This window comes from Girardinichthys multiradiatus, chromosome 23 (assembly GCF_021462225.1).
Source record: "Girardinichthys multiradiatus isolate DD_20200921_A chromosome 23, DD_fGirMul_XY1, whole genome shotgun sequence".
NCBI classification, from domain to species: domain Eukaryota; kingdom Metazoa; phylum Chordata; class Actinopteri; order Cyprinodontiformes; family Goodeidae; genus Girardinichthys; species Girardinichthys multiradiatus.
The window spans coordinates 6,957,962-7,102,140 of NC_061815.1; the positions used below are offsets into that span (position 1 = coordinate 6,957,962).

General features: G+C 40.7%; 1 protein-coding gene and 2 long non-coding RNA genes across 3 annotated transcripts; 1 reads left to right on the forward strand and 2 right to left on the reverse strand.

Annotated features, from left to right (window-relative positions):
- Positions 1–52,682: 52,682 nt before the first annotated feature.
- Positions 52,683–85,824, forward strand: LOC124860038. The gene is made up of 3 exons (XR_007036259.1): positions 52,683–53,455; positions 63,256–63,459; positions 85,766–85,824. It is a non-coding gene; the product is annotated as an uncharacterized LOC124860038 (long non-coding RNA).
- A 12,625-nt stretch (positions 85,825–98,449) lies between these two features.
- On the reverse strand, positions 98,450–102,821 carry slitrk2 (SLIT and NTRK-like family, member 2). Its single transcript, XM_047352712.1, has one exon. The coding sequence runs from the start codon at positions 102,019–102,021 to the stop codon at positions 99,343–99,345; it is 2,679 nt and encodes an 892-aa protein (XP_047208668.1). The 5' UTR covers positions 102,022–102,821; the 3' UTR covers positions 98,450–99,342.
- A 15,205-nt stretch (positions 102,822–118,026) lies between these two features.
- On the reverse strand, positions 118,027–125,738 carry LOC124860985. Its single transcript, XR_007036530.1, has 3 exons — positions 125,638–125,738; positions 118,366–118,876; positions 118,027–118,281 (listed from the first exon to the last, which is right to left on the reverse strand). It is a non-coding gene; the product is annotated as an uncharacterized LOC124860985 (long non-coding RNA).
- Between the last annotated feature and the right edge of the window lie 18,441 nt (positions 125,739–144,179).

A 144,179-nucleotide genomic window follows, 5' to 3' on the forward strand; every position in this document is an offset into this window, starting at 1 on the left:
CTCACACCTTTCTATTCTGTCCTAATACCATCGCCTTAATGGGGCTGGTATTCACAGGACAAGCCTTAACAGACCAGAATATTATTTGGTAAAATATTAAAATATTAATATTACAATATTAAATATTAAATAATATTCTCAGATTCATATTTACAACATACTGCAAGAGAAGAATGGCGAAGAAAGTACTAAAAATGACAGAGCATGGCCTGAGATGAACCACAATGACAGAGCTGAAAAACCTAAAAACCTGAGACGCTATGCAACAAAGAGGCAGTGTGGTATGTAGTAAACATGGACCCAATGTGATTTAGTCCAATATGACATTACTGGTAATACCTGTTAAGTTACTAGCTTGGGAGCTCATGCTTACTCACAGTACAATGACTTGGTGGTGCACAGATGACTGAGTAAAAGAAGATGGATTTGTCAAACTTAAAGATGAATAGACAGAAGCAGACAGTTTCCTTTTATCTTCTGTCAGGTGTATGGCTAGTCTGCCTTATATGTTCTGAATCAGTTGGACTTAAAGAGTGGAAATCTAAAGAGACATTATGAAACCAAACATAAGAACTTCAACCAAAGCTATCCTTCTGGGTCTGACGGTAGGACAAGAAAAATAAATGAACTGATGGGACAGTATGAGCGAGCAGCGAGCATACGAGTGTTCACTGCAAGTACAGTGGATTTTAGGAAAACACAAAAGCCTTTCACTGTCTGGGAAAAAATCAAAGAGTGCATGGAAGCTGTGGCAGAAACACTTTTAGATGGACAACAACTTCAGCAAAAGGTGAAGCAAATTGTCATGCCTGCGACAAGCACAACAAGGAAAGCAGAATGTCTATACCATGATGTACAGACCCAGCTCAACTGTGCCATTCAAAGTGCATTTAATATTGCTACTTTAATTAGTTTGCACTTTTATGTTGAGCAGATGATTTCATGGACATATGAATAATTGACCAGTAGTTAAAAAACAAAAACTCTAGTGTTAAATGTTAAATAAAAATGAAAGAAAATATTTTTCTCAGTTGATTTAAAATGTTCGGACCTCAAAGTGTTTGGATCATGGAGATAGTGGACCTCCTAGTTTAGTTAGGGACCCGCGATAAAGCAAAACTAACTGAAAAAGCACATAAACAGAACGCCGAATAATTTTGCTAACCAATGTTAAAAATTACAGCACTGCTGTGATTTTATTACATTACGTACATGCACATCACAGCAAGACAGCAACTAAGAACTGACTCAAAGTGTCTTGGGAAAGGGCCCCCAGTTTCTGAGGGCCACAGAACCCGGCAGTCATTAATGAATTAGCTTGTGTTGTGGGGTTTTGTGATTAACCTCTGTTGGATCCTCCATGAGCCAAGTTTCATTGAAGGAAAACAGAAGAATTATTAGACTGAACAACAAAGACTTAAATTCTAAAACTCCTCAGAAGGTAGAAGATGTTGATGCTGCAGTATCACTCCATACTGTTTAAATTAGTACATAAAAATACATCATTTTTTTAGCCCTTACTGGCATTAAATCAGAAAATGTATTATTTTAGGTTACTTCAGATTACCAACATTATTTTTATTTGCCAAATGCCAGAATACTGACAGTTTTATGTTTACATTCTAAAAACCGGCTGAGATGCAGAGTTTCGTTGCCATTTCCTGCCTGTCTCAAAGGACAGCGCAACGGAGGCGCATATCTGGAGAGACAAGAGCTCGCAGGTAAACTTTTGCTCCACAAGGCCATTCCCAGAAGAGCTTGAAAGCTGGAAATCTGTCTGATACGAGAAGATCAGGAGATTTATTTGCCGATCGAAGATCATGCCGACTCCCGGCGCAGGTGGAAACCCACAGAGGTTCTATGTCCAAGGAGATGAGTTTTCCGTCTTGTGTAATGCAGTCAACTAACAGTTAATCTTTTCCCCTCCTGGACAGATGAGAAATTACCGTTTTTGTTCATGATTTGATCACGGAAGCGTGGTCCCCCTCCCCTCATTTTTCTTCAGACCTGATCCTTCGTCAACCGGAGGAGAGCAGAAATCAACTTCAAAGTAATTTCGTTCTTTTCATATCAAACCGGATAGGTGCATTTAGGGTTCTGGGCAGGATGAGCTCAGCCGTCTTGTGTTGGGGTTTACCCTGGTGGATGAGAGGACGGGGACAGGTCTCTGACTGTCGTTTCGGCCTACAGGCCGAGCGGTAGTGCTGAATACCCAGCCTTCTTGGTGTCCCTGTCGGGGGTGCTGTGCAATGCCCGTCCCGGGGACTCTGTCATTCTGCTGGGGGACTTCAACGTCCATGTGGGAAACAACAGTGACACCTGGAGAGCTGTGATTGGGATGAATGGCCTCCCCGATCTGAATCCAATTGGTGTTTCATTATTGGACTTCTGTGCTCATCACGGATTGTCCATAATGAACACCATGTTCATGCATAGAGGTGTTCATCAGTGCACTTGGCACCAGGAAGGCAGGAGGTCAATGATCGACGTTGTTGTTGTCATCAGACCTTCGGCCCCATGTTTTGGACACTCGGGTGAAGAGAAGGACTGAGCTGTCCACTGATCACCACCTGGTGGTGAGTTGGATCCGCTGAAAGAGGAGAAAGCCAGACAGACTTGGCAGGCCCAAGCGTATAGTGAGGGTCTGCGGGGAACGCCTGGCAGAGCCCTTGGCCAGAGATGTATTCAACTCCAACATCCGGGAGAGCTTTGACCAGATTCTGGTGGAGGTTTGAGACATAGAGTCCGAGTGGACCATGGTCTCATTTATTGTCTATGCTGCCGCCCGTAGCTGTGGCCGTAAGGTCTGCGGTGCCTGTCGGGGTGCCAATCCCCGAACGCGGTGGTGGACCCCGGCAGTAAGGGATTCTGTCAAACTGAAGAAGGAGGCCTATCAGCTGTGGCCGGCTTGTGGAACTCCTAAGGGGGCTGACGGGTATTGTGAGGCCAAGCGTGCCACGGCCCGGCTGTGGCAGAGTCACAAACCTGGGCCTGGGAGGAGTTCTGCCATGGAGAAAGACTATCGGTTGACCTCGAAGCGATTATGTCAAAAAGTCCGGCGCCTCAGGAGGGGGAAGCAGTGCTTCACCAACACTGTTTACAATTGGGTGGGGAGCTGCTGACCTCAACTGGGAACATTATCGGGTGGTGGAAGGAGTACTTCGAGGAACTCCTCAAACCTCCCATCACGCATTCCCTGGTGGAAGCAGTGACTGAGGACTCGGGGTTTGACGCTTTCATCACCCAGGCTGAAGTCACCGAGGTGGTTAAAAAGCTCCAAGGTGGCAGGGCTTCAGGGGTGGATGAGATCCGCACTGAGTACCTTAGGTCTCTGGCTGTTGTGGGGCTGTCATGGGTGACACGCCTCTTCAACATTGCATGGCGGTTGGGGACAGTACCTCTGGACTGGCAGACCAGGTTGGTGGTCCCCCTTAAAAAGAAGGATGACCGTAGGGTGTGTTCCTACTATTGAGGGATCACACTCCTCAGCCTCCCTGGTAAGGCCTATGCCAGGGTATTGGGGGGAGAGTGCGGCGGATAGTTGAACCTCAGCTACAGGAGGAGCAGTGTGGTTTTCGCCCCGGCCGTGGAATACTGGACCAGCTCTACACCCTCTGGTCTTGTGGACCTGGAGAAGGCATTCGACTGTGTCCTTCATGGTGCTCTGTGGGGGGTGTTCCAGGAATACGGAGTCGTGGGCCCTTTATTAGGGGCCATCCGGTCTCTGTACTAGCGGAGCAGGAGTTTGGTCCACATTGCCGACACTAAGTCGGACCTGTTCCCGGTGCATGTTGGATTCCGGCAGGGCTGCCCTTTGTTCATAACTTTTATGGACAGGATTTCTACAGCCAAGGGCCGGAAGGGGGTCTGGTTTGGGGAACAGTGGATTTTGTCTCTTCTTTTTGCAGTTGACATGGTCCTGTTGGCCCCCTCTAGCCAAGACCTACAGCATGCACAGGGGCAGCTCACAGCCGAGTGTGAAGCGGCTGTGATGAAGATCAGCTCCTCCAAGTCCGAGGCCATGGTTCTCTTCAGGTTGGAGGGAAGTTCCTGCCTCAAGTGGAGGAGTTCAAGTATTACTCTGCCCTCGCAGCACAACTTCAGCTATGTACAGCTAGACAGATAGTTAACAAGATGAAGAAAGGAGAACTCCAGGAGTTTTTGTTGAGGATTGGTGTCTTTCCTTAGTTTTCTTTTCTTTTCAACAAGTTTTCCTCATTCTCTCTTTGTTTCTTTCTATTCGTTGTAAGACTGAAACAATAAACAAAAATACAACATTCTGTCATTTCTTTTGCAATTTAAACTACAAAGTTACAATGTATGCATAAACAAATTTAAACAAACATTAACTATGCTTAGAAAATAAACATACTCCTGCAACATCTCTAAAGTCACTGTTGTAGCATTTTACACATCTATTTTATCCAACAGATACAAATAATTCCTATTTCCCACCTAAAATGTACCGCTGAGGACCTCTGCTGGACACACTAAACATCTCTAAACAAGAACGAAAGAGTTCCCCACAGGAGTGTACAACAACGTGACGAAACAAAATGCAATTAAATACCTAAATATAAGTAAATATGTCCAGCACTAAACGCCATATATATATTTGTAACTACTTACAGACGAAGGTATGACCAAGGTTCGTAATGAAACAGCCTCACGTCTGAACTCGTGCTGTTACTCTGACTGGTCCGTCCCTTAAAAGGGTCCAACTAGGAACTAATGTTACTACTTTTCGGTTCCCCTAGAAATTATCACTATTTTCGCTAGGCAGCACAAGTATCTTGGGGTCTTGTTCACGAGTGAGGGAAGAAATGAGCGGGAGATCGACAGACGGATTGGTGCGGCTGCCACAATAATGGGGACTGTTAGGTATTACAGGTCCTTCTCAAAATATTAGCATATTGTGATAAAGTTCATTATTTTCCATAATGTAATGATGAAAATTTAACATTCATATATTTTAGATTCATTGCACACTAACTGAAATATTTCAGGTCTTTTATTGTCTTAATACGGATGATTTTGGCATACAGCTCATGAAAACCCAAAATTCCTATCTCACAAAATTAGCATATCATTAAAAGGGTCTCTAAACAAGCTATGAACCTAATCATCTGAATCAACGAGTTAACTCTAAACACCTGCAAAAGATTCCTGAGGCCTTTAAAACTCCCAGCCTGGTTCATCACTCAAAACCCCAATCATGGGTAAGACTGCCGACCTGACTGCTGTCCAGAAGGCCACTATTGACACCCTCAAGCAAGAGGGTAAGACACAGAAAGAAATTTCTGAACGAATAGGCTGTTCCCAGAGTGCTGTATCAAGGCACCTCAGTGGGAAGTCTGTGGGAAGGAAAAAGTGTGGCAGAAAACGCTGCACAATGAGAAGAGGTGACTGGACCCTGAGGAAGATTGTGGAGAAGGGCCGATTCCAGACCTTGGGGGACCTGCGGAAGCAGTGGACTGAGTCTGGAGTAGAAACATCCAGAGCCACTGTGCACAGGCGTGTGCAGGAAATGGGCTACAGCTGCCGCATTCCCCAGGTCAAGCCACTTTTGAACCAGAAACAGCGGCAGAAGCACCTGACCTGGGCTACAGAGAAGCAGCACTGGACTGTTGCTCAGTGGTCCAAAATACTTTTTTCAGATGAAAGCAAATTCTGCATGTCATTCGGAAATCAAGGTGCCAGAGTCTGGAGGAAGACTGGGGAGAAGGAAATGCCAAAATGCCAGAAGTCCAGTGTCAAGTACCCACAGTCAGTGATGGTCTGGGGTGCCGTGTGAGCTGCTGGTGTTGGTCCACTGTGTTTTATCAAGGGCAGGGTCAATGCAACTAGCTATCAGGATATTTTGGAGCACTTCATGCTTCCATCTGCTGAAAAGCTTTATGGAGATGAAGATTTCATTTTTCAGCACGACCTGGCACCTGCTCACAGTGCCAAAACCACTGGGAAATGGTTTACTGACCATGGTATCACTGTGCTCAATTGGCCTGCCAACTCTCCTGACCCGAACCCCATAGAGAATCTGTGGGATATTGTGAAGAGAACGTTGAGAGACTCAAGACCCAACACTCTGGATGAGCTAAAGGCCGCTATCGAAGCATCCTGGGCCTCCATAAGACCTCAGCAGTGCCACAGGCTGATTGCCTCCATGCCACGCCTCATTGAAGCAGTCATTTCTGCCAAAGGATTCCCGACCAAGTATTGAGTGCATAGCTGTACATGATTATTTGAAGGTTGACGTTTTTTGTATTAAAAACACTTTTCTTTTTTTGGTCTGATGAAATATGCTAATTTTGTGAGATAGGAATTTTGGGTTTTCATGAGCTGTATGCCAAAATCATCCGTATTAAGACAATAAAAGACCTGAAATATTTCAGTTAGAGTGCAATGAATCTAAAATATATGAATGTTAAATTTTCATCTTGACATTATGGAAAATAATGAACTTTATCACAATATGCTAATATTTTGAGAAGGACCTGTATTTAGTCAACTCAGAGGTAAGAACGATACAGTCAGAGTTACTTGCAGCAAGGGTAGCCCACTTTGCAGTGCAACTACAAAGTTTTGACACCCTATCTCTTTATTTATATACACAATTCAACAGACAGTTCAGACAGGGTGTATGTGTGTGAGACGGAAAGGAGGCTGGTTCTCACGAAGATAACAATGATCTCACACACACAGGGAGGAAGGCATAGTGCAGGTGCCTTGCAACACAAAGTTTTTACATGAGTGATAACAAGTTTTTGCACCCATCCAACAGTCCCTCCTTTTATCTCAAGTAAAAACATTTAATATAAAAACGAGTAAGAAAAATACTCTGTATGAGCGCAAACCCACGGACGGTAAACAGATTATATTTTGTGGGAAATACTCATACGGCCCCGCCGCCCTCGGCGACCATTAAAAGTTAAATGTTGATTAATACTTGAAATCATAAAAATAAAAGAACGATACTTGAAATCATAAAAATAAAAGAACAATACTTGAAATCATAAAAATAAAAGAATAATACTTGAAATCATAAAAATAAAAGAATAATACTTGAAATCATAAAAATAAAAGAATAATACTTAATTAATGAAAACAGTGAAACATAATAAAGGAATTTAAAAATCTGCCCTGTTTATGTCATCATTGTACTTTTTCTCATTTCACTTAAGCAACAACTTCTTTCGATTTTCTGCTGTAAGGTCATTTTATGAAATACAATGTATGAGTACACTCAGGCTTTTGATGTGATTTATTTACAACATGTCATCATAATCGTCCCCTTCATTTTCGTGCATTTCTACCTGGTTCAGTGTTGCATATGCCACCGTGACTGACTGAGTTACTATTCTTTGTACCATGCATTTGCAACAATAATACATATTGACAGGAGACACAGAAGGCCCATGCTTGCTATTACTGCAACTAGGAGAACCTTAAACAGATTTATCCATCCCCCTGTGAGCATCCAATCTAACCAAGAAGAGGTAGGATCTGGGTGGTCATGTGCCATGACATTTTGCAGATTCTGTAGGTTGTTTAATGCCCCCGTTATGTTTGCAGAGTGTATATTATCTGGGATATATGTGCAACAGGTGTTATTCAATAGAACACAAACGCCCCCCGTTGATGCTGTTAGAATATCCAAAGCCATGCGGTTCTGAATTATCATGGCTCGCATAGCGCTCATTTCTGTGTTTTGACCCTCTTCTACTATTATGGAGTTATTTAGAAACAATCCAAATCGATAACTTAAAGTTTCCACGCGCAGCATTAATTTGCCCACACCTAACCAGGGTAAGAGAGATAATAATGTTTTATCATCTTTAGACCAAAGTTTAAATTCATCTGGGACATTTGCTCCCCAAATGGGGTCATGTGGTTTAACATCTATTTCCCTTTTTGATCTCCTATGTGGTATAACTATAGTCTGCTTACTGAGTACCACAGTGTAATCTGATGTGAAAACTGGGGCACATACACCATACCAACTGGGTGGAAGTACATAAGCGTTATTATCACATAACCATGCCACCCCTTCTATCCAGTATATGCCGTTTCCGGGATTATTCCTGTAAGTGTAGAAGTAGTTACATTTCGTAGTATTCCCTACAAAATGAGTATGATTCCCTGTAATATTTTGTCTTATGCAGTGTCGATGGTTTCCGGGGTCTGTTACATATGCTTTGAATGGTTCTGATTTCCCTGTAATGTTGAGAGGTTGCCATTGTTCTCTGTCGCAAGTGCAGTTTTCTGGGTCACAGCTATAATTTAATCTCTGGTCACTGCACAGTGTATAATTCACAACGATCTGATTTTCATCTGTCCACATTCCAGAAGTGTTAAATATGAAAGATTGGTTTGGCATAAGAAATAACTTTTTATTTGTGTATCCTATCAGGCCCATTGATATGGCGCAACTTGTCTCGGTGAGGTTCATAGCTTTGACATATATGGTGGGGCCTTGGAAATGCACGGGCATTATAGAACACACATAACAATCAGTTTTATTTTGAGTTTTAGCTGTGTCATACACATAACGATACCAGTAATTTTGCAGAAATGAGTGTGTGTCATGTTCTTCCGTCAGTGGTCTGAGATGGGTCCCGTCTGATGTCCATCTCTTCTGGTTCGATATCACCTCCTGTGGATCCTGCTTTAGATAGAGAAAGAGTCCTGCTACCAGAATTAAGCTCAGGCTTATCAGTCCTGTCCACATGTTACAGAGAGCCATTTTATAATTGGGCGCAGATCAGCTGTTTTCTTCACCGGTTTGAGATGCTGGGCCATACGGGTCCTCCAACTCCTTTGAACCCGGACTTCCTTCTGCTTACCCCGTCGGTTGGTTTGGCTCCTGTAACGGCAAAACGGGCTTACAGTGGCTTTTATGGATCCAGGAAGGCCTCTCTGCTATTTTCAGAGCTGTGGGCGTTGTCAGGAGTATTTGAAACGGCCCTTTCCAGCAGGGGGTGCTCCAATCCTTCCTGTGGAGTGTCTTAATCAGGACCAGGTCTCCAGGCCTCAGGTCATTCTGTGGGATAGGAGCAGAGGTTATCGGCAGACCACTGGACATTTGTGCTTCTTTTGTCTGCAACATTTTATTCATCCACTCAGCTAATGAAGTTTCCTGTTGTGCTTTCTCTATTTCATTCATATCAGAAGGCAGAGGAAATGGTCTGCCATGTACTATTTCAAATGGAGTGAGCCCAGATTGATTTGGAGTTATTCTCATCCATAGTTTGACCAGAGACAGACAGTCTGGCCACGGTCTGCCTGTCTCCTCAACTGTTTTTCTCAGTCTGTTTTTTATTGTCCCATTTGTTCGTTCAACCACCCCAGCAGATTGTGGGTGGTAAGAACAATTATTTTTTAACTGAAACCCTAATGCTTTAGAGCACAGTTCTATTACATTATTTACAAAATGAGTCCCATTATCTGATCTTATGATTTGTGGGATACCATATGTAGAGAAGAAATGTGTCACTAAACGTTTTGCCACCGTGAGCACATCACAGTGTTTTACAGGGTACATCTCAACCCACTTTGAAAATGCATCTATAACCACTAAACAATATTTCTTTCCCCCTGACCATGATAACTCTATGAAATCCATGTGTATCGTGTGAAAGGGATGAATTGCTGCTGGGAACTGGCCTCTTTTGGGTCTCATGTTCCCCTGTGGATTATGTTTGCAGCAGATAATACATGATCTACAAAAATTCTTTGCATAGTCAGAAAAATTTAAAGCGTAGAATTGATGTTTCACCAGATGTGACATATTTCTCTGTGACACGTGGCATTTGCCATGAGTCACCACCGCTGCCGTTTTATATAGATTTTTTGGTAAAACGGGTTTGTTTTCTATGTGGTATATATCATCTTTTTTCTCAGCCCCTCTTTTCAGCCAGGCCTTTATTTCAGTACTGGGTGCTGTCTGTTGCGCATCTTTCAGTACTGACATGTCTATAAATAGCAGGTCAGTCATTTTTAGTGTTAGGGGTTCTGTTGCAGCTTTCTTTGCAGTTATGTCAGCAAAAGTATTCCCCTTTGTTTCTGTGCTAGAATCTGTTTGGTGAGCCTTACATTTACAGAGTGCTATTTTACCAGGTAGCTGTATTACTGATAATAATCTTTTCAAAAGATTAAAATGTGTTAACTCTGTTCCTGATGATGTTTTAAAACCTCTATTCTGCCAGATTTTAGCATGGTGATGTACTGATCCAAAAACGTATTGGCTGTCTGTGTATATAGTAAGTATCTGTCCCTCATGAAGTTCACATGCTCTCACTACAGCATACAACTCTGCAGTCTGGGCTGAGCATGTTTTGGGCAAGGATTTAGCTTCTATTACGCTGTCAATGGTTGTCACTGCGTAACCAACTCTATTTTTCCCATATTCATCTTTTGATGCGGACCCATCTACAAACACAGTTTGTGAGTTAGGCAGTGGCGTTTGGGAAATGTCCTGTCTGGGTTTGGTGTCCTCTTCTACTTTTGCTTTACATGAATGTGGCTGTCCGTCCTCTGCCGTAGGTATTAAGGTACTTGGGTTTAACGGGCCACATCTTTGCAAGGTGATATTTGGTTGTGAGAGTAGTAGAGAAGTTAATGCAATGTGCCTTGCATGTGTCAAAAAGGGAAGTGAGGTCTGTAGTAAAACAAGTGAAACAGAATGGGGAACTTTTAACGTCAGCGGGTGGCATAGAACTATTTCAGCTGTTTGCTTCACTGCTTCAGCGGCAGCAGAGCATGCTTGCAAACACGCAGGAAAACCCCCGGCCACCGCGTCGAGTTTCTTTGAGTAAAAGGCTAGGGGTCTATCTTTAGACCCAAAGGGTTGTGTCAGTACAGCTTTCATATAGCCCTGACATAAGTCCACGCACAGCGTGAATGGTTGGCTGTAGTCTGGTAAGGCTAATGTAACTGTGGTTTGCAGTAAGTTCTTTAAGTTAATAAATGCCTTTTCCCCCTCTTCTGTCCAAATAATTTTGTCCCTTAATGTCATGTTTGTTCCATAAATCATAGATTGTAATGGTTGCACTATGGCTGCATAGTCGGGCTGCCACTCTCTGCAGAAATTACAAAGTCCTAAAAAGGACATCATTTGCTGCTTTGTTATTGGTTTTGGGGCTTCCTGTATGGCTGTTTGTCTGCTATTCAGCAGGGAGCGTCTATTCTGTGACAGTGTGTGCCCTAAATAAACCACTTCATTTTTACAAAACTGCAGCTTATCTCTTGAAGCCTTGTGGCCTGTTTGGTGGAGGTGCTTTAACACAGTAATTGTGGCCTCTTCACAGTGTTTTTCTGTGTCTGATGCTACTAAAATGTCATCCACATATAGCAGAACTTGACTGTGTTCTGGTATTATGCAGGTGCTCATTGAGTATCTTAATGCTTGTGTATATACATGTGGGCTTTCACTGAAACCTTGTGGAAGCCTAGTATAAGTGTATTTATTTCCTTTAAACTGAAAACCAAACAAATGCTGTGATTCTTCATGCAGTGGTACTGTGAAGAAAGCATTACTAAGATCTATTACTGAGAAATACTTTTTATCTGGGGTCAGTGAATGCAGCAATGTGTGTGGATTTGAAACATCTGGAGCTGCATGCTGTACGATATTATTTATTTGTCGGAGATCTTGAACCATTCTCCACTTTCCTGTGCTGGCTTTCTGCACTGGAAAAATAGGTGTGTTACACGTAGCTTCAGGGGCTTCTCTTAATATTCCTGATTTTAACATGTCCTGTATTACTGGCTTAATACCTTCCTCGGCTTCTGGCTTTAAGGGGTATTGACGGACTAATGGCCTTTTTTCAGATATTAGTTTAACCTTGTATGGTGGGAACCCCTTTATTAATCCTACATCAGTTGATGATTGGGACCACAGTTCAGGTGGGACAGCTTTCAAGGCAGAGTGTTTTAGATTTTGTTTTTCTTCAGCCAGACACTGTAGCTTTCAGTCAGCTTCATCCATATGCGTTTTTGGATGTACTCTGATCACCCACCCTAGAGTGAGTCTCCAGATCCCTGTATTATGATCTATTTTCCAGTCAGAGTCTGTTGATGCCTCATATCTCCCTCTCTCAGCTCTTTGTAGAAAATGTTCTGAATTCTTCCATTGACCCCCTACAGGTTTAGTCAGTGATAGATGAGGGGTGTGGTCTTTAAACAGTTGTAGTTGTTTTTCCGACAGTAGGACTGAGGCAGAAGATTTCCCTGTTTTGGGGTCAACATACAGATGCTGTATGGTAATGGTTTGATTATTCTCTCTATGAAAAACAGTGTCATATTTATAATCTGGCCCTGGAGTGTTTTTGTATCTCATAGTCACATGGAGTTCAGTGTCTGGCATGTACTGAGTTTGTTGAAAAATTTGTTTTTCTCTTGTTTTTCTTAGCAGCTCTCTAGCTGTTGGGGATGGTCCTAGATCTAGAGACCAGTAATAGTGTGGTTGTGAGGACCCGTGTACAACTAGGGCTCCCTCCTCAACAATAGCTTTCATGCCTGTTTCTGTAGACACGATGTTTATGTGTAACTTCTGCATAATGTCTCTCCCTAGCAGATTTACTGGACATTTCTGACTGATTAGAACGGGAGCCTGGCATGTGGATCCTGTTTCAGGCTCTTTTATGATCACCGGTGTGCTTAGATAATGGACCTCTGATGTACCGGCTGCAGATCTAACATGTACTGCAGTGTTAGAATATTTTACTCCAGGTGGGGGTTCAGTTAATACTGTCCTACAGTATGCCCCCGTGTCACACAAGCAGTTGTACACTTTTTCATTTATTATTATGTTCTTGTAGGGTAAATCTTGTGATTTGCTTAACGCTATCAATTCTAAAGCTGCTTGTATGTCAACTTCCTCCATATCAGAGTTATCTTCTTCCCCTGCAGAGGGCTGAGGCTGTAATTGTCAATATTGGTTGGAGTTGGGGTTGTATACCGGTTTCTCCTGACAATCTCTTGCAAAATGTCCTTGCTTGTTGCAAAGCCAACAGTTCTCATCTCTTGCTCTGGAGCTTTGTAAGTTTACTTTGCATCCTCTGGCGTAATGCCCTGTTTTGCCACACCTCCGACACACAATGCTTTGTGTGTTTCTGAATTCTCCTCCTCCTCTGCTCCCCCCGCCTCTAAATCTTCCCCTCCCCCTTGATGAGTGTGCTGGCACTTGTTGCAATGTTATTAAACCATCTTGCATTGTGAATGTGTCTGTTTTCCTGTGTTGTTGCATTTTGTGTGCATGGTCTGCATATTCCAACGCCTGGGTGACAGTGCCTGTATTCTGGTGTACCCAATGTTTATCTATGTACCGTCTGAGCTCAGGTTTTAATCCTTGCAAAAACGCTCTCTTCAGCTGCTGTTGATATGCCCCGCCTTCTACCTCATTGTATGGTATAGCAGAGTTTGCTCTGAAAACACGTCTCATTCTATCCAAAAAATCTTGTGGGTCTTCCTCATCTTTCTGTTTACATTGTGAGATTTTGCCGTAATCTGCTGTCTGTGTGTATTCTGTTCTGATTCGGTCATAAAGGATGCGTAAGGCATCTCTTAAATCCGCTGAATTGTGCGCCATTGAATTTCCCTGGGCATCATTTCCAGTGAAATCTCCGGCTACTCTACACCAGCGATGGCCAAAGAGCTGAGAAAGACACTGGTGCATTTCTCTGCCATTAAGATGGAAACTTCCTCTGAGTTCTGTGATAGCTGCTAAAAATTCCGGTACACCTTCCTGTATGTTTGGGATACCTTTTAAAGCGGCAGTTCTGTCTTCCTGCGTCCATGGCCTATATACCAGAATGGTTGGCGGCTGTGGATTATTAGCGTTACCTATGTTTGGATTGGCCACTTCTACAAGAGGAAATGTGTCTTCCTCTATTATTTGTTTTTTTTCAGATGGATGAAATTTCTGTTCGTGAGCCTTTAAGGCTTCATTTGGGTATAAGTAGTGGGTTTTTTTTTACTCCTAGTTTGTACGCCTGTGCTACCCCAGAAATTAGGAGACCAGGAGCTCTGTTCTTCTGTTTTAAGAGAGTTGCTTAATTTATCTGGCTTTTGGTCGGGGGTTTGAGGAGGTGCTGCGGCTGCGCCTTCTTCCTCCTCCTCACGCTGTACCACTGCCTGTGTAGCAGGCGGCTGCGCTCCTGGAGGCTGCCGCCTTTGCTGTCTGAAAACAGCTGTAGTCTCCTCCTCTTGCTGCACCATAACTGCGGCTGTTAACTTTTCTTTTCGCTTCTCCCTCTTATCCTGCCTCTGTATGTCTCTCAGCTTGCTCTGTTCCAACCATTTTTCTGACAGTTTATATTCAACCTTCCTTTGTCCTGTCTTTTGTCTCTTTTTAGTTTTCATTATTTCTAATTTTAGATCCCCTTGTAATTTTAAGACAGCCTTTGTTTCTAATTTGCCCAAAAACCCATGTTTTTTATTCCACCTCTGACAGATCATGCCTGCTCCTTCCACATAATTCTCCATAAATTTTACATCTCCCTCCAAAGTACTTTTCTGTTTACTTTGTTTTTTCCCCATTATGTTTTATGTTAGTTTAATAGTAGTATGAATGTCCCAGATAAAAGGTCACTGGCATGAGACTTTAAGGAGAGGACATTAACACGGCCTTCTACTGCGACTAATTCGCAGCGGTGTTAATTTTCTGGAATTAAATCCGACCTTAATCTCCAAAGTCACCAGTACGTAGTTTTAATCTGGGCAAAAGAAAACACAGGACTAGCAGAATCCTACTATGATTCTAATAAAATGCTTAGTCCTCCATATACACACACAACACAGTCACACAGTTAGTTTCAGGTACCTTGTAATTTTTTCTAAGTTAACTTGGTGTTATTTTATGAGCTCAATTTACTCCGTTCTTTTTACTTTTATAGCGCTTATTCTATTCCCTCGCAGGGGAATAACCCTTAGTCGATTTATTTGGCCCCCTTCTTGGCGGGGCCCTACCTTAATTTGTCACTATTCCTTTCACGGTGGAATAAAACCATCCCAATGCAGCGTCCTTACCGGCGACGCACTACCAACGACTTTTAAGTACTTTTCTTCTTTTATTTATATAGCGCTTACTCTATTCCCTCGCAGGTGAATAATCCTCAGTCGTTTTCTTTAATCCCCTTCACGGCGGGATTGTACCAAATTTGTCACTATTCCTTTCACGGTGGAATAAAACCATCCGAATGCAGCGTCCTTACCGGCGACGCACTACCAACGACTGTTAAGTACTTTTCCTATGAACTGTATTTTAAAACTGTCTCATCTCGGTGTTGACTTCTTGGTGACTCTCTGGACCCTGTGAGAGTCACCCCGCGCCGAGGAAGGCGTTAACCCACTGGCCAGGTGTGAATTCACACACACCGGGACTTTCAGCCACTCCGGCTAATGGAGGCTGTGCAGCGGTGCTTCGCTCGACGTCAGGCTTCCCCCACGGATCCCAGAGTCACTGTTAAAGCAAAGAGAAATAAGGTTATTGAATTAATCCGGCTTCGAAGGACCAATAAATGTTAGGTATTATTTAGTCAACTCAGAGGTAAGAACGATACAGTCAGAGTTACTTGTGACAAGGGTAGCCCACTTTGCAGTGCAACTACAAAGTTTTGACACCCTATCTCTTTATTTATATACACAATAAAACAGACAGTTCAGACAGGGTGTATGTGTGTGAGACGGAAAGGAGGCTGGTTCTCACGAAGATAACAATGATCTCACACACACAGGGAGGAAGGCATAGTGCAGGTGCCTTGCAACACAAAGTTTTTACATGAGTGATAACAAGTTTTTGCATCCATCCAACAGGGACGCTGTGCTGGTCTGTTGTGGTGAAGACCGAGCTGAGCTGAAAAGCAAAGCTCTTGATTTACCGCTCGGTCTACGTTCCTACCTTCACCTATGGCCATGAACTTTGGGTCATGACCAAAAGAATGAGATCCCAAAGCAAGTTGCTGAGCTTCCTCCATGTGGTGGCCAGGCACTTCCTTAGAGATAGGGTGAGGAGCTCGGAGTAGAGCAGCTGTTCCTCCACATCAAGAGGAGCCAGTTGAGGAGGCTCTGGCATCTATACCAGATGCCTCCTTGACGCCTCCCTCCGGAGGTGTTCAAGGCACGTCCCACCGGGAGGAGGCCCATGGGACGGCCCAGGACACGCTGGAGGGAATATATCTCTTGGCTGGCCTGGGAACGCCTTGGGCTCCCCCTGGAGGAACTGGAGGAGGTGTGTGGGGAGAGGGAAGTCTGGGTGACTCTACTGAGTCTCCTGCCCCCGCAATCAGATTTCCATCTACAGAAAATTTGTTGATGGTAGTCAGTTGTATTTTATTCCACAAATGTCTTTGGCCTTCATTATGGTTAAAAGCAGACATTAAATAAAAACTTTGCACAAAGAGAAAAAAACCCTGCAGCAATAAGCAAAACAATACCTAAATAAATAAATTAAAGATTTGCATTTTGTAGTCTCTTTGTAGACTGGCGCTACCTCGCTCACGTTAGTTGCCCTTCTCCATTCTCACTTTGAACGGTTTAGCAAATGTTCCACTGCCTCATAATGGAAAAAGCCAATCTATGTCCTAGCTCACTTTGGTAATCAGCCAATCATGGTGAAGCCCTTCTTGGAATTAATCCCCTCCCCCGAAAAAACAAATGAAAACGAAAGTTACAGATTTTTTTTTTTTTTTTTTAAATGACTGTTGCAAGATTAAAAAAGTTAACCGTTGATAGCTTGGCAGCATTCTGCACCACGTCACCTCTGCTGACCTAAACAAGCAATTTTACAGTCATTTCTATTGTTTTCTTTTGTGTGTCCAACAGTGAAACAAACCTTGTATTTTTATTTAATTTTAGATAAAATAATAATAAACTATTTTCAATTGAATAATATATTAAGAATGAAATAAAATAGTGGTGTAGTGATGACATATTCTCAGATTAAGAGTAAGGATACTTTTTATTTTATAGCATATGAGTAACCTTTATATAACCTTTAATTTAAAAGTGAATTCTAATAATTAAAACTATGTATACAGTACTGTGCAAACATTTTAGGCAGGTGTGAAAAAATGCTGTAAACAAAGAATGCCTCAGAAATATAATTGATTATTGTTTATTTTTTATCAATTTACAAAATGCTAAGCAAGTGAACCCAAACATACAGCCAAAGTCAATAAGAACTATCTTCAGTGTAAAGAAGAACAAGACTTACTGGAAGTGATGGTATGGCCCCCACAGAGCCCTGATCTCAACATCATGGAGTAAGTCTGGGATTACATGAGGAGACACAAGGATGTGAGATAGCATCCATCCACAGAAGATCTGTGGTTAGTTATCCGAGATGTTTGGAACAATCTACCAGCCGAGTTCCTTCAAAATCTGTGTGCAAGTCTACCTAGAAGAATTGATGCTGTTTTGAAGGCAAAGGGTGGTCACACCAAATATTAACACTTCTATTTTTGAAAGCATTCTTTGTTTACAGCATTTTTTCACACCTGCACCCTATTATTAATCTAGTAGTGGCCAGGCTAGGATGCTATGGTTTTGATTTTTTCTTTCAAATTATGCACATTGTTAATTGTAAAAAAACTGCATTATTATGTTATTTTCGTTGATTCTGCTCATTTAGAATAGCTGGGACAGGACACAGCCAATATAGAGGGCGTATTTACTGTCCCTCAGGTAAAAGTTTGACAAAAAAGCAGTCGCTGGAAAATAAAAAAAAAATAAAATAAAATGTATATCCCTTTGGAAGTTTTTTGGAACAATCTTTTACAAAGTGTTTTTCGTTATAGTTTCTGCTGTTGCACACCTCTCAAGCTATTTCACAAGGGATATTTATTTGGATCTGTATTTGTATTTACTATAATACTAGAGGTTAATAAAAATGAATTCACTGTTTTTTAATTGTTGATAATAAATATTTGGTTCTTTGAAACCAATAACGACTGTGGTCTTTCACTGTGAATAAATATTAGCTGGTATTGACTCTATTTTCTATAAAGTGCTTCACTTTATAGAAAATTGTGTGTTGATGATTGATGATTGATGATATTTTGCTGTGAAAATTTTGTGTAAACACTGGGCATGATTAATGATTTTAAAGTATACTTTTATGTGTACATTGCAAAATATCTTAATATATCACTGAACGTAAGCTTTTAATAATTTTAACTTTTAAAAAGGACAATTTTTGACAAATAACGGAATACTGTATTTTCAATTTACATATAAGTACCACACTGTATACCTTTTAATTTGAACAAAATTCACCTTCTCCAACTTTGTACTATTTTTGCTTTTTTTCTTTACAATAAAATGTTTAAAATCATTAAACAAATGTTAACATCACACAAAGCTAACGCAGGTAACTACAAAATGCAGTATTCAAGTGAAGATTTCCTTTCCAAACCAACTTGGCCTTCTGTGAAAACAAAATTACCACCCTTGTTTAATCATAAATTAAATGAGATTCAAAATATATTTTTTGGTTCATGTCAAATCATTTCCACACATGCAGAATTCATAATTCACTTTAATAGAACCAATCAGAGAACTGCCTATCTCCAACAGTCTATGGGTTGGAGGCGGGGTACACCCTGGGCAGGTTGCCAGTCCATTGCAGGGCAACACACAAACAACCAAGCACACACTCAGTCTTTGGACTGTGGGAGGAAGCCGGATTACCCATAGAGAACCCTTTTGATTTAAATCCTATCCATTTGCCATTCAGGCCTTTAAGAAATTAGTTCCCACAATGTGGATGTTGCTCCTCAAAGAGTTTCAGTAGACCGTTGTTAGTAATGAGAGATTTTATATCGTTTTATGTCAGTTGTCAGTTTAAAGAAGACTGAATCGCTACCTGTAAAGCCATGAAAGTGGCATTATGTTTACAGGTGTGTTTGATGTGAGGAGTTAAATGATGAATCCTGATCTTCTGCAAAGGTAAAAGTAACCAGCAGAGACCTTCGTTCAATGAACCCACAGCCCAAAAGTGAATACAACCATCAACAGTGTATCCTGTTTACTATACACTGAGAAATAAATCACCACATGAAGTCACTCCCACTGACAGACTGATGACCTTTGATTCCAGCAAGAGAAGGCTTCTGCCGAGGTACACAACAGGTTTCACAATGAGCCCAGACTGTGCCCTTTCGCTTCGGTCATCCAACACATATTGTGCTCTTCCACATGAGCTTCAAATTAGCTCTGCACCAATCCTGTAAGGCAGTGTGCTTTTTTTCTTTCTTTCATTAACAGATGAGATATGCAGGTTCACAGACTGGAGGGAGGCAATGGTGACTTGTTTTTGTGCACAGCAGTAAGCCCTGTTGGTACTGTTGTAATGCGTTTAATAACACATGCTGTGTGCACCCACAGGATCTGAGAAATCACCTGCTGGTCTTTGCCCTCAGGATATCGACAGGATGTTGGGATTGTTCCCTCCATCCTCAGACTTAAAAGGCTGAGGAAAAAGGCAAAATAAAAGGCTCCTTTTCTTACTCTACAGAATTTCTTCCTTTTATTTTCTCTAACAGTCTTTCTTTTTTAATGGTGTTTTTCACCAGCAGTAATACTTTGACTCCATGTTTTAGAGCCTTTTTATTCTGACAGATGCACAAGCTGTGGTACCTTCTATTGTAAGTGCCTCAGTAGCAAAAATAACCATGGGAACTGCAATATAGTTGGTGGCAGCCATGAGTTCACCTGCTTCAGTCTTCCTGGCCAAGATGCCAGGCTACACCTTGTATCTGATGGGTTCAGTGTTTGAGTTTATGTATGTTGGGGATTTGTTCTCAAAAAGCACCATCAACAGCTAAATGTGAACTGAAAAAACATTACCTACCAAATATAGTGGCTGTCTAAAGTGTACATACCCCTGCTAAAGTGCCAGGCTTTGTGATTTAAAAAAAAATTGATAAATAGTTTCTAAAGGTTCTCTACATTTGACATTTATCTTGTATGGTTTAATTGAAAACAAAGTAATGTCTGTCCACCCATCCATCAATAGAAGGTCTTCTGCTTTTCTGAGATTGGATTGCAGGGACAACAGTCCAGAAAAGAAGCCCAGATGTCCCTCTTCACAGCAACTCTCCAAACTGGGTCTGCCCTCGGGTCCCCTCTCGGTGGGACATGTCAGAAACTCCACAAGGAGGTGCCTAGGAGGCATCATGATCCTGATCCTGAAAATCCTGATCAGATGCCCGAACCATCTCAAGTGACTTTGACAGGGAAGAAGCAGTGGCTCTACTCTGTGCTCCTCTCAGATGACAAAGCTCCAAGGCTGATTCTAGCCACCATATGAAGGTAGCTCATTTCAACCACTGCTATCTAGAATCTTGTTCTTTAATGATCCATATTTAAAGAACATAGGGTTAGGGTTGTCAAGCACTGACTTGACAGTAAGTAGGAGGGTCATGCCAGTTTCCAACTTTGGAATCTGCTGACATGTTTCTGGTGTTTGCTCCACAAAAGATAGACTATGAGTGGACTCACAAATGTGCAGTTAGAATCAAATGCCATAATCCAGTCTGGTGCTGTAAACATTTAAGTGCAATAAGAACTCGCTGTCATAAGGAACAATAACATTGTGTTTTTCTGAGATGTTATTTCATACCTTCTGTTTCTTTTGCTTTGAATTCACATTCAGTTTGTTGTTGGTTTGATTTCAGATGTGGTCCTGCAGGTTAAGTTTAAAGGGAGTTACATTTTTGTATATTTGACAAAAACTATAGTGTTAAACCAGCCATGTTAGATGGAAAATAAATAAATAGAAAAAGAGCATTAGCCTGGTTTCAAAGTATGCAAACTCTTCAACTAATACTTTGTTGAGGCACCTTTTGATTCAGTTTCAGTATTCAGTCTTAGGTAGGAGTCAGCATCCCATTTACTGTATTATCTTGATGTATTACCTACTCTACCTTACAACAATTATCTAAGTCTCTAGGAGGACATTGCTTGTCCACAGCCTTCTTGAGATGTTCCAATGGATTTTCTGTTAAATGTAGGTCTGGAGCCTGGCTAGGCCATTCCATAACTTTAATTATCTTCTAGTGAAGCCAATATTGGTGATTTGGATATATTAGTGGACTCAATTTAAAATGGTCAAAATCCCTCTTCATCTTCAGCCAGACTTGGGAAAACCCATTTCAAACACAAAAACCATTCAACCACATTGGTTAAAGTGATTTTACACAGGAATTATACCAAATGATCAGCCTTTGTTCCAAAATGTCCTTTATTTCTTTGATCTGATCTAAAAACTAACCTCTGGCTGCACAAAGCTCGCAGTGTGCTAACATTTTGACATGTAACACATAGGTATTGTGAAAAATAGGGTAAAAATAGGAATTCATAAATAAGGGATATATTATTAGTCATATTAGTATGTAACTTGAAATGGATCAGACTGTGGACCTGTCCAGACTGCACTCTCCTGCCTGTTGACAACTGGTATCGGCCCCAGCCTCCCTGTAACTCTTGACAAGATTAGCCAAGGATGGAAACTAGATGTATGGTTGAGATTCAAATTATTTTTTACAGTTACAAGATATCCCTATACAAATTCTGATAATCTTTGATGAGAAGCATCAGATTGTGATTCCCATCTTCACAGATCTTCAGTGGATAACTTGTTTTTTGTAACAAAGGACTGTATCCCTACTGGTTCAATGACCTAATTTCACCCAGTTAGACCCTGAACTTCCAGAGAAGCCAGGAAAAGTGCACACACAATCTGTGAAACACAACTTTACTGATTACTTTGCACACCCAGAAACAATAAAGAGCAAGTCACAAATTAACATAGAATAGGAACTTTAAATTCTGCAAGAAATATTTTAAAAATGTATATGGCAAAATTTCACATAAAACGTCAGCTGTTTATCTATGAGTAGCATTCACTTAGAGTAACAACAGAGAAATTGTATCCTCTTCTATAATTCATGTTAGAACTTTGACAGTCAAAAAGCCAAGTTTATTCCCACTGAATACATGTACTTGACTACTTTTCTAAAAGAGCATAGCAGGTTATTTTTTTATCAGATGTTGTTGAAATTCATTTTGTATTACTTTCAGTCTGTCTCGTATCACTGTGTTTGCCCTGATCTTGGTTTCTCTGTGTTTGTATGAAGGACTCGGCCAGGCCCTGGGCCAATGTCAGAGGACCCTGTTGTGCTGGGAACAACAGGGTCCTTTACAACAGAGAACCTCCATTCCGTTACTGCTATGAACCAGTCTGAAAGAAAAAACCATAACGTTGTTACACAAGGATAGATGATTTATCTATGATCCTAACAATTTGAATGCCTCTGTCCTGCTTCTGCACTGTGCTTGTACACAAGGTGAAAATGCATCTTCTTTTCTCTGACCCACTACCTTCAGGTCTGTATACATTTCCTCATTGGTCTTCCTCTAGGTCTCCTGCTATCGATCGATCGAAAACTGTTTTGCTGATTTACCCACGGATGCGTGGATCTCTTCACCCCCCCATTTTTTTTTCTCTCTCACTCGCCACCCCAGAAGGACGACATCAACAAGTAAAATCCACCCTTTTATTTTTATTTCTTTCTTAGAAATAGTCTGGGCAGGGTAGAGGAGGTTTTAGTGCAATTAGATTCACCATGTAATCTAATGTGTTCTGAATTATATGTGCATGCAACCTTTTATTGAAGCTTTGATGTGCCGTGTTGGATGTCTGGAAGCCGCTATGCTACCCAGCTTTGTGTGTGTTTTGCGGGGTTGTTTAACACCTGAGAGCAAGCGCAGGCGCGCTGTGGAACTGAACTGTTATAATAACCTCATGGTGAAATTCACCATTTTCTTTGTCTTCAACTTTACTGCTTACAAGCTTGCCGCCAAATGTTTTATAACTCTTTGTGTGCTCACCCCGCCCAGGGTTGGGGGATGTTTTATGACTTAGTATAACTGAGTTACAGTTTGGGCTACACTCCCAAACTCCGTTCACCACCACAACCCTTTGTTATATTATCATTTTTGCTATAACTGCTGGTTTGATCCCATACACACCCACTGCTGTTTTGCTTTATTTTGTTTAGTTTGATATTTTACCCTTTTTGTGTAGAACTTTGCATGTTTGAGTAGGTGAAGATTATTAAATCGGAAGAGCGGATTGTATCAGGCTGTGATTTAATAAATATTCACATAGATAAAAAGAAGTTGTGGGTGTTTATTTTGTGCAAGAGTGATTCGTCAGTCAAAATAAGGTTAAAAGTTCCACACTTTTCGGCAAAAACGGTTGATTAAACAGTGACATCTCTGGTAATAGTTATTAATTATTACGGAGTATTTAACGGTTGTAATTATCAAAGGCGTTGAGCCATAGTTACAACACCAGAAGACATCTCTGGTCTCGATTCATAAATGAGGATTTTGGTTAAGAAATTAATTTAGTCAAATTATGATTGTTAATTATAATTCTTGATAAATATTAATTCATCAATAATCCTAATTCCAACACTTTATGCCAATGTAATGTACTTTTCCAATTATGTTTCTTTTTCTTCTTTCATGTACTGCACTTTGAATTGTCTTGCTACTGAAATGTGCAATATAAATAAACTTGACTTGCCTTGCCTTATATTTTTCTTAAACTAATATTCCCTTTTCCTCACTTTGTGTAAAGTTACAACGAATCTAATAAATTTTCCTTCTGCATATTTTGAATTTGCATGGATGGTGTAGCGTTCCAAATTCATTTGGCCATATAAGCTAAAGATTTTAGTCTAGTAAAACTAACAGGTCCAAAAATAGTGGGACGTTTTTCTGCTTCCTGGAAGAGTCACTAATAATTACCAGAAGTGCATTTCCTGTGACACACATTCTTTAAACGTCCAAATATAGCCCATGTCAGCCTTTTAGGCACAGAACAAACTCCTCGCTATTGTTTCCAACCCACTCACTTCTTATTATACAATATAAAAAAACAGCAACCTCCATTTTGACTATCACTCGTTAAAAATGGCAGAGTGATTACCAGTGTACCGCAATCATGTTAAATATTCAAACACATTTTGGTCACTATGGCGCCACTAACTGGAATTCATCAAAGAACTTCTGATGCAGGCAAGTAGTTTAATTTCGTTTAGAGAGTAGTAAACACAGAGGCCGTGTTCAGTGTTCAGCTGGCACACTTCAGACTGATTCATTCCAGTTATTGTAACCTAAGCAGCTTTCTTGTCACTCAGCGCTAAGTGGGTCAGTTTAACATTTTTGCCTACAGGCAGAGATACGATTCATCTCTCTTTTAGAATCAAAGTTGAGATGCATCAAAAATAAGTTTACTAATAACTTGTTGCAAAAATTATATGTATTGTTCTTAGGTTGGCTTGGAGGGAACTTTACATGTTATTCTATATAATGTTTGGTTTTATGACTTTAAATGCAACTATGGTACAGATTATCTGGTTTATTTGCCTTTGTATTGCATTTTATGACAATGCACATGCTTTCCTCAGGTCAGAAATTTTCATCCTGTCATCACTGGCCTGAACATAAGTAAAAGAATTTCTTGTAACATTCAGCTTAGTGATGTTTCGTAGAGTTTGCACAAAGTCAGGTAATTTGGTGAAAAGGCCATCTGAGCGACGTGAAGCTCCCGATGTTATAAGGAAGCTTCTGGATCAGGCTGCGACTGAGGTCCAACTCATAAGGCAAGAAAGAGGAGATGTACTGACTTTGAAGCACAAATCTTGGTGTCCAAGATGGAGGCAAAAAGTTCAAATTCATTTGGCAGTATTTCCCCCTGAATAGGTAATACATTTTAAAAATTGAGTGGTTAAATGCCGTTAACATGGTAGGAACTGAATTACGTTCCATGGCCGGAATAAAACTTATTTAGCAATTTATGTGTTAAATCCAAACATTGCTTCTGCATTGAGCTCAAATATAGCTTTCGTGAATATTCCTTCCATATTTCTTTTAGGAAGACTATCACAACACAAACAATGTGAAGTACTTTAAATCTTTAAAATCTTTCAGGACATCACATAAAAAGGCAGACAGACAAAGAAATATCACCTTAGAAGCCAGCCATCATGCATGGAGCCAGCTTGAAGTTTGTTTCCAATGAAACTGTTGTAATAGAATAATTCTAATTATTATGATAGTATAAAGGAATCATCAGTTGAGGAGGCCAATGTGCCATTGCGTTCGTGGGACAAATTTGCACATCCCAAATAGGTTGCAAAAATAAATGAAGATGCTTTTGATTCACAAAAGCAAATTAATTTACATATGGAGCCCTTATAACAGTCCATTGCTCTAATAACATTTAGAAACCGGCAAATTGCTGCAAATTGCAATATAGTTTACCATTTTAGCCACAGTTAAGGGGAATCTAATATATATCTGAGCAACATACAACTGAGGCTCTCCATATGGCTGGCATGGCACAACTCAGGGATGACTGTTAAATACCTGACCTGTCAGTCAGCGCCCTCTGAAAAGCGGCAGTTGAAAGTACAGCAAACTAGTGAGATCTTGAAGTGGCACCGGCGACACATGGTTCCTCCTGGTTTCCCTCTTTAATACTGGGGCCAGTTCTGTGCGGAGCTCAAAGTAATTGCCCTGGGTAATCTAAACCGGCTAATAAGCTATGCATCATCATGCACAAGCAGATCAGTAGGATCTCTGAAAAAAAAAAACACTCCATCCGATGTCTTTCATTGCCGATGTTCTTCAGTTGTGCCAAATCTTCCGCCACATTTACGCTCAACTTCACGCAGCTATTTATGGATGTATAATTGTCTCCACTCACTAAACATTAGAAGTCTAATGGACATGCAGACCATGTCTATATTGAGTCCGTCTGTCGAAGACCAATTCTGGACGTCTCCACGACATGCAAACAAGGTCTACAATTTAGACGTCGAAAGATGACCCCTCTTATACGTCAATAGGCAGCTCAATGTTTGAACGTCAAACTTTAGGCGGTCATAAGACAGGTACTGATTTATTCTTTTATTTTCTTAATATGAATATAAATTATTTAAAATTAAACATAATTTAATTATTTATTTAAGTATGTTGATTTTTTTTATTACACTTTAATGCTTTACCTTTACTCTTTTATTTTATTTACAGTTTTATTATTACTATTCAATTAATAAAATTGTTATTATTTTTATTACATTTTATTCAAAAAGCTTATTTCTAAATGTTTACTGTGGCTATAAAGTTACACACTCATGTACAGTGGGCGGCGGTGTGTACCGGTGAAGTTGGTTGCTTTCCGCCATTAAGAAAAACAAGAATAACTGTATTCAATTCGCTTTGGAACCCCAGCATTCTGATTTGAACCGGTCAGCGCCACTCTGGTTGGCTGAGGCAGCACTTGGTCATGACTCAACAAATCAACGGTGCTCTTGCTGAGCAGCGAAGCTTCATTCGAAACTGCTGCTTTTCGGGGTTCGTTTCTCCTGGAGCTGAAGTAAATGGCCGTGCTCAACTCACTGCAATACACTCAAGAGATGAATGTAAGTTTGATTCTGCTTACTTAATTTTATGTGTTAGATGTTTTACCTTTGTTGTCTTAAACTACCAAAACCTGCTGGCTCTATTGAATTGCACCTCTTCAGCTAACGTTAGCTAAAATGTATGTTGTTGGAGTTGTCCTTCTAAACTCCTGCGTGTTCGTTTATTTGGTCAAAGCATCTTAATTCTGCACGAGAAAAACTAAACTTAAATGTCTAAGAAAACAAAACACGGACAAGAGGTTGAAGCTGATTCACCCGGCCGGGGAGAAATGTTGTCTCTGTGTAGTCAGGAACTCTTCTGTTTTTCTCTCCCCTGCACTGTTCTTTTATTGAACACACACATACTACAGGAAATATACATTTTACATTTGTTGTGCAGCCCTTCTCAGTTTTCTCACACATTCTTTTGCTGAAGTATACATTTTACATTTGTTGTGCAGCCCTTCTCAGTTTTCTCATACATTCTTTTGCTGAAGGTCAGTTTCTCACACATCTTCAGGAATCTTCAGGGAGAGGAGTTACCATGCCTTCCCAATCCACTGTCGTCTTCTCACAATACAGACAGAAAACACCTGCAAGCTTTAACCTTGAATAATAAACACTCATTGTGTGACCACACTAGGAGCTACTGTTTAAGGATTTTTCTAACTCTCAAAAGCATAACTAAAAACTCCTAATAATAATCAATCTATAAGCAGCAAATCCCAAATATATCTTAGCTTTAGCTACTAATGATAAGGCATTTATATTTCCACAATTCCCCCTTTTGAAGTCTGTTAAGACTTCACTAAAAGAATACAAAAAGTAAACGTCTATACTAGAAGCCTAAGCACAGTGGACTTAAATCAAATTCTCAACACCCCTTCATGCTCCTCGTCGTCATCAGGGATAGCCAACAAAGGCATCAGTAATAATGAGACGGAACCATCAGGGGCGGTATTATTGGGTATGAAAGTACAACACATATCACCAAACATTGCACATACGCCCCCCTTTTCTGCTAGAAGCATATCCAGCGCCATTCTATTTTGTACTGTCATAAAGGAAGTAGGTCCTGTTTGATCAGCGAGTCCCTCAACTGCATCTCGAGTTAAGTTCGCGAGGCGTAGGATATTGTAATGAATATAAATGATGCGGTCGACATTCTTGTTAGGGGTCACAGGGAAAAGGGCAGCAATGATTGGTATATTCTCAAATCCTGCAAAAATTTGGTCAGCCAATTTATATTCATTTGGTACTCCCCTAGGGACACCTATAGCATCTATATAGGTGGGGGAGCCCTGACTTAAATCAAATCCAGCAGTGCTTCGTTTCATAATATGCTGTCGCCTTCTGCGGGTGAGAGCTGTTTGTTGGGCATGTTTAGTGGGTAGACGTTTAAGGTCCTTACCCAAAAGAATAAGGGGAGCCTGTAATCTCACCATTGCACACACCCCTATGGTATTCTTAGGTATGTTGGTAAGTAATCTATGTCCACCACAGTAATAATAGAGTCCAGATCTGGCCCAAGGACCAATAACGTTACCCGGTGTAGTAATATTACACCAATCTGATGGGATTTGCCCCACATTCACTTTGGGGGTGGATGATGTGAAGTTAAAGCAAATGTATTGTTAGGAATGGGAGGGAAAATGCTGGCCAAAGTTGTACAGTTAGCAGGAGACGCCTCGTTGGTCAGTTGAATCATGCAATTGTAACCCCAATTGTCCTCTGGGTACAGGGGAGCAGGGTCAGTAGTTAAATGTGGTTTTGCAGCCGCACATGCCACACAATCTGATTTACTTTGTTCTTTGGCAGTCTGCGCTATCCATTGGAGCCAGAGGTTATCTTCAGTATATCCCGTGGCCATCTGGATAATTTCTATGGGTTTTAAAATGGAATAATCTATTTTAACTACTCTCAGGTTGGTTGGAGGTTCCACAGTGGGTTTACTTCCAGCAGAGGACTGCGTGGAAGAGGTGCCCGGGGTGGATTGCATGGTTTGCGTTTTCCAATTGATTTTGATCATTCCTTGTGCATCTGGCCCTGATTTCCAAACCCCTAGTGTCAGATAGTCATTGCTTGGGGTCCCATATCGGCAATTAATACCTTTTAGAGAGAGAAGGAGAGGATTTACTCCCTTCCCTCCTTTCGTGGATCCTAACGCGTTCCATTGGATACAAACCTTTCCTTGGATGTCACGAGGGACATATTCTTCAGTGGGGTTCCACCCTGGCCCAGACCAGCCGGCCACATAACTCCAACTGCTGCATAGAGTTCCCGTCTCGTCGGGGTTACTCATTTTGCACTGGTCCGACGCCTGTTGGTTCATGCATACATAAACATCATGCCCTCTCCAGGCTATTTGGTTGCCCCCGCATTCAATGATGTCGCACAGGTCAAATTGAAACGTGGTGGTATCCCCGTATGTGTAGTTTTATTCCAACCCCCCATAATATTTGAGACACGCGACAGGACGCAGAGAGGGGCTGCGTTTCGACACCTTGTGTGCTCAGGATGACTGGAGCATGTCTGGAAAGGAAGTTCACACAACAATCCTAGAATCAATGTAACAGTGAAAAATGATAAAACACCTACAGGTCCTTCTCAAAATATTAGCATATTGTGATAAAGTTCATTATTTTCCATAATATCATGATGAAAATTTAACATTCATATATTTTAGATTCATTGCACACTAACTGAAATATTTCAGGTCTTTTATTGTCTTAATACGGATGATTTTGGCATACAGCTCATAAAAACCCAAAATTCCTATCTCACAAAATTAGCATATTTCATCCGACCAATAAAAGAAAAGTATATTTAATACAAAAAACGTCAACCTTCAAATAATCATGTACAGTTATGCACTCAATACTTGGTTGGGAATCCTTTTGCAGAAATAACTGCTTCAATGCGGCGTGGCATGGAGGCAATCAGCCTGTGGCACTGCTGAGGTCTTATGGAGGCCCAGGATGCTTCGATAGTGGCCTTTAGCTCATCCAGAGTGTTGGGTCTTGAGTCTCTCAACGTTCTCTTCACAATATCCCACAGATTATCTATGGGGTTAAGGTCAGGAGAGTTGGCAGGCCAATTGAGCACAGTGATACCATGGTCAGTAAACCATTTACCAGTGGTTTCGGCACTGTGAGCAGGTGCCATGTCATGCTGAAAAATGAAATCTTCATCTCCATAAAGCTTTTCAGCAGATGGAAGCATGAAGTGCTCCAAAATCTCCTGATAGCTAGCTGCATTGACCCTGCCCTTGATAAAACACAGTGGACCAACACCAGCAGCTGACACGGCACCCCAGACCATCACTGACTGTGGGTACTTGACACTGGACTTTTGGCATTTTGGCATTTCCTTCTCCCCAGTCTTCCTCCAGACTCTGGCACCTTGATTTCCGAATGACATGCAGAATTTGCTTTCATCCGAAAAAAGTACTTTGGACCACTGAGCAACAGTCCAGTGCTGCTTCTCTGTAGCCCAGGTCAGGCGCTTCTGCTGCTGTTTCTGGTTCAAAAGTGGCTTGACCTGGGGAATGCGGCACCTGTAGCCCATTTTCTGCACACGCCTGTGCACGGTGGCTCTGGATGTTTCTACTCCAGACTCAGTCCACTGCTTCCGCAGGTCCCCCAAGGTCTGGAATCGGCCCTTCTCCACAATCTTCCTCAGGGTCCGGTCACCTCTTCTCGTTGTGCAGCGTTTTCTGCCACATTTTTGCCTTCCCACAGACTTCCCACTGAGGTGCCTTGATACAGCACTCTGGGGACAGCCTATTCGTTCAGAAATTTCTTTCTGTGTCTTACCCTCTTGCTTGAGGGTGTCAATAGTGGCCTTCTGGACAGCAGTCAGGTCGGCAGTCTTACCCATGATTGGGGTTTTGAGTGATGAACCAGGCTGGGAGTTTTATAGGCCTCAGGAATCTTTTGCAGGTGTTTAGAGTTAACTCGTTGATTCAGATGATTAGATTCATAGCTCATTTAGAGACTCTTTTAATGATATGCTAATTTTGTGAGATAGGAATTTTGGGTTTTCATGAGCTGTATGCCAAAATCATCCGTATTAAGACAATAAAAGACCTGAAATATTTCAGTTAGTGTGCAATGAATCTAAAATATATGAATGTTAAATTTTCATCATGACCTTATGTAAAATAATTAACTTTATCACAATATGCTAATATTTTGAGAAGGACCTGTATACCTCCCATGACCCAACCCTTAAGGGGCCTGGGTCCTAACTTTTGATATCCCATTCTTTTCAAAGGTACCTGTAAAGAAAGATAAGGATCAACAATATGGTGAAACACAAAAATAATTCTTTTTTTTTTTTTTTTTTATTCAGAATGTTCAGTTCAGTTCTCATTGGGAGAGCAGCTACAACCACCAGTGAAAGAGAGGAAAGCTCGATCACATCCGCCTCTTCTGTGTGATGTCCTGGTCTTCACTCACAGGTGTAGACTGACCTGGAGCTAAGTGGTCTCACCAGGGGATTATTCTGCCCCTATTGGTGGGACCACTGATCTGACCTAAGGTGTAGACTAACCTTTAGGTGTAAACGAACGCTTTCTCACCCTAGGGGATTATTCTGCCCCTTGAATTGGGTGAGAAAGGTCTTCTGGTGTGCTGGTGTTGTCCCTCAGGTTCTGCTGAACCTCTGGCAGCGAGCTCTGTGGTGCCTCTGCTGCTGCACACTGGCTCCAATGATACCACGTGTCTCCTTTGCCCTTGACCCTCACCGCATGTGAGGTTCTCTCTGTGACCTGGAATGAACCCATCCACCTGGGCTCTGACCACTTCCGTTTGATGAGTTTCAGAAGGATCCACTCCGCGTCTGAGGTGGTGGCTCGAACCTCGGATGGTTGGGCGGCCACCTGTTTTGAGAATGCTGCAACCAAGCTGTGGAGAGATCTATAGTAATCACGGTGAGACATAGATTGTTCACATTCAGTCAGAAAAGGTAACCTGGTATGTGGGCCTGGAAAAGGTCTTCCAGTCTGTAGTTCATGGGGCGTCAACCCATGTCTCTGGCTCACTGAGCTTCTTACAGACATCAAAGCTAAAGGTAATGCTGTCACCCAATTCATTTTGGTCTGTGCACAGATTTTAGCCAATTTGGTTTTGATTGTCCGGTTCATCCTTTCCACCTTCCCTTGGGATTGGGGATGGTACACTGTTCCAAAGGAACGTCTCAGTCCCAGGAACTTTTCAACCTCTCTAAGTTCTTCATTTTTGAAGTGTGTGCCATTATCTGACCTGATTTTCGCAGGAAAACCGTGCCTGGGGATGTAGTGATTAATCAGACACTTCACCACTGTTTTGATGTCTTCCTTTTTTGCTGGCCAGGCCTCAGGCCATCCTGTGAATGCATCCACACATACCAACAGATATCTGAACCCATTCACTCTCTCAGTCATATCTGTATAGTCAATGATGATTTCTTTCCCTGCAATAAGATCCACTGGGAATTTCCCTGGCGCTGGCTTCAAGGTAGGTTTGACATTGAACTGTCTGCAAATTTCACATGAGTTTATCCAATGCACTGCCATTGGTTTTAAATAAGGATGCCACCAATGTTCGAGATTTTTCAGCATCTGTGTGGTTCGTACATGCCCCATGCCATGGGCTTCCTCCAGGGCTGCTGTAGTGAGCCCTGGTACATAAGGACAGTTCTAGTACCCCCTTTTTTCTGAAACAGCACGCCATTGGCTGTGTGTGCTGTTACAGAAACATCTAAATAGAACGGCAATGTGTAGTCGGGGTGTGCCAAGTGTGCAGCTTGGGATAGGCTGGTTTTCAAAGCTATAAAAGCTTCCTCAGCTTCTCGAGTCCATTCCAGTGGGGCAGTGAGATGTCTCATGCCCTGTTCTTTGACCAGGTCCCTAAGTGGAAAAGTGAGATCAGTGTATCCTGGAACAAAAGATCTACTGTATCCAGTGAGACCCAAGAAGGAAAGCATGTCTTTCACAAAAACGGGTTTGGGATGGGAAAGAACAGCTGACTGATGAGTAGGGGACATCCCAGTGCCTGGTTGGGAGATAACTCTACCTAAAAAGTCAACTTGTTTTCTGCAAGTTTGCAGTTTGGCTTTACTGACCTTGTACCCGGCTTTAGCAAGGTGTGAGAGGACCACAGCCGTGGCCTCCAAGCATTCTGAAACAGTTGGCGTTGCCAAAAGGATGTCATCCACATATTGAATCAATGTGGTGTGTGGTGGAAGGGGGCAGTCCTGTAGAGAGTCTTTAAGAACTTGCTTAAAGATTCCTGGAGACAGAGCAAAACCCTGTGGCAAACGAGTGTATCGATACCTATGTGATCTATAGGTGAAAGCAAAAACGTCCCTGCATTCCTCAGCTAAAGGCAGGCAAAAGAAAGCATTGGCCAGGTCAATGCATGTGAACCATGCATGTTCCGGATTAAGGTTAGTGAGAGCGACATAAGGATTTGGAACTGGGACAGTGGGAGTGGACAGTGCTGCATTAATAGCTCTCAAATCATGTGCCATCCTCCATTTTCCTGTCCCTTTTTTCTCTACTGGCAAGATAGGTGTATTCCACGCGGAGGAGTCAGCCGACTCCAACACACCTGCATTCCACAGCCCCTCTATTGTGCTCTCAATGCCCAGTTCAGCAGCGGGTTTATGAGGGTATTGAGATCTCCAGATTGGTTGATCAGAAGTAAGCTGAAAGGTAATAGGAGTACAGTGTATGAGACCTACGTCCGTACAACAGCAGCTGCCAGTGGGTGATCTGATTTTTCTCTGCCATGATGTCTTTCTAACTGTACATGTTCCAGGGTACCTACATCTGTGGAATGATTAAGAATGCGATAAGTGTTCCCTGAAGGTGAATAGGAGAGGTTAGGAGTGGAAGAGAGATGCCAATCCTGTAGGGAGAGGGAGCGTTTTAACACACCCCTAACTCACGTGCTTCATGTCCTGGATGGAGGGCTAATGAAACGTGGGGAATGCTATCAGACCACATTTTAAACCATCCTTCCTGTTCTTTTGATAGCTGTACAGAGGCGACAACGCCTTCTGGAGCTACATAAATGTCAGTGGTGACAATGTCCCATGTCTTACCCTCCAGCTCATCAGCAAAGCTTTCCTGGTAGCATTCACAGTTATTTCTGTCATAAAACAGTATGACATGTGGTGGGTCAGGGGGAGGAACATAGGGTGCCAGAGTGGAGATCCAGGATTTCCACCGAAGGAAGGAAGAGAGAACACCTCTGCATGCTGTGGTTTCTGGGTGTAGCAAGACCCAGTAAATGTCAGCCTTAGGATCGGGCAAGGGCTGGATTAAATACTGTCCATGTGAAAAAAAATTTGTTGCTGCCACATGAGAGTTGGTGCCATTAGGAAGATGCACCTGCAGTCCGTCTGAACCACACAGAATGGTTGCGTCCATTTTGATCAACATGTCTCTGCCCAGTAAATTTACTGGTGTGTCTGTGGACACTAAGTAGCTGTGGTTCAAAATTTGCCCTCCTATTTCAGTTCTTAGGGGCTTGGTGTAAGGTAGGACCTGTTTAGCCCCAGAAAACCCCATGACAGTGGTAGTCCTTGTGGAGAGAGTGTTAGGAGGGGCTTGTTGGATGGTTGAGCATGTAACCTTCACTCAGGTTGCTGCTGTTGGCCTCCACGTGATGGACCACCTCGTCCCCTTTGTGGGCGTCTCGCAGGCCCTCCCATAGGTCCATGCCATCCATAACCCACATGTGGACCGCGTTTGTAGGGACAATCCCTGCTCCAATGACCAGGCTCTTCGCAGTAATAGCACGCATCAGCATTTCCCCCCCTCCGTGGCGGTCCTCGCTGGAATCCCCTTCCCCTGGGCCCACCCCCTCCCCTGAAGCGACCAGCATGTGCCTGATAAGGACCAGAGGCCATAGGCCCCAGTGCAAACGTGTCCTGGTGGTCAGGAAAGGGAGGAGCTTGTGGAGGTTGGGACACAGCACTTTCATACATTATTTTAGGGGTTTTACCTTCTTTCTTCTTTTCTCCAGCTTTTTGTTTTGCTTCAGCTAACTGCATTTTCAGTAGCTGAGTTTGTAATGTTTTAAGTTCTTCCTCATCTTTCTTATTTTCCTCTCTTATTTTAGATAAATGGTGAATTAAATGGCGGTCCCATATTCCAGTATCAGCCCCTGCCAAATCAGGATTGTCCTCCATGTTGGTTTTAACCTGTGTGGGTAAGCCTCTTAACACAGCATCTCTGAACCAATCCCTCTGTGAGCCCTCATTGGCTGGATTAGTACTGGTTTGTTTTTGCCACATGGATTTACACTGGTCCAAATATTCTCTTGGATTGGTATTTGGATTCCATTCAAATTTAGGGATAGTGTGCCCCCTGGTTACAGGGTATAACTCCCTCAACGCGTGCCCTATGTCTTGGGCGTGGAGAGAGAAATGAGCTGTGTCTGGGAAGAGAAGGGAGCGAGCATTCGCTTCAACCTTTCTACAGCTGTGTGGTTTCATGCAACGTGCTGCAATTGCGCGGTAGTCCCCTAGAGCGAAAGTGGTTCCTGCAGTTAAAGAATCCAATGTTTGCAACCAAATAGATGCACCCTCTGTAATAGGGGGTAATTTGTCGCACAGAGTGGTGAGATCTCCTAAGGAGAAAGGTTTGTATTTTGTTTGACCTCTGGACCCCGGCTATTCAAGAAGCGGTAAATTGTACGTATGTCCTGGCTCCCTAGACGCCACCTCACGCAAAAGATACCTGTTAGGTATGGGCCCACTATGTACGGATGAGGGCCCCACACCTTCCTCATTTTCTTCCCCTAGACTAGTGGGCTCATTGACTGGGGTGGCAGGATACGCAGGGGTGGAAGCATTGACGGTCCGTGGAACGAAAATAGGAGTAGGCAAGGGTTGGGGGCCTGGGTACCACTGGCCGTTAAGGGCCATGACTACTGAGCCCTGTGTTGGCTGTGGGGTTCGTGGAGTGTGTTGAGGAGCGGGTTGGGTGGGAGTGTGGTTAAGCTCGCAGTAATTGGTATGCGGCTGTGGGGGTAGAGATGAGTCAAGAGGACCTGCAGAGTCAACAATCTGTTGGAGACCTTCTCTCATCTGACGGGTTAGGGGGTTAGGGTTAGGGTTAGGGTTAGGGTTAGAAGATTCCTTAGTGGCGGATTAGTGGCGGATTTTGGAGGAGGAAGACCATATGGTGGCGATTTATCTCCAGTATGTGTGTTGGTGGGTGTTGTGTGGGGTTTGTCAAACATAGCATGTTTACCTCCCGCCATATCAGCACCATTTGCGACCAAAACGTCTCATTCTTTGCCGCTTTATCTCTTGTTTCTTTAAACTTCCCTTTAAACCATCCACTATTTTTGCATTTTTCCTCAGCCAAACATGTGGAGTTGCCAAACTCAGGAAACAGAATTTGTAGAATCTTCAAACTACAGGCCTCAAACCTTATTTTCTCACTTAAACAGAATTTGTAGAATCTTCAAACTACAGGCCTCAAACCTTATTTTCTCACTTTACTTTACTTGACCTCTTTGATATTATCTTAACACACTGGTCTACACATTTTAAATTTAGCAGAACATTTCACTTACTCAGACGTCTGACACCAAGAATTTAGGCCTATCGACAATGCCAAAAGTGCAGAGTTCGTTTTAAACAGGTTTCTGCTTACCTTGTAAGAAGTGCGGGGGTACCCCGGTGTCAGACGTCTTTTGGTGAAGTTCTGATTTAGCCAAACGTCCTCGCTTTTCCCAAATCACGTCGGGGGTCACCAAGTTGTTGGAGTTGTCCTTCTAAACTCCTGCGTGTTCGTTTATTTGGTCAAAGCATCTTAATTCTGCACGAGAAAAACTAAACTTAAATGTCTAAGAAAACAAAACACGGACAAGAGGTTGAAGCTGATTCACCTGGCCGGGGAGAAATGTTGTCTCTGTGTAGTCAGGAACTCTTCTGTTTTTCTCTCCCCTGCACTGTTCTTTTATTGAACACACACATACTACAGGAAATATACATTTTACATTTGTTGTGCAGCCCTTCTCAGTTTTCTCACACATTCTTTTGCTGAAGTATACATTTTACATTTGTTGTGCAGCCCTTCTCAGTTTTCTCATACATTCTTTTGCTGAAGGTCAGTTTCTCACACATCTTCAGGAATCTTCAGGGAGAGGAGTTACCATGCCTTCCCAATCCACTGTCGTCTTCTCACAATACAGACAGAAAACACCTGCAAGCTTTAACCTTGAATAATAAACACTCATTGTGTGACCACACTAGGAGCTACTGTTTAAGGATTTTTCTAACTCTCAAAAGCATAACTAAAAACTCCTAATAATAATCAATCTATAAGCAGCAAATCCCAAATATATCTTAGCTTTAGCTACTAATGATAAGGCATTTATATTTCCACACTGTCTACGTCATCTCTTGTGTTTACTGTGGTAGACTGGTGTTATTAAGGTAAATAGAACACGGATTAGAAAATGAATTATTCTAACTTTTAAGTACGTTACGAGGTGTTTGCTCATTGCTAAATTTCCATAGAGAAAGACGAATCAGACCTTGTCTATACATTTCATCACAAATCGATCATTTTGAAACTGCGTGTTAAAAGTTTTCACAACGCTGGTTCTGTGTTTCAGAAAGCTTAATTTGCAAAAAAGAATAATTTAAAATCAAACTATAAACTGTAAACATAACCACACAAAAGTCACACATACATCATTAAAGAAGAAAAAAATATAAATCACAATATTTTAGCATGCAGAAAAACAAAGAAAATGCACATAGTGCAACATTTTTGCCAGATCCACGTGAAAACAATGATTTAAGATGAAATTGCTAAAAACTGCCTTCAGCCTAAGAAGAGTACAACCTGGCAGTGAAAGATCTCTTAATAACCAGTTATGCTTTTTTCAAGTCTTTTAATTTGGAGGGTAAACATTTACAGAGCCTGTACTTTTCTGATCCTTTGTGAATGTTATGCCTGATGACCTAATTTTAACTGCCCTTCTTTCAAATGAAGTTCAGCAGCAGTTTTTAAAAGCCATAAATTCACATTTCTCAAGGTTTATAAGACATGCCAAAGGTTAAGTTGTATGTTTAAAACTCAGTCTTGTCTTTCTGTCAGGTGTGTGTGGTGCCCTCTTTATTTGAATGTGGAATTTGGTGTCCTACCCATAACCACCTCAATAAAGTAGGTGTTGTGACTTTATCTTCCTGCACTTCTGTTTACAGATGACTTTGGGCATGAGAGAATGGCTAAAACACATAAGAGACCTCATTCTACTTCTTCGTTATTCTGACAGCGAGGATGAACATCGAGGCATTGACAATAATTGCAACAGTGTGGCTTGGAGTCAGAGTTGTAGTTGTAGCAGTGACAATGTGCCTCAGTCCCCACACAGTTTTGTCAGTGACAGTGTTATTGGCACTTTATATAGCTTTGACTTTCAAACTGGTGAGGTCTTTCTTTCCTAGATGAAACCACTAAAGGAGCTACATCCATTAACATTTTACTTTTCCTTCCCATAGAAAGTACTACTAGATCAGTGCTAATGTGTTCTTTTTCTGTCTCTGCTCTGTTCTCTCAAACCCCCGGTCGGTCGTGGCAGATGGCCGCTAACACTGAGTCTGGTTCTGCTGGAGGTCTCTTCCTGTTAAAAGGGAGTTTTTCCTCTCCACTGTCGCTAAATGCATGCTTAGTATGAGGGATTGCTGCAAAGTCAATGCCAGTGACTGTCCACTGTCTCTACATGCTCATCCAGGAGGAGTGACTGCTACAAATCTCTGACTTGATGCAATTTACTGGGTTTCCTTAGATAGAAAAACTTTGTAACCAATTTGAATTAATAACTGAATCTGACTGCACTATTTGATAGTTAGGATTAATTGAAATGTATTTAACTGACTTGAAATCTGTATGATTCGACTGAATTGACTTTGTAAAGTGCATTGAGACGACATGTGTTGTGAACTGGTGCTATACAAATAAACCTGAATTGAACTGAATTAATACTTCTTGGACCAGATAACACATTCTGTGCACTTTAGTCCCATTCCTCCCGTCAATGTAGTAAGGCAGTTTTCGGACATGCATAACATTATGCTTCATATATTTGTACTCATACTTGTACTCATCCTTCTCCGCTTTATCCGGGACTGCGACGCAGGGGCAGCAGACTCAGCAGAGACACTCAGATGTCCCTCTCCCCAGACACCTCCTCCAGCTGCTCCGGGGGGAGCCGAAGGCTTTCCAAGGCCAGTCGAGAGACATAGTCCCTCCAGCGTGTCCTGGGCCATCCCCTGGGACTCCTCCCGGTGGGACATGCCTGGAGGCATCTGGTATAGATGCCCAAGCCACCTCAACAGGCTCCTCTCGATGTGGAGGAGTAGCGGCTCTACTCCGAGCCCCTCCCGGATGGCCGAGCTCCTCACCCGATCTCTAATGGAGTGCCCGGCCACCCTACGGAGGAAGCTCATTTCAGCCGCTTGTATCCAAGATCTCGTTCTTTCGGTAATGACCCAAAGTTCCTGGCCATAGGTGAGGGTAGGAAAGTATACCGACCAGTAAATCGAGAGCTTTGCTTTTGCTCAGCTCTCTTCACAACAACGGACTGGCCCAGCATCCCCATTACTGCGGCAGCCGCACCGATCCGTCTGTCAATCTCCCGCACCATTCTTCCCTAACTCAGGAACAAGAACCCAATATACTTGAACTCCAACACTTGAGACAGGAACTCCCCTCCAACCTGAAGAGAACCATGGCTTCAGGCTTTGAGGAGCTAATCTTCATCCCAGCTGCTTCACACTCGGCTGCGGACCTCCCCAGTGCATGCCGTAGGTCTTGGCTAGAGGGGGCCAGCAGGACCACGTCATCTGCAAAAAGAAGAGACGAAATCCACTGGTCCCAAAACCAGACACCCTCCGGCCCTGGGCTGCGCCTAGAAATCCTGTCCATAAAAGTTATGAACAGGTTTAGTGACAAAGGGCAGCCCTGCCGGAGTCCAACATGCACCGGGAACAGGTCCGACTTAGTACCAGCAATGCTGACCAAACTCCTGCTCCGCTTGTACAGAGACCGGATGGCCCCTAATAAAGGGCCCCCGATTCCATACTCCTGGAGGACCCCCCACAGGGCACCATGTGGGACACAGTTGAATGTCTTCTCCAGGTCCACAAAACACATGTGGACCGGTTAGGCAAACTACCATGAACCCTCGAGTACCCTGCAGAGGGTGTAGAGCTGGTCCAGTGTTCCACGGCCGGGACAAAAACAACACAACTTCTCCTGAAGCTGAGGTTCGACTATCGGCTGGACTCTCCTCTCTAATACCCTGGCGTAGGCCTTACCAGGGAGGCTGAGGAGTGTGATCCCCCTATAGTTGGAACACACCCTATGGTCACCCTTCTTATGAAGGAGGACCACCACCCCAGTCTGCCAATCCAGAGGCATTGTCCCCGACCGCCACACAATGTTGAAGAGGCATGTCAACCATGACAACCCCACAACATCCAGAGACTTGACATACTCAGGGCGGATCTCATCCACAAAGAAACCATGCCACCGTGGAGCTTTTTAACCACCTCTGTGACTTCAGCCTGGGTGATGAAAGAGTCTAACCTCGAGTCCCCAGCCTCTGCTTCCACCAGGGAATGCATGATGGCAGGATTGAGGAGATCCTCGAAGTACTCCTTCCACCACCCGATAATGTCCCCATTCGAGGTCAGCAGCTCCCGCCCACACTGTAAACAGTGTGGGTGAAGCACTGCTTCCTGCTCCTGAGGTGCCGGACGGTTTGCCAGAATCGCTTTGAGGCCAACCGGTAGTCCTTCTCCATGGCCACACCGAACTCCTCCCAGGCCCAAGTGTGATTCGATTGAATTGAATATTTTTTGTTTTCACCAATGTTGATAAGCTATCTTTTCAGCTGTGAATAATAAAGTTGAAAATGCATGTATATTATCACATGCTCACTTTTTTATATATTTGATGTGAGGTACAGACTCAAGGTGTGCAATTCATTTTTTATATACACTGCTCAAAAAAATAAAGGGAACACTTAAACAGCGCAATATAATTTCAAGTAAATCAAACTTCTGTGAAATCAAACTGTCCACTTAGGAAGCAACACTGATTGACAATCAATTTCACATGCTGTTCTGCAAATGAAATAGACAACAGGCGGAAATCTTTGGCGATTAGCAAGACACAGTCAATAAAGGAGTGGTTCTGCAGGTGGGGACCACAGACCACTTCTCAGTACCTATGCTTTCTAGCTGATGTTTTGGTCACTTTTGAATGTTGGTGGTGCTTTCACACTCATGGTAGCATGAGACGGACTCTACAACCCACACAAGTGGCTCAGGTAGTGCAGCTCTTCCAGTATGGCACATCAATGTGAGCTGTGGCAAAGTTTGCTGTGTCTGTCAGCGTAGTGTCCAGGGCCTGGAGGCCCAACCAGGAGACAGGCTAGTACACCAGGAGACGTGGAGGAGGCCGTAGAAGGGCAACAACCCAGCAGCAGGACCGCTACCTCCGCCTTTGTTCAAGGTGGAACAGGAGGAGCACTGCCAGAGCCCTGCAAAATGACCTCCAGCAGGCCACAAATGTGCATGTGTCTGCACAAACGGTTAGAAACCGACTCCATGAGGATGGTATGAGGGCCCGACGTCCACAAATGGGGGTTGTGCTCACAGCCCAACACCATGCAGGACGCTTGGCATTTGCCAGAGAACACCAGGATTGGCAAATTTGCCACTGGCGCCGTGTGCTCTTCACAGATGAAAGTAGGTTCACACTGAGAACATTTAACAGAAGTGACAGTGTCTGGAGACACCGTGGAGAGCGATCTGCTGCCTGCAACATCCTTCAGCATGACCGGTTTGGCAGTGGGTAAGTAATGGTGTTGAGTGGCATTTCTTTGGAGGGCCGCACCGCCCTCCATGTGCTCGCCAGAGGTAGCCTGACTGCCATTAGGTACCGAGATGAGATCCTCAGACCCCTTGTGAGACCATATGCTGGTGCGGTTGGCCCTGGGTTCCTCCTACTGCAGGACAATGCTAGACCTCCTGTGGCTGGAGTGTGTCAGCAGTTCCTGTATGATGAAGACATTGAAGCTATGGACTGGGCTGCCCATTCCCCAGACCTGAATCCGATTGAGCACATCTGGGATATCATGTCTCGCTCCATCCACCTACGTCACGATGCTTTAGTCCAGGTCTGGGAGGAGATCCCTCAGGAGACCATCCGCCATCTCATCAGGATCATGCCCAGGCGTTGTAGGGAGGTCATACAGGCACGTGGAGGCCACACACAATACTGAACCTCATTTTGACTTGTTTTAAGGACATTACATCAAAGTTGGATCAGCCTGTAGTGTGTTTTTCCACCTTAATTTTGTGTGTGACTCCAAATCCAGGCATCAACTGGTTAATAAATTTGATTTCCATAGATGATTTTTGTGTGATTTTGTTGTCAGCACATTCAGCTTTGCACAGAAAAAAATATTCAATGAGAATATTTTATTCATTCAGATCTAGGATGTGTTATTTGAGTGTTCTCTTCATTTTTTTGAGCAGTGTATATATTTTTTTTGCTGCCAGTGTTAAACTAGCTGTTATACCAATAACAAAAATAAAGGAAAAAAAAGTGATGATTTATTTGTAAACCTCTAAGTCCATCTGTTTCTAGAGGGTGGATGACTAGTTTTCACAATGGCCAAACAGGAACTATTTTCCTAGCTTTGTTGGTTCAGCAGCAGGTTTGAACGGGAAATGCATTTTACCTTTAGTAGTAATTAACTGGAACCCTATGCACCTTCTGAAATTGGTTGCAGTTATGCAAAGCATAGAAGCAGCATCGCACTGCCTAAAATCAGTTAAAATGTTACACAGAAAAGATGTCTACAGCAACCACATTTGAACTATACTTGCACTATGTTGTAATTATGAATATGAGAATATTATTTAATATTTCATATTAATATTTTAATATTTTATCAAATAATATTTTGGTCTGTTAAGGGTTGTCCTGTGAATACCAGCCCAATAATGCGATGGTATTAGGACAAAATAGAAAGGTGTGAGACGAGCTCTGACATTATTGAACAGTATAAACTCTGCACATATATGGAATGAATTCACACAATTTCTTAAAATACAAGAATTTATTAACAAAAATAAGTCAACTCAAAGTCAAACATATTTCAATTAACAAACTCTTTACTATGCTAAAACAATCCAACTAAACTACCAAGCAGAATTAAAGAATAACGAAGACTAATGGGCTATGTACAATATAAACAAGTTGATTAAAGATGATTGGAAACCATGACCAAAAGAGTGATGCAACATTACTATGCAATGTTTATGTTTCAGAACCAAGGATTATCTTGAAGAATCTGGAAATGAAGTTAAGTTAGTCTTGGAACTAACTTAGGCGATAATCAGCAAACATTTAGACAACCCTTCACAATGCAAGATCAGATAAAATATTATTTTAATAAAATAATGTTTTAAATAATGACCTGCTGAATAAAACCAACCTTCTGGATGACCATTTCTCAACGGTGTCTAATTAGCTGCCTTTAGTTATTGAAATAATATTCAAAGAAATATTATTAAGGGAGTATTTTGGAAAAGAGCCAAATCTTTCTGGAGAAATGGGGCTTAATGGTGTTTACTTAGTTATCAAATCTAGTAAATGATGTTCAGGGACTATTATTCACTAGCTTGAAAACCAACAACCTTTCTGTTGAATAGTCTTAGTGCTAGCATGCTATCTGTAGCATGCTATCTGTAGCAACCACGTGTTCTTACCGGTTAGACGTTAAGCTAACAAAGAAGCGGATAGCTTAGCACCAGAATCAACACATACCTTTAAAATACCAGGGTTAATAAAAGGGTTAAAATGCATAAGCGCGGACGGCGCGTTATGAGCAATGTTCTGTTTAAAACCACCCTTTAAATAAAGTTTATCTTAACTTTAAAACATACAAAGAACACAAACCGGCACATGCTGTAGCTAGCCTACTAGCACTAAGATAGCCGGGTTCCACAAAAACAAAATTTCATAGAATGAAAACGTTCAGATTATTTCATCCTAACTGTTAATCTCTATATTATTCTGCCCAAACATTTAACCTCATGAATTGTGGTGAGGAATGTTGTCCAAGCTACAAAGTTTGAATAAAGGTCCACAGTCAACAAGCGGTTAGCTTTCAGCTAACCTGACCTCTGGAGCTGTAGCTTGAAAGACGGCACGTTCTGTCCGTCAACCAGCTGTTCCATTACCGTAGACACGGTGATGCAGGCCGTTGTTCTTCCTTCAGACTCGGCTTGTAGAAACAGCTTCTCTACTGGGATTTCTCTGCGACACAGTTTTGCTTCTGCGGGGGCTTCGAAGAGAAAAGGTAAGCAACCCTTACACCTTCATTTCCCCGTTCATGAATGAAAATACCAGATACACAGACAGTATTTCATTCTACTTAACTTTGCATATGATCGATGGTCGTATGGCTTCCTTGGATCCAGTTGAATTTATGTCTTTTTGCCAGCAAAAGACATCAGCACGCTTTGTTCCCCTCCTATCCCGATGGTCACCGGTGTGGAAGAGGACGACTTGTGGGAAGGTGGGGGTTTTATGTGGGCAGTGGCATCACTGGGAAGTCCTCTGCTACCCCCTCTTCCCCCTTCGGAGTTTTGCTGAAAGTCTGTTAAAGACAATTTATTTTGAAAGTTCCAGAAAAGTATGTACCGGAGTTTAATGTTGAAATCCATGGCGGTAGGTCCCAACAGCTACAAGTGGTGTTCCTGTGGACTTCAAAACTAGACGTTCGGTAGATGTTGGAAAAAGATGTCGTCCGGCATCAAAGTCTGCACTTTCGGGGGACTAAAATTAAACGTGCAAAAATGACTTAGAGAGGACGTTGTTCTGACGTCTCTTTGCGCAGTGAGCAGCTTTTCCACCTTAGGAATCATCACACCTGAGTTGTTTGAATTAATCTGCTGATCTGACATTATATAAATTTTTCAGTGAGAATGAAAGTACCCCTTAGATGATTCACATGCATTTTATGCTTCCCAGTGCTCAGACTGGTGCACATCTACAGGGGTTGGACAATGAAACTGAAACACCTGGTTTTAGACCATAATAATTTATTAGTATGGTGTAGGGCCTCCTATTGCGGCCAATACAGAGTCAATTCGTCTTGGGAATGACATATACAAGTCCTGCACAGTGGTCAGAGGGGTTTTAAGCCATTCTTCTTGCAAGATAGTGGCCAGGTCACTACATGATACTGGTGGAGGAAAACGTTTCCTGACTCGCTCCTCCAAAACACCCCAAAGTGGTTCAATAATATTTAGATCTGGTGACTGTGCAGGCCATGGGAGATGTTTAACTTCACTTTCATGTTCATCAAACCAATCTTTCACCAGTCTTGCCGTGTGTATTGGTGCATTGTCATTCTGATACACTGCACTGCCTTCAGGAGACAATGTTTGGACCACTGGATGCACATGGTCCTCAAGAATGGTTCGGTAGTCCTTGGCAGTGACGCGCCCATCTAGCACAAGTATTGGGCCAAGGGAATGCCATGATATGGCAGCCCAAACCATCACTGATCCACCCCCATGCTTCACTCTGGGTATGCAACAGTCTGGGTGGTATGCTTCTTTGGGGCTTCTCCACACCGTAACTCTCCCGGATGTGGGGAAAACAGTAAAGGTGGACTCATCAGAGAACAATACATGTTTCAAAACTGTGCTCTTACCCTGCTAATTGAACCTTCACACTCTACTCTTACTGGTGCAATGTCCAATCAATGAAGACTAGCTACCAGGCTGGTCCAATTTAGTCATGAAACCTCCCACACTAAAATGACAGGTGTTTCAGTTTCATTGTCCAACCCCTGTATATCTATTGGTGACAGAAACAGAAAAAAGTTTTACAGTTTACATCTGACTGAGGTTGTTTCCATCATTTTATGAGGTGTGTTACATTATTGTATAAGGCTAAATGTGATTAATTTTCATCGCCAGATTTAAACCATAAAAGCTCAAACTCAAAAAACATGAAGTTTGATTCTTTATGAATTAAATAAACTGAAAGGAGTCATATTTCAGCGTATTTAGGTGAGTGTTAGATATTTGTAGTTAGTTATTGTCGATTAAAAAAGTTTGTGTGGCTTCCGCACATTTTCATGGCAGGTCAAAAGTTGTTGTGGATTTCCTAACACTTTGACGCAACATTCAGTTTTGTACATGCCAAGTTGTGCGTAAAACATTGCACCGCAAGGTTTTTGTGCATAAGTACACTTCATACATGAGGCCCCCGGCCATTAAAATTCAAAATCACCATTACACTTTATGTATTCAGTTGTTTAGAACCTTGTTTATCAAACACTGTATGAGCATCAATTTATGATTATTTTGTAGTTTTTGTTCTAGAGATGTAAGGATTATCCTGGATGCTCTGAAAAGGGGAAATATATATCTGCACCTGTTTTGATGTCAAGGGCTTCTACATTTAGGCTGTGAAACTTTAAATACTCGTTTCTAGTCACTCTGAAATATAAATAAATAATATTTATACAGCCTCATTTTACCACAACATATTTTGTACAATAACAAATTAAATTACCATTGTTAGCTAATTTCTTTACAAATATAATTAACTGCTAGACTGCTGAGAGCATTTGTATTATATAGGATTGAAAAAAAAAATAAAAGGAACAAATACATTTGAATTTTCCACTTGCAAGGTAGAGTAAATACAATTTAATTCCACTTATGCAAGTACTACAATTGCATAAATAAATGATTCTAAAATTCTAAAATCCCTTGCATGACATTGTTGAAAACAAGTATAACAATGTTAACTTCTAGTACAAAGAGTGGGACTTTTTATTAAACGAAACCATCGTGCTATTCCTGAGAGAGAGGGTTCTTTTCAAAAGTCACCCTGACACTCACTTCCATGTTAATCCATCCTGAACTACTGCTTCTTTTCACATCCCACTAATGTCCCCGCCGTTCCCCTCCATTTCTCCGCCGTGTTCATCCCGTCTTTCATCCCAGTGACCTCCTCTGCTCCGCCATCATTCTCCGTATTAAGATCAATGTGTGGCCGCTGAGAGGCAGCGCCCGGAGGGCAGTGAGACGTTCCGCTTAACCTTCGGAAGTCGTTCGTTGTAACCTGTTTGCTCCCAGATGCCAGCTGAGAAACCTGCAGACATCCTCACACACACACACACACTCACACACACACACACACACACCAGGCTACAGTCATGTCTGTACATTCTGACACGCTTGACATGGTATATGCTTAAAATTTTATCACACAACACACACACCCTAATACACAGATATGAGCAGAGACGTTACCCTAATCTTAGTCATGGGTGAGATTGCAAAGGCCATCATTCCACACCTCATCTCTCCATCTTCCTATCCCAGAAACTTGTGTCACTTTCGACTCTTCCTCCAGTCTCATGCTTGCATTCACTTGCTTTCATTTTCTCCTCCTTCATCCTCCTCCTCCTCCTCTCAGGGCCCTGGTAATATTTGCCATAAATCATGTCCGTAAGACCCGCATACACACTACGGCTGCCAGCTGTACCCTGCAGTGGCTTGTTTTTGCTGTTACCCATGCAATAACCAAGCAGGCAATGTCCAAGAATTCTGATCTGCACAAATATGGTGGGCGAGAATGATTTAGCATGCTTCAAATGGCTGATGAGTTTGTGCACAAACAAACAAGAAGAAAAAGGCCGCTAAGATAGTCATCACATCTTGTGTGACACCACTGAAGTTCCTCCAATAATAAGTTAGCACTATTTGAGCAGGCCACTGAGTCTGAGACATTGAGATCTGTGTGATGAGATTCTCTGCTATGGAACGTGATCCGGGTGTAGATTGCTTTCCAACTCCAAACAGAAATTTTTTTTAATCTTTTATTTTAAGATGTTCATTCCAGCCTGGCATTTAAGGAGGCAGAAAAGGAGTGCTGTTTAAAGTCATGCCAAGTTGAATAAAGAGGAGGTTAAACTATGATTTATAGGCTCCAACTGACTTGCAAAGCAATCATTTGATAATGTTGGTGTGAATTTCTCTAACTGCCTGTCTGAAATTTTCCTTAACACATGGAGCCTATTTGTTGCATTTGAATTCATTGCTCCATCCATTGTTTGTACCCACTTATTCTGGGGCTGATGTCTGTCTCCATCTGTCATCAGGCGAGAGGCAGGGTACACCCTGGAACAGGTCACCAGTCCATCACAGATTGACACACATACCAATTATGAATGTACACTCATAGCTAAGGATAAATTAAAGAGACCAATTAACTTAACTGTCATGTTTTTGGATTGTGGAAATAAACTAGAGTACCCGGAGGAAACACAAGCATGCTTTGATAGAACATGCAAACTTCATACAGAAATATCTGAGTTGGGGTTAAACCCAGGACCTCCTTGTTGCAAGGCAACATCGCCAAGAACTGCCCCACTGTGCAGCCTTGTAAAAAATAAGTTATTTGCAGTTTTCTTATTTAGTAGGTTTCCATCATTTTTGGATTTGTGTCATAAGTGTGCTGGTGAGCAAGAACAATGGTTCTGTTGTTTGGGGACACAATATTAAATACTTACTGAGTTTTAGTTAGTCCCGTGACAAAACAGTCCTAGAACTATTAAACTTCCTATGTTTGTTTTTATCTCTTTTTACGTCCAACAGGGGAAACAAGAACCGTCTGACAGTGCTGAGACCGCACACATTAGAGCCACCCACACAGGCAGCTTAGGTGCATACAAGGAACACGAGGGACAAAAGGGCTGCAAATTAGGAGAGGAGACTCTTCTATTGAGGTGAAATGAAATGAGTGCATGCAGAGAATGCCAAGGATTGCTGTGGCACAAGTGAGCAAAGAGGAGGGAAAACAAGATTAGGTACTGAGCTCTGGACACTTTGGTACTTCACTGATTAAATAAACACTTCCCAACAAGTGTTAATCCACCAATGGGGAACTTACTTTGGTGTGAGATCTCCTGACTAATAATCTGAGGACAGTGTCCAATACTACAGAAATGATTCTACAAGCTGTATTTACTAATATAACAGCACATAGAGCTCATGGAATGTAACAAGAAAAAGGTGTGTATATATATATATATGTATGTATGGATGTGTGTATATGTCCACGCAATTTAGGATTGTCAAAAAAGACATTTCTTTGGAGAAAACAGAGAATAGAACCACTGATCAGTCTGTGGGGTGACCACTTTATGGATTCATTCATATTGGTTTCAGGCGAATTTGTAGCAGTAGTGAATGGTAAATGGCCAGTACTTGTGTAGCGCTTTATTAAGTACAAAGACCACAAAGCGCTTTACACTACAATCCACCCATTCATACACTCATTCACACGCTGACAGTGGTAAGCTATATTATAGCCATAGCTGCCCTGGGGCAGACTGAAGAAGTGAGGCTGCTATACAATCGGCACCACCGAGCCCTCTGACCACCATCAGCAGGCAAGTCGGGTGAAGTGTCTTGCCCAAGGACACAACTGACAGAGCTGGGGTTCGAATAGGTTTGATAGGTTGCCCCGTGGCGATATTAGAGGCTTGACGGCTATAACCAGAGTATATATGCAGCCCAGAGTTTGGATTTATTACCACAGAATACAGAGTTAAGACTAGAAGTCTACAATGGTCACTGATTTATCACCTCAAATGTTACATACACAATCATTATTTACAATAACTGTATCTAAAATTTGCAGTAAAAATCAGGTAAAGCCATTTTAGTCGGTTTCATTTCAATTTGAATTCAACTGAGAACAATATTTACTTTTAACCCTAACGTGGTTATGCTAATTTTTTTCATCCAAAATGGTCGTTTGGTACTACCTGCAACATCATCACAGCCTGTGAGCGAGTCTGCAGCTGCTGCTTGTGCTCCAATCTCTTGCCTGTTAATTGCTGCTCCGCTGAAACACAGTTTTTTGTTTGTATTTCTTTCCAATATTATTCATTATCTTTGTTACTTTATTCCTGTGCCTAACATAGCTGGGGCGTGTTGTTGAAGTCTAACAAAACTGTTTGATTTACCTAAAGATAAGTAGAATGTTTAAATGAACCAAATTGTTTTGTCATGTTTATAAAAATTGGAAATAATGTTTACCTTAATTTCAGAATTAAACTATAATGTGTACCTTACCAATACTTTACGTAGAATGTCTTTGATTTAAGAAAACATTCTCTTTTCCTGTATTTATTGCTATAAATATAAATAAATGCTTTTAACTGAATAAAAAGGTTTGTTCAAAGTCAATTGACTGAAATGTAATAAAAGTGCTGAAAATGGCAGAGAATAATTCACATATCATTTGCTGAATGTTAATGGCTATTGCCCATGAAGCATTGTTTGTGATTTGGAGTTAAAATAAAATATTTTCAAATTATTGCTATAAGGAAAAAACAGAAAAAAATATTAAAATCGTCAACATCTAACATTCCTAGTGATCTGTACTAAACCTTTTAACACTTGCTTCAGACTGCTTTGGTTTTTCCTGCATAAAGTTTCTTCAATATCATTTTGAACTTTGAACATCTCTGACAAAAGCATTTATCTTTATCTTATCATGACTTAACCATCATGATTTTTCATCATGTATTGACCATGACTGCTTGTGTATGGACTGACCCCGACTAAGTGTTACCCTGGACAGTTTAAATTTAAAGAGCAGTGGCCTTACATAAGGGCAGTTTAGAATCAAGCCTTTGGTTTGAGATAATTAACTGATGTCAGTACCAGATGCTCCAGCTACGAGGCATGTGACAAGATTAAGCTATGCTATTACTGGTGCTTGGTCATTCCATAGACAAAAGAAGGCCGTGAGGCTGACACACTGCTGCCCATCAGAAACATCTCTCAATATGTCTGGCCATAGTCCCAGAAATGACCTCTGCATCTACAATACAGATTTTCCTTTTCCTCCTTTAACAGCCCCATCTTACCGACCTTACTGTCTGCTTCAATCACATCACATTATGTAGCCTTTCTCAGCTGTAGTCCACAGCATCCAGTAGTGCTTAAACTTGTGACATGATGCCTGCAGCTGGAGGACGAAATGCAACGCTCGGTTACGGACATGTACGTACATCTAGTTGTAATTGTAAGAGCTTTGCCCAGGCTGGTTTTCCCCTCTGGCTAACCTTAACGCTCACCTTCTGCTGTATGCCGCATTATCTGTAAAGTCCACAATAAAACATAGTGATTTGTTGTTGTAGCCATCTGGGGTTCAGGTCAGGAGAGTAGCTTGGGGAAAAACATGCAGACCTGTGTGATTAATGTTGTTTTGTAATCTGTTTAAGTCATGTCTGAAGGTGGAAAATTAAAGACATAGACTATGACACAGACTGCTTTAAACTATAACCTTTAAATATTATTTGCTGCATTTTTGCAGCTTCAAAATGTAGTCTAAATTGAAAGTGAAAGTCTTGAGCTTCATCCTGAGAGTGAAAGTGCCTCCAGTGGATTGTATGTAGGGAGTTAACATTTGGGCTCCAATTGCATATTTATATAGTTCTTAGGTCCAAAACTAAAACCACACCTTATATGGCTTGTTGGTTCCACTTCTGTCTGGAAACTGTTGAAACATCTTGGAGCTTACTGCATCCAGTCCAATTCATCTGTGAATTATAGACCTACTTTTTCAGTTTGTGTAAAAGGGTAAAAATCTACCGCCAAGTAAAATCAAATCTGTGATTAAGAATGCATAGTTATATAAAACCTTTTTCATGTGGGTTTTGCATCAGTAGTTCCCAAAGTTATGGTTGGGACCCCACTGTGGGTTCTGAACAGCAGAGTGGGTGGTCGTTCCTGAAAAATAAAATTAGACTATTAGGTACAACTTGCTAGTACTGGGTTGAACCACCTTTTTACCATCAGAACTGCTTCAGTTTTTCATGACATGAGATGCGACTAGATGTTAGACACTTTCCTCAGAGATTTTGGTTCAGATGGACATGTTAGCATCATGCAGTTGCTTCAGATATCTCAGTTGAACATCCATGATGACTGAGATCTGGCAACTGAGGTGACCACTGGAGTACAGTGAACTCATTCTTGTGGTCAAGAAACCAGTTTAAGATTATCTAAATTTTTTGTCGAAGTGCTTTTTCCTGCTGGAAATATCCATCAAACATACTATTATGTGATGCAAAAGGGATCTACATGGTAAGCAAGAATACTCAGGTAATCTGTGGAGTTTAAACAATGCTCAGCTGGTATTCAGGGGCCAAATTGTGCCAATAAAATTTACCCAATCCGTTAGACCTCCACCATCAACCCAAATGGTTGGTTCCATGCTTTTATGTTGTTTACATCAAATTCTGACCCTACCGTCTGAATGTCACAGCTGGAACTGAGGCTCATTTAATTGTCCAGTTTTAAGTAAGTGTGAATTGTAGCCTCTGTTCTTAGCTGGCAGGAGTGGTACACCATATGATCTTCTGCTTTAAGGTGCAACATTGTGCACGTACGTAGAGTGTTTTCTGCATACTTTGGTTGGAATGAGTAGTCGTTTTAGCAGCTGTTGCATTTCTATTGTCTCGAAGCAGCCTGCCTATTCTCCTCTGAACTCTGACATCAACAGGGCATAATCACACAAAACAAATGCTGCTAGCAGGATAATTTCTCCTTTTTACACTGTCCTCTGTAAACCAAAGAATTGGTTGTTCATGGTAGATCAGCAGCTTTTGTAATTTTCAAACCAGCTTGTCTGGCACCAACAACCATGGCCAGGTCAAAGTTAATAAATCCCCTTTCTTTCTCACATCTAGATGCCTAAATGTATCAAGTTGCTGCCATGTGATTGACTGAGTCACTATTTAAGTTATTAAAGTGGCTAGCTAATATATACGTTTGACTAATATATACATTTGCCAATTAATAATAGAATAAATGATGTATGCTTTTCCCAACATAATATTCAGAATTAACCTCTTGCTGATAATTTTTTTGCAAATGCACCTGAAACCACCTGAAAGCCAATGTTTTGCACTGATGCCTGTTGATGCATATTGAGCACATAGCAGGGATCGTTTTGAAACACTTTGCCATTATCTAGACATGTGAGTTAAATTTCTATGTACCTACTATAATTGCTATATTCAAAAAAAAAAAAAAAAAACCTTCATATAATAAATTAACTGTAGCCCAGTGTTACACCGAGGTTACTGTAATTACTATGTTGAGGTTAATAGAAATCTACATAGGTAAAGACAAGACTCAAATATATTAAAAGTAAACGTTCATTTACTAATGCATAACATTAGTGATAACTTTGGATTTCATATTCTTGTTTTTGAAACTGATACACCAGTATTTTCCTTTACTTTAATATTTAAATAATATAAAGGGTAAAGGTAAGCTATTAAGTAATTGTCTTACTTAGTAATTAAGACTGTATTATTGGTAAATCAACTAAGAGCATTATTTTATGTAAATAGTGCAATTGAAAAGTATTGGTGTGATGTAAGATGCCCTGGGTATTTTATTTGGTTTTGCCCTTTTATTGGTCACTGAGACAGTCCGTCAAGGGCGTGACTCAAGATTGGAAGAGGACAGAGAGGAGGGCTCGAGAGAGAAAACGGAGAGGAAGACGAGCGGACAGGAAGGGAGGGAAAAAAGAAACTGACTCGAGGAAGAGAAGATGAGACAAAAGCACGGGAGAGGACAAAGTTCGGAAGAAGTTAGAGGAACTTGGTTGCCGCGAGAGGGGCGGGACCAGAGGAGACAGATGCAAGTAGTCATGACGAGTTTTGAGCTGAGCTAAGTGAGCTAGCCGCTTCAGGCTCACGGGTTTGGCTGCGTTTAATGGAGGTCGGGGATTGGACGAGTGAATTGCAACGCTCTCAATGTTTTCCTATGGGGTTTCAACTCCTATTCGTCTAACAGGCCTGCAACATTTTCACACTATCCTGGAGGTCGTGAGTAACAAACTGACTGGGTTACATTTGCTTAGGACTGTATATTGACATAATTGGACATTCCTTGTTTTGTTCTGGTTTGGTGAAAGGGAAAGGTGGCCATTAATATTTTATTTATCCGAGCTTATGCAAAGAGGTTTATGTTGTTTAAATCTTATTGAAGGGTCATTCAACTTTAGAGTTACCTTGGTGCCAAAATAATAGGTTCCCTGTCATTTCAGTTTAATAAAGTTAGGCTGAATCATTTTGCCTAAAATTATAATGTTTCTCTGGGTGGTATTTGTCATGAACTAGGTCATTGGTGCCGCACACCAATTGGGGTACCGGATTGATATCGAACCCAAGCACCCTTCATTTAATTTTTTTTGCATAAAATGGCTAGATGTGCTACATAACCTTTTCATATAAGACCAATGAACTTCCAGAATAGGTCAAGATGGACCAATAAAGCTGTTTCAGCAAACTCATTCACACTTAATCATTCAGATCTGCCATTTTGCACACACCCTCATCGTGGAAAAGACATGAAGAAATTCATATGCGATCACTCTGGCTTTTCCTGCTCTCGGTGGAGGTGGACGCTTTTTCTCTCTCTCCCGTACCCCTCCCATATCTGCCCTGCTTCAGCTCTGTGTCTTGTCTTTTTTGGAGCCTCTTTTTGCACGTATTCCAAATTCTTCCAAAATATGGATTTGGTCAGCTGGTCTCTCAATGCAATTGATCAAATTTTCTCGACGAGAAGACAGGGGTCGGGAAAGCCCACTTGCCCGGACGGGACATTTTTCTCCAGATACACGATGGACTCTTGGCAGAAGTGGAGGATTGTGTGTTTGTCAATAATGTCAGTCGAGGATGTGGAAGATGTGTATATAATTGGATGTTTGATATCAGGATTTCTGCTTTTTGGAGTCAGCGGTTACCTGGCATATTGAGAAATTCGGACAATGTCAGCAGCTGTTCTGGCCATTGTAAGGCTGCCTGGCATGTGTGATGGGATCTTCAGAGCGATCAACACTCAGACTGAGATGTTACGTGAGCTGAGTCGCAGACTGGATGTGATCCTTACACAGGATCGCAAGCAGGTTGCGGTTCTTGGACTCAGGGGTGAAATGGGATAAATCTTGGAGAAAGTTGTTTGCTCGGATCTGGCAGAAAGACCAGGAATTTGGAATTTGGCTGTTTGGATTCGCCTTTGAGAAGCACTAGCGAGACTCTCAAGGCTGACGGAAAATTAAGAGTCAGCCTAACCCAAATAATTATTGTTTTTCTGAATCTGGCTCCCCTGCACGGCCTTGATGGCTGGCTATCTTCAACTTCTCCTGGACGTTATGTAAACATGACGCTCTGCTCCCTCAGCCCCCTCCCTTCCCTGTGGACATCTATGGACCTGCTCAGAACGTGGCCAGCTGATGTACATTCCAACGAACCATCAAGGACAATGGCCTCTGTGACAGTGCTTCATGGACTTACTTGCACACACTCACTTGCACACACACACATGCTCAAGATAAACATATGCACCCTTCACACCACCTTCACCGTTCCCGGCATGATGTTGTTTTGTCAACTTGTTGCTTCTTTGTGCTGAGGTTTTTTGCAATCTCAAACTTTGTCCTGCTAAGCATAAAGTGTGAAATATAATTTTTTCCCTCAACCTACCTAATGTGTCCTCTTTTCTCATCTAGCAAGGGCAGTGCCTGTGAGTGGGCAGCAAAGCCTCGGTGACCCGTCCCCCCTTGTCTTGTGTCATGATGTATGTTTGGGTGGGTTGTACTGGAATTCTAATTTCCCCTCGGGGATCAATAAAGTATCTTGGAATTTGAATTGAATTTGAATTGAAATAGAACTGATGCATGTAAGCTTGGCATCAAGGTATAGATGGTGAGACGTTGAAGACGGCAGTATGAAGAACTGACTCACTGGAAATGACAACAAAAGCAAGAAAAGCAGATGGCCCGAACTTGAAAGCGTTCTTGAAGACTGGGTAAACACACACAGTGCTGTGTGTTTCCGCTGTGCAGATCCAACTGATAGCTAAAACGTTCACCACCAAAAAGAATATTGAAGATTTTAGAGTTGGACCATCTTGGTGTTTCAGATTTATGCAACGAAAAGGCCTGTCCATAAGGGCATGGACGATAATGTGCCAGCAACTCCGACCCAATTCCGGGGTAAAATTTCCAATCTTGAGCACACTCATTCACAAAAAGACAGCCAAATATTCCATTGGAACAGGCCACATCATGAATATGAATGAAGTATCTTTTGACATTTAACTTACCTCTCACTAGGACTGTTAACAAAAAAGGTGAATCGTCCATCACGCTGAAAACAATTGGCCATGAGAGAACGCATTCCACTTGTGTTCTGAGCTGCACAGCATCCGGACTAAAACTTCTACCCATGGTGACTTTTAATCAGATGACAATACCAAAAGAAAAACTCCCGAATCGAATCACTGTGAAAGCCAACAAGAAAGGGTGGATGATAGAAAGCCAAATGAAGTAATGGCAGATTGAATGCTACGGGAAGCGACTGGCAGGTTTTTTTTTTTTATAGACAAAAGCATTGCTTATTTTGGACAGCTTGAGGGGCCATATAACAGATTCTGTGAAAGCAACCATCAAGACAACAAATTCAATTCCAGCTGTGATTACTGGGGGCAGAACGAAGTATTTGCAGCCCCTCGACATCAGTGTGAACTCTGCATTTAAAGTGTCACTCTGAGTTCAGTGGGAAGCTTGGACGATGAGCTGCGAGAAATCATTTACAAAAGGTGGCCTGCATGCGAAGATCAACTTTTTCTCAAGTCTGCCAGAAAACCCTGACAGCGTGGAGCAGTGTCAAAAAATCCACCATCACCAACAGGTTTCAAAAGGCTGGACTGCTGCATGGTGTGGAGGACAGTGCAAGCTCGAGGGTGAATTTACCTCGGGAGGAAAGTTACATTGAGAGTGTAAATGAAAAGAGACTGAGTGCAACAAAGCAATTCTGAGGCTGTTCAATTCCGACACTGAAGAAGAGAACTTCAATGGTTTTAGTGCACAGGAGGATGATGGCGATAGTGGTCAATGACCTTTGCTGGTAAGTTCCTGTATTTGTGCCGATAAACTGTGTGACGAGGTAATTAACATACCTTCAGGCCATTTAATTTCGATACTGAAGAAGACAACTTTAGTTCTGTTAAAAGCACTGTTCTGAAAAGGCAAATCTTTCCTGACACATCTTGCTGTGTTAATAACTCATGTTTCAATGGGGACACCTGTGGCTTATAGACAGGTGTGGCTTATTTATGTACAATTTATTTTTTATTTTTTTAATAACTGGCAATAAATTAGAGGTTAAAAGAGGTTAAAAACTGTAGTAAGTGGTATTTAAGCCAAGCTGAAGCTTACCAATTTAAGCTGATGAAGATATATTTAACTAAACTAACTTCTTAAATAAATTAATATTAATTATTATTTAATAAGGTTACTTAAGTTTTGTAATTCGCGGAGGTTTCTTCCCACCTTTTCTGGCCACAACACAAATCTAAATGAACAGGAACAAATAAAATCAATGTTTTTGAAAGATTTTGGACAAATATGTCTATGTATTTTTTTTCTCATACTTTGAGCTCATCCCACCTTTATACAGAAAATGATGCTGTGAGGTAGCGAATGGCTGGTGTGGAGTGGTTGTGATTTTCTTTTTCATTATGGTCTATGAAAAACATTTTTTGTTTGCTTGCTCTTTCGGAAACATTTCAAACACAACATTCAAATCTGGGTAACCTAGGCAACCTGCCACTTGACTTATCAGGTCATCATCCAGTTGCTATGGCTGATACGTGTAGTGCTGCACCCACTTATGTGTCCTGACAATAGTATGAACATTTTAATCTTTGCTTCTGGTCTATCTCATTCCAGCTGTAATTATCATCCTTGCAATCCTTATCACAGGAAGCCATTATACAGCCGTGTTTACAGCTGGGCTGTATTCCCCTCGCTAAGCTGGTCCTCTACAACCTGAGGCAAATGTTTGGCTGTGTCAGTGTCTGTCTCATAATTTTCTTTTTCAAAACCAGTACACTAACTACAGTGGAGGAGAACAAGTATTTGATACACTGCCGATTTTACAGGTTTTCCTACCTGCAAAGCATGTAGAAGTCTTTAATTTTTATCACAGCTACTCTTCAACTGTGAGTGGTGGAATCTAATAGAAAAATCCAGAAAATCACATTGTGTGATTTTCAAGTAATTATTTTGCATTTTATTGCTTGGCATAGGTATTTATTTATCTAACATCCAGTAAGAATTTCCGCTCTCACAGGCCTGTTAGTTCTTCTTTAAGAAGCCCTCCTGTTCTCCATTCATGACCTGTATTAAATGCACCTGTTTGAACTCGTTATCTGTATAAAAGACACCTGTCCACGCGCTCAATCAAACAAACTCCAACTTCTCCACAATGGCCAAGACCAGAGAGCTGTGGAAGAAGTTCAAAATGATGGTCAATCTCCCTCAGTCTGGGGCTCCATGCAAGATCTCACCTCGTGGGGCATTAATGATCATGAGAAAGGTGAGGGATCAGCCCAGAACTACACTGCACGACCTAGTCAATGACCGGAAGAGAGCTGGGACCACAGTCTCAAAGAAGACCATTAGTTACACACTACGCCGCCATGGATTAAAATCCTGCAGCGCACGTAAGGTCCCCGTGCTCAAGCCCGTCAGAAGTTTCTCAATGACCATCTGGATGATCCAAAGGAGGAAAGGGAGATGGTCATGTAGTCTACTGAGACAAAAATAGAGCTTATTGGTCTAAACTCCACTCACCATGTTTGGAGGAGGAAGAAGGATGAGTACAACCCCAAGAACACCATCTCTACCGTGAAGCATGGAGGTGGAAACATCCTTCTTTGGGGATGCTTTTCTGCAAAGGGGACAAGACGACTGCACCGTATTGAGGGAGGATGGATGGGGCCATGTATCGGGTGATCTTAGCCAACAACCTTCTTCCCTCATTAAGGGTATTGAAGATGGATTGTGGCTGGGTCTTCCAGCATGACAACAACCCGAAGCACACAGCCAGGGCAACTAAGAAGTGACTCCGTAAGAAGCATCTCAAGGTCCTGGAGTGGCCGAGCCAGTCTCCAGTCCTGAACCCAATCAAAAATCTTTGGAGGGAACTGAAAGTCCTTATTGCACCGTGGCAGCCCCAAAACCTGAAAGATCAGGAGATCTGTATGTAGGAGTGCTCCAAAATCCCTGCTGCAGTGTTTGCAAATGTCTGATATTTGTTATTGCAAACAAAGGTTTCTGTACCAAATATTAAGTTTTCTTTTTCCAATGTATCAAATACTTATGTCATGCAATAAAATGCAAATTAATTACTTAAAAATCACACAATGTGATCTTCTGGATTTTTGTTTTAGATTCTGTCACCCACAGTTGAAGAGTACCCATGATAAAAATTAAAGACTTCTACATGCTTTGCAAGTGGGAAAACCTGCAAAATGGACAGTATATCAAATACTTCTTCTCCACACTGTATTTGGTACATGTCAATATCTTATACTAAGGCCAAAATTACAGAGAACATTGAACAAAAGGTGCATAGTGGTAAAAAAGACCTTACAATTTTACAAAGTCTCAAATTTAGCTTACAGAATGCCAAAGACAGGGCTTTGCAAATCCAGTCTTGGAGAGCTACTATTCTAAAACCTTTAGAGATATTTCTTCTCCAACACCCTGAATTACATGATTGCTTGCTTCAAATTTCTCACCAGTAACAAAATACTTGTCTGACATTACACAATGAAAAAGTTCTTACCAGATGACATGTTAAAGACAAAAGCTGCATCAACTCCCAAACTTGGCCTGCAAGAACATAATAAAGTAATTTATTTCTTACGGCAGACAGTATGTGCAGGCCTTGAAACTTGCAGAAACCCTGAGAGAAGAAGAAGCTTCATAAATTGCTTTGCTAACTCCTCTCTTGACCCTCAACTTTGGAAACAGTTGCATGGTAGTGTGCAGCTAGGCTAAAGCATGAATAGGAAAGTGAAGGGCATGCATGCATCAGAAGAAAACCAGATACAACACAGTGCACAGACACACACCTTGTTATCCACCACATTTCACAATGCTCTGACAAAATCCCAGGCTTATTAACCCTCCTGTGTGCACTTCTTGCCTCTCGCTGCAGGGGATTGTGGGTGTTGTATTGAAATATCGACTCCTGACATTCCCACGGGTCCAGCCTGCACTGGCTCCTTGTCAAAAGTATTAAATGTCACACACCACATTTGAGCTGCTCACGCGCACACACATACACACACAGGTGCGCGTGCGCGCAGAGAAGAGACTGACGCCAACACAAAGATCCTCACTGTTAACCACAGTCAGATGCACGTACGGGAACAGAAGCGCATGCAGGTGCACTTATTCAGATGAACAGTCAGACGAGCGCCAGCACTTACACACATACCCTCACACACATACACAGTCATGGACATGCCCTCATTAATGCAAATGATAAACAGTGTGACCAGCCGAAGCCGCTCCGGGATCTTTGCCACAGTTTAGAATAACCAAACTGTACCCAGCCTTCTTCTGTCTGTATGCATGGGTGTGTGTATGCACTCAAGCTATTGCTGGAATATGTAAATGCCCACGAATAAACATGAGTCTTGTCCTGAGTGTTTTACCAGAGCCTTAACACTTTCCTTTTTGAAGCAAGAAATGAACTCATATACCCGGGCTTTATCTGCTATAACTGCCTATTGATTTAGTCTCCTGGAAACACAAGTGACTGACCACCCACAGCTACACACACTCTCACGCTGAGCTGTGCCATGTCAACAGGCTTCAGCAGCGGGACCGGGCAGCAGACAACATGCTCCACGTGAATGAAAAGCGGCTAATTAGGAAGGAAATTAAACTGCGAGATTCCATGATGGAATCCAAATAGAGTTCAGCAGAGACACACGGAGGAAAATAAAAATTGTAAAAAGTTTGTTAGTAATCTCATCTTCCCTCCTTCCTTGGCAGTGTGCATTTAATTTCTGTAGAATCATTTTGAGTACTTGAGGCTAAATGAAAAGCCCAGAAAGATGGAAGGTTATTAGGAGAAAATGAGATGGAGAGATGCTTTGATGCACTGTAAATGGAGTTCAGTTGTGATGTGTGTGGCAAAGATGGACTGAGTGCCATTGCCCTCCTTGTAATCAACAAACTTCCCCTTCCTCAAATTCCTCCCCATCAGTGTGCACCATGGGTGATGAAATAGTTTTCAGAGCGAAAGGCTTGCAATCTGTGTGTAAATGGGAAGAAAACAAAGTCAAGATCTGGATGTAAACCATCTGAGCAGATGTATTCAGTCACAGAAACGTTTTGCAATATAGCTCTTATATAGCACAGTGGATGCAAATAAGGCCCAAAACAAGGCGGTAGGCGAATAACACTGAGCAAAATGGCAGCACATGCAGTAATATTAAAAATAGGACTCCTTATGACAGCCTGTGCTTTTTTCCAACATATTTGGACGTCTGTATTTTTTTACACATTTTAGTAATACAGAGAAATTCATTTTATATAATAAACAAACAATATAAACTGGAGAAAATACATTTTAAAATATATTGTGATGTAATAAAAATGCAATTGTTAATGAGGAATCACAGAGATACACATGAAGAGACCATTGTAGCTTTGAAGCATTGTAGCTGCATTTTTAAGAAACATTAAACTGTAGACATTCAGGGCATTCACACTGCTGGTCCGGTCCAGCAATCGGTTAAAGTTGAAAATTCCCACCTTAACTTGACACATGTGGCGGGTCGAGCAGTAATGGACAGTCAGGCACAGGTTAAAGTGGAAAAAAAAGAGGTTTTTATTTAACCCAGGAAAACAGACTTGGATAAATTAGACAAAAGTCAAGATATTGGGCCCATAAAAGAGGTCAAACTAATAAACTCTACTCAAAAAACAGGCAACAAACTACACTACTTCTAACAAAACAGACCTCCTGACTGAAACGAAAGGGGAACTTAAATAGTGGCTGATCAGTGTACCCAGACAAAAACAAAAAGGGGTCAGCCACACAAAAACCTGAAGAAAAATAATTCAAGCAAGTTCCATTTCTCCCCCATGGCCTTGAGTTGTGGTATGGACCAATCTGCAGGTCTCCACATTGGCTTGCTCCGGCCCTTTCCACCTCTTGGTTCAGCCACAGGAATGGAGCAGGTGCCACTAAAAAAACTCAGAAAACAAAAAGGATTAAATAAAAAATACACACATAGCAGGGTAAACATGTGCACCCCTTTTATTATGCAATGCCATTTTATGTAAATAAACATCTTCTAAATCAAAATCAATTCTTTATTAATCTGTAAATTAGGTCATAAATTTGAAGAAAGTAAAATAGAAATGTAGTGAAATATGTAATGCTCTACTGTAGCAGTGTGATGCTGGATAGAAATGACCTAATGTGTGACTGTTACTGCAGCCATCACAGCACAATTTACTTTTACACAGAGATTTTTAGACCGGACCAAACAAACTCCTGCTGTGGCAACGGATTTTTTTGGGAGGCAGTATTGTGCTGATTGAGAAGAAAAAAGCATGAAGAAGAAAGGCAGTCTTCTTGGCGTTTCAATTACTACTTTGGTGTTCGAATGTAGCTGGTGTTTTCACCCCTTTACTACTCTTACGTAGCTCCATGAGACATTTCCAAACTCTTTCGTCTTCAGATTCACGCTCTCACTTTATTTCTCTTCTTCTTCTACTTTAATGTGCTGCTCTTACATCACATCGTATGGTACGCTGGGAATGGCATGCATTCAGTGCAAGCGAACAACTGCAGGGCCCGGATAAACCGTGCTGAAACCAGCAGTTGTAACCCTTGCCAGGGTATGGTTCTCTGGTCCATTTCAGGGTGCAGGATGGGTTCACACCAGCATGATCAGTTCCAGAAACTGGATTCTGAAACTGTAAAAATGTTCCAAAGGTTTGGTGTGAAAGCACTGTTAGTCTGGTGTGCTCCTGACTGTTGAGGTGAGAGTGAATGGCATTGTGAGATCCAAATAGCTTTCTGAGGCCTTCAGGAAGATTATAGCAACTTATAAGTCTGGTAAAGGATTGACAGAGGCCTCAAAAGAATTTTAAATCAGCCATTCCACAGTGCAGAAAATTGTCTACTAGTTGAAGACATTAAAAACAATGGCCAACATGCCCATCTCTGACTGTCCAAGAAAGTTTAATCTCAAAGCAGAATGCACAATTTTAATAGAAGTCTCCAAGAAGCCTATAGCAGCCCTCTGCTACTGTTAATGTGAACGACCATGCCTGTATGCACAACTTCAACCTTAATTGAATGTGTGTAAGGAGAAAATCTTTGTCAAATTTTAGTCTGGCCTTCATGTTTTTGTTAAAAGCCAGAGTACACAGATATTCTCTGTCCTTCTATAATAACATTCCTAGGACAGATGACATGTTTGGCACAAATCAAATGCAGCATTCCAGGAAAATAACCTCATACCAGCTGTTAAGCATAGTATTTATCGGAGCCTGGGAGTTTCATGTATTATTTTTACCTGCTGCCAACACTTATTCAGCACTAGATGCAGCCAAGATCCCCTTGTGTGGAGGGTAACAGGTGTGCCACATTTCCATCACCTGCTGGAGTATAAGAAGGTGGAGCTGTCAGCACTCCAGTGCCTGAGTATTAACCTCTGTGGTAACTTCTAATGGCCAAGCCTTGTATTCTCAGTCCAAACTGTAAGCTCAAAGTCTCTTACCTTTTTTGTGTTCCTTCCTTAGGAATCCTCAAGTCCTGGTTTCATGCTCTTGCAACCTTCAGCTCTGGCTCAACGTCCTCAGTGTTGGATCCCACTTCAGCCTAAGTATTCAAACCTCAGAAGAATCCAAGTTTGGTTCAATCTCCAGTTGACAGCTCAGTACCAATTCCTCCAGACAAGCGAACCCTGCTCACCCTCCACCAACTAATCACCAAAGACTCACCAGGTAAATTAATCTCCAATTTATTAATACGGATATCCATTGTCTATACTCACCATAGCCTCTGCAGAAAGTACTCACCGTCATCCTGGACTATTCACCAGTGCCGTAGCAGTGTCTGTTCAGTCCTCCCAGGCTTCATATCATTCCTCCACACCACCCCCTTCTCATCAAAGACAGTAAGCTCTAGTCTCATTTAATTCTCAGGACGAGCAGTGTGGTTTTCGTCCTGGCCGTGGAACACTGGACCAGCTCTACACCCTCAGCAGGGTCCTGGAGGGTGCATAGGAATTCACCCAACCAGTCTACATGTGCTTTGTGGACTTGGAGAAGGCATTTGACTGTGTCCGCATTGCCGGCAGTAAGTTGGACTTGTTTCCGGTAAGGGTTGGACTCCGACAAGGTTGCCCTTTTTCACTGATTATGTTCATAACTTTTATGGACAGAATTTCTAGGCGCAGCCAAGGTGTTGAGGGATCTGGTTGGGTGGCTGTAGGATTGTGTCTCTGCTTTTTGTGGATGATGTGGTCCTATTGGCTTCATCAGCTCGTGATCTACAGCGCTCACGGGAGCAGTTTGCAGCCGAGTGTGAAGCGGCCGGGATGAGAATCAGTGCCTCCAAGTCCGAGGCCATGGTCTTGAGCTGGAAAAGGGTAGAGTGCCTTCTCCGGGTCAGGGGGAGGTCCTTCTTCAAGTGGAGGAGTTCAAGTATCTTGGGGTCTTGTTCACAAATGAGGGACAAATGGAGCGGGAGATTGATAGTGTCAGCTGTGTCAGCGTGATGTGAGTGCTGTACCGGTCTGTCGTGGTGAAGAGAGAGCTGAGTCAAAAAGCGAAGTTCTCGATATACTGGTCGATCTAAGTTCCTACTCTCATCTATGGTCATGAGCTTTGGGTCATGACCGAAAGAACGAGACTGAAATGTGTTTCCTTCGCAGGGTGTCTGGGCTCTCCCTTAGAGATAGGGTGAGAAGCTTGGTCATCCGGGAGGGACTCAGAGTACAGCCACTGCTTCTCCACGTCGAGAGGAGTCAGTTGAGGTTGCTCGGGCATCTGGTTAGGATGCCTCCTGGATGCCTCCCTGTTGAAGTGTTCCCGAGCACGTCCCACCGGGAGGAGGCCCAGGGGACAGCCCAGGACACGCTGGAGGGACTATGTCCCTCGGCTGGCCTGGGAACTCCTTGGGATTCCCCCGGACGAGCTGGTCCAAGTGGCTGGGGAGAGGGGAGTCTGGGTCTCTCTGCTTAGGCTGCTGCCCCCCAACCCGATCCCAGATAAGCAGAAAACAATGGATGGATGGATGGATGGATGGATGGATGGATGGATGGATAATTTCATAACATTAAAATTCAGCATTTTGCTATGATTGCCTTCTTCTATAATGAAGACGGGGAGCGTTGTAGATGATCATTTAGGCTGAGGCTGCTGATATTTATATATATTATTATATATATAATTAATTATATATATATATATATATATACATGAGGTGAATGTTTTAGAGGTTTTATTTTAATTTAATTTATTTTTAAAAGCATTATACAGTCTGTGAATATTTAAATAACTGTACTATATTGTTTGTAATTTTGTTCACTTTTTATTCATGGTTATTTTATTATTGTTTCTATTATTTATTTAGCCTTCCTAATATTACCTTACTAGAGGTGCACCTTTAACCTGTGCTGCCACTGAAACTCTTTAATTTCCCTCTAGGGGGATGATAAAGTTAATCTTATCTCTATATCAATAGTTGTATATTTGTTACAGAAGTTTATGTGCTCATTTATTTGACTATTAATGGGGTGGATCCCTACACAATAGAGATGTTAGCTTTTTATTAATTCGCTGTCAGTCATTGTACGGAGAATATCTCTTGTTTTTCTCTGTCTTTCCACCATCTTCTCTGCTTAAGACACTCTTAGGCTCACTAAAACTCCTCCTCACTACTCTTAATATTTGTTTATGTTAAGAGCTCTCTTAAGGCCCAAGATGCTTTGTAAAAAACCTTTATCTTACCGAGGTAAAATACAAATAAAAATCTTCGAGAATTTCTAAAATTTTTCTTAGAATGACAGTAGTATGATCTACTTTTAGCCCAAATAATGATCTCATTGAGACCCTCTGGGGTGACCTGAAACAGGCTGTATATACAATAAACCCCTCAAAGGTCTGAGATGTGGGAGGGATGGCTGAAACAGGCATCTCACTGAAGTTATTTCACCCAAAGGTTGTGACACTAGCTATTATTGGATTGGGTGTCCTAACATTTACATCAGATAGAAAATACATTTTTGTTGATATATTTTGTTCAGTAAGTCAAACAAGGTTAATTATTGGTACATAGCTGTATTTATATCAATTTATTTTTTAGATATGAATAAAAAAGATTAGACATCAATATGTGACCATTTCTGGACTGAGCCCAAATCACAACACACTTGCATAATGAAGGTGTGGTTGAGGCTAAGATCAGTACAGCCATTGGTTGTTGCACAGCCGTTTAAACTTTTATACAAATCTTATTAATTCATACCCTGACAGATGATGGAGCATGCACATGGAGATGTACATGACCTTTAAGGGTTCCTTACTGGTTCTACAAAATACACATCTAAGAACTGGTTGGATGTTGGTTTCCATTAAGGTACTTAAAGACTCTGGTAAAAGTGGATCTTTCTGTAGTCCAGCCCAGAGTTGGTGCCTAGACAGTTCTAGGGTCAATGGTTTGGCGGTTGGAAAACAGCGCCAAAACAAAGCTAAAGATGGTTAAAAGTGGAAAAAACAACAGTGGTGTATGAAGACAATCAAAAAATGCATCCATATTTCTTTTTATGAAACAACCCACACAACCAGCATTTTTTGTAACCAGTTCTATTCACGCTTCTGGTAAAACTATCCAGTAATTTCCGTGGCACACTTCAGGAAAACATACTTAAAGTCCGTTAAAGGCGGAAATTGATGTGACTCACCACAGCACCACTGATGTACTTTCCTCTAAAGTGTTTTACACTAATTCTTTTAAAAAAAACCTAAAGCCTTGTTGGTTTTTGTTCACCATAAACCCACCTCCAGTCCGAGTCAGAAGGGTTAGTTTCCTTTGGCCTAGCCGAGAGGTGGTAGCAAGAAAGAATAGGGTCGATAGATTATAAGGTTGCAGTCATTTTGTAGCTGTGAAAAAGAACGCATTGTTGCTAAGGAAGCACTAGCACTGGTGCAGCACTGAAACCAGTTTGGTGGAAGTATTCTTGTGTGGAGTGCAGCTTGAGGGCTACAATAAATTACCATGATTTTATGTTGCCATGCACCACAGCCAGCTCTAATGAGGGTAAGCCGACCTTCAGTTTTGAATGCAAGTCAGCTGCTGTCAACATGGGGATGCCGTCATGTAAATATGCAAAGCTTTCAGAGGCCGGGCAGCTAGACGTTTCAACATTGGCTCCACATGGAAACTGTGTTTTAGGATCCCTGAAATAATTTTTTTCAGACAGAGGTTCCAGTGAAACAGTTTTGACTTAAAAATGCAACAGTTTGGAGCTCCATGCTTTTTTCGCTTTTCTGGGGAAACCTGCGGAGCAGCGAATACAGTCTTGGCATAGGCAACGTAGTATTTTATGGTTTTTAGGTGCAGATCCATCCATCCATCTATACCTGCTTGTCCTTGCAAGGTCACCAGGGGGCCAGTCCATCACAGGGCAACACAGAGACACACAGGACAAACAACCATGAACACACATTCTCATACCTAAGGGAAATTTAGAGAGACTAACTAACCGGACAGTCATGTTTTTGGAAAGTGGGAGGAAGTCAGAGTATCCAGAGATTTGAACACAGCACCTTCTTGCTGAAAGGCAACAGTGGAACCAAGCATGCAGCTTCAGATGAAAAACATTTCTATAAATATTGCCATGTTTACAATTTGATTTCCCAATATGTTAAATTATTTATTTATGGAAAAACAAGGCAAGCCTTAAATCTGCTTCTACTGTATATTCATCAACATTCTCTTACTGCTTCTGTTTGACCACATTTCCCTCTCTAAAAACATTTACTCATTTTCTTTATCACTTTTTATACTTTCTTCTTTAGCCAGGATTTTCTCTTCTTTAAAAACCTAAATCATTACTTAATATTTTTAGTATCATTTGAGGCTTAACTCAGTATTAGATGCCTTTGTGAACGTTTCTTATCGACCCCTGAATGGGAGGAAACAAGGCTGTTGAATTATCCTCATTAGACTGCAGTTTCACCCTCTATAGAGTAATCAGGACTCTTTAGAGGTGGTTTTGTATCTTTGTTCAGCTATGTAAGCAATAGGAACTACGCATAGGGAGGTATTCATGCCACAGCACACTCAGACTACTTAATGCCTTTGTGCTCCACCAGTCATCACAGAAAAATAAGACTTCTGATAACTCCAAGCCAAAATCATTGAGACCACATTTAAAAGACAAGAACCAGAGCAGTATCCAGCTGGAAGGCCACATTCTGTACTTACCCAGCCAACTGTGTTGCTTCCATTTAGTGTTTCACTGGATAAATCCACAATGGCTGCTATAAATTAGTTAGTAACCAAGCCCTCATGGTGAGCTTTGCACATACAGTATAACAATGATATCCGCATCATATGGACCACCCAGAACTTCCCCTGATAGGTGTAATTAAAAACTCCGCACGAGTGAAGAGGGCTTTTCTTACAGTTGTTCTGTAAGCCCTTTAGAAACTGCATACCTAAACTTCTAAACAAACAGCAGGAAGAGAAATAATAAGGAAGAAGCCGAGTACTCTGAGAGAGCCCAGGCATGCACAGCGAAAACACTCAAACTTCATGCAGAAAGACTATCAGTTGGGAATTGAACCCAGGACCTTCTTGCTGCAAGGCAATTGTGCTGCCAACTGCGTCACCTCACAGCCCGTAAAACTAATTTCTCCACAGGAAATTGGTCTAAAAAGGAAGCTGTGGTTCTACCCTTCTATTGTATTTTGACCAAAAGAATTCATTGGAAAACGTTAGTTTTACGAAAGTGGAATCATGTATCTTTTATACCTGTCAATGTTATACTTCATAAGAAACTCAAGTGCTGAACACCTTGGATCTTCTACCCCCACTGCAGTATACATCGGTCCAGATAATGTGTCACGGTCAAACTGCCGAACCTCCAAACAAAGGCCTGCCAGTTTATCGTTTCCTACAGAGGTTATTTATCCCTTATTTAAATGTATCTGTGTTTTACACTTTTTACTCATTACTTGAGTTTCATAATCCTCATTTTAGTAGTTTAACTTGGTGGACCAATGGGGATTTAAAACATGGCAGTGCCACAAATGCCAAAACCACTAAAGTCAGTCTGTTTCCTCTTAAAATGTTCTTTTTGTGTGAATGTTAGCCCAGATATATTTTATTTACTTAAGAACAGACCTGGCCTGATTACCTGCCTGAAGGCATACCAAGGATTTATTGAGAATCGATCAATGCAGCAATGCCCCTCCACCACCTTGTAGTGTGCACTGCCAATCAGCTGGCAAAAGGGCAAGAACACTTTAGTCACAGTGTTGAAATTTAAGGAGCATCACTTTGATGCTGTCTTGAAACTATAGGAAGAAAGTATTTTCCGAAGCCCAATAATCACATATACTTGATAAACAGATTTGAGCTTTTATTCAATGTAAATGTTGCATTTATATTTTTACTAATATAATTGTAATACCCAATATGTTCTTGCAGAAGCAGGAATGATTGTTGCTTTCCTGTTTTGCACTACTAATTCATTGAAAACATGTTACCCTTTTTTATGTTTTTGTATAAATACTATGACTCTGTAAAACTGTGGTACTTATTCTTAAGGTTTCAATACTGGGAGTATCTCATATTTAGCTAAGCCTAATCAAGAACATTTTCTTTTACTTTCACCACATTAAGATGCATGTCAGATGGGTCTTAAAAATACTAATAAAATGATTTTTAGCTCATTTTATCAGGTTCACTTTGGTGAATAAGCTCCAAAATCATATGCTTCCACACCAAGTTAACAAGACCCTAGTATAAATAGCAGAGCATTTTTGTCCAAAAGGAATAAAATATGTTGCCTTTCATGTTGATGCCATCATAGCTTATTAATTATGTGTAGAAGTTGCTGCATCATTATCTCATATTTTCCACTGTATGACCTTTTGGATACTCTGAAAGCTTACCTGAGAGGATGAAAGAGACGAAGGTCCAAGGATGAAAAACAAAATGGGAAATAAGTGTAAAACAAGAAAAACAATTTAATTAATTCTAATTAATTACCCGTGAGTGAGTCAGACTGTAACTAATTGAGCGTTTTTTTTTTTTTTTGCTTCCACAAAAGCTGCTGTGTTTATTTAGGCGGGGAAAAGGCTGAGACACGGGGTACTGGAAGAAAAAAACACAGTCCTTTTTTATTGCTGTTCTTAACAAAGACGTACCTACTTCATTCAGAAGTGTGGCACACAGAGTACAGTAACCTGCAACAGATATTAGGAGAGACAGTTTCCTGAAAAACTAAAACAACAGAAGCTGATCAGTACCTGAACAATTATAGTGTTCAGTCACCTTGTTCAGTGGTGAATAGTCTGGATCTTTTGAAGTGAGGTGAGCAGGAAGATGTCATTTTAGAGTAAGTTTAACAGCTAATCACATTATGGAGGGCCAAAAGTGAATAAATAAATAATTAAATAATAATTAAATTAATAGAAATATCATGAAATAAATAAATTTACCATTTATTTAATAAATATCTCATAAAATAATTAAATAATCATTAGGTGTATATAATAATTTAAAGTCCCATTAGGTAATAAAATATAACTTTAAAATGATTAAATCGTTAAATGTCTTTATTTATTGCATTCATTGAAAAAATAAATATGATTATTTCACTCTGTATTTATTTGTTTCATGGCTCCCTGCAGCAGTGTCTTCATGAAATAAGTTAAACTGTCAACTTGATCCATCAAACTCAGTGGGTGGGATTAGGGCAGCTCATCAACAGACTCTGATGTCTGATTGGCCGCTTCACACAGCAAATCAAGACAGCTTCTTCCAAGTTTGACATTAGTCTGAGTTTAATGTCTTCCCTGGAAGGTGTGAAAATAACTATAGTAACTTCTAGACATTTTTCCAATTTCTTACCACAATCTGTTGGTCAGCAGCCCCAGTCTCTCTATCCGTAGTTTGGCCTAAAATGTCTTTAACCATTTCAGATAAGAGTTCATTGAGGTCAAACTGCCATAAGATCAAGGATCAGTGTTAGCCTCAATCACTGAGTTTGATGGGTCAAGTTTAAATTACTTCAGGGTAATAGTGCTGCACAGGTGCATCAGATAAATAAATACAGAGTTAAATAATTATATTTATTTATTTTTAAATGTTATTTGAAAAATTGATGCTTACTTATTTAGTTTAATAATTCAAAAGGTATATTTCATTATTCAATGGGACATTTATTAATTTAATTGCATTTCATAATTTAAGTGTATATTTATTTATTTAATGACATATTCAATAAATAAATGGTACATTTAATTATTTAATGGTACATTTATTTATTTTATTTTACATTTATTTGTTTAATTTTGTCCCCTCCATATTAGGCAGCTTAACTGAAAATGTTTCTATCCATGAGATCCTACGCTGTATTAGCACATGCACGCTCCCACACCTTCACTAGAGTGTTAGATTGGTCACTATTTTTTCAGCCGAACAATTTAGTATAACCAATTAAATTGTCTTAAGGTGCGTTCCGACCGAACGCGAATGATGCGACAGAAGCGAGCGATTTACATGTTAATCCTTTGTAAAGGCGCATTCAGGAGCAAAGCGAGGTAAAGGACGGGATGAGAGCGGTCCGATTAGGGCGAATAGAACGAAGCGAACCCCGCGATGAAAGCGCAGTGAATTTCGCTTGAGCTGAAAAATCTGAATTTTTCTCTTATTTCAGGTCATGTCTATAGCCATCTTTTCAGCACAAAAGTTTTGAAACTCAGAGCAGTTGCTCAGGGTACATCTATGTTCTTGTAGGAAATTATATTTTATTCAGTATTTAATTTTGAGATGCATATATCAGCAAGCCTGATTTCCATTATTACTTACCATGCTTCATTCTGTCCATATGTTTAGGCACAAAAATCCTTATCATATTTAGAAGATGTGGACAGTACAATTAGGTTGTTTATCTATTTAGCTGAGATTTATTTACTCACCGAAGACAAATGGGCAGGCGTTCTGCCGCAGGGATGCAGCGCCTGTAGTTGCATCCCAGAGGCTGATTCGTCCCCCAACGTGGGGCAGTAGGTCCTCAGACTGGGTCCTGGATAGACGGAAGTACAGCTGAAAGCGACCGTGATCCAGACGCTGCTACTGGAGTAGGTGGTGGTACTCTCCAAACTGGTTCCGTCTCTGGTGAACCCAGGGACTTCAATGCCGGCAGGGTTGTTCGGCTTTCCATAAATAAAGCACTGTGACTCGCTCCATGTTAAGTTGAAACTGGCAAGCGGCAGATAGAAGCACCTCCCATTTGATGACATGGTGAAATGAGTGGAGGGTTGTTGCCTGTTGGCCACACAAATTACTGGCAAAATGTCAGGCGAGCAAAAGCACGTGAATGAGGTGAAAAATTTGCTAAAATCGCGGTTAGTCTACGCACCCTTAGTCTGCTGGCTGTATCAGCTGATCATGACTCCTGTGAAAAGCACAGCAATTTACAATCTTTACTGCTTTTGCACAAAATATGTGTACAGTTACACCAGAAACAAATAACTCTGGAAGAGCTACATGGATTAATGTGTGCTTATTCCATTTTACATGCCATGCTAGCACTTTGCATAAAGTGTGCCATGAAATAAGATGTTTTAATGGACTTTTACTATAAAGTATGAAAATATTTACTATAAAGTATGAAAATATTATTTAGCCACTTTTACATTCCTGCAAGTACATGCAGATGAGGATGGGATTGAAACCCATGCATGCAGCACTTGGGTTAGCAGTCCTTCACCTTAAAAACTCAGCCACGTCATCTTTGCACCGGCAGCTGGAAAGTTAAAGGAGAGACAATCTGGTTTTTCATATATTTGGTTTGAGCTGCTTTAGAACACATCATGTTAGAAGAACAGAGCTTGTGTTGCGTTTGGTGAGGGGAACAAATGAGAGCTTAGCAAGTAGGAGGAAGTGTGATCAATGTCCACATTCTTCACCAGACAGGTTCTGTTGATGCTGATCATGGTTTTCTGTTACACCAACTCAGTTTAGCAAACTGACTAACCAAATATGCAAATACTGATGGAAATAATAGAATAGAATAAAAAATAAATTGAGGTGTCAGCTTTTGCTCCTTTCATGCAGGTTTTATGGGGTTCTTTAACTATCCGGCCAATGTACTTTAAGGAAACTACCACAATCTACTGGACTTAGACCGGTTCTCCATATGTCATTTATATTGAGTCTTAACAGGATTTTTCTTCTCTTTTTAGGATTTTTTGACTTTGTTTAGGAAGTAAATGAAATGTCCAAATGATTTCTTATACTGATCCCAGACAAAACCAGCTGTTGAAGATTATTTGGTAATTGTTTCCTTTTCAAGTTATCACCATTGATTTTTAGCCTAATTTGTCCGGTTATAAATGAGTTTTGTGTTGGCAAGTAGATTTTTATAGTATATGTTTTCATAAAAGCCTTCTGCAATTCTTGTTTGGTAGAGAAACAGTCTGTTGATAAATATTTTAATCAGAACTTTGAATTAACAGTTGAACACAGAACCTTAGGTGTCTCTGCAGGTTTGTTGATCCTGATTCTGGATTTACAGCCTATTCATTGAATCCAAATGCTCCTTTCCGGTTTTTGTTCATTTCTTCACTTTTGTCCGATGTGCTAACTTTCAAATCCGACTCCCTGATCTGATCCTGGGCCATATGGTGTGCTCATAAAAGTACAGGTTTTTCCCTGCCTGCTGGATTCTAAGTACAGACCAGCAGGAACTCCAGTTGCCAAATTCAACAAATGACATTGGACATGTTTTTTTTTCTATAAATTAACTTATTGACAGTCACAGATTGTGTTTTTTGGACTTTTAGAAAGTATTTTTGCTTATTGAGGCATACTCTGTTCATTAACCGAATACGCCTAATTCGTCAGGTTGCAGCATCCATGGCAGCAGCCATCAGCAGGATGGCAAACCTAGTCATGACCCGCCCCACTCTGAGTGGGACCTGGAAGAAAGGCCAAGCTCCTTCCATCCCATCTCAACCAAATAAACATGGCTAATAATGCACATCAATAAACTGATTTATGGGACTGATATGGAAATAAAGCTATGCTCACCATGCTAGGACTGAAGTGGGCACAATATGGAACAAAGTGTGAGAAAGACTGAGAAAAGGAGGTCGCTTATACTTTGGTTATTACAAATAACATTGGTGGTGCAGCTGATGCTGAGATTGATGACTCGCCCTCCCCCACCATCAAAAAATTGATCAGATTCAAAGAAGACACTAACTGATGCCTGCAAATTACATGACAAGCAGTGTCCAGGGACAGGGAGCAGTGGGTAATTAGTGGTGGATGTGTTATGCTGAGCTAAAATTAAAAAATATTCAATAGCATCACTTCAGCAAACTGCACCATAACCAAATTCACTTTGGTTATGGTGTCTGTGGGCAGGTGCTGATTTCACAGCAGCTCATAGCTTGGAATATGGTAATGTTTTTTTTATAGTTTTACAAACAGGCATTCAACAACGTACAATAAATTCTGTCACCAAATATTTCTGCTATCTAAACATCAGCTCTGTTTGGAGAAAAGATTGGGGAATGTTTTAGAGACATTCTTATTGACACAAATATTGAGTAGTTTGTGTGTTATTGATTGCTGCAGACACTGCAGCACTTAATTTGAAGTGAGTGTCAGGGCGTGCATTTCAGGGAAGATATTACTGATAAAAATATTAAAAACTTGTGTATTATGCTCGTGTATTGTGCACCGGGGTCGTTTTTTTGAAGGGTCGATTCTATTGGGATTGTTTTTATAGATCTGGTTACTTATTTATTTCACGAGATCTGGCAACACTGGCAGGAAAAGGATTGTTATTCTCTACTGATAAAGTTCAGTTATTTGATACAAGAGAGTAAAAAAATGATTTGAAAAAATGTGCACAAATGGCTTCATAGATATTTGCTCCGATTGGACAGAGAGTAAAGACCCGGGATGCCGCTGCGCTGAACATAAATCAGTTAGCAACATGGTTAACTTATATAACAATGGGCTTTTCTCCTAAAAATGAAGGATAATCTTTGAAAATCAAACACATTAACAGATACACGTTATTTTTTTCTACTATGGTATCTACCCAGTTTCCAGATCTGATGTTGCACATTTTCACTGCAGAGTCACACTGATTCACAAAACAGGATAATTAGCAAACACCTTAGGGCCCAAAGATACTGAGAAGATCCAAAGTCATTTAGCTCACTGGTGGGACAGCAGTTTATTATAATTTAATAAATTACATAGAGTAATATTCAGCATAAATGATAAGGAGCTTAAAGAAAGTCCTGTTTTCGCTTTAATCTTGGCGCCGGGGGACCTCTGACAAACTATTTTTTACCCTTCATTTTTCTTTCCGTAAATAACTGGCTTACACAGCAAAGATTCCCACTAACACATATCTACACCTGTTCAATCTAATTGCAAGAGGTTAACCTGGAGGGGAAAGTGTCAGGGAAGAGAAATGACACTGCCACATAAAGTCTGCTCCCTGATCTGAGTCACTAAGGCTAACAGCTTCAGTCATGCTTACAGTGTTAAAGGACCATGCTTCATTTCAATCAAGACAAATAGAAGGTCAAATGCAGCTCATAATAATTTCTAATCAGACATTTAGCTTTCTGTGTAAACACGTTCCACTCAGTGGTTCTGCTGTGATCTGATGTATAGCATCTCCACTTCACTAAATTCATTTCACATGAATGAACGGGCCGAGAGGTGGACGCTCTGAAGGCTGCCAAAAACAAAACTCTTTCAGCTTTGCCCAGCAGTGACCAGAGGAAGAAACGTTAACCTACACAAACACAGTGCAGGGCACTCATTCAGGATCCGGACATGAAGAGAATTCCTCCTCAGCAAACCCAAGTCTGATCCGCCTATTGAGCTCCAACTATTGATCCAGCTTTGTGCCTTTTCTCTTCCTCCTCCTCCTCATTCCTGGCCTCCACCATCCTGCTGGCTCAGTATTGTAGCAGCTTGTCTACATCTTAACCAATCTATCCCCTCCCCTGCCCTTATTTCTTGCTCCGTGTAATTGATTCTCCTCTCTCTACATCCTCTTGTAGCAGGAATTTCTGCTAGTGGAGCTCCTTCAACCTTCACACAAACAGGAGATTGCAGATAGAGAAAAGCTAATCTCAGCTGCAGTTTAGCACCTCCGTCCAGTTCAAGGAAAGGGCCCATTACGTCATGTGATGCTGATAAACTCCAATTCTTCCTTGTAAAAAGAAATCAAGTTCGGCCGTGAGCTTTATCCTGTATATGTATATATATATATAAGGATTTTTTTTTAAAGCTGTTTACACACGGTTTCGTATCTTGCGTTGTATATTGGCATATTAATAAATCTGCGTTACAATTCTGAGAGAAAGTATTCATACCCTATAATTTAAAACCAAATTGTTTTACATTGCAGACTCAAACTAAATCAGAAGTGAGCACTGTATTACACACACACACACACCACAAGAAAACTGCAGCGATACCTAACACAATTGTTTTGTATATTTTCTCCCATTCTCTGCAGATCCTTTCAAGCTAAATCTGGTTGTAAGGGCAGTGTTGGTAGACAGCCATTTTTCTTTGTGCCACACCTTTGTTATCTTGGCTGTGTGCCTTGGGTAACTGTCATGTTCAAAGGTCAACTGCTGCCCTAGTGGAGGTCCAGAGCACACTGGAGCAGTTTTTTGAGAGCCTCTCTATATTTGGATGTGGTACCTGCCACCACCATGCCTCATAGTAGGGACAGTGTTAGACAGATGGTGAGTAGTATGTGTTTTTCTCCAGACATAATGGATAGATCCAAAGCCATTTTGGTCTAATTAGGCCTCATATTTTCTGTTTTTCCTTTTCTCTTAATTACTTTAGGCAAAATTCCAATGGGTGGCCCTATGCCTTTTAGTGAACAGCATCTTCCTTCAGCTAATTTGCCATGTAAGACTGATTGTTGGATTGTGTCAGTACTGGTTGACGTTTTGGATGATCCTCCTATAAAACCATGAACAGTGATTCTCCAAGGGAACACTGGATTTCCACTGTAGTGATTTTTTTTTTTAAAGTTTACTAAAAGGCCTAAAAACATGTTTTCATGTTGTAATTATGCGTGATTCTGCGTATCTACAATTTTACCATACCAGGAAAAAAATGTGTTGGTGTGAGTACTTGTGAAAGCAATGTGCACAGGTTTAAATTTGAGGTAATTAAGCAAATTCTGTGGAACAAACCATGGGATAAGTATCTAATGATTTAAACAGAAAGCAGGTCATGTTGCCAGTTTCAGCACAGACTGTTTGGATAGTGTTGCATCAGATTTGGTTATGTTAGAGTTGGGTTGTTAATGTAGCAGTGGACCAGGTGTGCAGTATACATGGTGTCTGAGTGCTGCACAGTGCTCATGCTGCAGAATTTTTTATATCTCTCAAAAAAAAACCTGTTGCAGCCTGAGATATGAAGGCATAAAGGTGATGCTGGAACATCACTTACATAAGGAAGCATACACCACTGAAAATCTAGGCAAATGTACAATAGTGTGTTGGGGGTATAACAGAACCTGAGTGAACATTGACCATACTTTGGTGGTTTGTGGTCATCCAAGGGTCATCACACATGCCCTGACATTGCAGACATAGTCAGACAAATGGCCAGACAGCCACTTACACGCAAACACCAACAACTGTTTCGGATCACTTCACAGGAATGAAACAGATATTTTCAGGTCCAACATCTCGGATATCCGAGACTGTATACTGATAGAGGAAAGTACAGGAACCTTAATCAGAGTAAAGCCTGACTGACCAAGAATGACCTAAACACAACAGGTTGTTTGCTCCCCATGAAACCTAAAGGAAACAAACTTCCAATAAGGTCTATTTTTAGAAGTTAATGTTGAATACTAGATCAGCAGTTGGAAGAAAATTTGTACTGTCTTATGCAAAAAATCTGAACAGCTTGGCTTTGGTTCAGTATCACGAGCAAATACCTGCTGGAATGCAATTAGCTAACAGGTGAATGGAGACCTGAGACTACAGATAAACAGGATCTGGCTGACTGCTTCAGGCACCTTTGACATTTAAAACCTTTAAACAGACACAGTAAACCTTCCTATCACTCTGGAAATCAGCTGCTTCACTCAGTGTCATATGTACAGCATCACTCTGATGATACCAGGTGCACAGAGGAGCTGTGCCATTACAACTCTAATATCCGGCTGACATAATGTAAGTGTGTGTGTGGTCTTCCCTGCAGCAGGGTTTAGGGCCAGAAATACAAATGAGTATAGTGAAACCTATTAGTTAAGTTCAAGTAATAATATTTCTCCACTGGAGAAAAGCATTATGGAATATTTCTCCTCGACCAATATAAGTACTATTCAGTTCTTTATAGAACAGTGTTTTGGAGAGTTTTATCTTTTGAGAAATTTACCACCTATGCAGGGCTTGCTCAACACTGGCAGTCTCCACACACATTAAACTGCAGATCCCTGGTCAACAGAACCTTGAGCATCCAAGAAATTCTGTCCATGAAAACATTCAGAGACAGATTAAAAGTATGTTGGAAGAACAGGGATGCAAAGCAGCAGACTGGTGCAAAGTTAGTTTCTCTCATATTTGTAATTTGGGACAAAATCATTTGTATGGAGAAGATTATTCCTGTCATGTGCCAGCAGTGAAGCATTTAATACGACCCAGATGTGGAGCTGCTTCTCATCCAATGAAGTGGGCTTACCCACAATTCTAAACACTGCCACGAATGAAGGGTAACTTGTTTCAACAACCCACTAACAGTTTGGAGATAATGTATGGATTTTTAGCTCAAATTTAAAAAAATTTACATTTTAATCTTGAGGTCAAAACACTCCCCAGATCCTAACTTCCTCAAGAACCTGTTGTCAAATCTCAAAGAGCAGGCCAACAAACTGTGATCATCTCCAAGCACTAAGAAGACAGAAATAGTTCAGAATGAGTCAGGAATTGGCCCCGAAGCAAATATCCGAAGCAACATTTTAAAGCAGGAACCTCACCATAAATACTGACTCAAAAAATTATGCATTTTCTATAATAAAAGCCTTTGAAACATATGCAACACTTCTATTATCATTATTCAACTGAACAAACATGCAACAAATAAGCATTATAAAACCGTGTCACTTCCAAAGCTTTTGGCTATGTCTGTAGAGCGAGAATCATTCTACTGTATTGTTTAATAAATCACAGCTATTAGAAACTTGAATAAACCACATTTATATTTACATTAGGTTCGTTCAGTCCTGGCACAATGAGACCATTTAAGCTACAAACAGTAAAAAAAATAAGCACTGCAAATTTTTGAAACATAGTGCTGGGTACATCGGGTCTTACTTAGGTCAGTAATACTGCAGATAAGGTTGAGTCAGATTGACTTCAGCCTTTCTTTAAGTTAGTCACTTCCAGGAATGCCACCACGTTGCAGTTTGATTTGCTGCCATTTGCGAATTGTTGGTTGGTTAGAATTAAACAGTAAACTTGAACTGTTTCTCTAAAAACAATGACTGAGGGCTACAAGCCCTCAAGCACAGACTGCCGAACTGACATTTTTTATATGCTACCATGCTACACCTGCTGTTTCACAAGTTCTATAAAACAAAAATTCATCATTGATCAGGCCACAAATGTTAGAAAATCTGGTGGTCATGGCAGATTGTTGCACATCAAAAGTCAATTTATCCTAAAACAACTCCAACTGGTGTAAGTGTAGGAGAGTTGTTTTTATTTTTGAGTAATTTGCCCATATTTGTCTTTAAAAAGGCCTAAATGTAGAAGTTAAAATTTAGGACTTGGTCTTTTTTTCTGTACTCTACTACACCCTTCAATTATTCTGTAACTTTCTAGGTGATACTTGATTTTGCTGTTTTATGCAACACATCAGTTAAATCAGTACACTGTAGTGAGGACAGAAGTGGCTGATTTGGTGTTTTTTTACTGACAGTAATCAGGAGAGCAGGCCAGGTTGGGGGGTTAACACTACAGTTCCTTCAAAGAAATCCAGGAGTTTGTAGCCTGTTTTTCAACTAAATCCAAAAGGTATTTGACACCGGAATGCCTTATATACTTTAAACAATCACCTTATCTTTATAAAAATGATATGAAAAAGAATCATTGCTTTTAAAATGATCACTGGGTGTTTATAGACAAATATTTTATGTAATTCTTTTTTTATCAGATATCCATCAATGAAATCACAGTGTGATGGAAATTCTTGCAGTAAGCATTCCACATTGTATGACCTTTGGTTTACCTCACTCCAGTGAACATCTGTGTTAGAGGAGGAAGCTGTAAAAGCCATTATCAGAAGTTTAATGGTTAAGGGCATTTGTTAGGGTGATGCCTCAGGGAGAGTAGATGGTTGTTCCTAGGTAACCTAGTCACCTCTGAACCCGAGAAGGGTCTGGGGTCATAAAACACAGACTCTTTGAAGTGTTGAGATAACACTGTCATGTTCTGGTATAAATACTGTGTGTAAATGTTGATCGGGGCTCTGTTTCACTGACTAACCTCAGTGTCAGGGTCTTCAAACGCTGAATGCCTTTGAATAAAACTTATAAAGACAAAGTCCGGATTTTCTTCTGTTATGAGTCAACTTCTACCCACTTTGATAAGAAAATTCCACAACAATTTTGGCGTCACGAACAGGATCTAACGTGCCAGAGGAGACCGCAGGATGGGACACGGACGCCTGGCCAGCCTGAGAGTTGTTCTCAGTCCACTTCCATTTTACGGAGGGGAGTTCTCATCCCCGCCTGCGGCTTCTGGACGATTAGATCCGAACTATTTGTCTTCAAATATATCTGGGTGAGAAGTTGCTCTGTGGGATATAATGTATATTATTATTTTATTACACATTAACCATCATCTCCTAACTAATTAATTAGGTTCCAGAGTTGCGAGAGAGAGGACATCAGCTGAGGGCCCAGTTACCCTGCAAAAGGAATGGCAGGGAGGTTCTCATTGGTAACAATGGGATAAAGCAAAACACAGGGTTTTGCGGGTGGTTTTTAGCAATTTTCTACACCTCATAAAGGAGAAAAGCCAGTGGGCAGACGTGCCGCTGAACGGGTAAAAAAAAATGGTTCCGGAACCTTGAGGCATCAGGGGTGTCTCCTTCTTCATACTCTGATTTATAAAATAATGAAAGGAAAAAGTGGGGATGATTGTGTTAAATATGCTTTAATTTGGAAGATAAGTTTGGTTTTTCACAGCGTGGAAGTTTGAGTGTAAATAAGTTAAATAGTTTAAATAGTTTCAAGTAAAACAGTTCATGGAAAAATTAAAAAAAAACATGAGAAAAGATTAAAAAGCACAGAGTGCATCAATTAAGGGGTTAAAGAGTTAAAACTTTCCTGAAGGAAGTTTTGTTTGTCTTAAATATTGCGATCAGTCGGGAAAGAAGGTAAAAGTGAAAAGGGACATTAGAGATGCGAAAAGAAAGTTGTTTTAGAAAGGAGTATAGTGCATGTTGTGGAAGGAAGTGACAGGCAGGGGGACAACTGACTGACTGACTGATAATATTTCTTTGTGCAAAATCTGAACCTATACTAAACTTTTCTTCTGCCTCTCTCACACACAAATACACACATAAATGGGATTTGAGTTCAACATCTGCGTTTTTGAGTCTGGATTTTAGAAACCTGCCCTTCTCCATGGCTACTCCACCAGAGACGCTTCTCCAGCACGGCCTGAAAGAGAGAGATCTGCCTTCCTGCATGTTGAAAATCGCAGTGTGACTTTCTACAAGAAAAAAAAAAAAAAACTTAGAAGAAGTCTGGACCCACTGAGATGGACAACGATCCATGCTGTTTGCAAGAGCCAGAAGAGCGATACACTGGATTTATATTGAAAGCATCTTATGCGGGCAGAAGAGAAACCGGAGCAAAGTTTCTTCTTTCTCCCTCCTGAAGAAGTTAAAGTGGACAAAGAATGAGTGAATTTCTCACCAACAGACCGGGGAAGGGCCTGGTTGTTTTTTGGACTGATAGAGGACTGTGTGTCATGACAGTCTGACTCTGGAGCGATTAAGAAACTGATGGGGGTAACGTACAAACACACACACATTTGCATAAATCTTTTCATATTTTCTGCAACGAAGAACGCTTATTAACCGCTGCTCATGTGACACGCTTGCTTGACGTGGACAGATATAGCGGGTTAAAATATTATTTTAGGGTTAGAAAAGTATCTTTAAAAGGGTGATAACTTAACTCATTTGATACTTTCCGGTTAATTCTTTCAGAGAAACAAGTTCTCTTTCGTCGTGGAATATTCAGGGTCAATTATTATAGTTATTAAAAGTTATGAAAATGCAGAGGAAGTTACAACATCTCCAAAACTCAGCAGTAACCAAGTGTTTCTATGTTATTCTCAGGACAGATCTTATGAAGGAGTATTTTTAAAACCCAGCGAATGCGTAAAACCTGATGGGTTTCTCCTTCAGGTATAATTTGCTGTTGTCAGATTTTGTATCCCATAAATCTAATGGGTAGAGACCTCATTAAAACAGGCTTAGTTCTACTGCAGATGGTCTTCATACAGTTTCTGACACAGTACTTCCAGTTTGGTGCAGTTTTTGTCCGCAAGTGTTAACTGACGCTTATGGAAGGTACAAATTCATTGTTTTTCATAGCAGCTGCTGGGAAGAGGTTATATTAGGTTTTTTTCTTACCTCTTCTGATTCATGCAGCGTGTTGATTTACACTGTACCTTATATCAGGTCCTGACAAAAACTATGAAAGGTTTGGTTCTGCAGGTTCTTTTTTCTCCCTTTGGAGAAGGAAAGGACACCTAATCAGTTCTGTGTTGCATAGAAATATTAAAACACTTGTTGTTTTCTAAGATATCACCAGCTAAAAACTTTTAAAACTTTTGAGAAGTAATTGGTTTTGTTAAACACATTTTCCTTCGTAAAACAAACCTTTAAAATGAGTATGAAAAAATTGGGTTATTTAGAAAGAATCTGATTGGACAGTGGTACCACTCAAAAATTAAACTAATCTCATGCTTCCTAAAAGACTCTGCATGAAAAGGCCTTCAGAACCGTGGAGTTATTTTCCACCACAGTAACACGTTTTTTTAAGCATGCTTTTTCTGTATTTTAAAACAGATCTGGTTTTTGTTTTGTTTTTGGTTTTTTAGCATAATGTTTGTCTGAAGCTTCTTATGAAATGGGTTACAAGCAAATATGATCTGAGGTAAATTAGGAGCTGTGAACTAATAATTTTAAATCTGATTATTGTCCAAGCAGAAACAATATATTTAGCCAATCCTTCAATCTCTGCAGAACGTTAACACCATTGTTCAATGCAGTAGTACTCAACTTGTGGTTCCTGGACTCCTGAAGCCTGTAAGCCATAGATTTTGGGTCCATAAAATTATAATACTTAATTAAAGGTAGGCTGATTACTTATTAAAATAGATCTAAGCCAATGATGAGTTCCAGTCATTTGGTGGCTTTGAAATGCAATAATACTCAAACTTTCTACTCTGGGGAACACAGATTGGGGTTGAAGAGTTTAGTTGTGGAACCAAGGTTAGGACTTGTATAACGGAATAAAGACAAGTAAAATCCTTCATTTTAGGAAAAGAAAAGAAATAAAGGCTCTCTTAACAGTAAGAGGATAGTCGGCTCAAACTCAAGTCTCCTTGTTTGATTTCTTAGGGTTTAAAGATTAAAGGAATACATAGGAGTACAAAGGTACACAAGGTGATTTCAGATTACTAAGAGATAAAATATTGGAACATTTATCAGCATTTGGATTGTAAAAGAGGGGTTCTAGTAATACGTTTCTCCCCAACTCTCAAAATTTAAATAGCCCAAATTAAAGAAAATGAGAAAAAGTCCAGTTTGGAGACAAGCTTCTTATCTTAATTTCTGATTAAGTCAAACACTGCAGTTTTGTTTAGTTTGGGTATACCATAAAAATGTCAACGCTGACTTTTCTAATTTCCCCTCGGGGATCAATAAAGTATCTTTGAATTTGAATTGAATTAAATTAAAAATACTTCTTTGCATTTAACTTGAAATTCTGCAATGCAGCTGCGATCAAATTGAGCCAAACAAAAAGAGAACTATAACAATAACTCTCAGGATTGTAGTTATTATTACAGAGTTACAGTACAAAGAACTAGCAAAAGGTTTCAGCATCAGTAAATTTGGATTCATATAAGAGAAAACTGTTGCTGTGCTTCTAAATACTTTGAGATCTCTTTGGACTATGTGCACTCATTTTTAAAAAGGATCCTGACGATTGTCATAACAAAATTGATCAATTATAGCATTAAAAGATATGGCTGAGAAAACATATTCTGAAAAGAGATTGTTAAAAATTTCTTTGAATTCTTGAAGCTTCAAATTTGGCCATTTGTCTGTCTCTGATGTTTTGTCTTTGTTTTGTTGGTATGAATGTTTGATTATATGTTGCATGAAACAATAATCCATGTTTAGAATAATGTTTCTAAATCCCAGATTGATTAAAACTTTGAGTTTTCAGGAGAGTTAAGAAGCAGCTTGTTTCTCAGGTAGGTGCATGTTAATAGCTTTGCAGTTTAAGTTACACTAATGTGGGATGGGATGAAGAAACTGTGGGTCCGCCCATAGGCTGTCAATCAAAGGTTAGTTCTGCCTGACTCCGCCCACCTACCAGGTTGGTTCATGCCTTTGTTGTCATGGTAACGCTCAGCACCTCCCTTCCTGAGTTATAACACTATTTAAGAGACAATAGAATCAAAATGCTTGTAGTGATTGTTGCCTTAAAAACATGTTTTTTTTTTTGTATAATAATTAAGGATGTAGCATGACTTTTAGATTTATGTGTTTTATTATTAAAAGGTTAATGAAATAGTTTAAACTAGTTTGAAGAATTAGTTTTGCATGCAGAATCATTGGTGATTTATTAGATTGAAAGTTTCCCTGGTGCCATTAAGCTAGCTGACAGTTCAAGATATGCAAAAGTAAGGAATATATATTTTTGATAAAGAATCAGTCATGACTTTATACTTGGTGGGAATTATTTATTAGATTCAATTTGAAGGGTTTATTCATCCAAATTACATTGGATGTCCATTAATCTAATACTCATCTTTGTACAAGACAAATCAGGATGATATGTGACTAATTTCTAAGTGAGACATTGATGAACTGAATAATTAAAGTTTGTGTTTTGTTGTTAATGGAACTGAATTGCAGTTAAAAACATCTGGATTTTCTTTATGTTGCTTTCATTAAATTCATATTGACACATAGTTATGTCAGAATTCATTTCTTTGGTTCTATGTAATGTGATCTTGGTTACTAGAACATTTTTGTACAAACTTTTTGCTGAATTGTCGCATGGGTTGGACCCTGCGCCAGGAGAGGGGAATGTCAGAATAAAGCAACATGGGGTTCCAAAAGTTTTTGCACTCATGGGAAAAAGGGTAGCTCATACCTCCAGTGAGGACTTAGTGACAATGCGAGAGAGACGTTGTACTTTGTTTATATAAATGGTGCATAGCTCCCTAAGACCACATTCTGAAAACCTCTCTGAAATTATGGTGTTGATTTTTTGTGAAATTTTATATCTCCACAGATTAAACCATTTTTGACATTCTTTTTGGGTATTCTAAAACTATGAAATGTTGACCTGTAATCAGACCTTCCTCAAACATCATGTCACATTTTTGATATTCAGAATATTTAGCTGATGGTCACTGCTAGTATATCAGGTGAAGTCAGAAGATCAATTCTTTTGATTTTGTTGGATGTTTTGATGAAGTTCATGTAGTTAAGCACTTAGGTTTGAGAATGGGACTTTGAATTGAAAATTAGCCAAGTGTTGTGAAGACCCTGTTCTCACTTATATGAGATTGAGACAAAGGACACAGGCAAATCTCAGTCCTTTTGAAGTGTTGTGTGGCAGGTCTCCTAATTTGGACATGGGGATATTGCCAAGATAATTTTCTTCCACATCTTTGTGTGAAGATAAGATGTTGTTTTACTGTCAAAATCTGTCCACTGTGTTTTCTCAAGTTTCACAGACGGTGAAGGCTGCATTACCAGAAACAGCCACTTCCACCCTCCAGTCCTTTATTCCTGGGGACTGGATTCTGCTCAGAGAATTTAGGAGAAAACACAGGAAGTCCAGTTGCTGGAATGGCCCATATCAGATCCTACTAGACACCCAGGAAAGCTGCAGGAAAGCTGCAGGAAAGCTCCAGCTCCTCCAGCTTCATCTGGCTTCCAGGACACAAGTCATCTTCTAACTGGATCATCCATGGCTGAAAGGTGTGAGGACAGCGGACCACCACAAGACAAAGAACTGTAAGCTGATCACTGGCGAGTGATTGAACAGGTGGTTGAAGAACACTGTTCTTACAAGGACACAATAATCCCTTGGGCAGTGCAACGTTATTTCAGAATCTACTTAAGGCCATCGTATTGCCTGAAAGTTAGAAATCATAAGGTCATTTGCCTCACTGCACACACACCACAGTGAGAGATTCTTTCCTCCCACTTTGACAGCGAGACTGACTCTGAGGAGGAAATCTCGGATGCTTTTATCTAACTTTTATGTTTATTGCTTGATATTTATCATTATGGTATTATTACAAATTTGAATGTGTTTATTTCCACCGTTGTTTAGTTGGACTATGGAAGCTTAACTTCCAGCAGGTTAGAGTTCCTGTTTCTAAATATATTTCTAGAGGAGCTTCCTACGACCGCCCACCTGTACCAGACTGGTAAGAGGGCAGCTTGAAGCCACTCAGGAGAGTCAGCAGGATTTTTTGTTTTGTTTGTTTTTTAAGTTGTGTTTATAATTTTTTTTCTTTGAAAGAAAACTGTTTGCTTTCAGTACCAGAAGAAAGGACATTCCACTTCAAGGTCACAATGCAGCTATATGGAAGATGGTCTGTTCTGATGCTAATGATTAGTATTGCAAGTATTTTTTATAACTCTTGTGTTTATTTTGGGAAAAGGTACAGCAAAGACAATGTGTGGTTAATCTGACTAATATTCATCAGCGGATTCGAAGAGAGATTCATCACTTTTCTGACTACTATGATCATACTGATAATGTTTGGTGGCAACTGATGCATCAAAACTGTGAGGAATTATAGTGTACGGGACAGCAGAAATGTTAGTAGATTTTCTAGTGAGATTAATTTAACATGTGCGTCTACAGGAACTCTTTATAGAATTCGGGGTATTAGAAATCCGATTAAAAATCCAGATATTTGTATTACACAGGAGGAAAGTACACCTTATTTCCTTGGAAAGACGGAGGGTTGTAAAACTATTATACCAGTTTCATGTGCCTTGACCCACATCAATACATCTAGACCTTGTCCTGTCAGAACTGATCCTTATACTATTTCAGAATCTTTGGCTCCAGATCCCCTTGTGTTAACTCTTAATCTTACAGCCTTACCGGATGGAGGTTAATTGTATGGCATGGCTGGTAAATTAACCAGGGTTCTTGTTACTTTTCCTAGTAGAGATGGGTTTTCATGTCCTAAGAACATGGGTTGGATGTGTGGAAATAGATCATATCTGTATCTGCCTGCTACTTGGTCTGGAGTATGTTATCTAGCTCACTTACTACCTACAGTCACAACTTATACTTCAATCAGCCTAAGCTATTAGAACGATGAGTTTGCAAACTAGAATGGCTTTGGATTATCTGTTAGCTGAGAGTGGTGATGGTTTTGAAGAATTTTCCTTTAGTTGTGATTATCTTGTAATCAGAAGAAAGGAGTGTGATGAAAATTCTTGCAGTAAGCATTCCACAGTGTATGACCTTTGGGTTACCTCACTCCAGTGAACATCTGTGTTAGAGGAGGAAGCTGTAAAAGCCATTATCAGAAGTTTAATGGTTAAGGGCATTTGTTAGGGTGATGCCTCAGGGAGAGCAGATGGTTGTTCCTAGGTAACCTAGTCACCTCTGAACCCGAGAAGGGTCTGAGGTCATAAAACACAGACTCTTTGAAGTGTTGAGATAACACTGTCATGTTCTGGTATAAATACTGTGTGTAAATGTTGATCGGGGCTCTGCTTCACTGACTAACCTCAGTGTCAGGGTCTTCAAACGCTGAATGCCTTTGAATAAAACTTATAAAGACAAAGTCCGGATTTTCTCTTGTTATGAGTCAACTTCTACCCACTTTGATAAGAAAATTCCACAACAACAGCCAGATGTAAAGAGTAATCAACTGAAGTGATTTGCAAAACTTAAAAAAAGTGCAGGTACAAGGTTTTCACTGAAAGCTGAAAATGTATAATTTTCCTATATTTCTGTCTTGTGCTTTGCAAACACGCGTAAAACTACCAAGTTTCACTTAGAATGAGTTTTTGATAACTGTAGGAGGCTAGTGTCTCAGTCAGAAATTAGCTGAGTGCACAATTCCAAATATCCATTTCTTCAGCCTATCAGGTATTTGAAAGCAAATACTAAAGTTATGATGCTACTCTAAGCTCTTAAAATAGATAAACAGGCTCTTGAGTTGACATAAATGACACTGAAGAACCCTCAACCACTTTTGTGGTGCAAGAAACAGTGATAGTTAAGATTTCAGTGATTTCTTAACACAGTGACCTGTGTAGCTGCTAGTTACTGATTATACAAAAGTTAGCATTCACTACAAGACCAAACCTGAACTGTTTTATTCTACACTAAACAGATATTCTTTGGAGATTCATTAAAAAAAACAACAAATAGCATCTTTAGGCTTTTTTTGGCATTTCGATCACCACATTATGAAAACTTTTACTCATGTTGCCAACTATGACAGAGGATCATCTTTTTTTCTTCTTTTTTTTACATTAAAGAAGTAGCAACACTACATCTGAGACGTAGCCTTTTTAAAAAGACCAACATTTTCCTCTTTCAACATCCAGCAGACATCCAGCAATATTGCCGTTCATACAGGTAGCTAACCACATGGCTCTTTGTAGGGGAAAAATTTCACTATCTTCTATCTGTCACCTACAAGCCATGTATGGACTGAAAATGTACATCTAGTCTGTATTTCCAATAAAACTAAATGCATTCTTCTTCCAGGGGCATAACTGAATGAGCTGAAACAAGCTGAAAAGCTCCACAGAGATGAAGCAAGCTGCACAGTTGGATAATTGGAGTGTGTGTCTCTCTATAACCGACTCATTTGACACTACAGATAATCGTGTGATGAATTATTACCACCAAGACGCTTTAATTGATCATTGTAATATTTTTAGTGTGAGATCGTTAGTAATCTTTGAAGAAGACCTGATGTATCCAGCAGCAGTTAACACAGCTGTGTACTGGCTGTACATGTAAAAACCCTAATCAATAATCCAATCAAGAGCAATCATAGCTACATTAATATTTAAGCAGGCCTGCTGATTAAAAGCGAGCGAGGTAATTACATGGATTATATGTGACCACCCGAGTGGAGCGTGCCTTGCTTCCCGAGCAGACTTGTCCCTCTGTGCTCGGTTAACTGTGACAACGCATCTCTGCATCGAATAACAAACGGAGAACTCGGCATTCATCCTCGCGATTCCCTCTCCAAATTACCGCCGTGGAGCAGTTGAGCTAACATCTTACACATCAGAGGTTATTAGTGTCTGTTGCAGATGTTCACGCCAGCTAGTGTGCAGCTACTTCCTCTGTCAAATTGTCTCAACAGATAATGCTCACTGGAGGACCTGCTGTCAGATAGATGAGAATGAATGGCTGATCATATCACACAAACATGACGCATCCGTTTCAAAACAGGCGCACACCTGATGAAAACACATTCAAAGGGTCACACAGGCCCTGAGACTGAATTGATCACTCTTTAAGGGAAATCAGGTTAATTTAGAGACACACGAGAGTTAACAGAAGGTTGTGTCATTTTAAAATTATGCATTCATGGAACACTGGGTTGCACTTCAACATAGTAACTTGAACAAAAAAACGTGAGAGTGGTTGGAGTAACAGATTAGGATAGCCCAGGGACACATCAGCACAGAGCAGCTCATTTTGCTCAGAATAAGCTCAGCAGATGCATCTTTTCAGTGTTGTGTATTTTGTTTGATTTTATACCGTTCACTGCATAAACATGAGAACTTTCAGGAACCCCCGGTTGTTTTTGGAGCAGTAGGTAAAAGGCATAGTTCACAGAAGACGCCTCATAGACACATTAGAAAGCGACAACCACACTGGGCCAAGACACATTGTAGGTCTGTACTAGGTTTGGCTGTCATACAGTGCAGATGGCTGCCATGTGAGATTGACAATGTGTGAGGGGGCCATCACATACCACTTGGTTCCAACATTAGGCCTTGTGCAAAGCTCAAGCGCTGTCACACTGGTAATGCTGTCTAGTGAGTCTGCTAGTTGTCTTTAGTGTCCATTGAAAATGAACTTACTCCCTCTGACTGGTAACTGCTTGATAATACTATGTCCTCTCTTGATGCCACCACTTATGGCCCTGTTAGACCTGCCAGCTCCTTGGAAATGAAATAATTTATGTCATTAAGACACTGATTAGCTTGGCAATCTCCTCCCTGCCCATAGAAGAAACATCTGATTGGTTGGGCAAAGGCCAGCTGTTTCCAATCAACATCCTTCTGTAAATACCTAGGCTGTACATCCCATCATCGCCAGATCTTCTAGTTCAGTGAAACAGTTAGTCCTGGCCTCTAAATTTATAAATATTTGAAAGTCTGGATTAGTAGCTTTACTAATCCAGTGTTCTCTGTCTTTAGGTCCAGTTCTGCCAGAGCTCAAGCTCCAATCTGCTGCAAACCAATCTTCATCTCTCATCAGTAGCTGTGTGTCTATAGTTGTTGTTCTGAAACAATACACAACCAATGAGCCGGTCAGAAACAGGATCTTTTCTTCGATCTGTAAATGCACCATATATAGTTCTACCAGGTAATGCTGACAACTACAGTCTTCATTTTGACGCCTCTTTCCTGTATCGGAGACATGTTTATAAATGAAGTCAGAGGAAGCACAGAGATGTTAGGAGCTATTTAATAAAAACATGTTTTCCACGGCATGTCATGACGGGTGATCTAGGGTAGAATCACTACCCTGGATCACCCGCAATCACAATCTGGAGATTACAGGAAGACTTATCAAAGTTGCACTGTTTTATCCTTTATAAATTACAAATTCTGTCTTTCATGGAACATGATGAATTTGGAAATTATGGCATCATTTGGAATTCTCACTTAGGTCTCTAGAGTTGAAAAGGAAAGCAATATTTTTCTGAAGAAGACCAGCTATTTTAGCAACACTTTTCATTCTAGTGATGCTGACCCTGTAAGATTCTAAATTCCAAAGTTTGAAATGTAACTCTTATTATTTACTCTTAGCAAAGCACTGAGTTACATCAACACCTCTCTCACCTGCAGTCCTAAATAATAATGAGAGCAGGAAATCTAAAACATTTTTTTCTTTTAAATGCTGTGCTTTTGTCCTCTTATATTATGATTATAAAAAGAGAAATCAGCTAAAATCGGTATCGGCAGATAAAAGCTTTTCAAAAACGGCAAATCGGTGCCTCATCCAGATGGCAGAGTTACAGTTTCTACAGTCTTCCATCAACTGTTTTCTTTTAGGTGTCACTTGTACTAGCAGGTAAATATACCGCTTCCTAAAAACATTCACAGGTTGTTGAATATAGTCTTGCACCATCTGCAGGACAGATCAAGAAAAGGTTAGCTGTGCCCAGTCTTGCAGCCACCAAAAGAGCAGATGCTTTGAAAATGAGCATGTGCACCCAGGTGATGGGTCCTAATAAAACCTGATGGATGGCATTAATATCTGGAACTACTGAAGTCATTTTCTGCAAAACTGAAGTGAAACTCTTTTTCAACACTTCCAAAGAGCAGAGTGCTTCTATTGCTGTTTGTCACTACATAAACCATAGCAGTGTGTTTCTTTCAAGTTCTAGAAGTGTGAGGTGTAAAGTTTCTTTGCTCATTTTGCTCCAAATCCATCAGTTAGAGAGAAATAAAGAAATTTGATCAAATGTATGATACAGTAAGTGCAGGCCTACAAAATGTGCACAAAGGTACACTTTTCTGAATCCTCAAACAGAGCCAGCGAATCCACAAAGTCTGTTAGAACCAGCAGACAAATGATACAGTAATGTTCTGCCCATCTGTCAATCTGAGTCCTATTAGTGAGTAACCACAGCTTTCATTTGGTTGTTTTCAGCAGAACTGCACCTAGTAAGTCTGCGATTACACCAGATAGATGGCTCAATCCCTCTGGAGGCCCCCAAAAAAAAGTTCCAGAACACCAAACCAGCACCGAGATGGAGACAGAACAAGCAGCAGCTCTGGTGAAAAGGCATATCTCACAGTGAGAAGTGATGGTTCGGCACGACACAGACATAATGGAGAATGAGTGAAGGGGAACGCCGGCGCTCGCTGATGGAGCGGCCATGCAAACACAGGCATGGAACAGGCGAGGGAAGGAGAATGGATGGCAGCAGTCTGTGGCGGAATGATTAAAATCTGACGTGTGTGTGAAGCCGGCTCACACACACACACTCACACACAGCATACGGTTATGCACAAAAGTCAGAAAGCACACGTATATATCCAGGAAAGGCCCTGAAATGCCTGTTATAAATCAACTGAAAGCAACAGCCCTTATGCTTCAAAGTCATCTCTGAATCGCTTATCCACACATTGAGCCACAGTGTAGGAATACCAATTTATGGTCCTCTATCATATCACTCAGATGGAGCGAGAGGGGTGCGGGGGGGTTGCAACAGAGAGTGGGGGGGGGGCTTCCGACAAAACACCTATTTATACATCTAAATCTGATCGAAGGAGGAAGAAAGAGAACACCTCAGCAGACGTATTGACGGCGTCTCCATTTGTATGTGAATGTATGAATGCGAGCACTCACTTAGGAACTCATGCGCGCACACACACACACACACACACACACACAATCTTGCACAAGAGTCCCAGGGCTGGAAGATAAGAGGGGAGAGTGTTCTGTGGGGGAAAGCTTCCTCATTGGTGTGCAAGGCTGCACATGTTACAACCCTCCCTTATATCCCCTGTGTGTGTGCACGTGTGTGTGCATGTGTGTGTGCGAACATTCGTGCAAGGTCCCTTTCCTTTAGTGGCACTAAAAAGACACAGAGGACCTATTGTGCCCAAGGAAGGAAAATCACTCCATTCTCAGAAAAGAGGAGGAATGAGCAGCTCTTCAGACTTCTTTCTCTCTCTCTCTCTCTGTCTGCACCCACCCCATCCCGTTCCATTCACTCAGCAGCTGAAATGGCGAAGCTTGTTAAAAGAAAAGGCCGCATGACAGCCTTTGCAGGTTTGCTTACCGCGGCAGCTCGCCGCGCATCTCTCCACCCGAAACCACAGATGAAAGCAACTTGATACGGGAGAAAGAGACAAAAACTATACGGCTCAAAGGGGCCCCTAGAGTAAACACAAAAGGGGGCATAAAACAAGGTAGCAAGCATGGGAGGTATCAGGATTTGGAGTAAATGAGCTGTTTCATGCAGCTGGAACAGCAAAACAACATTAAAGCAGTAGTTTTTTTCAGGTGTTTGGAGCCTCAGAGCTCACAGAACGCAATTTAGCTGCAAACAACATTATCCCAAAACTCTGCAGTGAAAGTGGGGTTCCTGCCTGGTAATACCAGGTTATTGAAACCATCTATCATGAAGGAATTGTGATTCTGTGGGGATCCGCTGATGTAAGTGTCCCAGTTCCTAACCTGATGGATGGGAATGAGTCTACCTCTGCGTCCAGTCTGGGACGGAGGCTGCCATGACTGAGCCAAAACCAGATAAAGGATGACCTCTTTTTGTTCGGCCCTAGTGGTTTTCTACTTATAGGTGCTAGTAATATAACTAATGTAGGCGAAGCTAATGGAAATACAGCAACATTACTGAGGAAGAAATACATTAATGCATAAAACCGGTCAGCTGGAAATTGTAGAAAGTTTCAGGTTTGCAGACACACTGCTTTCACTGCTGTTTATAGTCATTTTTTTCCTATTATGCAGATGATACATTGAAGTGTTTCCTGTTTACCAGATATGGATCGGTGCACATTAGGTCCGGTCCAATTGCAAGAATCAAAATAAACCATGAGTCTTAAAAGTCTTAAAACTGCAAGAATTTCAAAGGAAATGCCTGAGTCTTCTCCGGCCAGATGGAGCGTAAAGAAGCGCAGCACTGCCCCTCCTCCATCTGTTGCTGCCAGTCTTTCACTTTTTACATAGTTATAAGAAAATTGCCAAATTCTGCTGTTTGACAATATTTCTGGTTGTGAAAAACATGGTTAGTCATGCTGTGGAAACCAAACAGGGACACCTATTACTCTTTTCAAAACTACAGTTGTTAAGCTGTGAGGGGTATGTCTGCTTGGCAGCTGACTGCAGCATCAAACAGACCAAATAATTAACCAGCTAGTCTTGTCTTATTACTCACAGTGCGACCCAATACGAAACACAGTGGCAGAAAGGGAAAACAATTAAACTGGTAAATCAATTTTCATTTTTTGTTTTAGCCTATGTATAAAATGCTGGATAACAAAAATACTTAAATTACATGAATCTAAGTGTAATTATCAATGTGTTGAAATATTTTAGCAGCAGTAGGAATAAATGATTTCTCACTGCTTTAAATGTTTCTTTCTATGCCCTAATGCTGTTAAATTTGCAATTGTCACTCAAGGTTATCATACCTTTGGAATCTCATGGTGCTCCATACCTGGTCCACGAAGGACCTTTCAGCTTTAGAGCAATCACACATTGTCAATTTATTAAAATATCTGCAATGAGTCATTCAGTCTTTGGAAACTTTTCCAATGATGGCATAGTTTGATTTCTTTAAGTTGCGATGAAGTCATTGGTTCAGTGTACAGTTCCAGGCTTATCTACTGTAAGTAAAATACTAAATATCCGCAACCTCTCGACAGAACCCTACTTCAACTAATTGAACAAGAACTATTGTTAGGTAAAAGCTTCTAAAGTCTGATTATTTCATTGGATTATCTATTGTAGACAGAAACACTTTAAACATTGTGCACACCGATGCAATCCAGCAAAGCATTCCGTCTATCTATGGTCTGGATAAAAGGAAAGTAACGTCCACATACAACAGAGCCTGAAAGCAGCATTTGCTTCAAAACAGCACAAACTGATTATGGGTTTATGAAAAGTTATGGATTCAAAGCTGGTCAAATCTTTCTTCAAATGAGATCCCAAAGAATGCTGTGTGTGTGTGTGTGTGTGTATGTGTTCCTGTCTTGGCATCCCAGTGAGAACCATTTTCCCAATTTCACCATCAAATTGAGGACCGTTTGTACCAAAGTAAGGACATTTTGCTGGTCCTCACGACCTATTTTGCTAACGGTTAGGTTTAGGACTAAGGTGTGAATTGACTTTAGGTTAAGGTTAGGGTTAGGCATGCACTGGTAATGGTTAGGTTTAGGGTTATTGTCAGGGTTAGGGCATAGAAAGGGTTGAAAATGACTGAAAATCAATGGAAGTCAACACATGGTCCTCACTATATAGTAAAACAAGAGTGTGTGTGTGTGTGTGTGCACGTGTGTGTGTGTGTGTGTTTGAGGGGGGTGACCAGAGGTTTCTCCAGCAGTAGAAGGTAACACAGCACTCTCCCTCATCTTCGTCTGTGCTGTTCTGAACACTATCGGACAGCTGGCTACAACACACGTTCCAACGCTTTCAGTCCGTAACAAGAAAGATAATTTCGGCTTCTTGAAGATATGGGAAAAACGGACCTTCTCCACATGGAAACCTGATGATTAAGCAACTACTATGAGCTCGTCGTACTTTGAGTCAGTCTATAAAGAGCAGCACTTGTAATATGTAATATTCTGCTCAATAATCACTGGTAAATTACTACTGAATTATGTATTTATTATTCAGTTTTGCTATAGATATTTTTAGAACTGTATCAATCATTGCATTATTTAATCAGCAATAGAAATATTTGTTGCTTTTCTGTTTCAAAGAAAAATAATTTTATCCTGTTATGAATTATATTACCCACATGTATGGGATAACACAGTAGGAGTGAAACTGGTACATGCTCAGAATCTCACATCAGCCCTGGTTCCAAATGTCTGCACCAAATGTGTGGTGTTTATAACTGACCAGCTTTTATGCAGTTATGCATTTACTTTCTTTTAGTAAATTTGCTGCATTCTTATTAATGCAGCAAATTACGTTGTATGAATGAACGGCATACACAAAATAATAAACCTTCAGAAAGAGCTAACATAATAGCCGCTCACAACTTCTCAGCAGAACCCCACTCTGAAACAACCTGAACCAACACTTTATTCTATTTTGCAGAATGTTTCACATGGGAGGGATATTCTATAAAAATAACCAACTAAGAGAAAAGTGATCGATATAAAATAGCATTTTAATAAAAATATCTAAGTGCTATGGTGATAAACACCACTGAAATGATTTTTCAAATTAAAGTACAACACTAAGAAAAAAATCAACAACATTTATAAACAGAATCATTTTGCCATCAAGGAACTGTGATGGAGCCAATGTGGCTTTCCAAAAAATCCAGTTTGGACGCCACATCCTGGCCTTTGCTGCACATTTTAGTCCAAGCACCACTTTGTAGCCTTTCAGCAATCTAAAATGAGTTTACTCTCCAAGGATTCTTTCTGTCAGTCACCAGGGAGCTGTGAAATCTGTTTAAAAGTTGAAGAAAAAGCAAGCAAAAATTCAAACTGCTGAAATTGCCCTTCACTGCAAACAAATCAAGCAATGATTACAAAAAGCTGAAAGCAGCAAATGGGACTAGCTTGGCTGGAAAAAACACGAATCCCAAAGCCCTCAGGCTTTTGGAATAATAGGCACGCCTATTATTCCAAAAGAAATTTCTAGCAAAATGTTTAAGAAGCTGAAAAAAAAAAGGTGTGTGTGGGGGGGGGGGGGGGGGGGGGGGGTAATCAAAGAACAGTTTGATGGTTCGATCTGGAGGGAGGCAGTGAAACCTCCTGCCACATCACATTGGAAGGTGCTGCCAGCATGATTTCAGCACCGTGGACAGCAACACCGCAGCCAGCACAGATCCAGCGGATGGTGAGAGAAAAGAAAAAAATGTGAGGCCAGATGAAAATGAAGGAGGAGGACGAGGAAGAAGGATGAATAAGAGAGAGGGGGAAAGAGAGGGATTTGGCTGCTGTTAGGGCCATTCACAGGGAATACAAAAAGCCAATGTCAGCTGGATTTGAAGGACAGAAAACAGGGACATCTTGTGAGCATCCTCATAAACTGTTGAAGTCAAAGATCTTGGCGTCCTCACTGCATCAACAGGAGGGGAAAATCAATGTCAAACCAGCTCCATGAAACGGCATTTTCACTCACCTACCTCTCATCCATATCACCTTTCACCGGCGAGACGTAAAGGACTATTTCTCTGATGCCAACTGACTCCATTTTAACCACAGACTCATTTTCCTCCCTTGCTTATCCACAAGAGTGCTGCTCGCTAATGTTTACTGCTCCACTGATGGTTCCTCAGCACTAACGCTTACAGGAAAAAATTTGAAAATAATATTCTTTCACATCCACACCACTCCTGGGGCCAATCAGCCACCTTTCCAGCAATACAGGCACTAGAGACAAATGTTAAACAGCTTAGTGCATGCACCGGGAGGATGGGAGCAGATTTATAGATATAAAGAGAAGATAGAGCTGCACCAGGTCAGAGAAACACGAAAGCAGCATCAGGCATTGACTGGTTAAAGGTAACAAGGTAACAGGTTCCAAACCACGAACATTTTCATCACACCGTTCCTTCTGTTTAACGCCTTTTTAAAAAGATGCCTAACTAAGTGAAAGAGGGACCAGAGTTTTCTTTCTTTAAAGACACACTGACAGAGCTGGAAATGTTAATTATTTCTCACAGAAATGCTGTTTGAAAGATATTCAGCCATTTAAACAAGAATTGCTTAAATTCTCTGATGTAGATAATAGAAAATACATTCCGTAGTCAACAGAGCCTGAAAGCTGCAGGTTTTAAGCAGTTGTGAATAAAAATAAAGCATGTTCCTTCACACCGTTCCTGCAGTTTAAAGTCCTGTTAATGGGGTATCGGAGAGACTGTACACCACAGAGTCATGCAGCACTGGCTCTTCTGTGCACTGCTTGTCAGTGAGCTGAAATAAACCTGCTACACTTTCTATTTGCCCTCAAGAAAATACAGAAATATTTCTGGAAGCAAAGAACAATCACAAAGGCAGATTAAGGAGCATAACCCGGCAAAATTCTGCTCAATAAGCAAATCTATTGGAAAACCACATTCAGCATGTTTCTTTCACACTTTATCAAATCATTAGAACTTTTAGAATTAATATTGGATTATTTTTGCAATAAAACAATTATTGGTTGCTTCTCTGTTTGAAATTATTATTTTGCACTCCTAATTCACTTAGATGATGTCGTCCATTTTTATCTTAAATTTCCTTAGAAATACCATAAAAGACGAGGTCATCATACCATGAGACTCTCAGAGCAGCCCAAGTCTAGTCACACAAAAACACATCAGTTAGAAGAGGGTTCATCAAATCTCATCGGAGATAAAAGGAGCAGATGGACAGTTTTCACCGCAAACACGCACACACACTCACACACGCGACGCAGCATCCACAATGAACTGTGCACATTCAGAAAGAAAGAAATTACCTAGAAGCTCAGGGTCTTGACAAAGTGCTTCAGTGAAAATTTAATGGCGTAATCTTGCCGGACTGTATTGCTCCTCTACAGCATACAATGTTCTCTGTCAGCAGTACATTTCCAAAGACACTTCATAACCAAAGCAAAAAAAAAACATGGTTCTCTCTCATCAAGAACTAATTAGATATTGTTTCACACCCAGCCTCAGTTCATTTTTAAGTTCATTCTATTTTCTTTCTTTTTTTTAACGGACAAATAAATCTTCTATTATACATAAAGGTTTGATTCATTAAAATACACCACTTTCAAAAAGAATTAACATTTTCATTTTGCAGAGAGCATTGTTGATAAAATAGATGAGTGCAAAGGCACTTCCTGAATAATAGAGATAAAGATTTGCCGCTTGTTAGGTTTTTTAGAAAGCTTTTCCTTGACGTCTGAACACTCACCGTTCATCTGCATGGGCTACATATGTACAGGAATGTCAATCTGTAGCGTATCTTCTCATACAAACATTGAGGACTTGCTATGCTCTGTCAGAGGCATTATCAAATCACTGAAAGCACACGGCCATATTGTACACAGTCCAGTCCTTTACATACCTGCTGTAATCCAAGTCTTTTAGAATATTTCTTTTTTTTTAGAAATAAAACGAAATAATTTATACTTTTTCAGGAGGAAAATAGAACTGCATAATAATATACTTCTTATATTCCTTTTATACAGTTTGAAAAGACAAAAAAGAAGAAAAGCAAGAGAGAAAAGAGACGATGAAGAGCTTCAGTTCACCTCCAGTCCTTGACGTGGGATTGAACACCGATAGATAAGGTAGATATATAGAGAGGGCTATTATGACAGTAACTGTGTGGTTATGATGAATGCTGCACAGAACCTGGAGTAGACCATTGTCGTTATCTTACAGTTGGCTCATCGCAGTCTGTTTTTCCAGAACCTCCAGGTAGTCCGGTTCCTTTTTTAGCTTCCCAGGGAGCAGCAGTGAAGGGTGCTCATTGTTTTTGGAGACGTGCTCCGGCCCAAAGTATTTCCTTGGAGTGCCGTACAGCACAGTTTTGTTCAACCTGTCTTGATTGGTCACGTACCGCCGGGCCGTGGCGGCCTCGTAGGGAGGCACAATGCAGGGTCTTTTAGGCAGCGTGCAAAAGTTGTACGTGAAGGGAGGGACGCCCGCTGCTGTTGGGAGCTCCTTGTTGGGCCTCTCCCCAATGTTTTGGTAGAGCATTTCTGGAGGCTCTGGGTTAGTCAGACCACATGTTGATGATTTATCCATAAAGTCCACTGTGCTGATTGTGTAGGCCCCTGGGCTGCGGGTCAAGCTGTCATCCTTCTTTGCGTCCAGGGGCCCAAAGCTGAGCTCCTTCAAGTTTCGGTAATAAGTCACCTGTTCACCATCTTTCTGCATGTAAATGGGGTTTTGGCACATGGAGCCCACAGGTGGAGGGATGTAGTTGTAAACGTGGCTCTCGGAGCTCTTGTCATGGGTTGGCTCCGGGGTGTATGAGCCGTACTGCACTTGGAAAGAGTTGAGATCTAGATTGTTAGCGCCTGTGGGGACATGCTCCACCCCTTTGCGCCGCTTCAGAACAAAAACAAAGAGACCTGCTCCAAAGCAGACCGACAAGATGAAAACCACAAGGAGGCCGAGGATCAGGACTGAGAGGGGGACCTCAGGGTGTAATTCAGGGGTGTGGATGTAGGAATCTGTTGGGCTCACTGAGCTAAATGAAGGGGAAGGGGAGGGAGAAGGTGGGGTGCTGGCTTCAGTGCTGGGACTTATTACTGTTGGGGCTTTTGTTGGAGGGGGCAGTTGTGGTGGAGGTGGCTCGCTGGGCTCGGGGCAGATAGCCTCATTGCGCAGTGAGCGCAGTAGTCGACCTGCGTGCTTCGAGGGTGAATCGCAGGTGATTTCATTGACCACCACACTAGTACTGGATAGCTCCATCCAGTTCTTCAGTGCCACAATGTTGCAGGTGCAGTCCCAGGGGTTCTCCTGCAGGTCGATCTGGATGAATGCCGACAGCTGGTCCAGAACACCATGAACCGGAAGGTAAGAGAAATGATTGTTCCTCAGGTTGAGTCGGGTCAGCATGGTGCCCCCAAAAACATTGTCAGGGAGAGATCTTAACAGGTTGTTATTAAGGAAAAGCAGCTGAAGGTTGTGCAGTGAGTTAAATGTCTGTGGTAGAATCTCTTTTATGATGTTATATTCCAGATACAGATACTGCAGAGACTGCAGACCAGCAAACAGAGACTGAGAGAGTGACTCTATGTAATTCCCATTCAGGTAGAGACGCCTAAGGTTTGTCAGGTTTTCAAACGCACCTTCCTGAATCACTGCAATTCTGTTATTCCCTAAATGGAGCAGCTCCAGGGAGCTGTACTCAGTCAGATCCATTCTGTAAATCATCTGCAGGTAGTTCCCGGTCAGATGGAGTTTCCTGGGGTAGGTGGGCTTGGGGTTCAGTTCACTGATGTTCTGTAGTTTTCGCTCTTGACAGTTGATGTTTAAGCCACTGTCTGGGTTTTGTGATGTGCAAACACACACGCTGGGACACAGCATGGGAACAGGAGAACGAGTTTGGTAGACCATTATGGGTCCAAAGACGTGCCTGTCTTTGGAAAGGCGAGGAGTGGGCCTGTAGCGCATTTTGGGGGGCCGGGAAGCTTTGGGGGAGCGGGTGGGGGTGACAACATCAGCGTGGTAGGTCGGGTGTGGGGCCCCTTGGAAGTGAGAGTCTGAGGCAGACTGAGCCCTTTCCCCAGCGTTCCTGCGTGGGCACAGGTCCTGTTTTATGAGCTGTGTGATGTCCTTCCCGTGCAGTCTGAATGGCGTCTCACACACAATGTCCCCCACAAAGACAGAGATGGTGTCCAACCAGGACTTTAGAGGGATCAGGTCACAGGTGCAGTTCCACGGGTTCTCCTCCAGCTGGATCTCCATGATACCGCCAATGTGCTCCAGCACCCCAGCAAACGGCAGCATCTTGAGACGATTGCCACGTAAATCCAGATGGGTGAGGAGCACAAAGCGGAAAATGTTTGGAGGCAGAGCCAACAGCAGGTTGTCGTTGAGGATCAACACTTTGAGCTTGTTCAGCTTGCTGAAAGCGCCAGGCTCTATGGTGCTGATGTAATTATAGTCCGCCTGTAAATATTCCAAACTCTCCAGTCCTGCAAATGTGTCCTCTTTAATCGCTTCCAGGTTGTTATTGTTCAGGTGGAGCCGCTTGAGGAAGCGTAGTCCGTTAAAAGTTCCTGTTTGAATTTCCTGCAAACCATTATTTCCCAGATGCAGTGAGGTGACATTGCCATAACTGACAAACTCATTGGCGCTGAGCCTTGACAGGAAGTTTGCATTCAGAAAGAGCTGCGAGATTTTATTTGGGGGCGCCTGTAACTGGTTGACTGTGGTAAATCCCTTATTCTCACAGTTGATGTTCAGTATGTTCTCACGCTCCTCGCAGTCACAGCGTGTCTTACAGATGTCTTTGAGGGCTGAAGTTTTGCGGCTTTGCGTTTCGGACGGTGTCAGGCTGGTGACGGTGAGGACGCTCAGAAACAGGACGCCGCTCAGCATGTTTACAGCCAAAAATATAGATCCAGCATTGAACTTCGCAGCCTGAGCATTGGATGCAAAAGGGGAGGGAGTGGGTTCACACAGGCGAGAGAGTGGAGGAAAAGGAGGTAGGAGCGCTCATACACACACAAATGCACACACACACGTTCACACACACACGGGCCCGCAGTGAAAAAGGCGCACCGCCGATATTTGCTATTAAAATGGGATCATGACGCACTGGGATGGCGCAACTCTCTCCACTGACCTTCAGTTGGAACTCCAAAGAAATTAGTTAAGGAAAGGGAAAAAAAAGAAGAAAATCAGTCCTTTGAACAAAAAATAAAGAAAAAGCGAAAATTTAGAGAATCCTTCATAGCTGGTGGAGCTGGCACATTTTCAGCAGCTCACTGCAGCCCTCCTTCTCCCTGACAGGTCGCTCTGTCTCATTCAGCGCCCTCTCCCAGAACACACTCACAGGGGGAGACGCGCTGAGAGAGTCTCCCACTCAGCCGCTCCACGCTCAGAACCGAAGCGTCCACACATAAACAAACAAAAAAAAAAAAATCACCTTTTAAATAGATCCCTGTGGAATGCGCAAAAGCGCACGAGGATGCGCGGCCGTCTCTTCTTGTGAGTTTCTCCGAAGCTCAGGAGCGAAGTCAAGAGAAGTCAGGAAGAGAGGAGGGAGAAAGATTGGAAACGCTGCGAGGAAGCTGAGGCAGAACTACAGCGTGTGGCCCCGTCGGTCCTTCCTCCTCCTCCTCCGCTCCGCACACTGAGAGGAGCACCGAGCGTCTGCTGCTGCCGCGGCGCGAGAGTCCGAGTGTGTGCGCGCGTGAGAGAGAGAGAAAGGGGGAGAGAGAGAGGAGCTCAGGGGCCCTTACGTCACCGACACTGTCAACAGGAACACGCACGCTCCAACACACGTGTACGGGGGCTCTGGGGAGAAATCATCACCCTGAGAAAAGGCACATTGATGGCTCACACTGACCCTGATCGGGATCTGCTGGCTTCCCAAAGTGGTTCCAGAGATTCCGGAAACAATTTTGGCCTTTTTCTTTGTATGGAAAAAAAATACGTTCTTCTAAAAGTTGAAAATTAAGCTTTAAACTTAGAGGGACTTCTATCAAAGCGCCCATTTTTGCATCTTTAAGCAACTCCGCTCACTTTCAAACAGTAAGATGAACTGATGCAGTTGATAAGATACGCTGTTGGAGCTGGCATATGACGTCACCGGGAATATGCCATGATCCAGTAAGGGTTACATTTTCTTTGCTGTTTAGATGCACAGCTCTCCCCATGCGTTTTTTTATTTTTTATTACCGGTATTCATTTTACATATGACACCACTAGGCGGCAGAAAAGGCTCGATGATTTTCTGCCTCCGTTTTCTTTTTGTTTGCAGTCGTTATCTCGCCCTCTCACATTCGCAGCCCCTCGTTGTGTCAGCTTATTGACATGCCATTATCATCAGAAGAATGAGAGTCATACATCGGGCTGGGAATAGGACACTTCTGTCCTGCTCAGGGCCTCAGCCAGAGGCAAACAGATCTCATGTGGCTCTAATTAAACAGGAAGAAAGGCAGATTGTTTGTGATACAAGTTCCTTTGTTCTGCACACGTACTCAGCAAGCATTTCATAAGAAGCAGTCAGACGGAACCAGATACAATAATTCTTACAAACTTTTTCATCCTAATAGCCTCTGCAAGACTACGCTCATATGTTCCAACGAATCAGGAAGCTCCTCTGTGCTGAATGTCTAAAACATACTATACTACAACCTGACATATAAAAAACATCATGTTACAGCCATATCATTCAAGATATTTTATTGGGATATTATGTGACAGATCAACACAAAGTAGTGCATCATTGTGGAGTGGAAGGAAACTAATTAATGATTTTTTTTTAAAAGTTTTGCAAATATAAATCAGAAAACACTGACGTGATACTCCCAAATAAAATCCAGTGAAATAATTACTTTCAGAAATGATTTGTAATTGTAAATTGACTACACCTGTGTATACAGCAGGCTTAAGTTCTGGAACAATTTCCAAAGCTTTCAACATGTAAATGTAGGCCTGCCATGACTTGGACGTCCACCTAAACTGACAGGCCGGGAAAGGAGAACTTTATTCAGAGATGCACTTAAGAAGCCCATTGTAACTCTGGAGAAGGAGCAGTGACCAACAGCTCAGGTGGAAGAATTCATTTTCAGCAGGGGCACCAAGACTTAGAATGTGGCGGAGGTTAACCGTCCAGCAGGACAATGACCCTAAACATGCAGCCATAGTACAATGGTTATGTTTAGATCAAATCCTAATTATGTGTTATAATGACCCAGTCAACGTCTAGACCTAAAACCAGCTGACAATTTGTGGCAAGAACTGAAAATTGATGTTGACAGATGCTTTCAATTTAATATAACTTAGCTTGAACTGAACATTTCCAGATTTTTGAAAAAATAGGTTGAAAACCATGTATTATTTTCCTTCCATTGAACAATTATTATCTATAACATGAAGTCCCAATAATACATATTGAACTAATCCAATAAACAGATTAAATAAATTTCCAGAATTACTGCAGCTATGAATAGGAGTTCACTTTATCTATATAACTAAAACAAACAAGAATGACAAAGTGTTTGCTTAAAGTCACATTTCTGATCCAGGATTCTAGTTCTTTATGAATTGATTTTTTAAAGTTAAAAAAATATTTCTGTACCGTTTCTATACCCACTGCTCTGCAGTCAAAACTCAAATTTTGGTTATTTTCTTAAATATTTATAGCTTTCTGAGACAGTGCATCTGCTACACTCAAAGAGCATTACGCCATTTTTAGATGTCAGTAATGACATCACCTGAATGACCTCTATAGCAGTACTGTAGGGTATCCCTTTGTATCATGTATTGCCTAATCAGTGCTTATATTCTTTTATCATTTTGTCTATTTATTACCAGCATTAAAGCAACTTCCTTAGTAACACAACTGCTGAAAACTCTGAACACACTCACTACTGTAATTATCTGTTTTAAATGGTTTCCACATGCTCAATAAAACAATATCTTGACTTTAGAAGCAATAACGCTTGAGCATTTCAAAACTGCTGGATTTCTAATTTCCTGTTATGGGTAGCTGTGCTCCAATGATAGAAATAGCTTGTATATAAAAAAGGTCTACATTCTACATTTATTGGCTTAAAAAAAAAAAAAGAAGTGCTTATCTGTGTTTTGTACTTCTCAAAATGTTGCTGCACATACTTCCATGTAAATCTAAAAATGATATTATGCTTCTCAAATGTGTACACACCTCAGGTAAAGAGCCAGGTTTAACACGGTCATAAAATGAGTATGTGATAAATAATTGCCAAATATTTTCCACCTATAATGCAAAACACAATAGTGTGTCACAATATATGTGGGAAAAGTTAGGAAATTCATACAAACAAACATTAAAGAAAAAATGTAAAACATAAAAACCTGCAGTAACCTGGTAGCATACGTCTGTACACCTTTAAACTTTCAGCTTTCAGTCTTCTAGATTTTCCATGTGGTCCCAAATATAGAGTCTGATAAACCTGTACTCCTGTACTCACTTACTCATTTGCACCCATGAACCAAACCACAGTTTGGAGAGAGGTTACAAAGGGCCAACAGTATATATATATACATATATATATATATATATACATATATATATATATATATATATATATATATACATATATATATATATATATATATATGTATATATATATATATATATATATATATATATATATATATGTATATATATATATAAAGCACTGGCTGTATGTGGCAGCTGTATCCTGTATTGTCCATTTGTCTAGGCTAAGGAGTAGAGTTGTGAGACAGAATTATTGTCTTCCAAAACAAATCCAAACAAAACAGCCAAGCCTGGTTACAACCCCTCAAATGTTGTGTGGAGAATGTGTTCTGGTCTGACAAAACCAAAGTGGAAAATTTGGGCTATAATTCCCAATAGTATGCTTGGCACAAAAACAGCATTGCACATCAATGAAAGAACAACATACTCACACTGAAATAGTGGTGGCAGCATCATACTCTGGGATTCTAGAATTGCGCCGCTCAAGGTTGCTGCAGGTTGGAGTAGCTCTGTTACTTTTGATTGTGATTTACTCTTTTTTGGGAACTATTCCTCTTGTGGTGGATACAGTTGATTTTTTTTGGATGACTGTCCACTCCAGTGTCGGATGCTGTGCAGCTTGGAGGATTTTTCTTAATACTTTAAATTTTTGGACATTTGTTATGATGCATTGCCATGGCAACGGGGTTGTTTCTTACAACCGGGAGCAGCTGATTAATATCTCAAAAGCTCAAATAATACTTCAGCTACAACCCCAAATCCCTGATGAGTTGAAAAGGAGACGCCGTGGATGCAGAGCAGGAGCAAAGAGAAGAGAGAGAAGGAGGAAGTTCAAACCATCTCTTCCGTCGATTATGATGGGCAATGTGAGATCGTTGGGAAACAAGTTGGATGAACTCCAAGCCCTACAAAGGACCCAGCCAGAGTACTGGGCATGCAGTATCATGTGTTTTACTGAGACATGGCTGCAGGATCATATCCCAGACTCCAGCGTCACTCTGCCGGGCTTTTTAACCATACGAGCAGACAGAGATTTAAAGAGGTGCGGCAAATGTAAAGGAGGTGGATTGGCAGTACTTGTGAACAACAGATGGTGTAATCCAGGACATGTTACTGTGAAGTGTCATCTCTGCAGTCCAGATATTGAAATGTTGGCAGTAAGTTTTCGTCCATATTATTCACCAAGAGAGTTCATCAGTGTTATTTTGGCAACAGTTTACGTTCCACCTTCCGCTGTTGCTGACACTGCATGTGATGCCATCAGCTCAGTTGTTGCTAAGCTACAGACACAAAACCCCAATGTTTTGTGGCAATTTCTGGTGATTTTAACCATGATTCACTCTCTGCTACACTTCCAACGTTTCAACAATTTGTCAGCTGCTCTACCAGAGAAAACAAAACATTGGATTTGTTTTATGCAAATGTCAAGGACTCATACATCTCTACAGCAAGACCTCCTCTAGGCAAATCAGATCACAATCTTGTTTTTCTCTGCTCGAAATATAAGCCCCTTGTTCAGAGGCAACCTGTAATAAAGAGAACTGTGAGAAAATGGTCACAGGAAGCTGAAGAAGCTCTGCAAGGTTGCTTTGAGGCTACAGACTGGGACGCACTGTGACAGCCACATGGAGAGGACATCAATACCATGACTGAGTGTGTAACTGACTATATAAACTTCTGTGTGGATAACATCATCCCCACCAGAACCGTAAGATGCTTCCCCAATAACAAACCTTGGATCACCAGTGACCTGAAGGACCTGCTTAACAAGAAAAAAAGAGCCTTCAGAGAGGGAGACAGATAATTATTGAGGATTATACAGAAGCAACTTAAAGTCAAGATAAGAGACAGCAAGGAGGTGTACAAGAAGAAGCTAGAGAGCAAGCTCCAGTAAAACAATATCAGAGATGTGTGGACAGGGATGAAGAAGATCACAGGCTTCAAGGAGAAGGATGATCAGACCGATGGAGGTCTGGACAGAGCCAATGAACTGAACACATTCTTCAATAGGTTCAGTTCAGAAACAAGCTTCGCATCCTCCTCTCCTGCTCACAGCCAAACAGACATTCCACCTTCCTTTGACCCACAGGACCCACAGCTGTCCAGTAACACCTCACATTTTTTATCTTCAACCTCAGCCCTAGACTCTTCTGCTTCTACATGTTTGCCTTCAACCATATCAGAAGATGCTGATGCTTCCTTTGCTTCCCCCTTCCACCTGTGTGTCTCAAGAAGTCAGGTGAAGAGACAACTGGAGAGACTGAATAGGAATAAGGCTGCAGGTCCAGATCATGTCAGCCCTAGAGTCCTGAAGGCCTGTGCAGAGCAGCTCTGTGGGATTCTGCAGCACCTCTTCAACCTTAGCCTGGCCCAGAAGAAGGTTCCGGTGTTGTGGAAGACCTCCTGTCTTGTTCCGGTACCAAAGAAAACTCACCCATCAGTCCTCAATGACTATAGACCTGTTGCCCTGACATCTCACATCATGAAGGTCCTAGAGAGACTTCTGTTGGCTCACCTGAGTAAGCAAACAGTAAACCATCAGGACTCCCTTCAGTATGCTTATCGCTGTGGAGTTGGAGTTGAAAATGCCATCATACACCTGCTTCAACAAACCCACTGTCATCTGGACAAAGCCAGTAGCACTATGAGGATCATGTTTTTTGATTTCTCCAGTGCATTTAATACAATCCAACCTGATTTGCTTTGTCAGAAACTCCAGAAGACTCAGGTGGAGGCCTCAACAATCTCCTGGATCAAAGACTACCTGACAAACGGACCACAGTTTGTGAGACTGAAGGGTTGTGAGTCTAACCAGGTAGTCAGCAGCACAGGAGCACCACAGGGGACTGCAATCTCACCATTCCTTTTCACTCTGTACACCTCAGACTTCCAGTACACAACAGACTCCTGTCATCTGCAGAAATACTCGGATGATTCTGCAGTCGTGGGGTGGATCAGAGATGGACAAGAAGCTGAGTACAGGAAGGTGGTGGACCTCTTTGTGGCATGGTGTGGAAACAATCATCTCATTTTGAACGTGACTAAAACAAAGGAGATGTTTGTAGATTTTAAGAGAAACAGGAATAAGTCAAACACTATTTCTATCATGGGAGAAGAAGTGGAGGTGGTGGAGGAGTATAAATACCATGGTGTTCACCTGGACAACAGACTAGAGTGGAGATGCAACTGTGAAGCCATCTACAAAAAGGGACAGAGCAGACTGTACTTCTTGAGAAAGCTTAGGTCCTTTGGTGTTTGCAGCAAGATGCTGCATATCTTCTATAAGTCTGTTGTGGAGAGTGTGATCTCTTCTGCCATCATCTGCTGGGGAAGCAGCATCAGAGCCAGGGACTTAAAAAAGCTCAACAAGCTGATAAAAAAGGCTGGCTCTGTTCTGGGGACTCCTCTGGAACCTCTGGAGATCATTGTGGAAAGACGGATTCTTCATAAAATGAAGAACATTATGGAGAACCCTGAGCATCCTCTTCATGAGACTGTCCTACAACAACAGAGTGTCTTCAGTCAGAGGCTTCTTCAGATCTGCTGTAAGACGGAGCGCTACAGGAGATCCTTCCTGCCCACAGCCATCAGCATCTACAACGGCTCTTTGAGGAAACCTTCATAATGAGCTACAACAACATTTAGGGATTAATAAAGTATTTTTGAATTGAATTGAATTGAATTACTTTAAGATGGAACTTTTTGATAAGGTGGATGAAGTTATGAAGAGTTCCAATCAGTCGGCTTTGGCCCAAAAGCTTCCGGTGTCTGCTAGAAAGCTGTGGATGAAGAGAGGTTTTATTTTTCCCTATCACAGTGAGTCCAAACATACATTCAAATGTACATAAGGACTTTTTTTTGGAATCCAGAGTCAAGATCTAGATCTGATAGACAATCTCAGAGATTTTGAGAACTCTTGTAAGGCAGAGTATATAAATATTATTGAGTCAAAGATAGACTTTGTTTTTTTTAGATAAATTGCACATGTTTTATTGTCACATGTGGGTGTTATTAGGGTCTTTATCTTTTAAATCACAAAAGCCTGGCATTGAAACAGGGGTGTGAGCCACTATATAGTTGAACAAAAATAACAAATTCCAGACAAAATATTGTGCTGGCAAGCCTAAATAAATTATGTCTGAGAATTCATTTTCTTCTTAAGATGAAGACACTTGAAAACTCAAACTTGATGTCACAATAAAGTTTTAGTGCTCTAGACTAAAGATTTCCCAGTGAAGGTATAATTACCACGTTGGTGTGGTTGTAGCCTTGTAAATCTTAATTTGTTTAAAGCAAGCTGTGGGGTGCAGAGATACATAACATATGTACACTTTATTATTATTAATCCTAGGGTATAATCAGGAAGTGTAAGACTTTTTGTCTGCTGTTGAAACTGAAATTCAACTTCAAAGTGAATGTGCAGAACAGTGAGCTGTCCTCAGCTGACCTTAGGTTTGCAGCTTTGGTCCTACCGTTATAGAACTAAGGGCAACACCATGGCATGAGTGATTTGTGCCGTGTAACTCAGTTCAACCTTTGGAAGGCAGAAGTCAGCGTAAGCATAAATGTTATGGGACCCAGGAAGGCCTGGGACGGGGACGTGGAGCATTCTCAGCCTCTGTAGTTGCCTTGTTGCAGCCTGAATAAGAACTTTATGCAGGTTTTGACAACTAGACATGAAGGTGCAAAGGTAAGGAGGATTTCTTTTCCATGCCGGCGCCTTACAGGAGCAGCCAGCTCCCGAGTCTGATAAAACTCTACAGCATCTTTACAGTGGAAGGGCTATAGGAGTCCTGTCATAAAGACACCACCTGCTCTCACATTGTCATCCTAATGATATTAGAGAGGATAATGATGATGGAGAGAGGTGCATATGATGATGACAGTGACATCCGGCTTTTCTGTTTATTGTTTTATTGAGAACGATGGACGCCTCAGATTTCAGCTGTGATCGATGGGCTGGCGGCGTGTTGAAGGGAAAAGTCTTCAGGTTTCCACATGAGGCCAGCTGGGTATTTATTGTCAGAGCTCAGCCGAACAGCACATTTGTCAAGTCAATCAGAGCCCACCGAGGACCACTGCGGCCTGTCTGCAGTGTGTGAGGGAGTGGAAGTAAAGGCCAGAGCCGTGTGGAAAAAAATGTTCCCTCTCCAAAACCTTTCATACATTAGAAGTTTATGTGAAGCAAATATTTCTAGATGCTACTTGAACACAAAGTGTAGTAAATAACTTTTTCAAATATTCCTCTGTTTCATTCATATTTAACCACCTGCCACACAGTACGTTTTTCAAAGGATTTCACAAAGTTGAAAAACACCCAGAAGAAGCTGGCTTCAATTTTCATGTTTAGAATATATAATCTTTACCCAATTGTTTGCAATCTAAATGTCTTTAAGTTCAGCTAACAGTGCTTATGGGCATTTTTCCTCTTTTGATCCATAAATAGATTAATCTTAACTAAAAGTTTAATTTATTATTCAATCAAATCTTCTGATTCTGGAGGAATAAAGTGGTTTTTAATCACGTTATTTAAGGTTAGAAAATGGGCATCATTGATTACCACAGTGAAACATACCATGATACGATACAGTTTCCAAAAGGTCCACATGAACCCACCAACGCACATTTCCTGAGAACACTGGTACTACAACCTTGACATGCCCACATTTAAATACACAAGCAGATGTAAATATGCCCTTCAGGTAGGATTCTCCTCTGTGCACTATCCACAGTCATGTCTGCATGCAGGAACAAGAGGAATGTGTTGCAAATGCTCCTGTCTGAGACAGATAACTCAATGAGCATCAGGGGGATTAATATTTGGACAAATCAATTAATTTACTCAACAAGAAGCCTGCCGTCTCACGCAGAGCCAGATTGTCTGGTTCCTACCATGATGTTAACTATGAATGAACAGTTCAGACAAACAGATAGACAGAAGTCCAAGGCATGGCTATTACTCTGTTTGACAGCAACAAAAGCAACAAATGTATTATTTTCTATAATCGCAAAGAAAGGCTGGCATTAACGTGCCAAGGTTTTATAAAAAACAAATTACAGGACACTGACTTTCATATACTGTTTGGATTTGCCTTTGAGAAGCACCGGCGAGACTCTCAAGGCTGACGGAAAATTAAGAGTCAGCCTAACCCAAATAATTGTTGTTTTTCTGAATCTGGCTCCCCTGCACGGCCTTGATGGCCGGCTATCTTCAACCTCTCCTGGAAGTTATGTAAACATGACGCTCTGCTCCCTCTGCCCCCTCCCTTCCCTGAGGACATCTGTGTACCTGCTCAGACCTTTGTGGCCGGTTGATGAACATTCCAATGTACCATCAAGGACAATGGCCTCTGTGACAGTGCTTCATGGACTTACTTGCACACACTCACTTGCACACACACATATGCTCAAGATAAACATATGCACCCCCTCACACCACCTTCACCGTTCCTGGCATGATGTTGTTTTGTAAACTTGTTGCTTCTTTGTGCTGAGGTTTTTTGCAATCTCAAACTGTGTCCTGCTAAGGATAAAGTGTGAAATATGATTTTTTCCCTCAACCTACCTAATGTGGCCTCTTTTCTCATCTAGCAAGGGCAGCACCTGTGAGTGGGCAGCAAAGCCTCGGTGACCCGCCCCCCCTTTGTCTTGTGTCATGATGTATGTTTGGATGGGTTGTACTGGAATTCTAATTTCCCCACGGGGATCAATAAAGTATCTTTGAATTGAATTGAATTGAATATCACAATGGGCTTTACATTAATAAACTTATTTTGGAAGCATTTAAGATTTTTTTTGTTCTTGTGACAGTTGTCTCAACAGAGTTTTCAATAAACAGGAGATTTCTAGAGTCGTATAGAAATGTATTAAAGAATTTGAAGATTGGTTCTTTCTATGGAAACGTCCATGATTCCCTTAGATTGATAACTTTTTAAAAACTGATATCTGAGTTTGATTAATTGAATTGCAAAATATAACTTAATCTGACTTTTTGAGCTTTTGAAAATGGATTAGGCTGATATGAGATGGATTAAGAGCAAAGTGAATTCTATATTTGGATAATTAGACATGAATGATTTAGTTACTTCAAGGTTATATTAGTTGTAAATTGCAGCTATAAAATTAAGGTAATTGTAATTAATTTTCTTTTTCACCTAAATACATGAACACAATAGAAAGTGATCTGTATGATTTAAGGTTTGTTGTGAAATTTGAACAGAAATGAGGTTTCTGTGCAGTTACCAGGGTTTTTTGTTGAGGAGAGGATGTGCTCAGGAGGATTTTCAGAGACTGGGTGATCCAAGGAGTCATCCTTTATCGTGACTAAGAATTACTGAGTTGCTGAACCAGATGGAAGGCAGGAAAATGGTTTTAATATTATTAATTGTAGATCCTTTCACAAAGGTACTTTGTCAGTCAACCCAACGCGGATAGGCCATTGAGCTGCCAACTAAATTAATCAGAGCCACCTAATGGTCAACTTGGGTTAGCCGGCTACACTGCTAACATGGAGGGGTGATGTAGCAATGACAGACACACTCTGTGTGACCAGCTAGCTGGTGGATTTAAAGCCAGAACACAACAATTAGCCAACATGTGTGTGACAGAACAGTGTGTAACTTTTGAAAGCATGACTGGCTGTTTACAAAAGGTCAGAGGCATCTTAGAAGGGAGTTTGACTTAATGATGGGACTGTTTTGTGAAAGAGGCTTGTGTTTCGTCTTTGGACATTAGTGGATCTCCAGTTTGTGTTGGCAGATGAGAGCGGACTGGCTTGTTCACGGTAGTTCAGTTGATGTGCCATGTTTCTCCTTTGTAGATATCTTCATCTTTAGATGTTTGTGGCCAAGAACAAAAAGGCTCAGAAAAGATCAGATAATCAGGGCCAGAGGTGACCTCACATGAATAAAGGTAGGTTCTTAAGATAAGCACTGGCAAAATGGTCTGAACCAGAAAGTAAACTTGAGGTGAGTTCCAGGTGGTTGATCTAAAGTAACCTGAACTCTCAAACCAACCAGGATGCTACACTAGTTTGAACAAGATTGTACAATCTAGCAATTCCCGGAGAGGGCAGCTCATCCTTTCATATGCTGGAAGAAGGGATGAGCTGGAGTTCTTATAATTTGTACTTTAAAATGAAAGTGTACTTTACGTATGGAGTTCTAAAGGAAGGAATTGCAAGGAATTGACCATTAAGCAGTTAAGCAGCAGACTAGCCATTAGACTGAAAAAAACTGTACCCAACTACTGGAGTTTTTTACATTTTTATTAACACAAAGTTCAATCATGTAAGTGGTGAACACTGTTTGCTTTGGCGATCATCTTGAGACTGCTTAAGTGCAAATATATCTAAATCCCCCTCACCTGCCACCAATATAAAGCCACCAATTACCTTCCTGAGCTAAATTTTCTGCTGGGTTCCCACATGACAAGCTGTGCTGAGGTGACATAATCAAATTTTAATTTAGGTCCCATGTAAAACTACATTTGGATCCCAGACACTTTAAGAGGCCCTCCGATGAGTTATTTTTCAACCTCACAAAATGCTCACTGTTAAAATTAATGTTTTTCTTTTTTAAATAATACTTCTGTAAGAAAGGTTTGGTCAGGAAGACCACAATAAATTTTTAGAGATTTCATGTGAATAAGGCTTAAATTGTGTCAACTATTTAACCTGCCACATAGGTGATGTTAGTGAGGCTTTGTATTTTTCTCACAGTTGTGTTTGAAATAATAGCAGTCCAACTAGACCAGGACCAGGTGAACTCAGGCACTACAGCAGGGAAACAGGCGAGAACACAGAGACATGGAAATGGGAATATCAGCAGCAGATCTGGTGGAGAACAATGAGAACCAGAGAACGTTAATACTAAGGGAAGCGGATAGTGGACCAATGAACTAGGAGAGGAATTAACCAGGAGATTATGAGACAGCTGGGGGCAAGGGAACCTAATTACAGAGGGAGAATGACTAATTAACACAAACGAGCAGGGAGTATAGGGGGTAACCAAAATACATCTAAATGAACGGAAGCAAATAAACAATGAGACCAAACCAAAAGACATTAACACGGGGGAACCAGATCTATAAGGAAATATAAACTAAAAAAATCTAACACAAGAAGTAACAAAGAAGAAACAAAACACAAACCCTGAACAGGGCGGGCAGAGGCGAGCCTCAGAAGGAGGGCAAGAACAAAAAAAACCCCAACAAAACAGACTTCAGCTGGATGGCTGGGAGGTTGTCCCGAGCAGGAGCAAGGTTCAGGTGGGTGGCCGTGATGATTAAGTAAATGTGATGAGTCTGGGAGGTCTGTGATGGAGGAGGATGTGGTCTGGAGGCCGGCGGCGAAGGAGCAGGTGGTCAGGAGGTCGGCCATGAGGTAGCTGGCCGTGGAGCGTAAAGGACCCTCTGGGAACATGAAGGAGCTCTGCAGATTTAAACCCACGGAGGAGCCCTGAAAATCTGCATTGGATGTGTTGATGAGCCTCAGGAGCACGAGGCATGTCCACCTGGACATCCTCGTCGTGGAGTTCAGGAGCACTAAAATGCTTGTCAGGTGGTGCCAATTGTAATGAGGGAAGCTGGGACAGTAGTATAGATGATGATGACAATGATGATGGGAGGTCATCAGAGGATGCAGGTAATATTTGACCCATGGAGGCAGAGGCAGGGGCTGAAGCGTCTGGCTGACCTTCAGTGGAAGCAGAAGCTGAAGCATCGAGCAGACCCTTCACAGCGATGCCCATCTTACAGTGGCGTCTGTGGTGTCGACAGGTGGTAGAAGCGGGCTGTGCTGCAGGGCTCTGGAGAACAGGAGATGAACAGAAAGTCCAGATCCAGTTTGCAGTTGGCAATAAATCCTGAGTGACACTCTATCATAGCTGGTGCCCCATCAGTTGTTAGGAAGACCCAATTTTCTATGGAAATATTTTTTGTCCACAAAATACCCCTGTACAGCATCAACTCCCTTGATTGTGGTTTTCAGTGGAGTCAAAAACTCATATTCTGTGAAAAAGTCCTCAAACACACAAAAGGAGCCAGCTGGGCTCTATCAGTGGAATCCACAGACTCATCACACTGAAGGGAGAACCAGCAGCACCTCTTCAGGTGTGACTCCAGCTGTCTGACAGTATCGGCATACAGTTCACACACCCTCTGAGATACAGTACTTGGACCCAGCTGGACCTCAGCAATGGCAGACAGAATCTACGGTTTATTTCTATGGTCACTTGTCGTTCACATTTGTGAAACAAAAATCCAATTCCCACTCTTGATGGAAATAATACATTGTCTGCCTCTTTCGAGCTTGACTGAACTTTGCTGCTGCCATTGTTGCTTGCCAGTCCGCAGTTTAAAATGCGCGCAAGCGAGGGAGATCTGCCCTCCCCTTTACATGCCAACTTGTAATTTTGATTGGCTGAAACTTATAAGGTTTTTACAGAGTGACCAATCAAATGTGTGTCATTATATCAATGATCCTTTAGAGAGCTACTGCAAAGAACCTTGAGAACGACAGGTTGGTAGAAATCATATTATCACATGGCAAATAGTTTACTAGTACATGTCCTTCTCAAAATATTAGCATATTGTGATAAAGTTAATTATTTTCCATAATGTCATGGTGAAATTTTAACATTCATATATTTTAGATTCATTGCACACTAACTGAAATATTTCAGGTGATTTATTGTCTTAATACGGATGATTTTGGCATACAGCTCATGAAAACCCAAAATTCCTATCTCACAAAATTAGCATATCATTAAAAGGGTCTCTAAACGAGCTATGAACCTAATCATCTGAATCAACGAGTTAACTCTAAACACCTGCAAAAGATTCCTGAGGCCTTTAAAACTCCCAGCCTGGTTCATCACTCAAAACTCCAATCATGGGTAAGACGGCCGACCTGACTGCTGTCCAGAAGGCCACTATTGACACCCTCAAGCAAGAGGGTAAGACACAGAAAGAAATTTCTGAATGAATAGGCTGTTCCCAGAGTGCTGTATCAAGGCACCTCAGTGGGAAGTCTGTGGGAAGGAAAAAGTGTGGCAGAAAACGCTGCAAAACGAGAAGAGTTGACCGGACCCTGAGGAAGATTGTGGAGAAGGGCCGATTCCAGACCTTGGGGGACCAGCGGAAGCAGTGGACTGAGTCTGGAGTAGAAACATCTAGAGCCACCGTGCACAGGCGTGTGCAGGAAATCCCATTTTAGAGTTCATGGATCAGTTGGCATATACTGCTAATTTGAGAACAGTCCAATATTCATTTTTCTTCGTTTTCTGAATGTGATTAAAAATTGATACATTTTTCTTCATGGTTTGATTTAGAATAAAATATGCAGCGTTCCCAATGCATGGAAATAATTATTCAAAGAATTTTAAGCTTTACTCACGTTTTTAAACACACTGCTTATTTTAAACACAACTGTATATTTTTTCTTCAAGGTCTCTTCACTGTGAAAATCAGTATGGCAGCCGCCCACACTGATGCAAATTAGCCACATAATCTATGTCATTATTATTCAGCTTGTAAGGGTTTTTGAACATGATTGATTGTTAGGTATCCTGTACTATAGGTGTAAAGTAAAACTGATCTTTTGTCTCCAGATTCTCTTGTTAGTCTTCAACCTGCCTATTTATCATATTTAAAAATAATAAAAGATTTATTTAAATGCTATATATTTTAAGGGTCTTTTTTTACTTTTATTACTGACATTTCTATCATAAAGAGTTGTAAAAAAATACTTGCGTCCCTGGAGATCATTTTTTGTTGTTGTTTTTGCATTACACTTTTCAGATCAAATCAAATTTAATGTCAAAAATAGTTAAAAAAAGAACACAGTTTTCAAACAATCATTTAATAAGGGTAATATCCAAACCTATCAGGCTCTATGTGAAAACCTAATTGCCACACTTGGTAAATTATGAATTTACCTTGAATGCATTTACTGGGGTTGTATTTCACCAGCGTCAGCCGGGTGTTATTACTGCCAGACCTGGCTAAAAAAAACATGACAAAAACATTTGGAGTGGCGCAGTTCATTATACAAGTTTGGACTTCAATCTGATGGAAATGTTGTGGCCTAACTAAACAGGTGGTGTATGTGTGAAAACCCTCCATTGTGGCTAAATTGAAATAATTCTGCAAAGAAGCGTCTACCAAATTTCCTTCATATGAATGTCATAGATTTATGAACCAGTTATAACAAATGTCTGAGAGCAGTTGTTGCCACCAAGCGTAGCACAAGCCAGGGGATGTTTTGTTTGTTGAAAATATGTCTAAACAATGTCTAAATCCTTCATACTCAGCTAGGCTAAATTTGGTAGATGTTTAGTTTGAAAGTGGAAGTTTTTTTTTTTTTAACAATTAGATTTGGTTTTAGACTTTATTAGTCTAAGACTTTTTAAAGGCAAGTATGAGAAGCGCAACAACATGAAAATGAAGGAAAACCAGCACCCAATATGGAAATCTCCACTGTTCGTTTACAAGGCCTGTGCCCTTCTAAATGAACTGTCATAATTGTTGGATTAGACTCTGGAGCGGCAACAATCACAGATATAGTTAAACAGTTTAAACCAGTTTATTGTTGAAGTCCTGGGGAGGGCTGATCTTCTAGGTTCCAAGGAAAGGCTCTAGAACCCACACTGAGGAAGACATGTAGGTGGTTATTGTCTGAGTTGAAACTTGTAAATAATTGTCTGTGACAGGGGTGAGGTGCTACATCTTACTGCTTGTGATGAAAGAGGTTGTCCATTTGTTCTGGTATGTCTTGGTATGCTGACTCCATTTGATTTCCTTCCGGAGGCTATGTGCGGCAGGCCAGAAGGCGCTAGAGGGTGGACAGGTAGGCGAGTGTGTGGTGGGATGCAGAATGAGCTGCTGGACCATGGCTGCCCATCACACCTTGCAAACAAGAGGTGAGAGAGACACACAAAGTTCTGTGAACATGGCACCATCAAGGTTAAAATCTGACAGGGGTACAAGGTAACTATTGATGAATTTCAGAATGTTCCTTACTGACAGGAGTGGAAGTGGTCAGATGCTTTCCTTTGATCATGAGGTGGAAAATGCACTGAAGGACAGACAGGTGGAAAACTACAAACCTGGAAAAGGACATAGGAACTTTCCTAAAATGACCATGGAGCTGAGGATTATATGTAAATTTGTTGTAGGTTGGATTTGTGATCCAGGTCTTGGTGCTCTATGATCTTTTCGAGGAGAGCTTCTGATTTGGCAGGTCTAGAAAAGCACAGAGATAGCACAAGGTAAGCAGCAGATACATAGCGACCAACAGGGAAAGGAGAACCATCTGGCAGCTCCTTGAAAGCATTCAGGCTGATGAGCTGATTGTGTGCAGGTATGTAGCTTCAGATAGCTCAGCCCCACACCTCACAATGTCAATCCAAAGCTCAGGAAGAGGAAGTAAACACCACACAACACACACATTCACTCATAATCATCACACACATAAAATCCCAATGCAATACAATAACGTTTCTGGCTGCAATGTGACAAAATGTGTAAACGTTCAAGGGGTATGACATCACAACCGAAGTGATGCAATCACAAGTAGTTGAGGGAATGCTTGAAAGGCAGAATGTGTGGTACATGCATTACACATCATTACAAGCACTTGTCCATAATAAAACTCAAAATACATATCTAGTATTTTGCTTCCAATTAGTTGGACATTCCTGGAATATATACGTTTTCCAGAAAGTCTTCAAGTTTTTTTTTCCTCTTAAAAAAATTTCAGAAAGTCTGAGGAACCTGGGGATCACCTTAAAGATACAATAAAAGTTGCCTAATTGGAAGCAAAATATAAAGAAAGGAGGTCTGACTGCACACCTCTCCCCACAGTACAGTAAACCAGTAAGGACCATTTTCTTCAGCTTTTAAAATGTCCCTGCTGAAAAACAATGACTCCTAACGCAGAATTTTATAGTCCTTAGTGTACTCTGCAATGATTACTCATCTAATTGCTGGCTGATTTAAAATGATTCTGAATGCTTATGAGAAGGATGAACAGAAAATGTGTTCCCTAAAGCGAAGCTACTGGAAGTGAACAGAGGCCAGTTTCATTTAGGTTTGATGGTTCTTGCCTGCATAACGTCACAGCTTGCCAGACCTGATTCAACAAGCTGATAAACTACAGAGATGGAAGATAGGTTTTTCAGTAGTTGTAAAACAAATAAATAACTAGCAACAGAAAGTAAGTAGAAATTGAAAATGAGGCCTTCAGTGCTCTATCTGTCGGATCCTTCTCTGTATGTACAGAGGAAACCTTGATATCCAGACTGACTGGACCGAACATCTGACCTTTTAAAGTAGTTGCCGATTGGGGGCCATACTAAATGGTTGTTTCCTGTCTGCTCTGTGGGGTTAGAGCATTCATCCATCTTTTTTTTGTTTTTGGTATTTCATGATGAAGAGAACTGAACCAACATTTCACCCAAAAACAAAAACAGTCCTGTGTAAAAGCACAATAGAAAATCAAGCGCAAACAGCCAGCTTTAGACATAATAAACTACCAGCCTTTCATAAAAATGCATTATTTCTTCTTTTTAGTTGCAACTTGTAATCCCTACCAAAAAACACCACTTTCTCTAAGGGGCTGCAGAGATATATGTGAGGGAGAGATTACATTTTCCAATGCTAAAAACCCTCAACAACCTCTTCCCAAAAACTGTTTCTTCTTGGTGAATATCCCCGTCACCCTATGTTATTGGGGGCTGTAAGGTCACCAGACAAATTCTAAGCAAGGAAGGCTGACACAAAGAAGCAGGTTTTATGTTGACTCGATTTAGTAAACACTGTGCTGTATGACGGGCTTTTACTCAGTCATGTGCGCAGAATGTGAAAGCTGGTTTGTGGTAAGGTTAAATTTTATTCAGTTAAATCACATTTACTACAACAGAGAAAAACAAAACTGATTGTGGAATTTTGTTTTATAGAGGGTAAACTCAATGTTACACGTGAAAATTTCAGTTTTTTATGGCCAGCTTGTTTTAAAAACATAAAACATAAAACGTTGTTTAATAGGGATAAAATAATATTTTGTCATCGCTTACTCAGCCAAATAAAGTGCATTGTTGGGGTTAAGCTTCAGGGATAATAATGTTTTATTTTTAGTCTTGATTCTTTATATCTATACATCATAAAGCACATAGAGAAGTCTTAAAAATGTGCAATAATCATTCTCTACTTTGCTTTGTTGTCCTCTGTAATGGAATGTTAAGAACACCCTACTTAAAAGGTCAGTAGGAGGCTTTTTTGCAGGAACATATAAATCTCTTCATATTCATCTTCAGTTTGCCCTCTGGAACTTCAAAGAACCCAGTGGACAAAGAAACAGGGCAGACAGCCTTATTTACCTGACAAAGTCAATGAACAATATAATATGCAGTGTCATTAGTCTGTAGTGTCAATGTGAAAGGTCACTGATTGTCAGGTTGTAAAAATTACTTTTAGATGAACAGCGTGCACTGATCCAAATGTATGGATTGAAAACATTCTGTAATTTATAGTGAGCTTTAACCCAACACCATTTTAGTCAAGAATTTCCGAACCCTTTGTTACATAAAAGCTTTACTATTTTTTTGGTACTAGTGGCCTTTACTGAATAGTAATCAAACAGGAAAGAGGGTGGAGAATTTGACCCAGGACAACTACGTCAAGGACTATAGCCTTGGTGTGCTTGCTGTACCAACTGGGCCACCCAGCGCTCCTTCACTGTTTAAGTGAATTTTACAACATGAAGACATAAGCCAGAAAATACTGTGTGAAATAATTGAAAAATAATGAACCCCCGCCCAACCCCCCATTTTAATGACTGTACTAGAGGATAAATTATTAATTCATACGTGTAAAGTATAAGCTCAAGTGTTATTGAATTAAATGTTGGCTGTTGCTCAGATTCCCAAAAACATGGCTGTCAAATGCATAGGCTAATACAGTTAAATTAATCTTGTTATGTAGATTCACCCTGTTCCAAATACTGTTATATTTTTGATTAATATAAATAATATATTGCTTGAAAGCACAGAATAAGATGACAGAATATTTTCAGGTTTATCGTGCTTCCATCCTGCATGGCACAGCTCTGGTATTCACTTTACTCTCTGAAGCAGACAACTGTGGTGGAATTTGTCTCCATTTGATCAAGTTGCTTTGTTCTTGACAACATGAATGTAAGGGAAACCAAGAGTGAAATTAGAAAAGACAGTAAAGAAAAAACAGACATTTTAAATCAAAATGTGTATTAAAAATTTTAAATTATACATAGAGAAAAAATATTAGGACTGCATTATGTCTTACACATCTGCGAGACACACACACAGAAAAACAATCCCCCCAAATAATACGAAAAAATAACCCTCATTTGATGTTACTAAAAAAAACTCAATAAAATATTAATTGGAGCAGTATTTCCTCAGCATGATGTTCTGCACACTTTTATGATTGGATTAGCCCAAGCAGATTTACAGATTGATGTACTGTGCAGTGTTGGTCATTTTCAGAACAAACCAGAAAAAGGGCAAAGGGGAGGGTTCAGGTCTGCACATACGATGTCAAACCTCTTCTGACCCACAAACTCAGCTCTGTTCAACAATCCTCTCATCAGTCAACTAGCTGTGTCAACTAGTCATCATTATGAGCCCACACCTTACCAGCAACAGGATGCCACAAAAGCAGGTATTGCCAAAAGTATAGGGTCACCCTCCAAACAGTTGAATTCAGCTGTTCCAATTCCTTTCATAGCCACATGCATATAAAATCCTGCACCAAGCATGCAGACTGGTTCTAGAGATGTTTGGGGAAAAAGTGGGTCCCTCACAGGAGCTCAGTGAATTCAACCATATTACTGTATTAGGATGTCACCTATGTAATGAATCCTATCATTACATTTCCTAGCTACTACATATTCCACAGTCAAATAAATATTAGTGATAATATAACAAATTGGAACTAATTGGAAACAAACATCAACTAATCCACAAAGTATTAAGCAAGTAAAATAACAAGCATAGTGTGCAGAGGTCACCAAAGTTTGACAGAGTCAACAGCTACAGACCTCAAAAGTTTATGTGGTCTTCAGATTTGGTCAAGAACAGTGTATAAAGTGCATTATGGAATGGGTCTCCATAGCTGAGCAGCCACATCCAAGTCCTACATCACCAAGTGCCATACAAAACGTCAGTTGTGTAAAACATGGCACCAGTGAACACCAATGAACAATTTGAGAATTGGAGATGGGCTCTGTGGAGTGACAATCTATGCCTCTCTGTGTGGCAGTCACATTGATAATTCTGGGTTTGGCAGTTGCCAGGAGAACAGCACATGCTTGAGTATATAAGGTCAAGTGCAAACTTTCGTAAAGAGGGAGTTGCTAGGCAATGCTATTTTTGAGGAGTTAGACTCTGTCCATTAGTTCCAGTAAGGAACTCCTAATCCTGCAGCATACCATGGAATTCTGAAACATTTCATGCTCCCAACTTTGTGGGAAGCATTTGGAAATGGCTAATTCCTGTTTGAACATTTCCTGTCCATCAAGACATGGACGAGGGAGCTGTTCAGGAATTTCACTGGTCTGGACATAGCCCTGACCTCAAATAGATATAACCACTTTTGGATAGGCAGGAACTGTGAGTCAGGCCTTTTTATCCAACATCACTAATTAACCTCAGAAATGCTCTTCTGGATGAATAGTCAGATAATCCCATAAACACACTGCTAACCCTAACCCTTCCTAAAGGAGTTCAAGCTGTGGTAGCTGCAAATGGTCGGCCCTAACAAAGCCTTTGTACAGAAAATAAAATGTGATTATTTTTTTTTATGTAATTGCACATGAGAACACACGTTTGGCAATGTTGTGTATCTTCAATTCAAATTGAAATACATTTATTGTAATTTCATTGTATGATAAATACCATACAACAAAGCAGTGTTTCTCTTAATCTACAACAAATACATTAGAAAAAGATAATTGCATAGATAATACAGCACATAAACAGATGCATGTACAAATAAAATAAAAGCTAGAGTAAGTGCAGTAATGAGGACTGCCTAATCTTAACACCAATTCAGAATTTTAACAGCAGAGTTTTCACAGCTTGCATCAAAAAGCTTTGAGCAGGGCAGTAAAAAAGTTAATAGAGAAGATTTTAGGAGCCTCGGACAATGCCCAGAGCACTGTTCCTGCTCATTGAGGACACACTTATGTCCATGTTTAATGTCAGGTTATTGTCTCTGGATCAGCCTTCGACTTTATCCCTGAAATTGATTTTTCATTTTCATGACTGTGGTATAAGCATGGTACCATTTTCAAATTTAATGAGTAGGAGTCCCTCATGTTTAAATACAGAAACCTATATTAACGGTGTAAACAGCAGTGGGCTGATCACATAACCATGAGGAACCTCATTGTCCAGGGTAATGTAGTTTGAGATTTCTTCCAAAGAGGAATTAGTCTATCAGTCATGATGTTAAGAATTCAGAGACAAGTGGCAGTGTTCAGGCTAAATAGGAGAAGTTTCTGGGAGGTACCCAAAGAACATGCTGAACTGGCTTGTATGACATAACAATCATCTAAGGTGTTGTAGCTGCATTGTGGTTCCTTTCATGGAACTTTTAATGTCCACTTATGTTGTCGTCTTTCCCTTTAGTTTAGTTAGTAGATGATTGTAAATGATTGTTAGCATTTTTTTTCTTAAGTTCACAGAATGACATGAAGGTGATTTCGTTTTTCTTTGCTTTAGTGCTTTAGACACACTCTGGAATCTTTGGGGTTCCCTTTGCACACACTTAAAGGCCAGCACAGCAGGTTAAATGCCAGCAGAAAAATAAATCTGTCCCATCCATCAAATATTGACTTTACTGCTCATATTATTCAGGGTACGTCCTGAATTTTAAGAAGGCTGGATTATGGATCGCCAACAAAGTCTATTTCAAGCCATGGGGGGAAGTCTATTTGCTCTGGTATAATTATTTTTGGGAAGACAGCCTCTAGTTGACAACCATGTGGTCTGACTGTGCTTTACGCCATTACTAAATATCCAATGTTAAAATAAATCTAATCTTTTACCGCAAGGTTCTTGAGAAGTCACTATGCTGAGATGAATTAACAAGAGGGACAATTTGGCCTCCTTTGACTTTAGAATTGACTTAAAATTTTTCAGTCAATATAGCAATAAACATAAACCAGATAAACATTGAGAAATAAAGATGTTCTGGAAATACTGCACTTTTAACAAATACTATCATAGGTTTCTCGACACTTTTCTCGACACTACAACCTTAATTAATTCTACCAGAGAAATATTCAATTCAAAATCATGTTAAGCCCTGCTCAATACTAAAGCTGTAATAAACCAATGCTCGTCACACCCCTTGGAGTCACAACCTTCATGTCTCTGAATATTTTTCAAGGTCAAGCCAATCCACGGTCCTCATATCCTTGTATAATACAAAATACACAGAAGAACAACACTGTCAGGTTACAGTTATGTGAATAACACCAATGGAAAACTTCAAAATGTATAGAGAAATCGAGTAAGATCTAGAAACCAAATGAAGTTATTGAATAAACAACTGATGTTGGAGTTTTTCATAAAGGAAAGTCCCTGACACTCAGTTTCTCAAATACTGTTTTTATCTATCTATTGAGGTGAAGGAAGTTGAGTATAAAAGCAAAGCTCTCATTTTCAAACGAGTCCTTGCCTATAGTCATGAGATATGAATTATGAACAGAATTAAAGTTTAAATGCAAGCACCTGACATGAGCTTCCTCAGCAGGATGGCTGGACTCAGCCTTAGAGATAGGCCGAAGAGTTCTCATACCCAGGGGAGCCTCACATTAAAGCCACTGCTCTTCCACAGTTGAGGAGGTTTGTTTTTCAAATCGGGATATCTCTTAGGCACTATCCTTTGGAGGTTTTATGGACAATTCCCAATAGGAGGAGACCCAGAACTTGCCGGTGTGATTTTAAATAATTTCTTACCTGGAGTAAAGCTTTGGGATCCCCAATAATATGATGGAGAGTGTCACTAGGAAGAGAGGCACATGGGTTTTCCTCGTGGCCCTGTCTCCCCAGCGACCTGATCTTGGATGAGTGGAAGACAATAGGTGGATGTTATTATCAGTATAGTGAAGACACATTTTCTGTATCTCAAAGATGCAACTGACTTTGTCATTATCCACTGAGATATAAGGATAAAGTGAGGATGGCCTGTTTGCATTGAGAAATCATACTCAAAGCAACATTTCAAGATCTTAAGAGTTTTAAATAATTATGCTAATTATATGCTAGAAATCTTGGCTGCATGACAACCCCCACACTTCTCCATTGCTCTCTGTTGACATTGACTAATGGAAATCATCCAGCTGTAGATTAGTACATGCACTACATTCAGCTCTACTTTCTACGTTCCAGCAGAGAGATGGAAAAAACTAAGACTGTTAGAAACCAAACTATAACTTTCTGCACTTCTTAACTCTAAATGGCATTGCTGTGTAGTTACTTTATATCTTCATGAGAGGAATCAGTGAGGTGATATACAGAAATTCATTAGTCATTTATTCCAAGTTGAATCAAATCTGAAGTCTCTAATACCAAAAGTGCCAGCTAATCTGCCTGGAATATTACATTGTGCACGTTATTAATTCAAATCATGTACTGTTTTATCCTCGGGCCTAATACATCAAACCTCTATTTTTTCACAAGATTGCATTCACAAAACAAAGAAAATGTTGCAAACTGTTGGAAATGAATTTTAAAAATGTCTATAATAATTATCTAATTACAAATATGAAAACCCATTTATGCCTCAAGAACATTTTGTAGGAATGGGTTAGCACCGATTAAGGTTGAATTAATAAATGAAACAAACCTTTGCACTGATTAAGTTAATAGCTGTTAATCCCTGTGTTCACTATTTTACTTTATAGTGCAATGGTGGCTTTTCTTTGACTTTTACAAAGTCAGAGGATTTTTTAAACCAAGTACTAAATCTCAATTTAAAAGCTACCTGGTCAAGTAAATGGAAAAATATGATCCAAGGTATGGACAACACCTGTACCAAATATCCTAGCCTGAAGGAACTTTGCCCCAGCAAATAAAAGAACAAATCTCTCGTTCTTGAAGAGTATGTACAGGTCACCCCAACTCTAAGTCTCAGACTCAAGTCATTATCTCTGAGTCAATGTCTGACTTCTCGCTTTCTTGTGGCTTTCAGCTCGATCTCATGCATATTGAGGAGGGAACTAATGATTGCTTCTTTTCAAATTTGGTATCCATAGCCACTGTTTGTTATGATGCGGTCGATGAAGGGAAGATTTTTGCAGAGCAGTAGAACAAGCAGGACACCATGCTGGTAAGTGCTGAATTTGATGTCTTTTACATTCCTTTTTTACTGTATGATGTTTCTTAATTTCTTGTTTATGTCATGGAGTTCCAGGCACCTGAAGATAAAGTGTGCATGTCATTGAGTCACATTGTTTCTTGAATTAAAATCCTGACAGTGCACAAGTTCCTGTGTTTGGTATTACGGTCTCAAGTGACTATTTGTCAGCCGACTGTGGATGCTTGGCACCTCTGGTGTCACAGTCAATTCGTTTTCGGGCCCTCCTCAGGTATTGACAGATGTGTTTACTCATCTTGGCCACTGTGATATCTCAAAGAGTCTGATGCTTTCCAACTCTTCCTAAATTAATTTCTGTGCTGGATAGCTGCCATTTTAGGATCTGGTTTGTGAAGTTGTGACAGTCAGCTCTTAGATTTTACACTAAAAGGCACTGGTGTAAAGTAATGTCTCCTTTCAAGATTATAGTATTATAGAGTATCTGTTACGGTTTGCGAGATATAGGACCCCAGAATGCAGATGAGCAGGCAGCGTGATGGTAAGTGCAAAAGGTTTAATAACAAAAACTCACTCTCCACAGGAGGCAGGAAAAAAACAACAAACGGGCAGGCGAGACAGGCATGGCATGATCAAAAAACAAGACATGATCTGAGAAATGTTTCCGTAATGAATGACAGAACAGGTGTGTATTTATGTAGTGTGACCAGGTGAAACAAGAAGACAGATTAATAGGTGCAGGTGATCCGAATTAACAGAACAAAACGTGGCTGGAGCAAAACAGAGACTCTTGAACACAAGCTAACAGAAACTAGAAAAACATGAAGCAAAAGCATAACCAGATCCGAAAACCAAACTTGACAAAATATGAACAAGACAACAAAACTAAAGCATGACCAGGAAAATAAACAGAAACATGATTCAAAACTTAAACTATGAATAAGACCAACAAAATCCCAGAAACCAAAAAACCCCAAATCATAACAGTATCAGGTCAGAGCTGTTTTATTCTGGCCAGACTTGTGAAACTGTTTACCAGAGCTCAAAGTCGCTGTTTGCCATTCATTAGAGCCACAGGTATGGGAAGGTTGCAGTATTTACTTTTCCTTTCCACAGTGCCTTTACTTCTGCTTCTAACCTGCTCTGTCATATTGATATTACAGCTTGACTCCATAGAGACCAGTAAGCTGGTTTACGCCACATCAACGGGAATCCTTCAGATGCTTATCTGCACAATAGACCAAGCAGTGTTCCCATTGGGAGTGGCCATGTGATGTTAGAGCACTTCAATATGTTGAAGGAAAGGAATCTGCCTTAGATGTCTTTAGGATTGTTTTCAAGTTATCTAAACAAAGCACATATTACCTTTCTTATTATCTACAAAACCAGTCCCTGTTCTTCCAACATTTTCTGCTTTGGGAAATAAATTTATTAAAAAAGAGACCATCTTAATTTTATCATGTATTTTTTTTAAATAATCAGTTTTTTTACTTTAATGTTTAATGTTTGAACTCATAAATCCATTTTTTCCAGTCTAATCTATACATGTGGATCAGTAATGATTTTCTACAGTGAGTTGTGTGGAAGGAACATTTCTCAAACTGTGGTACCAGTATCACGGGTACTTGGTGTGCCTTTAGTGGAACTCAGAAGAAATGTTGGCATTATTAGCAACATAAATACAAACAAATTAACGTTAAAATAGAGCTGCTTGCTTTAAACAAAATCAAATCATATTTAGACCAATGTGAAGCATTCTGTTAATTTATTGGACTACAAATATTAAAATTTTCAGCTTTGGAGTAAAAATGAAACCTATTGAACCCATTTTCAACAATGTTTTTTTTTTTTTTTTGTTATGACATACCACAGAGAAAACTCTATAGTCCCACTGGACGATATTGTCTTAAAATGTATGATGCATGATGCTACTTGGAAAAAATGATGTTCACTGAGGTGGTACTTGATAGAAAACATTTGAAAACCACCTTTGAAAACCAGAAAAAATTGGTACCGAATTGCTTAAAGCATTTTGACACAAGTGGTAAGAATTTTAACCTGTCCAACAGTTGCATTAGAGAACCAGATATTTTCCATTTCATAATTGTATTACTTAATGAATAACCATGAGAAGTTGGTGGCCAGCATGTTGTGGTTATGCTATGTTTTGTGTAGCACTAAGCAATCCACAGTCTTAGCTTCCCATCTCCAAAATGGCTTCCCAGTGTGTCTGAGAGGGTAAGAGAAAAGCCCTCTAACTTTATTCTAAAACCAATTAAAGTGTTTAGAGTTTCAGTGACACAGCTTTGCAGGGGTAAACACCACCTGCAGCATCAGGAGCCTTTGCCTCGGCCTTTCATCACATTCATTGTGAAGCCTCTCTTGAGCTGCTTCACTGTAATAACTCTCCTATCCCATGGCAGTCTGTGTGAAATAGGGCTTGACAGCAAAGTGCTTGTGTATGTGAGTGTGTGTGTGTGTGTGTGTGTGTATGACAGAGGAGGAGAGATACAATCCATATACTGCAGAAAGGGAAGGCGAGGTGGGGCTGGGGGTCGTGAGACTTTACGAACCTTTGAAAGGGTGTCTTTGTGGTAGAACATATTTTAAATTTCAGATTATGTGTTGTGCCTTTGTAAATAAATTTGTTTTCTCACTGAACCACGTAAACTGTAAAGCAAGGCATGGGCCAGTAGGGGATTCTCACTGTTTGATATCCTTGAGTTAATATACCATGGTAGCACAGGACCAGGGAATTTCTTTACTATATCCAAATAAAAATGATTAACAGGAGTTAGTGGTGCACATATTTTTCAAAAATAAACACCTTCTAAATTTTGATTTCTAGTAAATATGTTTGTTGCATAGAATATTACATAATTTTAATGCAATTTGAAGACAGCGTTGGAAATGGGACTTTTCCTTAGTTTTCACACCGTCACTTAGGGTAGAGGGGTTAGGGTAGTAGGGGAGTTAAATATTTTCTTCCTTTAAGCCAAGGAAAAGTGTGGTAGGCATGTGTCAGAGAGCCAACCAGCAGTACGAAGAAACAGGTGGGGAAGTAGCAGGTGGGCTCCTTACAGCCGGAGTAAACTGTGGTTTAGAAACCATAACCGCTTAAAAGCTTGCTATACCTTCCCGCTCATAACTGACCTTTGTTTATTTTCAATCAACAGAGCTTTCAGTCTTTGCTGAATGTGGAGAAAGTTGTAATTTCACCATTTCAGACTTTTGCAGTTTTGATCGTTTTGTGCCTGACTTTTCGGGCTTGAAATGATGTCGTCTACCTTTTATTTCATACCAGCCATGTGTAAATATACCGACAACCAATAATTTTAAGTCATTTTCTGTATTTTACTCATTATCTGAAAGGAAATGAGGTTAGATGACTCAAACAAGAAAATAAAGGCAATCCTGACAAAGTAATGTGGCCTAGTTTAAGTACATGGAGGAGAAGTTGTGTTTACAAGTAGGAAATGGAAGTAGGCAGGGAAAAATGGGAATGTTTAGGCACGGTATATGGGTACAAACTGGCAAGGGGGTAAATTGATCAAGGGAAGTGCATGGTTATTCATTTCTCATGATCCAAGGTACATAATTTAAGCATTTCCTTCTCAACTAAAATACACTGATAATTTTTCATCTCCTTCTATGTGAAATATGGAACGTTTACAGCTAAATAAATATGTTGAAACAACACCAGTTAGTCATTCAGTCTGGACACTTTACATTTACAACAAACACAATTCTGGTCTCTCCAGCCTTTTTGAAAGGATGACCCATGTTTACAAGTGCTGCTGTCAGGCTCTGCTGAATATGATAATTAATTTTACTATTATTTAGAACAAAGAATTTTAGCAGCTTCTGTTTAACCGGAATACACTGGAGCACATTTGGTTCAAAAACTCCTTCCTGGATTTATTTAAATTATATTCCATAAAAAACTATTAATTGTGCTTTTGTTTTCAAGCTGATTTTAAATTAGGTAGTGATTGTTAATGTCATTATGGTGCATACAATAGAAGAAGAAGGTATGCAAATTAGTAATATTAAGAATACCTGAATATACCCGAAATTAAACCTTTTTTCAGTCTCTGGTATGTAGATGATCATATTGACGCTGCTATTGCCTAAGCAGGGCTTTGAAACTGAATTACAACATAAGCTTCTGTACTGTCCATTCTGGTCTCTTATCACAAAACAAGTAAAGCTAAAACATTTTGATACTGAAAAGATACTGAAAACCTCAGAAAATCAGAATAATGTGAAAAAGGTATGGTATATTCATAGAAAGTTGGGCTGAAGGAAAACATGTAATTGGAAAAGGTGCAGCAGCAACAGGGATAACTGCAGCCTTGGGAGGATTGTCAAAATGTATTCAAGAGTTTCAGGGAGCTCACAAAAAGTGGACTGAGGCTGGAGTCAGCACATCAGGAGCAACAATGCACAAATGAATCCTATGCATGGGCTACAAATGTTGCATTCCTCATGTCACTCTTGACCCAGAGACAATGTCAGAAATGTCAGAAAAAAACTGGACTGTTGCTCAGCGGTCCAAAGTCCCCTTTTCAGATGACAGTAAAGTCTGAATTTCATTTGGAAATCAAGGTCCCAGAGGAGAGGCACAGAATCCAGGTTGCTTGAAGTCTAGTGTTAAGTTTCCACAGTCAGTGATGGTTTGGAGTGTCATGTCATCTGCTGGTTCTGGTCCACTGGGTTTTCTGAAGTCCACAGTCAATGTAGCCATCTACAAGGGAGTTTAAGAACAGTTCATGTTTATTGATATCATGTAATATTGAACTTTTCAAATACATTGAATTTTGGGTTTTCATTATTTGTAAGGAATAATCATCAAAATTACAACAAATAAAGGCTTGACAGATTTTCTTCTATGTGTGATCAACCTATATGAGTTTCACTTTCTGAAATGAGGGAGAAAACATATTTAACTTTTCACAAATAAAAATTTTTTGCTCTGTAATCTGATTTCAAAATCAGCCAAAAATCACAACCAGCAGCTAAGGGCTTCCGAAACCGTTCTTAGTATGTTTATAATATACATCAACAAAAAAATCTGCTGCATTAAGACCAGGAGTAAACATAGCTTAAAACAGGTTAAATCCCCTCTCTGTGTGAATTACGCAGTGTTTCAGACTAAATCAATCTCTTAAAACACCCCCCCCCCCCCCCCCACACACACACAGATGTAGATTGATGGTCAGAACTTCTATACATCAACAAAGCTACCATCACCCCTGAACTCTACAGCTACCACCACTGGTGACAGTGTGTGTGTGTGTATATGTGTGTGTTACTGTCATCAATATGTCATGCTGCAACTTGTTGGGTCTCTGCGATTGTTCCACAGCTCGAGTGATGAATGGGGGCAGGCGTGTGTGCGTGTGTCAGCTCTATAACTTGTAGGGGTTGCCGAGGTTCCTCCATGCTGAGGTGATGTATAGTCTGCAGGGAGTAGCCAGTGGGAAAAGTGCTGAGGTTCACAGTGGGTCTGTGTATTTGTGTGGGTATGAGAGAGCGATATCCCACAGTAGGCAGTGGGCAACATGAATGATGTACAGGAGCCCTCGGTTACATCAATCTACTCTACTTACTCACACACTCATTCTCTCTTTCTCTCTCTCACACCCACCCACCCACACACAGGATTGCTTTGTCCAGTATTTCTTTTCTCCAAGCCTCCTGTTCTCTTGCTGCAGGTCTCAGAGCACTCACACACACATAGCTTCCACAGCACCTCTCTGGCCTCTATTGTCCTGGCTACTGAGGTGAGTACAATATGATGATGGAGCAAGAATACCTCGGACTTTCTTCCTCTCACCTTAGCCTTTGTAGCTAAACAGGTCAGGAGGACAGCAGGGCAGGGGATTGAAAATCCCCTTAAGAGCAGTGGGTAATGTGGCAGATTGACAAAATAGAAACCTTCTTTATCCATCTGTCAGCAACTGTGGGAAACAAAACTAACTGCTCATTGTCAATAAGGAAATCGGTCTTACTTTGTTAGCTGTAACACAATACATTTCAGACTAATTTCACCTCTTCGTCCTACAACTTAGCCTCATTTCTCCTTGTTGTGTTTACAGAGAAGCCATAGGTGATCTCACTGTTGTCTCTGATAATACCAAAACGGTCCTCTGTCATGAATTTAACACCATACTTGGTGACTAGTATGTGGCTAACCACAGTAAAATTCATATGTTCGTAACACTCCAAGTAATCCACAAATACAAAGACATCAAAATAAATTAGTCCATACATCATGTTTAGTAAAGAATGATGGCTGAGGGAATAAGAATGCAACAAGCACCTGCAAAAAGGTATGGAAAACCAAGAAACCAGCTTTAATTTGCAAGTATTTAGAAAGCAATCCCGATAAGTGATGACCTTGAAATAAAGGTTTCTCATTATCAATGTATTGCACAAGTCACATGTTGCGATGTATAAAAGCAAAGAGCTCTTTTAAGTATTCAACCTCAACCTTAGTTTTGCAAAAGATACTGATTTCACTGGTTTCAGATGTAAACTATAAACCTATAAATGTTCGAGGTTGGAATTGTTGGAAGAGGAGGTTTAAGAAACACCACCACTACCAGATTCTCCTCATGGGATTTCTGACCGAGGAGTCCAAAGAACAATCAGAAGAGTTGTCCAAAAGCCAAGTAGCACTCAGAGCATTTAAGAAAAACCTACTTGGGACAGTTTTCCTTTAAAATCAATAATACTCTTATCTGTAACAAAAACAACACGTACTTTTTGTTGCCAAACATTTTGATTAGTCAGTAAAATACTGGGAGAATAGTCTGGCTAGATTAGACCAAAATTTTACATGCTCAATGTCATACACATACCAAGTTTGAAAGAGAATTGGAACTGCACATCAAAGAGTGTTTCAACAACAAAAAGCTGACCCTCAAACCTTTCCCCCCTGGAACCTAATTTCCTGGACCTTTTGTTTTACCGTCTGTCAGTTGTGTACATTTGTTGTGAGGGACCAAATTCAGGGTGTGTACAGAAATTTCATCTCCTGACACTAGAAGACTCCTCATTCTCCAGGAATGTAGCTGCATCAGACTTGTAAATATGGGGACACAGATCTCCAGCTTTCACACCACTTAAATACTATTAAGTAACAATAATAACTTGTTTAAACAACACCTTATAAAACATGAGTTACAAAGTGCTTCACAAAAAATAAACAAGTGTAAGGTAGAAAATACAAATAATATGATCAAAATTTAAAAAATGTTAATCAAAAACTAGATAGGACATTAATTAAACAAAAAAATTTTTAATAAGAATACTAATATTTGAAAAAAAAAAAGTGTTTCTGTGGAGGTTCAGAAACAGTTGTCAATGCGTTTGAACTGTGAGATGACAGGAAACAAATGTGAGACATATTGAACCTGTAAGAAATGTTATGCACATTCCTACCATTTAACTCCACCTATAGTACTACCTTGTAACATGCACATGTTTTCTGAGGTGGATTTTTGCTTTGGTAATCTCATGTGGCCCTGGTTTGTTCTGTGGAATCCATGAATACAGAAAAACTGTTTCTGAAAAATTACCAAAGTTCCTGAAAAAGGTTTATGTCAGAAAAGAAACCTAAAAACTGAGATTTCCAGCAACAAACACTCCTGGTGGATTTGACATGTAATTAAGGATGAAGATGTGGAAAAGCACCTCCTACCCACTGTTGTGAAAGATCTGTGTTGTGGTGGGCTTGTTATTAGAGAGCATTGCATTGTGAGGAGAGCTTAAACAAAAAGTGGTTTGATCTCACCAGTAAAATGAAAATGGGTTGTAATTGGATCTTTAAATGCAATATTGATCCAAAACATAGTCATGCATTACAGACACAAAATTAAACTTCTTCCATAGATTAATCCAACTCAGTCCAAAGACCTGAATCCTAGTACAGAAAAGAGGAACCGGGAAAGAAGATGTAGAGATATTGTCTAAGGAGGAATGAAGTGGAACAAAAAGAAATCCAAAAAAAGGGAAAAGAAGAATTTTAGCTTTGTTCACTGGGTTGGCTAAACTTTTTCTTCACAGACACCTGCCTGAATGCTGCAGAGAAATGTATTGTATTCATAGACAGTGGCTGTTTAACCATCAATTCTCTTTAGTTTGGAAAGAGTTCAAGGAAAATACATGGGATATCTATGATGCGTTCTGATGGACTCAGAGATACAGCAGAAGTACCTGCAGCAAAGTACTTTGAACTCAAATCCAACTTTGCTGGCTTTAAAGGTAATCCCTGAACATCAGAAGGACATTGAAGACACCCGGCCGTCTGTACTCAGATACAGAGTAAAGCTAAAGGAACAAAAGCAAAAAAGTAAAAAAAAAAGGATAGAAACAAGATCAGACAAGATGAGAACAAGTTTCTTACACAGACTAGGACTGTAGGCGCTTTGCAAAAGATCATTTCACATAAGGGAAAGAATGTCTTGAATGCTTAAACTGCTCTGTTTTAAAGTTAGGTGAAAGAATCATTAACTTTTTAGTCATTCACTGCCTCATTCAGCTCAGGGGGCCTCTAACTGGCTGGGCTGCTAAGAAATTAGCAGGTGACCTTCTGGGGATTACTCCAAAATATGGTTTCATGCATCAGTGACGATGCAAGTTACTTCACAGGCACAGTGAAGTGAACTGGATAAAATCCCTTTTCTTGCTTTGAGCACACATTCAGGCTTGTGATTAGTGATGGCTGAAACTTCATCAAGCATATTATGAACAAAGCTAAAGCTTTTTGTAGAGTCTGTGAGGAGAGGCAATGGTTTATTGAATGTGAAGATTTAGACATAGCTTGGGAAGAAATAGGCTGGTCCAGAGCTGTTTTTATCAGCCTATGCAAAAGCCACTTGTTTGAAAAAAGAAAGGACCTAACAATTGTTGAGTCACAACATTACTAGTGCCAAAATGGCTACTACAACTAATGCAGCTCAATTAAGTACAATTCAGTTTAGTTATATACCACTGATTCACAGCAGATGCTGTCTCAAGAAACTTTGCAAGACAAACAGATCCTCTTTACAGTGCTGTCAAGTTTGATCTTTTATGCCAATTAGTAAAATGTTTCCTAAGAAAATCGATTCAACTGCATCAAGTCACTGACTTTACAGCAATCACTTCTCCGGATGAAACACACGGTGACAGTGGACAGTTACACTGAGTCGGTAACTTTGCAGTAATACCCCATTCTGAGCATGATAGTGGGGACAGTGCAAAGGAAAACTCTCTTTTAACAGGGAGAACAGCAAGTTCCAACAGAACTTGCAGAGGGAGCAGCCATCTGCCACGACCCTGTTGCGGGGGTTTCAGAAGACATGGTAGTTGTATATCCTTAATCAAAGCAATATCAGTGTTCCTCATAAATCGTGTTTGTTTAGGTCTTAAGTTAGAAGAAGTGTGTTTTAACACTTCTTCTTTTCCTTCCTCTGATACTTTTTGGAGGTCACTTTGTTGGTCTTAAATGCCCTTATTAGTATTAGTATTTTGCAGTATTTTCTTAGGTTGTGGTTGTGTCTTAGTTGCAGTTTTATTTATACTGTTGATTGTAGTTTTCCCAAGAGGTTGTGGTTTCTTTGGTAGGATGCACTAATCTTGGGCATTCGTAGTTTTGTATTATAGGTTTTAGTTTCTATGTATGTGTGTGCTTGTTTGTTTCATTGGAAGGCTGCTGTTTTATTTTTTGCTGTGGTTTCCTTACTGGGATGTAGGCTTTATAATAGTAAAGTAATAGTTTGCAGGTTCCTTGATGTTCTGTAGTTTGATTTCTTTGGGAGTTTGTGATTTCTTTGGAATGTTAAAATTTCTTTTATAGTTTGTGGTTTTAATGGTAGATGGTGTTTATTTTGGGTGGGTTGTAGATTCCTTAGTAAGGTGTGGTTTCATTGATAGATTGTAGTTTACTTGATGGTTTGTAGTTTCTTAGCTACTAGTTTCCTTTGGCTGGTTATGGTTTCCTTTTTTTTTGTAGGTATCTTAATGGGTTGTTTCATTGGTAGGTTGTGGTTTTATTTAAAGGTAATGGTTTCCTCGGTGAGTTCTGGTTTCTTGGGTAGGCATATTCCTTTTCTTGTTGGTTGTAGTTTGTTCAATCTTTTTCATGTCCTTGGTAGGTTGGAGTTTTTTTGGAGGCTGTACTCTATAACTGGCCGTAGTTTTCATGGAAGATTATATGACAATAAGCAATTTATTTACCAGTTAGTGTCATGGTTTTTGAAAGCTTTCTGACCCACATGTAGAAAACCCCAGAAGTGTCAAGCAAATGTAATAGTTTATTACAAGAAAGGATTTGTCTTGGGTTGGATCCAGAAGGGTTCTACAGTTCAGGAAATGGCAAGCCACTTGGGGAAGGAAGAGGTGGTGAGCGAGTTGAATAGTTGTACGTGATAAAAATGAGATAGATTGTCAGGGCTTCCTTGTGAAGGTGGTGATCCAGGCTCAGAAGACGTAAGGGGGTCCGGGGTGGTTGTATCAGTGGGTGTGGAGTGGTTTGTTAGATGGCGGACAGGTTTTCCAAGGGGACGGAGCGGATGAGGAGCCTTGGGGTGAAGGTATGTGAGATAGAGATCCAGGAGGGTATTGAATTTAAGCCAGAGCACTTGTGTTTGTCAAGGAAGTAAACTAGCTAGCTTTCCAGGAGGTAACCTTTGAAATGTGGAAGAGAGGCTAGGGTTAGATTTTTCATAAAAACACAAGAGATCAGAGAAACCTAGGAGCAGATGGAATATGTGAGTTGTGTGCATCCTCAATCCAGGGCAGGAACTCGACCCAATCGGATGGGTTGGTGGAGGTGACATATCTGAGAGAAGCTTTGAGTTCTTGTTTAATACGTTCTGTTTGGCCATTGGATTGTGGATAGAAACCAGATGTGAGACTGATTTTAGTATTAAGAGCAGTGTAGAATTGTTTCCAAAGGGGAGAAATGAACTGGAGGCCCCAGTCAGAGAGGACCTCCTGGGGGACTCCATGAAGGAAACAATAGCAATGTGAGACCAAGGTCAACTGGGTATGATGAGGGGTTGAAAAAGTCCAGTAAGAGATTCAGTTATGGTTTTGCTCCCGACACATACAGAACAGGTGAGGATGTATTGTCTGACATCTTTATGGATGCTAGGCCACCAGAATCATTTATTGATGAGGTGAGCTGTGGTTCATCTGTTTCCAGGGGAACAGGTGGATTTGGTTGTGTCAATCCAGTGCTCCGTGCTCACCACAGTACAGAGACTGCCCTTGTCAGGGTGTTTAATGACATCCGTATAAATACAGACTGTGGAAGAACCACAGTGCTGGTATTATTGGATCTTAGTGCAACATACAACACTGTTGATCAGTCCATTTTATTAGAGCACCTGGAAAAATGGGTCGGCCTTTTTGGTAGAGCACTCGATTGATTTAAATCCTACTTGAAGGACAGGGACTTTTTTGTGCCCGTAGGTAACTTTAAATCAGATACCACAAAAATCACATGTGACGTTCCCCAAGGGTCTATCTTTGGGCCCCTCTTATTTAATATCTACATGCTCCCCCTTACTCAGATTATAATAAACAACAACGTAAGTTATCATAACTCTGCAGATGACACACAGCTATACGTTACGATGTCATCAGGTGACTATGAACCCATTCAAGCGCTTGGTAAATGCTTTGAAGAAATCAATGCATGGATGTGCCAACATTTTCTTCAGCTGAATCAAAACAAAACTGAAGTAATAATCTTTGGACAAAAGGAAGAGCATTAAAAAGGTAGGACACAGCTTCAGTTAATACAGCTGGAAACCACCAATCAGGTTCGAAATCTGGGTGTAGTGATGGACTTAGACCTGACCCTTCAGAGGCACATAAAGACAGTAAGAAGGTCGGCCTTCTATCACCTAAAGAACATCTCCAGGATTAAAGGACTAATGTCTCAGCAGGACCTTGAAAAACTAATTAATGCGTTCATTTAGCAGAATTGATTACTGCAATGGTATCTTCACAGGTCTGCCTAAAAAGTCGATCAGACAGCTGCAGTTGATCCAGAACGCTGCTGCCCACGTCCTTAATAAAACCAAGAAAGTGGGGCGCATCACCCTGGTTCTAAAGTCCCTACACTGGCTCCCTGTATCTCAAAGAATAGACTTTAAAATACTTATGTTAGTCTATAAATCACTGAATGACTTAGCACTAAAATACATGACAGACCTGTTGTCAGTATATCAACCACCCAGACCTCTCAGGTCTTCTGGCTCAAACCTACTCTGCATACCCAGAACCAGAACCAAAGATGGAGAAGCAGTTTTTAGTTCTTATGCTCCATGAATCTGGAGTAAACTACCAGAAAACTCTAAAAGCACTGAAACCCTAAGTTGCTTCAAATCAAGATTAAAAACTTATTTGTTCAAGGTGGCCTTTCACTGTGTCATCTAAACATTAAGTTTTCAGTCCAATTTTCCTTTCATTTTTTTATCCATCATTCTATTCGCTTTATTTTTTTTAATTACTTTATGTCACTGTAATGCACTTTGCCTATTTATAATTTTTTTCCTTCATGTGATGCAATTTGTATTGTCTTGCTACTGAAATGTGCTATATAAATAAACTTGTCTTGCCAGTGAATCAGACATGCTCTGGATGAAGGGACATAGGTGCAATTGGGTCAACCAGTTCCCAGATCTTGTTCATACTGTTGAATTTGTTTGATGACATCCTTCATTTTCCAGGAAAGAGATCTAATGATACAACTGTTATGGAAAATGGGAGCTGGGGAATTGTCATTGTCGTCTTAGGGGAACCTGCAAGACAGGGCACTGGGTTTAATGTTTTTGGAACTTGGACGATAAGAGATGGAGAAGGTGAAACAAGAAAAAAATGAAGATCAACGAGACCGACAGGAGTTGAGGGATTAAGCAGACTGCAAGTAGGATAGATTTTTGTGATCAGTCCAGACCATCACAGGATGTTTTTCCCCCTCCAACTAATGCTGCCTGGCAGAACAGTTTTATGGTTTAGAGCTTGCAATACTTTACGTTGTAGTTACACTCTTTAGGGGACAGGCGGCAAGAAAAAAGGGCACAAGGATGAAGTTGAATGCTGGGAAAGTACAGCTCGGGCACATGCACCCAGGATGGGTGCATGTGCAAACTTCTCCTTCCTGGAATGCTCTGTCTGTTTCTGGGGTCCAGGTCCATGTGACTTTGTAAATGTCAGGGAGTCAGCAGAGTATTTTTTATCTAATTGTTTGCGTGTTTGAGGTCCCCTTGATTCCCCCGGACATGTCTGCGCCAAGCTCAATTTTTACGACTGCGTGTGCATACAATAAATTGCTTGGCGGGAAAAAGTCTACACCTTGAAATGTTTTATATGTGATGCCATGCTCCGAGCAGCTGGTGTCGAGTACGCGCAGAGTAATGGCCACTTTCTGCCTGGCACTGACAGGTCTAATCCTTTCCTTCATCCCTGTGTGGTTTAATGTCTTAACACTGCCTTGTTTTCTTTTGTTTTTCCAAAGCTACACGGCAAATTAGTTCTGCCTCCCCGTCCAAAGACGCCATGGCAGAAAGTATGGAAAATGTGGGAATTTGTCACCAGCAATGTAGGAAATTGGTACGCTCGACTATGAAGCCGCGGAGTCTGCGCTGCTCACAGTATGCCTGACAGGCACAAATACTCACAGCAACAGAAGAAAAGGCGTCACTGAGGAGGAGAGCAAGATGTGTGTAAAGGAAATATTGTAGGGAAATGATGATGAAGGAATGGAGGAGGTTTACTAGTTGATGCAGAGAATGAGCGCTGGGGGAGAACGAGTGGAACCCGAAGAGAGAGGTCTGTATGGTGGTTGTCGGTGGTAGAGATGGAGGGCAATGAATTAGTTAGGGGTGAAGGTGGAGATGTGAGCGCTGGAGGGCAAACAGGTTGCACTGAGGATGAAGAAGAAAAGTGGTCTTGAGGTTGCGAGCTGTAGAATGGAGATCCAAAGGTTATTGCTGATGTAGATGGTTTGTGGCTAGGGATCCAGGAACACACAGAGGAGGAACTTGGCTTCAGCTCGAGGGTTCCCTTAAATGAAGGCGAACGAAAAGACATCATTAGCACGGGAAAAAAACAAAGAGAGAATCATAGGAACATGGAAGGCTTCTGGTCCTCCAGAGTCAGGGCTTAGTTTAGGGTATGTTTGCTGGGAGAAGTGACAAAATCCAATGAATTTTAGAATATTTCTCGACTTTTGAAATTGATAAACTCTGATTAAAAATAAACTTGTTGTCTTTAGGTAAAATTTGCCTTTTAACACAGTGCACACAAGACCAGGTAAATAGCAGAAGCCAAGTCCTTTGTCGTCTTAAATTGTTTGCAGTGTTTATCCCAATTACAAACACTTTACAAACTAAACTGTTCGTGTCATATAAACTGAAAGACTGGACATATTGGATTTTGTAGTACTCAAATACAGAAGCCGTTGAACTGCTATAAACCTAATATATACTTAACATGAGGATACATTCATGGGCGGCGCTAGAGGAGGTGGCCAGGGTAGCATTGGCCACCTCTGGAACCTGACAGGAGACTCTATTTGCCACCACAGGTGGTTGATAGGTTTAATATTTAGGTATTATCAATACTAAAACAACTGAATTATCCAAACATACACACTTGGGTTAATTGACCAACTTCTAGCACCTGATGATAGGTATTCCAGCCCAATATGATTTGACAACATTCCGCAATTCCTCTGCATTTCTTAGGTTTTGCCTCAGAAACAGCATTCTTGGATTCTCGGAGCCTTCGGATTAAGGTTCAGGGATTGGCCTGGCCACTCCAGAATTTTGATTTTGTTGATGTGGAACCAAGATGCTGCTCCCTTACTGGTTTGTTTGGTGTAGTTCTCTTTATGAAACATTCATTTCAAGGCCATTTCCCATTCGGCTTAAGGCAACATGACCTCTTCAACAATTTTGATGTCTGCAAACTGTTCCATGATCCCTTGCATGCGATAAATAGGCTGAGACCATAGTAACAGAAACATCCCCATATCATTATGCTTGAACCACCATGCTTCACTGTCTTCAGACTGAACTGTGGCATAAATTCTGTGTTTGGGGGTCGTATGTCAAATTGTCTGGGGCCCCTGGATTCAAAAAGAACAAGCATACGTATATGTATCAGTCCATGAAATGTTTCCTTATTTCTTTTCAGGCCATTTGATGAGTTCTTTGGAAAACTTCATACTCTTCAGCACGTCTTTTATTTTACAGTGGGACTTCGCGGGGGCTTTTTGCTGATATACTAGCTTCACACAGGCCTCTTCTAGTTGTCAAAGTACTCACTGTTACCTTTCAACCTTTTTTGATCACCTTGGAGCTGATCATTGGCTAAGTCTTTACCATTCTAGGTATTCTTAGATCCATTCCAATAGTAGTCTTTAGTGTTCTTCCATGTCTCTCTACTTTTACTTTGCATTTTATAGCACAGGAGATAATTTTATCCAAGCAAATTGCTGTCTGCACTTCTTTATACATTTTCCTTTCTCTATCCAACGCCTTAATCAAAGTATGCTGTTCTTCTGAACAATACCTGGACTGATCCATTCTTGTCAGGTTTTCAGAGAGAAATGTATGTAGAGCATTTGCTGGCATCATCTTTAAATAAGGGCCACATGTTTCTTCACCTAATGAATGACTTCAGTAATTGAACTCCACACTGCTATTAGTTTGAACATGCCGCTTTCAACCAATTATTCAGTCACACAGACTCGTTTTCTATGACTTTACTATACCTACTAGCAAATTAAATACCATGTGGTAATATGATTTCTACCAAGAACAGTGATTGAACTGAATTGTCTAGTTGGAGTGCTATTATTCTGAACACAAAATCATTGAGCTTAAGTTTGAAAATCTGCTAATATGGAAAGTACGTCCAGAGAAGACTGTGACGTTTTAACTGAGGCAAAAGCAAAAGTTTTGTTCTGCGTTATTTTGACTTATGAGGTAAACAGACAGGGAAAACTTGCAGAAGGATGCCATGTGCTACAAATAGGAGGTGGGGGTTTTCTTACGATAGAAACTCTGATGTTTGAGAGCAACTTAAAAAGGTCAGTGAAGTTCTGGCATCTGCAACAGTGAAGTGGTAAACCTTCCAGACAGCACGAGCTAATCTTACCTACTAAATCGTTAGCTCCTCAAAGACCAGCTCCATGATGATGTTCTCTTGATCTTTGCTCCCCTGTTAAGATGTGGGTCCTAGTTCAGTTTAAAGCTCAAAAATGGTAACCTATAGTTTAAGAATCTGCCTAATGATTGTAAGAAGGCATGTTCTTTAGGTATCAGGTTACAGCAATATAATATTTTTTCTTTGATTAGTAAATGGACCCACTGATAAGGCCTTGTCACCTACGCTTGTGTAAAAGTCTAGTTCCACCATTGGACATCTTTGATTTATTGTGCCTTCACCTTTATCATAATCTGTTTCTCGTTATATTCAACTGATGTCTCCAGTATTTAATGTGACACTGAAAAAAGATGAACTTTTCAAAGCTTTCACCTCTCCATACTGATTTTCCAAATTCTAATGTATCTTTAAGAACTAAAATGAACAGTGTCCAGTATTCGCCACATTAATTCTTCTGATTTTGCTTTTTTGTCACGCTTAAATGTTTGTGAACATCAACCTCATTTTAATATCAGATAGATATAAACTAGGTAAACACATAATGCAGTTTTCTATGAGTTTTATACTAAGGAGAAAACTATCCAAACCAACCTTCCCCTAAGTAAAACCATTATTATTTATGACTTATGGCAGTTTTTGGTTCAGTTTCACCAGCCACACATGCTGGATGACAGCCAGACCTGGAGAATTAAGAAATTATTCAATAAAAACCTGTCTGAAAACATGAAGTACGCAAAAAGTCCCAAACAGAAACATTTTATGCCTCTAATGTCAAGAAATGTAAGAGCAGATGAGAAACAAAGTTCTGGACATCTATCAGTCTGGAAAGGGACACAAGGCCATTTTTAAGGCTTTGGGTGTAAAGATCCTGAGGTGTTAGGTTACGGTTTTTAATTTGTATTTATGTTTTATAGCATTTTGCTTATGTTTTATAGGTCTTGCCATATTCTGTCATTTTGACACCTAGGTTTTCCCATATTGTTCATTCCCTTGTGCTCATTATTGTTAA

Bases quoted from the DNA above. Each gene is read 5' to 3' on its own strand.
- slitrk2 (XM_047352712.1), bottom strand. From the start codon at position 102,021: ATGCTGAGCGGCGTCCTGTTTCTGAGCGTCCTCACCGTCACCAGCCTG.